Source organism: Rhopalosiphum maidis, chromosome 3 (genome assembly GCF_003676215.2).
Source record: "Rhopalosiphum maidis isolate BTI-1 chromosome 3, ASM367621v3, whole genome shotgun sequence".
Lineage (NCBI taxonomy): Eukaryota > Metazoa > Arthropoda > Insecta > Hemiptera > Aphididae > Rhopalosiphum > Rhopalosiphum maidis.
In genome coordinates, this window is record NC_040879.1 from 8,865,245 (window position 1) to 9,009,423 (window position 144,179).

Sequence of the window (144,179 nt, forward strand, 5' to 3'; positions counted from 1 at the left end):
ACAAAAGAAGAAATGGTGCACTGTAAACTGATAAAAGAAATATTATTATATTGTTACTTCCCGGACCACTCAAAGTTTACAAAATAATCACATATATACATCTCAAGTAATTCCGAGAGTACAATCACATTATATGCTGAAGTGTTCGTCGAAAATTTAAATCTTCGACACAATTTATATAGGTAATTAATTATTTTTTATAACTGTTGTGATACAATACTATAATTATAAACACGAGGTGTGCGTGTCCTCGAATGCCGAGGTCCTCATTTGAATTGAATACAGTTCGGTTTCAAGACAATTATGGTTCTTACTATTACTAACCTCAACACCAGTGCCCCAGGAAAATAGGATTTCGTGTACAAGGTAGCATGATTAAATTTAATACATTTTTTTTGGTTGGGCAATATTACCGTGGCCCCCTGAACTGAAAAACCTATTTTCGGGAACCTAAAGTGGTTGCAATTTTTTTTTGTGCTTGGTAAAACGCCCAAAGATCTCTTAATACGAAATATTATTGCTCATCAAAATGAATAACGTAGTTTTTAAAACTGTGAATTTGATTTCATAGTAAATTTTCGTTAAATATGTCCAGTACCAAATACCAATGTTATTATTATTAATATTTGAAATACTAAATAAATCGATTTAAAATAGAATATCCAACTCAAATTACTATATCACGGGCTGGATCGACGAAGACAGAGAAAAACACCTCTTCGACGCATTCAATATTTTATGTTTAATCGTTTTATATTTACATATTGTAATACCTGAGTACTGTATAGATAATACAGAAACGGTGATCATTTGTGATGTCATTAATTACAACTGTTAGTAAATAATAGTGTTGCGTGTTAACTGTTAGAACACGGGAAAGGTAAAAACGCTGAATGGTCGAAATTCAGCATCCAGAAAATATCACGTATTGGACATCTAGAAACAGTATTTTTTTTTTTAGCCTTTGAAACCGTTTCAAAAAGGGGTTCCAATTAAATTAAAAATGATAAAGTGCCTATCCGACAAAAATAAATAATAATAAAACAAACGTGTTTAATGAACGGGTAAAAATGCGTTGATAATCATTTTGATCATAAAACGTATTTATCGGGCTATTATTATAATTATATTCGTGCGAAACTACTCTATCCGGTTAGTGTATTGTTATGTATCTATACTTGAATTAATATTCAATTGCTTTTTTTTTTCATTAATCTATGAACGGACAATAATGTTATTGTCGTTAATTTATTTTCAATTAAAAAGTTTGGAATTCAATCACTATCGATTTCGTCGGCTATACCCGTAGAAGATTCCCGTACATTGGTTCGTCTTGCGCGTATTATCCACGACAGTGCTATTACTGCTGTTGCCGTCGTACGACATCAACCACAATACACATACTTGATTTATTATTATTCCGTAGAATATAGTATACGACGTTGTTATAACATCGTTTTGGATCGATTTGACTTCACTGTAATATCGATATTGCAGTGCGCGTATACTCGGCCCGCGTTTCTTTTTTCTGCTCGCCATCTCTCGCGTACACCTATAATATGCGCCGAGCACAGATGTAGAGATGTGTTCGGAACAAACGGCGTAATTTATTATTTCGTGCAAGTCGTGTTTCGTAAACCCGAAAATATAATAATATACATTATGATAATATTATAATGGAAGTCCTCGAACTCGGCATCACCACCCCTGCGCCCCCGACGACAACGCACGCGCACGCGCACACACGCGCCGTAATCCGCAGGGATTCGTCGGTATCCATTACCGCGGCAAACGCCGAAACACGTTCCTCTTCGTGAAAGTCTACGGTATCGTCAAACGATCGTTGCAGTAGCAGTAGCAGTAGTAGCAGTAGTGGCAGTAGTAACAATAATATCGACGAGTCCGGAACCGACGACTCGGCGGTATACGGCACACGGTCGGTGTTTCCCAGCGTCGATGTCTTGATGCGATATTCTTTTCCGACACAACGATCGCGCTCGACGTATTTTGCAATCTCTTATTTTTGACGACGCGCCGCCGCCGTCCAACGACGTACGTCGTTCGCACGATAGGGACGGGACCGATCCTAGAACCGACACCCGACACCTGTGGTATCGGAAATATCATCGGTATCGGGGTTTTTTTTAAAACGATATTTGAACAGATACAAAATAAAAAACCAAATTAATCGTCACAAATATCTAGATTTATTGACACAAGGTTAATGGTTTTAAATTTGTATATTTTTATTTGTTTATTATATGAAATTTGTAGTACTGCAGGGCAGTGGTCGCCAACCTTTTGAATCTTGCGGACCGCTAAAACCATACTCTAAATTCTACGGACCACTTATAGCGTATAATAGCTTTTTACATAAATACCGTTCCAATACTGGAACGGTATTTAAAGGTTTATACCGAAAATTTTGGTTTTCTAATATAGCGGATATCGGTTAGGTTTATAAATTGCCTTAAAAAAATTCAAACAGGAAGAGATGTTTTTTATGATCAATCGATTACTGGTGGAAGTCCACCGAAAAAAAAACATCTATAATGATAAAAGAATTCTAAAATTGGTGTTTAATTATGATAAAAATAGAATTATATTATTTTTAAGAGGCATCGCAAACAATGTTTCACTAGGGTAACTATTTTTTATGTAATAATTTTTTAATTTCTTATAATATACCTATATTTATATTCATATTTTTACTATATTATGTTGTTATCGCTTTTTAATCACATTTTTATAACCAACTATCTACTATATTTTCATTTCAAATTAACTGTAATATTTAACAAAATTGTATTTTTAAATAATCTATATAAATATTAGTCGATGTCCCAAGATGCCAAAATGTCCCAGATCGTGGTTTTTTATCGGTAACATTCTAACAATTTTTTTGTGGCCACGATCTACTAAAAATATACTTCACCTTTGAGGATCGACTTCCATTTATCGATAATGTTGTTAAATACCACGATTAATTTTCGCGTGCGCAGCCTAAAAATAAATTCTAACACGATCGACTTTGAAATCGTTTGCGATCGACCGATCGATCACGAAAACGTGTACCTCCACTTATTTATAGTGTGTAGTATGTACCTACATAACGTATTATCGTACTATTGTATCTACGCGCATACGACTCGGGAGTAAAGGTCACACACACGTTTTACCCGTCTCACTTGTAATTAATAATTACGACGTTAATAGACAAAGTTGGATTGATGTTTATTATATAGCGGTAATTATTTCACGTACAATGTTATAAGTTTACAGAATCAAAATTTATGCGAACAATTGTTTTAGTATGTATGCCATTAATAACGTTATCGTTATTCGTTTACATATGGTTGAGACGGTTTAACGACAACGATTAATATTTTATTTATTATGCGTTTTAACACTTTGAACGAGTACACGTCGTACACTCGGTTGTCACTCGCCAACAAATTTAATGATTTATCGAGACGTCACGTCGAACAGGTATTTTATCAAACCATGGTTATTAGTTACTTCCTTGAATAAACACTACAATGTCACTTAAATACCTAATATAATAGTAATTATGTCCATCAACAATACACTCCGCCTAAACTTCGTGTTAGTGTACAAACTATAAGAACCATATTTATTTCAGAAACGCCGTCAGTAAATTTCAATTTCACATTTTAAATTTCCAACATTTTTATGCGTATTTTTGTAGATTTAATATTGTACTTTTTAGATAGAAAAACTTTATTTTTACTGTATTTGTAGTAATCTTACGTATTGTTTAATTTAAGCGAATTTTTTCCAAACGCTCGTCAGTATTAGGACCATGGGCTATCACGAGTGAGCAGTGGAGTCGAAGACTTTTCTATCATTTCCATCAAATTTGTATTACTATTTGTATTGTCTTACATACCTAAAAAAAATGAAAACAAAGTTTTTCCAATAGGTAAAAATATTAGTCGTATTTATACTTGTAATAAACACAAAATCAATATACGCGTATACCTGTCTAGTTAATTTTCTAAAGTTCATTTAAGTTCAATTTAAGAAGTAACCCAATGCACTGTAGCAGTGTAGTCTAGTTAAAAATTGTATGCATACATACACATAGGCGTGCGCAGACTTTGACCGCAAGAGGGTCTATTAAAAGATTCTTGTACTAATGAGAATACTAGTATAATTAAATATTTGATTGTTAATTTTAAAAAGTATTAATTTAATTCAATATCCAAATATAAAAATAAATACAAATAAAATATAAATGTATTAAAATATATAATAATTTGAAACTGAAACAGTATAATAAATAATAATACGTAAATATCTATAAAAAAAATAGTGAAATAACTTAAACAAAGTAGTTGATAGATACACTGTGATAAAAAAAATAGATCACGCTAGCTGATATCAGATAAATGTTCAATTACTTGTGGATATAACTGTATGATACAAGCCGATAAAGTATTTAAATTCACGATACAAGATACAAGATACAATTGCATCTCAGATAAGTATCTTATAAATACTAGTATCTAAGATACTTCCCAGCCCTGACTGTATCTAATGATAGTTTTTATATCTATTTGTGGATATATTGCCAAGCATTTTTATCGAGATATTAACTGTGAATACTGTATAATCGATAGTTTTGTATCAATTAAGGATAGAGGAGAGTCTAAACAGTAAACATGCATCTAAAGCAATCTAAAAATTGTTTAAGTGACTGAACAATATTTAAATTTTTTTTTTACTATTAAAAATAATAATCATACTTAATTAATAAAAAAATATTGATCAAAAGATTATATTATTAACTGTCCAAAATTTGTTAGCATAGACGGACATTTGATTGAATTTTTAGGGGGGCTATAATAATCCAATGTAAAGTGACCCCACACCACCTTTTTACACAGAAATATAACATATTACCTTCGATTTTTAAGGGTCTATTGAAATACTTGGGGGAGCTTAGCCCCCCTAAGTCCCCCCTGACACATAATATAAATATATTATAGTAATAAATAATATGACATTGTATTCTGTGTTATTAGTGTGCGTTATTTGTTATGGCGACTACCGATTTCGTGGCTTCAAATCTCCCCACCACCGATAACAACAGTTAGCAATCTAGTTTATTATCTATATCTATGCTATTAGATTAAAATTGGCTTAGCTTTTTTCATGTAAAATTTAAAAATGTTCGCTATCTAGTATAATATAGATATCTGTGCATTTATTAAAGAAAATGCAAGAGGCCGCAGAAGGGTTACGCGGCCCATCCAGCCCCCCTGTGCGCACGCCTATGTACATACAACACTGCAAGAGACCATACATAGTATGAGTTCTCTATTTATCAGTTATATTGTTCTTCATCGTAGTCTTAATTCAAAAATTCGAAGTGGGAGGGGGGGCTGGAGAAACGCTTTTGAGTACAGTTTTTCAACGATTTTACTTAGATATAAGCAGCATCACTCGTTTTTCATTTCACAGAGTTATTGCGAATGACGTGATTTTCGCATCAGCGCGTTCACCGACCAATTGGTTACAGGTATCTATATTTCTAGAGAAAAGTATAAAGTTGTCAACGAGAACATAACAATATATAACATGACAAAGGCGAGACATATACCAGGTATTCCAAATTATATGTGACAATATAGTATGCAGGTACCTCTATCGTTATAGATTTCGTCTTTTACTTGGCTACGGTAATTAAAATCGCAGAACTACCCCATTCAATATGATATATATTATTTACGCGGATACTATATGATATTATAGTCGTTGGTCATAATGATATTTTATCGATATTTCCGCCCCCGCGTCAGTTTAAACAGTGATTGACAAATACTGGCTCGAAGTCTTGCGCGGGCGAATCGAACAGATCGAGATTGGCATATAATAGTCTGGTAACCACGTTGGTTTTACGGAAAACGAATACGAGTATACGAGTATTATAGGTTATGAAGTGCGTAAAAAAAAAAATGTAGTCACACTCTGTTAACTTTTACTCGGTTTACCCGACATTATTCACGAGCCGCGAGTAAACACGAGTGAAGACAGTGACGATAAACAGCGGGCGGATTAGCATTACCATCTGTAAAATGAACGGTCCCCGTTGGCTGTGTCACATTATAAGTACGCGAGCGGGCGAAAGACAGGTCCAGCGCGGTGTGCGCCTTAAGTCGTCGTTCTCCGATAAAAGCGGCCTGACAGCATATCGGAGTACGCATACAGGCGAAGGTCTACATCAGTGTGGTGTAATGTGTGAAAATGCTTTTATCGAAAAGGCCGACTATAACTGTACACCGGCGGACGTACGTCGATGAAAATCCGTATCGTCGCGCTGTATGTGACATATGTCTTTCATCGGTAACAGCCAATTAATGAGACACCGCGAAGGACCCACACGGGCGAAAAACCGTATAAGTGCTGTGTGTGTGAAAAGCAATTAATAAAAACAGGTACAAGTGCGGAATATGATACAAGTATTTCAGACGTGTAGGGACATTGAGGAATCATCGGCGGCGAATTCGCACAGACGAAAAACTTTACGCGTGTAATGCGTGTGAAAAGACCTTTATCAAAAAAAAAGCCGACTGCCGGTACATCAGTGGACGCACACGAGCTAGATGTCAGATCCTTGATCTTTGAAATAACAGACGTTTCGATAGGATTCAAGTTCAACAATAATAATATTATGATATCACTCAGATTAAGTGTTTATTTTTTAGTCTGTAGTAACTGCTCACTAATAATAAATTGCTGTTGGCCATTTGCTATATCCCGAATAGAAAAAAAAATTGTCTTTGTTTATAATTTTATAAATTACGATTTATACTGTATTATGTACGATTTTACTCTTTAAAAATACCGTTAATACAAATAAAATTAAAAGTAAGTTTATAGAAAATATTGTTGAAAAACGTTCGTTTTATGCGTGACATAAATGCAATGATGTTATTTTGCATTTATACATTCAGTGATTTTTTTTTTTTTTGTTTTTTATACGTTTTATTGACCTGTGTACTTTAATTGTATTTTATTTTTATCGATTTAAAAACGTGTATATTGCCACGGCGTGGTTAGTATCTAATTTTTGAATAAAAAATGTCCAAATTGTCCTTTACTGTAAGATCTATAACATTGATATAGTCGATATTTAATGTATCTATTAAATAACGACGTCATACAATAATTATTATTACTGTCACTATCAGCGTTATAATGTATAGATATAGATGTATAGGCAAACAAAAACGTTAATACTTTTCGATAGAATAGTGTTACTCTGGGAACCACCTAGTGTATATAGCGATAACGATCATAATGTCACCTTGCAGTAATTCCATAATGTAAATAATATGTAGCGTAGAGAATAAAAAATTTAAAAATTAATCATCTTAAATAGGTACCGGTTAAGTATTTTTAACATCGTTTTTCATAAAGGTGGTTTAAAGGGTAAACTTTTAAAAACCCAATGAGAATACTTATTTTTTATGGAATAATCATGCAAAGATATTTTTTATGAATTTTATGACTAAAACAGTATATTTTAATGCTAACCCCTTTGCTTGAACACAATTTCAAATGTCTAAAATTTGAATAGTACCCAAACGAAATCTGAAATATTTTTAAAACCGCCATTGATGCGGGAGTGCTCCGTTTCAAGGTAACGACAAATTGTTACATTTTAATAATCTTAATTTCCATTATATTTATGTTAAGTATACAAAATTTTTTAATTTTTCGAAAACTTCGGTTTTTACCGGAAATGTAATATTTTAATATTCTTCAATTTTTCCATTTTTCTGAAGCACTGAGAAAAAACAGTTTTTTTATATTCACCCGTATTTTTCCGGAAATTTTTTTGAGACTTACTTTTAAGGGTCAGAGGTTTATGATAGCTTAACATTAAGAGTATTCACTTTAAGAAATGTTCATGTTAATATAGTCTATACTCTATGTGCAATAAATAAAATTATAAACGTGTTAAATCAAATTTTTTAATTATTAATCATTAGTAGTTATACAGAGACATACTTATATTATTTTATCAAAATTATATCAATTTTTTAATACTGGTATTTTTAGATATTTAAACATATTTTCATGTATATAACTAAATCTTGTTGAATTCTAAAGTCTACAGTGAGACGATTGATCGTTTTAATGTTTTTAATTTTAAATTCATGTTATTTTTTCACAGGAATTTTGTGTGAGTCTTTTAGTTAATTATTTATTAAACTTAGAATCATCTGTTAATGATAATTTTTATTATTATAAATTATATACACCGACAACCGTTAAACATGACACATAGAAAAAACTGTTAAAATAATACTAACTATCGACAGTTATGTATAGGTACTTCAAATATTTTTTTTTACATACAACGTTTATATGCCATGTGGGTATTGTATATTAATATAATCTCCGAATTTTTAACAAATAATATCAAATCAACGTTGAGTATTATAGCTTTGATAATATAACTACAGTATATCTGTTACTAATAGGTTGCTAATAAAATATTAATTTATTTATTTAATTGTATAATGAATAAAATGTAGTAGGTATACATAGACGCTCACCCACGCTATTTTAACTCCTAAAACCTTTTGAACTTAATCTTATTTAGTTGTTAAAACTACCTACTTATCTGTTTCTATCTTTAACTAGTTACTTTTCGATTTTTATCTGGAAAAATGTCTATAGTTCATTTTTTATCTGTAACCAGCAACTTTTAATTATATTAATTCATTTTAATCATATATTTCCAATTCCCAACACTACCAACACTTTGTTATTAAGACGAGATTAACAAAAACAATTTTGTGGTTTTTACTAATATACTAATCACATCAGCAACATCCGATCTCAAATTGAAAAGATTAAGTACTTACGTAATACAATATGTAACTACCTAGAGTGTAGACAGACCACTGTCAAATTAGTGTGCTGGCAGACGGAAGGTAAAACACATACATTTATCGAAAGGTTTGGTTAACAACGAGTGGACTTTTTTTCACTAAAAACTAATCTCTTAGTATTGCATTAAGATTAATAGCACACGTGTGACCCCGAGAGAATAAAAAAGTGTTGAGACCGAAAAAAATTAAAAGAATTATGAATCACCGAATAAATATCAAATCAGCTAATGCGGTAAAAGTTCACGAGTCCATGATTATATTAGATGCATGCATATGACTTTGATAAATAATATTTAAATTTGTAATTAATAATATTGGTTAGTTGAATTTGCTTATAATTTTAGTGACGGAATTGTATATTTATAATATTAGGTTTACAATAATTTGTGCCAACAATATTTAAAAATCTTAGGTATATATTATAGTCTTTTTTGTACATTCGCGTATTGGCTTTTATTTTCGTTGATTAAAAATAACATTAACTATAAAAATGTTATAATTTTATTAATTAATAAATAAGAAAAAATCCCAAGTGGTTACCAAATAAATTTTATGCTTATAATACAAATTATATTTATACGAGAAAAGTTTCCATAATATCTAGTAAGTACTACAATAGTGCTGTTAAGATAATAATTATAACAGTTTTCTTGTATTTCGATAAAAATATATGTGATGAGTGTTTAACATTAAAATATAATGGTGTGCATTCTCTGTAAAGCTAGAAGTATTTTTAAACAATATTAAAAACGTACAATTGTCGTGAAATATTTGACGATGCAGATGACAAAATAAAATGAAATATTCAAAGCAGTTATAAGTTACCTATTTTTATTATGTTTTTACTCGGAACCTGAACACGAACAGTCATCCGACTAAAGAAGCTTTTTTCGACGAATTTTTATTTTCCCGCATTCGTGAACATTTCACAGCGAAAATTTACTAATCGAATATCCCCGGAAATGTTCTAATTTTGGATTTAAAACGTAGCGAAGAGGAATGTGTTTATGACTCCAAAATAGCATGGCATTCAATTTATAATCGATAGCACGGTTGGTTATATATAAAACCTTTTTAACTCGCTTTTACGCAAAAAAATGTTCACTGCCGACTCAATATAAATACATTTTTTTTTATTTTAGAACACATCATTCTCCAACACTTATCTTCTGAATCTAAAATATAACGCATTCTACGTGAGATAACACAATAAAAATGTGTAAGTACTGTGAAAAAAAGTCAAGCGTTAGAAATGTACGTATCATACAAATGGAGATACCGTAGGTGTATGGATTTTCGAGTACAAAATAAGTATACTAAACGAAGTTCCTGTAATATTATTATGAACGCGTTACACGTATGTTGTAGGTACGACAAAAAATCCATCATAAAGTAATACTGTAGAACAAATAAATGATGGAACATTTTTGCATCAAGCTATTACAAAATATTATCGACGGATTTATACTTGATAAATATGATATTATATGTATATTATTTAATATGAATTTAACGATAATTATTTCGTATTTGTTGCAGAACTGTAGACTTTTAATGAAAATTAGTACGTAATAGTTACGCTCAATACAATAGTATTTTATATACGTGTATTAAAAAACAATTATCAGTATTGTTCAAAGTTTAAAATTCCGGTTGGTAGTATTTAGAGCGTTTTATGGTGTAATACATACTTTGTATAATGCAAATTATTGAACAATATTAATTGTAGACATCTGAGATTACGGGTTGTGTTGAATTAATAATAAAATACAAAACAATATATATTAAGGTACCCGCTATTCTGGAACTCGGTAAGATAAATAAATAACTAAATTAAATATTTTATAAAAGCACGAATGTACGATGTAAATATTAAACGCGTAATAAACTGATAACTAATAAGTATAAAAAAACTCGATCAAAATTCCACGTTTAATTATGGAATTGGTTTGGGAAAAAAAAAAAATTACCAAATTATTTATAATAAAATCATTTATTAATTTGTTGTGTGATGCATATATTGTATGAGATAAATTATAGAAATATAAATAACTAAAATAAACCTGTACTAATATATTATTATATTCCACCAAATTCCGACCATAATACACAATTCAATAATAAATCATATTATGATGCCAAAGTAACTAAAGACAACCATATTCGACTACATTATTATGATAATTATATTTTATTCAAATTGCTTTCAAAGTTAAATTCTATCATTATTGCGTTGATTTACATCCTGTTAACAGTTCTCAGAGCATTTTGCCTACTAAAGGCATTAATTATTATAAACACATTAATAATCCACAATCAAAATCCATTTATAATATTCATTATATAGTTACAAATGCTTTGCGCGTATTCGCCTAAAATAAAACTCGTTACCGTACAAATTTACCATTTTCCCTTTTGTAATTTGCGCACATTTCCAAGTACACTGAATGATAAAAAATTTATAATACTGGATGTATTTTTGTACTAAACATTTTTTTTATTTTTTTTTTCCATATCAACATTATTAAAAACGTTATTGCAAAAAAATAGAAAATTTTATTTATTGTAATAATCGTATCGAGAATATTTACATTAGGTACGTATTTAGATGATACTTATATAGATCTAATTTTTTTTATTTATTTTTTAAAATTTTAATTCTACGAATTTTCTTTCTTTTTATCAATTAAATAATTCTTGGATCTGTTTCGACTTGTATTTGTAATATTATTTCGATGGTTTGTTGACTATGAGGATGAAGCGTAATCAATAATATTATTGACTGTTGAAAATATAAAGTGCACCCAGGAATGTAAGTATTTTCGTGGAAATAGAGATCACTTTTTTTCGTCATAGTTATGTGCACATTAGAGTCTTGCCCTAATTATTCCTATATTTAATTATAAATGTATTTTTATCTTATCGTTTATTAATTATATTATTGAAACCAAAAATATATTAATCGTCGAGACGTTATAAATATTGCAGTGGATGAAGTGTTTATAATAATAATAATAATAATAATAAAACTAGATTAATTGCATGATTAAATATTAATATAATATTTAACATGTATAATACATACCAAATTATAATGTTTAATTGTTTTATAAAATATAAAATATTATTCATTGCTTTTTTATATTTTTATTCTTAAATTCTAAACCACTAGTTGGAGCGTTCGGTGTGAATAAACCACTAAAATAATATACGAACAAATTACACGTATGACGTATGAATCGTATGATATAGGGACAAACTGCGATTTGGACTAGTCACAAAATTTTAAAATAATAGAAATTAAGCCACTGCAGCAGTCTTCAAGTCACGACCCTCGGCAATGGCATAATAATAACGTAGTCGTTTTGCCTATTCGAAACGCCGTGTAACGACTTACGATTGACGTAGCTGAGGGACTTCTCAGAATTATTGAGACAATTAAAAAGAAAAAAAAAATGATATGGCAATATTATTACAGCAATACGTCCAGAACAGTCACGGTGGATAAATCATTATCCACTAACATAAATTATTCTTTGATTTACAACGTATAATAATACAAGGTTTAAAGTGGAAGTATTTTTTAAATTTTTTTTTCATCGGTAGAAGGAGACCTTTTAAAGTTGTGTATTATTTCTTGCAAATAGAACACGGTCGTTAGTACTGTTCAGACAGGTTGTTTTTAAAACTTTCTCACAGAAAATCGTCAGCCAAAATACGGGAAACCCCTCCGACGGTGGTAAAATGCCGAGCACGTTTCGGCGATATCCATTTCGGTGAATAATACTATCGTGGCTTGAAATATTTACAAACTGTCAATATATTTCGATAAAGGTCCCCGTCAGATATTTCACGTGCAACTTTCAAAAGAATAAAAAAATGTCCGTTGCAATTCGAATTCGAACGCCGTAAAAATACAATATTATAGTTCTTCGAATATTTAAATGATCGCGCGCGAATATAATATAATAATATTACGCTCTCGTATAACGGACAGCGGACTGTACACTATATTATAATTATAGGCGACTAGTGCGTCACGATACCAAAATATAAATTACTAAGTTTTCAAAACTGTCCGCCCACAAAAAACACTGTGAACACCAATCGCAATACTGACGAATCGTGTGTATATACAATATTGTATAGTGCGCCGCGTAAATTTTAAAATAATTTTTACAATTTTACAATAAGAGTTAAAGTATATTTTCGTATTTCGTTTAAACGCAATGACTTGTTAACACTGAACCGTTCTCGACGAACGTATGTCCTAACCGTTATACTCTTGCTGCCGAAAGTGTTTGCTCCGAAATCCAAAAAATGTGATGCAGCACAAATGATGGTGATATGCGGACAAATCGGGTAAAAAAAAAAAAAAAAAAAAAAATAAATAAAACCAGAAAAAACTATCGGTAAGGCTTCGAGCGCCGCCGCCGCTGAAGTGGCGGAAGACGCGGCTGAGGGCGGGTACCACACCTGCAGTGTACACGGTATTATATGGAAAGGCGGTGGAGAAAAGTGCAAGCGGCGGTGAAAAAGAGATTTCGCGAAAATACACAGGGGAAGAAAACGCGCATACACATACGTACTCAGTGACGTGTATATATATATATATGTGTGTGTGTGTGTGTGTGTTCCATGTACCATAGGTATATCCCATATACCCCATACGTGTGCGCGTGTACAAGTCACGGCGATGGTAGTAAAGTCGAGGCCGACAGTGACGGGGGGAGCGAAGAGATGTCGGGGAGGGTTGTGACGGCAAGAGAGAGCAAGACGGTCGGAGGGGCCGGCGATGGGGTTGCAGCGTTCGGTGGAGGGGAGGGGTTGGCGCAATTCAATTACACGCCGTTAGCTCATTTAGTATTTAGCTGACGGTTGTCGTCATAGAAACGGGGACGCGCGCAGAATCCACCCCTACAGGAGGTGCCCAGGGGGTGTCGTCGCGCGCCTTATAAAACGCCGGTGCCGTCGCGGCGGAGGCTCACTCTCGAACCTCAGCTACGACGATGACGACAACTACGACGACGACGGTTTCAAGTCGGTCTCTCTCTCCGGCCCCGGCTCCGACTCCGACTTCCAACACTCGACTGCGCTTTCCAAGTCGTTCGCGTGAGTATGTTTTATATTTTGTCGTTTAACAATACCGAAATTCCTAAACCAGTGTTGTAAAGTATTTGAATAAAATTATTCGAGTAAAAGTTTTCGAACTGTTTTATTTTTTATCATAAAAATAATATTTTAAAATATTTTAATATTTAATATTATATCTCGTAAGTTTTTTTTTATCACTTTATTATTATTCATTATTTTATCTGAAACTTTCATTGGAATGTGACTAAAAACTATTCACACAATAATTATTATTTACGTTATTTTTTTCATTATTTCGTACCATATTTTATGATTTTTATTTTTTAATATTATGTACTATTTATAGTTTTTATCATGTTCATGACAATAATTGTGAGTATCCAAATCGTAATTCAAATCCTTACTTTTTTTTATTTATTTAGGTTTTAACATTTGTTTAAAGTATTCTTTACAACACTGCTGTATAATACGTATACTAAGTAATTTTAACATAAATGCGATGTTCAAACAAGTATAATACCCACATTGTATTATGCTTGTATGGGTATAAACTTGTAAGCATTTTTTGCTATAAATGACCTCAAAAAGTTTAAAGCTTAAAAAAAAATTACCACGTTTTAACATATAAAATTAATCTTACTTGCGGTAATTAATGTGTCTACCTATTACAACGTATATTTTATCCACAGTAATTATTTCATTTCTAACAACTAATTTTATTTATCACTATTTTTTACCATATTTTATGAAATTTACTCCCATAAAATAATTATATTTCATACAGATATTTTACTTTTCATATATTTAAACAATAGCAGGAAAAAATTTGGCACGTATTTATTTTTTTATAATTGTTTAAAACGAAAAATGTAAATTATATACTTTTCTGTATTCTTTTTTAATACTTAAAATATAATTTCATACTTAAAAATTTTTTAAATATATATTTATTAAAAACTGAAAATAAACACAGGTTTTATAGCCATTTGCAGTGTTTGTATGCCGATAAGATTTAAATGCATACAATTATGTTTACTTTTAACGATTCTATACTTAAACCGCATTTACGCGTGAAAATAAAATTTAACTCAAAACGGATTGTAATAATACGTAATATCAAACGGGGGATTGAAACTTTTGAACCAGAATATATACTTATAAATAAATATATTTGAGTAACAAAAACATTAAAAGGCTCTTATTATATTACGATTGTTTCTTCAATCGGCTTCGGAAACGTGTCAATAAAAACTTTTGTCCCCCGAAATCATAAAATTGTTTCAATAAGGGTGGCGATTTTTTTTCCTGTGCGTATTCACAATATAGTGCCTACACGCACTTAAATATTTTTTTTTCAGCACAGTCTGTGGCTATTTTTATTTTATTCTTATTATTCAATCCGGGAGCCATAAAATATAGACGGGGGATGGAGGATTCAACCGGGTCGTAACAAAAAAAAAAAAAAACAATAATAAAACTTCACGTCTATAGGTATGTGTTGTTTAGTTGCTGACAAGTGTAGGCCGCGTAGGAAGTCGATGAGTCCGATCCCCTGTTCTATTATTATTATTATTATTATTATTATTATTATTATTATTATATACATAGATAGATAGATATAGATAGGCAGACGGTCACAGGAAACTCACACGTAAGTGCGGAGCCGTCATCCCGTCCGCGCATCTCGCTCGCCGATCAGAGGGGGGCACTTGGTAGTATACGCGGTAAAAGTGCACTTGACATGTTGCCCTGACTTTTCACACGCCAGGCCATAATTTTCCCTCGTATCGTAATAAAGTTCACGCCGTGTACTTTTGCCGGTAATTTACGGAACCTCTGTTAACAGAAAGGAAAAAAAAATGTACATCAATACGCGCGCGATTCGAGTGGTAAACAAAAACTCCCGGTTCTTTATTATAATATATTATTGTATATACACAGCTGGGTATTTAAATTAAAACGAGTAACGACGTTTTTCCGGCCAACATCCTCCGCACCCGAATAACAGCAGCAATTAATCGTTATTAAACGCGGTTGCTTATTATTTTTTATTGAATTATAAATATTTTAATTCAATATAACTAAACTGTACGCCACAATCGTGTAGTTTCATTATTGATCAACTGTGGTAATTTTTCACTATAAATCTCACGGCGGCATCGTGCTTTATACAATTTAATGTTCAGTTTAATCGTTAAATGCTTAACGCGTTGTGTATTTTGTTAAAACGTATATTAAAAAAATACCGAACAACTATTTAAAATTATCTATTAAGTTAATGATAATAATGCTTTTATTATATATTTTTATATGCTTTGTGTTTGTGTTTAATATTTATCTACAATAAGTACCTAAAAATGTTTTTTTGTTTTAAAACAAAAATAGATATAAGAATATTATGTATGTGTTAGTTATTATTTAAAATATGTTACGGTTATTTTTATTGATATTTGATCTAGTATTCAACATTTTAAGAACTTTTACAAGTGATTACTTTGAAAACAGTTCACCATATCTATTTACCATTCAAGACGTTTTAAACTATTGAAAAATGTAATGCAATTATTTCGCTATGATTTTTTTAAAAATAAACAAACGATTTAATGAAAATATTAACAACATATTATATTTTGAAAATATTTTTAGGAATTAAATTTTTAACGGACTGTGGTAAACATAAAAGAACATTCATTCAATATTTGTAAAAAATATTATATTGATTTAAAATACTTATGAATACATTTTTTTGCGCAGCTTAATATACTCGTATTGGACGTATTTACGCGTTTTTACTTGCGTTTTTTTTGAAAAATCAAAATGTACACAGTCCACACGATAGGCAACGGATAAAGAGAGAACTAGGATTGCGTATGCTTAAAAACTTACCCGAATTTCGATACTGCTGACATTGGTGATCATTATTATTTATTAAGCAACTCAACACTCAAATTTTATTTTAAATTCGAATTACTCTGTGAAACACATCGTTTAACATCATGATTTGGTTTGCAACCGTTTGATATATATTTATATATATATTATTATATGAGTTTCAATGCTATTTTATTCTCTGCGCGTGTTATATCCTGCAATGTGTGCAGGTGTGTACTAATATCCAACAATACGTTAATGGTATATTTTTTGTGTTTTGTGTTTGTAGTAAAAAAAATCAAACAAATTAAATAAACGAAACGACTTTTGTCGTAGAAGAATTGTATGTCCAAAATTATTATCGAAATTTGGTTTACGATTAATAATTTGCTTTGAGTGTTAATGTCCTCCGCGGGGACCAAATTGACGATGCGTACAAGTTACGCCAGACCAATTCCCTAATGTACCTACCTACTCTTGTTGTCATATTGATTTATCAACGTCATATTTCACTGAAGCACATATACCACGTATATGGTATATAATATACAAACAATGTCTGAGGTTTATGACGATTTCTTTTAGAGTGTATTTAGAGTAATGTTTTCCGAACGTTCACCTTACGTCAAGTTCTTTTTGTAAATTGTTTTATTTAAAATCGAATATTTTTTTTTTTTAAGTTAAAGATATATATTATAAAATTTCTGCAGAACTATCAATCTATTCATACGTTAGCGTTAATTTGTTATAATTTAATAGAAAAACGTTTAAAGTTTACTAAATGCTATTACGAGTACAATTAATGAAGTCCAAAAATTATACGTGAATCCTTTTGAAAGATGCTAATATAATATTTACAATGATCATAACGTATTTTACAGTCGTATACATCTATTACTAAATAATGATTATGAATTATTCGCTTTGAAAAACAAACTTAAAATCTGCATCTCGTTGCGTGCAGTGCCCGTTATACAAAACGTATTTATATATACCTATGGTGTATTTCACCGCAGTATGTATTATGCATTGCGTTTATTATATATGTATATATATATGCTATTTGTACGTAGGTACATTACGCAATATACTCGGTCTGGTTTTAGCGTGCACACTTTGGTATTATTGTAATAACTATATATACGCGTCGTATCCGGTCGCCGCCGTTCAACCCTCGATTTGTTTTGATAATTTTTTCTTTCTTCTCGCCGTTTCCCCGGCGCATTTTAATGAGCGCTGCATGCATATTTATTAAATATTGTCGGGTAAATCTGCAACGTAAATAATTTAACATGATCTGCAAATAGGATCTCGCACACATTATATATTATTATGAACGAAACGCCGACCGCGTATTGTCCTCGAACGGTGGCCGTGTTCAAACGCATGAATCCAAACTATTTAGGTAAATATAGGTAAGTACTGCAGCAGTTGTAGCGACGCGGCACTACGGTAAAATCTATCCATTTTTGTTCGCGTTTTGAGTGCGAAAATGTTCAATACAGTAATGCGTTGTCCTTTATATCGTATTACCGGTAAATATAATTATATTAAATTCCCATTATTTCACATAATTCTGACAACTATTGTACATATAATATCATAATTGCAGTGCTCTTTGTTTGGAGGTTAATTTTAATATAAATAAATATAAATTAGTCACTGAAAGTTCTTAAACACATATAATTTCAAACACTCTCTAGTTGTGAAGAGTTTAATTAAAGTTTGTTGGAAACAATCTCTGTGAAACTTTAGTAACAATGTATAAAAATCGATAATTTTCTCGTACTCCATTAGAATTCGCTCGTGTCTTACAATAATAATCAGTTTCTCGTTTTACGTCCGCTCGACATACTCTTGTTTGCGAGACCATTAACTAAAAGTAAAAAGAAAATATCGACGATAAATCTTTGAGGGTAGGTGCATACTGACGTGGCTGTATGATGTTCCGATGAATTTTGTTATTATTATTCAATTATTACTCCATTATATTTCAGACATTTATAATTTCGATGAGTCATTTTGTTCGCTAAGTTCGCAAAATAAAACATAATTTATTATTTGAATTAATAAATGCGTTATTTTGTCGTATTTTTACAACTTTTTTGAGAACTGTAAAATGAGTAAATGTAAGTACAGTGTAACGCGTCTTGCCGAGTACCGCTGTCACATCACCACTTGTCGTCGTCAGTAATTAATGAATAATCACACACACACACACAGCTGCAGAGAAGGATTGATGGTATAAAGTGTAATGTTTTTTCATAAAATTAAATCAGCCGATTTACTCGTCTAAATGGTAATAATATATAATATTATAATATTAATAACAACTGATAGGCTTCGTTACTGATTTCATTGATATTGTATTTATTACTGATTGTAAGTCAGGATAATAAACATTTGAGCAGCATAGTCACCAATCAAGTTTAAATTATACTTTGGTAACACCAAAACTTGGAAAAATAATTTATTTTATATTTCATAATTAATCCAACAGAATATAATTAAATACTTTTGAATTCTTGTTGATTTTGAAAATAATTATTGTTGGATTTAAGATTTATTTGAAAACTCGGTTGTTTAGATGCTAACACGAGTATTTTACAAAAACCGTTATTTCGGTATTTTGTATTTATCAATAGAACCCAATCTAGATAAAGAACTATAAAATATAGTCTTTCGTTTACGTCACGTTTAAATAATATATTTAATTTATAAATTTTCGACTGCTATACAATATCATTAACCCCTAACTGTTTTGTTATCCGTTATATTATTCTGTGTAAAAGATCACTGCACTCGTGACCCTATCCTGCGATGTCGGCCGCAAGCCTTGGCTGGGTCGTGTGCCTACAGGAAATGTATGTTGGCCTGCAACAGTAATGATGATCATTGAAATGATTAAAAATGTATATGACCGTGTGGGAAATGGAGTCGATGACGGTGCACACTCGGGCGGATACCATATGCGTGTACATCAAGGTTTTTGGTTAGGTCGAGTATTGTATTTGGAGGGTTTCATGTGTGTGTGTTTTTTTTTTTTCAAAAAAGAGAGGCAAAAAGTAATAATATATACGTTACTATAGGAATTTTTAATTCGAATACCACGATGGACTATCGCGGCATTTGCCGCGTTGAAAATAGCCGTTGTATCGGTACACCACCACTAATATTGCGTAAACGCATAACATATAATATGCGTGTGCGTGTGTGTGGTTGTGTGTGTAAGTGTGCGAAGTCACGAAACAAGGAATTCTGAATAAAATATGTATATAAGATCGTCTACTGAGAAAAAATTCTTAGCATTATATTATGTAATCGGAAACTTCTATACGGAGTGATTGAAGATGAGAGCTTTCTTTTATCGCTAAGCTTCTATCGGTATAGGGGCGAGCTTAGAAGTGCGAGGAGAGAGCAAGTCCTATTTCTGTCACCGATATAAGTTTTAGCGAGTATAATGTATATGTGTAATGTGATGTATAACTTGTTTATATATATATATATATATATAGATTCTGGTTAGTGGTAACATGTGTAAACTCTTCGGGTCGATCTTAAATATTTGTATAGGAGCGAAGAGCTATTAGTTGGCTTAAGTATTATTGATTAGTCATCAAATACAAGAATCACTTTGTAATAAGCTTACTTCAAACGGACAATAAAATATGTGTGCATCGTACACATAGTTTCACTTTTTGAATATCACACCTTTTTATGACTGAAAACTTGGTAGGGTTTTTACATACGATTTATCTACTTTTGTTGTCTAGCAATTTAATTTTAAGATAGATATTTTCTATCGATTTTCCATTAACGATCAAATATATCTGTTGTGACGAGTTTAAATTGAATTTAAAAAAATGTCGACATTAAAATACTATCGTAGTATATCATAATCTGATATTTGACAAGTTTATGAAGTAGTCAGTTTATATAAAAACTTCTTAAAATATATTTAATTTACCGAGTGCGCTACTTCTACTTATATTATACTTTTTCGACGTATATCGATAAATGTAATTGAACTCTGAAACACGTTTATACAATCTACTTAACAGTACAAAGTATAGAGTATATATATATATATATACTTAAAGTAATCAATACATTTTTAAAGAGAATTTTTCATCGTAACTTGTGTGACACAAGACGTTGGCCGACTTAAACGCTTGTTTCATTTAAAACATTTTCAATATTTTATATAACGAACATTACTTCGGTACTGTCACGATAAAGTTTTTAATTGTTAGATTATTTTAATCATTGTTATAATATTTGCTAGTAAATTCGGTTGAAGTTTGAATTCCATCACAATAATTTAATAATATAACATGAAAATAACACGATAAATGGAAGATAAATTGTCAAGAACAAAAATTGTATGTACAAAAATATTATTTTTGAATAGAGTCACTATATAAATGTGTATTGTGTAACAAGAACAATAGGTTTTATCATTATAATTGTATACTAATTGATGAAAAACTTCATTCCACTTTTCCATTTTATTAGTGTGTGTGTGTGTGTGTGTGTGTGTGTGTGTGTGTGTGTATATATAAATATATTTTCAATTTTGTTTGTTGTAGTTGAATAAAAATGGAATGTCTTATTTTAATTACGTGATTATAAATAATCATTATTTAATCATCATTTAATTGTTTCTGACAATAAAAGACATAACTTTGAACTCGTATATCCAATAAACATTATAGCGATAAGATTTATTTTTTAATATATTAATTTACGAACAATCACTATTTGTTTTTGTTTATCGGTTAAATAAGCGATGCTTAGTCAAAACGTTTTTATACATATTAATTTGTTGGACTTGGTTTTAAAAATATTATGTTAACTCCTCTTCGAAAACGTCCAAAATACATGCTATACAAGTCAATGTACCTATTTTTTTTTTTTTATAGTTTAATTGAAAAATATTAAATACAATACGATGTTATATAATATATAATATTTGAATTACTCAAAAACCGACATAATATTATAGTTGCATTGATACTCGTTAGATTGATATGGTTTACCGCTAAATAAATATTTTTTTGTTCTCGGAAAATTCCCCAGGTAAAAACCAAAATATCTGTAAGAAATTTTTTAAAAAAAAATGACCCCCTCAAATGTGAACTAAATTAATGTACACGGTAAAACTGTTTACATCGATACATATTCTAAATACCGAGAGAAGGGAACACGCATTGTTTTTCTCGCGAGCGCAAAAATTCTAAATACGACCCTGAGTCACCAGGTATAATATGCAAATGTCGTACAAACGTAGAACGTATGAATATTACCCGACGCCAGCTGTAATAACAATACATTTACAGATACGTATTGCGTGCCGGCGCAGGAAGTGTTTCGAATCAAAATATTGTTTTTGGTCGATTGCGTAAATAATGGCGTCGTTAATGCATCGGGCCAAGCATATATAATATTATGCAGGACTGCAGAAATTACAACGCGTTTTATTTATAGTTTCTAATCATAATTCATATTACATTAGTATATTATTTTATGTGGCCCATTATGTTAGACTTGACCTGCTCGTGTACACGAGTCGCGACTTCCGCCGTCCCGGCGCGGGACCGATTTCCGTACGTTCCCACGTCATTTAATTCAAATCTAAATAAGATTATATCAATAGTAAAACGATTATTTCGGGAAGTTCGTCGTAATGTCGTGTCGTCAAAACGTGCCGATTTAAATTCATAGTGTTTTAGACGGCAATATAATAATATATTAATAGAGGTATATGTGGTCATGATATTATGCAGTAAAAAAACTCGATTTCGAAAAAAAAGTTAGGGAATGTCGAAACCGTTCGTAACGTCGTACCATTCGATTTGACGCCACTGATGTCACAACGTTTAAAGAGCATTGCACCGTTCGTCATTGTCGAAAACGATTGAGATCCCCGTGAATTCCGAGAAGGTTAACTCTCTCGAACGTCGATCATTTTTTTCCGCGGGCCTATTCAAATGTCGATTGCAAACATCGGCCAGACTCTAAATACGCGTATTATCGAACAAAATATATCGTTACACGAGTAACACACAGTGTACAGTACAGGTAATCGGTACTCCACTGTGACGCGGAATCATAGAATTTGTAGGCACCACAAAGGTCACGTCAAACGGTATAAAATATAATTATTACATCGGCCGGGACGATATTGTATTCTATACGTGATATCTGTATAGTAATACAAAAACCATTTTGAACGACGTGAGAAGACGTTTTACGGCAATATTATTCGACGAGTCCTGTTCACGATACGCGTACAACGTAACCAAGATGATTCGAAGGGGGAGAATAATATAAACGTCGCTGCTTAATTAATAATAACAATAATGTCAAAAGGATTTTGGTAGAACTACGCGTGTAACTACTACGCACATAGGCGCTCTCTCAAACCCCTACACGATCGCGCCGTATAACCGCCGCCGTCGCTTGATTGACAAGCTTAAACGCTCGTCCCTTCGTAATGTACACACAGGAAACAATCAGTTCCATCGGTACGATAATAATTATATTAATAAAAATAATATAACGACAACACGGGCCGTGATTCTTTTACGACGACCCGTATTCGAAACAGCGACAACAGACGGTTTAAAAAAAAAAAAAAAAAACCGTCCGATATTTATTAAATATATTTTGTAAGACTCACAAAGACATGCAGTACAACGGAATTCGTTATATTGTTTATTTATTATTTATTCGACGAGTTGTTCTAAAGCGCATGGACTATATTATTATTCTACATAAACATGAAAATCAATTCGCATTTTTTGACCACGCGCCGCCGCCAATAATCCGTTATATAAATAAAACCTGGCTAAGGTATAATTATACGTGACGCGTACGAAAAATATTATGCTATTATAATATGCTTATTATTAACAATATTTTTCAATATCCCATTGTCGAATTCAATTTAATCGATACGATTTTCGTGTACAAAACTATGACATTCTATTGATATTATCGTGATGTATCGGTATTAAAAATTTTGATCAATTTTTCGTTTAACAAAAATGTATTTTTGAAAGCACCATTTTTTAACCGCACCTTCACGCAGATGTGATAGATACGAGCATTTCGCCATACGGAATTCGAACGTCCTGCGAACTGTATAAGAGAGTACACACACCACTATGACATCATTAATTATAATAAATTTATGTAATTATTCGAATCCCGAATTCAAATAATCGGTACAAATTCTTATCGACGCGCTTATTATAATATTTTATTATCCTTTACACATACCTAGATGCATTATACGCTGATACACTCATACGATGATGTACAATACGCAGCTCTGTGGTTTGTTAGATTTCCCTGCGGAATTGTTCAAACTAAATGCTACCTATTTTTAAGACATCAATAAAACGCAAACGGTAATATCTGGACACGTGTAGGTCAGATAAACCGCACTTAAACGTAATTCGTGGCTATTATTTAATAAATATTTCATAATATAATGTGCATGAGAAAACGTATCTTCGAAGTCGTTTCGCGAAAAACAATTTTTTCAACATAAATAATATATTATTACGTTTAGCATAATATAAACCTGATATATTTATGGAAAAAGTGAATGCAATATATTTCGTATTTGCTTATTTATTTATAACACAGTTCTATTCGTTCTCGAGCAAAGGCGCACACCGTATCCGATCGGGATCGAATAAGTAGGAAAACATTTTCCCTCTCGGTCCGTATATATAATTTATAATACATCTTTACAGGTTATGGCGGGTCCTATGTATATTATGTTATGTAAAAGTGGAGCGAGCTTGTGACCATATATACTGATGGAAAAGTTTTTTTTAAAGAGATTACTCTTTTACGATTGACCCAGGCACTCCTCTATTGTAATTTTTGTTTGATATTTTTTGTTCATTCGAAAAAGTCAGAAAATATATATATACTTTTTTAACATAATTTTTTATTTAGAAATCCGTTACAATTTGAACAATAATATATATCATATATATACTTAACGATTTTTTATTTTTTTAATAATGAAGTACCAACTTCGACGTTCGTCTTGTCTTTGACCTGCAGGTCATCCATAGAAATAATAATAATAATACTACACAATATGCGCACGAACTATTTCTATCACTCTGATTTTATGTTAAAATAATATAAAATATATGACCGTACGAGTGCATTAAGGTTACTCTCTTTCTATATTTTTTCTATTTGAAGCATTGTAACTTTTGTTATTACAAAAAATGAAAACAAATTGCCATTTAATTAAATTACCAACTTTAAAACACAATGTTTCCCGTCTGTTTGGAACGTAATTACTTGAGTATTTGTTGCTTAAGTATTTTTATATAATAATATACTATAACTATACATAACCTTAATAATAATGAATATGAGACTGTTGTTCACTTTTTTCTATTTATATTTCATTTTTAAAGTACATGTACCTATAAACAATTCTCGACTTTATCTCGTCAATAATTATCGTACTGTAGAAATTATTTCATCTACAAAATGAATATAGATTATCAATTTATCAAAATTATTTTAAAAACTATACATTTAATGATCGATAAATCAGTTTTAATTCTCGATATAAGGCTAATATTATTATTACATACTTAATTAAATGTATTTTACAATTTATTACATAATTATACAATCTGAATACCGTACGTAACATTTGAGTAGTTATTATAGTATGTATATCTACTCCGTACAGCGCTACAGTCGTCCATAATGTTATAGTGCTCTGTAAAAGCGTGTAAAGTGTTTAGATTCGATTAAAATGAAAGAGTAGTATTTTAAATATTTGAAAACGGTTTTAAACAAAAAATAATAAATCCATTTTATTGATATTACTACACGTTTGGCCAAAACTAAATATGATTACACGAAAACATATTAAATAAAATAAAATCGGGATAATATACCTGCATCAGCTGGTCGACGTACATATTATATTGCCCGATTAGTCGGTTTAGTCTATACAAATTGCCCGCAAAACACAGCATAATAATATATATATATATATATATGATATAACAGGCGAAAGTCATTTACGCACGTAGGTACGCGCATTAAAAACAAATAATATAGTTGTAATAATAATAATAATAATAATAATAATAATAATAATAGTGCGTATAATGCACCGAGATTACGGCGCCGCCCACGTAATATATAATATAATATAGTATAATATTATTATTACAATAGTGTACGGAATACAAAACGGACGATTGTTATAAAACATCGTAATACGATATATAATAACCCATAGACATATTATACGAGTCGAGAGCGGTGTAGTAGTTGTACAGCAGCGATTTGGAGCGTGTTTCGTACATATACCTTTATGAAATTGGTCATTTGAGCGCATTATGTGGGATAGTTGTGTTTCCTACGCCGCCGCGAAAGGGTTGTTGTCACAATGGAAAAATGATCGCGTCTTAAACCCTCTCCGCTGACTATATGTATATAATGATATAGCCGGCCGCGTACAACCCGCTCTCGTCCGGTAATCCTACTCCGACGCGTTAATATCTCAATTGCGGACGCCTGTGCGACCCGTTTACGTACGCATTTTCGGTGTTATATTCTTTTAAAACGCCATCGCCGCCTGCGCGGACGAGAAAACGTTTAAGACATTCCACTCGTGGTCTGCGGCACCAAACCCAATCTTTACGTTCTTCCGCGGCGCGCGGCGTCCGTCATCGTATCTGTATTACTGTTTCACATCACGGACACAATTATACCTATACAGTGTGTAAAATATACACACATATATATATATATATATTACGGTCTTATCATCTCGAACAGCGTCCGTGTAAGTAACAGGCGGCGCGGCTGTAATGATATCATCGCACACTGTACCATATAATATATGTTACACTTATTAGCTGAAAACTCAGAAATGACGCAATAGAATTTCATAATTTTATAACATATAATGTTAGTGGCAATCTCGAAGAAACACATAATATATCATTATATTATATTATTCCCTCTCGTCGTTGTGTTATAGACATATTTTTCCGATTCGAAGTGTATATACGATTAAAACGGACGATAACGAGTAAAAGAACGTTATTATATTGACGTAGGCTATGCTATTAATTCTAAACATCATTTTTTGATAAGATAACTCGGACACAACGCTAAGCCAACGCGGCCGCCCGAACGGTCCGACGCGTCTCATCATCATCATCATCATCATCATTATGTCTTTCGAAATTCCTACCGTAGTGTTGAGTATGTATCGTGCACTGCCACGCGGACAAATCGAAATCACAACAATACGCGACACTATATGTCGCAGAAGAAATCGTTTCAATGTATTTTTATTTACCAGTACGAGTTCGTTTTTATAATACGTATTATTGTACTGTCAAACCGTCCGAACCGTTCAGCGCTGCACTTTGTATGCCTAACTCATTGTATCGACACAACAACAATAACAATAATTGTTAACACGTGCGCGGGAAAACATATTATAATACGCTATTGGTATAATGATCGTCGCCTTTGAACTATTTTATGGTTTTTATCGACAACTGTGTTGTTGTACGTATATTTTTTGGCCTAATCGCAATCGATGCGCAGTGATGCCTTTATAATATTATTAATCATCGTATAATTACGACGATTAATATAATATAGGTCTTTTGATCTGTTTAATCTCTGGTTCGCCGCGTTCGGTTTTCGGACGTGCCGTAGCGCACGTGAACTGTTTACGACTTATTACTGTTATAGCGGCGGTGTATGATATCATCCGAGCTGGTAATATCCGAAATTGAATTCCGGCAGACGGACCCACGACGAGGGTGTGCGGGCGCGCTCTCGTTTTATGGGAAAAGGATGACGCGGGTAATGCGCGCGGCCGACCACTCAAATAAATAATAATAAAAAGAGAAACGCGTAACGATCGAATGCACTAACAAAATTTGTACGAAATGAGAAACAATTTTTTTTTCCTTGAGAAGTCCTAAACGAACGTGCGGCGGCATCGTGTATGCCACATTACGGCGGTATACGTACGCCTCGGTGCGGCGCGTGCGGGTGGTAAGTAAATTGCTTTGGCCTGCAGTGGAAAAACGTACATAATATAATACACAACGCGCGTAGGTTTATATAAAATATACATTATGGGCGGGCGAAAATCGAGGTGATGGCATACGTACGTATATGCCATCCATGTGTATTGTGTATACACTACCGCGTGGGGTACGATATATTCTCTATATACTTTTTGCGACTTGCACGCGACACACGCAAAGCGCATGACTTACTATGTACAAAGGTTTTCTATATATTGTGCATACCGATATCTTTTGTCGCCATACAACATTAAAATATATATTTTATTCGCGACCGTCGTACGTACTGTAATATTGTCGAGAGTCGGACGTTCGATCGTGTTTGGACAAAAATCGTTGGCAAATCATCTAGTGAACACGATTTCAGCGACCAATTTGAGCGCGCTATACTACGTCAGATGGATAAGTTCCACGCGGAAAATGAACTCAGTTATAACAATTTTCAAATAACAATTCATAGTTATCAATATTTATGATGGTCGGAAAAAAATACCGGAGAAAACATCTCCATAAAAATATTGTTATTTTAACACGTCTTCATAACATACGAACACATTTTGGCGAATTAGATTTTGAACAGCGCCAACGAATACAATTCAAACATTTTTTTTTTGTAATGAATACACTATAATATGTCAATATATTAAATGCGATTTCATGTCCTTGGGTGGTTTCGATTAAATCCATTTTTATAGACACCGTGTAGTGAACCAATACTGTTTTAAAACCTTAAATTATTGTTTACCCATATTGGAAAAATACACCTTATTAAATATATTATAGTAATTAGTATTTATAGTAGTAGTGTCATCATATTATTCTACATTAATTATACCTATTATTATATTATTATTTTATTAATAAAATTATTAATTGTTAATTATCATTTAGCAAGTATATATAAGCAATTAATTAACTTTTATAATGAGGATTTTTTCCACGGTTTAATATTTATAGCGTTTGCAGTAAGTTTATCGTTTACCTTATATTTCGTTTACAGTGTAAACATGCGTATAATTCGCTTAGTAACAGCGTTTAGTACAAACATTTTCATCGTCGTAACAGCTTCTTATGTTCATAAGTACCTAAGTGCTTATTAAGTTTATAATGGAAGTGAAAAAAATAATATTTAGACATTTAATAACAAGAAAAAAGTGTTCAATTGGACAATACAAGTACCTACCGATTAACTATACATAGAACTCTCAAATAAATTAAATAAACAATACCTTTTTTTAATAGTTTTATTGAAAAATTGAAAATCAAAATTAAATTTACAATTTACACATTTAAATGAGCGAAAAAATGATTAACTCATCATTTTTATTATTTTTCCTTTACAATGCAATCTTTGTCTTACACGAATAATCATTGAAAATGGTACTCGTGTTCAAATGTACTAAAAAACGTGAGCTCAAACGACCCATGGTAATTTTAGGGTAAAAAAGTGTCAACCGAGCTCAAAAACGGGCGACGCCCTTATTATTATATGGAACGATCTCTCCAAAATAAAGTTCAATCTTCCGTTGCCCGCATGGAATCAATTGTTTAGACCTTGGTGGCTTGGCCATTGTACACATAACATTATACTATTATGTAATATGTGACTTTTAAATGTTCAATATAAAATAGTATATTATTATAACATTATTTAGTGTGACTCTACAGTAATATTTTTTAATATTGTGTTGTTATACTCTGTTAAGACAATTGAGTACTAACTACTAAATGGTCTACAATACAATTGTATACGATGTATGAAAAAGAGAGCCACATTTAGTACAAATACTGTTTTCCCTCCACCTTGTTTTAGTTTTATATATTAATTTTTCGTTTAACGAACGTTGATTAAGTACAGATTTAAACAGCAATAAAGTTCTTCGCGAGTATTTACTAAATTAAATAACATAATATTATAAAAATATAATATCCACTTGTCTCTGATTTTATAATCATTTTTTATTTAAATATAGTTAAGACATCATAAAACACTTTAACAGTATATTATTATTGTTATTTACTACTGATAGGTCTGGGAGTTAAAAGACATGTTAACCTAGTAAAAAATTGGCAATAATTTATAACAATGAATATGAATACAATTTTTAATGTTAGGAGATACACGGGTGTATTATTATCTATATTAATGTTAGTAAATATACAATATTTTAATATTTTATCATCCCCCCCCCAAAAAAAAAAGATACGTTTAAATTATATAAATGGATTTGTCGATACATTTGCGCCACCTATTGCGTAATTGCTTGTATGACTTTTTTTTACATAACACACGATACGTGCACTTATTAGTTGATGAGTCATCAATGATGACATATAATTTAAGTTTTCATTTAATCTTAAAATTTCATATTTACTTTTTAAACTATGATAATGGGTGAGATCAAGTAAAAAAATTGTTTTTAAATAATCAAGATTCTCTATAGTGTATTACAAATGTTCAATATGATAAAATTGTCCACCTGGCACACACATATTTACAATACCTATATTATGGCTATACAATATTCAAAATACGATAATGTTTTTTTTTTTACATTTGATCATCTCCATACTAACTAACAGTAGTTTTCTAATCAATACAAAAGCTTGCAAGACACGTTTATAAGCGACGAAAAAAAGAATAAAAAAAAAACCAATAATTTCATTAAATATGAAATTTAATGTAGCACAACTAATAACGTATTGTATAGGACAAAAATGTGAATAATTGTACACGACGACAGTCCACGCAATCGCGTGATTAGTAGCTAACTTAGACAAGTATATATTATATAATAACCAATTGACGACGGAAAATGTTGAGCTATTGACAAGATAATAAAAATGTTATTAATATTTGATGTTATGCAAAATCTACATTAATGCTCCGTAAAAATAACGGAAAACTGTTTACGTTATTGGTCGTTCTAAAATGAAAAAAAAATCAATTTATCACTAAATAAGACCATGTTAAAACGTTTAAGTGCAGTTACACGGTACATTCTTGACAAAATTTGTGTAACCACACTTAAAAAATTATAAAACCGAGTACAAAATACGAGTAAACGTGATTTTGGTTTATATATAGATATCACGGAGTTCAAATTTTTATTCAAATTGTTATGTTTGTACACACATGATATTTTTACAATTTTGGTTTATTATTCTATACAAAATAAATGAAATATGGTAATTTAAAATAATATTATATCGATTATATCGTACAAATATGTATGAACATAAATAAACTTTTTTTTTAAATCTTACGCACGCTAATCAACCACTCAACACGGCGTTATTGTTATAATACAATCATTTCATGTTATATTTTTTAATTACAAAATTTCAAATTCAAGATCATAATAATATTATAATATATTAATATGAATTATAATATTCTAACTTAAATCATATCTTTTTGTTTCGTTTTAGCACAACTTATGTAATTATGTATAAAACCCCCAAAAAATATTATCATATTATTATAATCGTATCCATTTAATAATATTAATGGTAATCGTTAAAAAATTAGTGACAATATTGTTATCAACAATCGTATTAACGAGAAATTACTAATCTGATTCCGAAAGCACTGATTACAAAGCCTTGAAATAGAAATTTAAACACTAAGAATAAAAACGTGTATACACCACTGACCTCATATGACCGATAAAATTAAATTTTATCCAAAATATATACATCAGATGGATATAATTATGTCGAAAAATCAAAAAGTATAATAACCAATTATGGTAAATGGACAACTGGTTGTTGATACTACGTCGTAATAATAATCATACATTAACTCTCTATACATTGTAGGTACTCTCGTGTACCTTACTATAAATAAGTATAACATTATAAATATTATATTATGTAACCGATAGTATGCCAATATGAATAATTTTTTTCTTCATTTTTATGTAACACCTACGTCCTACATGAAATAAAATTATAACGTGACGCATTGTCGATAAAAAATAAAAATAAATTACGACGGTTTATAACACCATAATAACAATAATATGCTATAAATTAAAATAAATTCATCTTAAATTATCGAGAACGATGGCATATGCCATAAACGTATGTGTAATAATAATGTAATATTAATCGTCTCGAATCGACATAATAAGTATGTCGTAAATCTATTGTAATATCGATATGTTGCATGCGTGCAGTGGAATATTATTTAGGATTTTTCATCAAGGGGGCACATCGACATCGTGGAGCCCGCGCCGTTTTCCAAAATTTGTGGTGGCTTATATTATTATCATTTGTAATTGTATACTATATTGATAAAATCAATTAAAAAAAAAAAGAAGTAATATAAAATATGTTTATTTCAACGTTAAAATTACTAATTATACGTTTATATTTCAGATCTACGTTGAATTTTTTACTCGAGAAATAATTAAGCAAAGTATTCTTTTATTTAGACGATTTTTCATTAATTATGAATGTTTGATAAAACACACAAAACTAAAAACTTTCATATTTACTTTACAGTCTACCGCTGTAGAAAAATGACTACTCTGTCGGGAGAGTAATAATTTTTCATCGGGTGATCGATTTTTTTGTTCAAATCGGAACTAAAATTTACTGACTTTTACTTAACGTCCTGATTTTGTTATGATTTTCAACGGCTAAATTCGCTTTGACTAACATATAATAGTTTAGGAATGTCACATAGTTTCAAAATGAAAAATAAAATAATAACGATTACCTTAATTATTAGCCTTTAGTTTTTGCCAAACATGAGATATAGATTGGACGTTTAAAGTACATAACATTATTATAATCCGATGGTTGCGTATTTCGTTGGCCGTCAATAATAGTGGGAAACTCCGGCCTGTATTCCAACGTCAATATTAAGTCAGCGCGGGTCCACGATGCGCGAATAGAAAAACCAATGATTGGTGATAATATTAACGTGAACCCGGCATAAATGTGTTATGCGAGATACAATTTACAAGACGGATAGACGTTTATAAAGTAGTAAAAAGTATATTTATTTCATTTAGTCTATGATTAAAGGTACTTCCAGCGTTTTTTATTAAAATCACGATTTTAGCACAGTTCAATGATACATTGATACATATATATCTATCGTATCGTCTTCCTCTCCGTAAATACGCCTCTGCACTTGTGCATACAGTACACCTATATTATAATACCCATAATATATCATAGATTTTGATAATATACTATGCGCATTACGAATGGTGCAGAATTTAGGGGATTTTTAGGGGATCAGTCCAGTCATTTTAAAGAGGCTGCAAATGTCAACTTCCGATAAATGTTATATCTTTACCAAATACGAAATACAAGATATTGCTACACGCCAAAATGTGTATTTTTATAAATGTATTTTGTTGAAAAAATTCGAATAAATAAACATCGAAAGCGGTACATAAATTTAATTTATTTTAAGAGACGCTGTTCAATTGTGTGGCTTTAAAAGGGTGGCAAACATCATCTGAAATATACAGAGTGGAGTGAGTGATGAACAATACATTAAAAGGTCTTATAAATAAGATACGGTTACGGAGCGAACATGTAAAACTATTTTAATGATAATAAATTATTAATATTATTATTATAGTGTTTTCGAACCCGAACGGTCAGACTTTTCTACTTGCCGAATAACTCTGAACTATATAGATAGGAGCGAAGTCTGACCGCGAAATGCTTCTGTACTACAATAACGAGCCCATTGTTCTGTACTAAATACCTCGTATGTATACAAAAACCAGCGCATAAATAATATCAATAGTAATGACGATAATAATAATTATACAACAATATTGCAATAATAATAATAATAATAATTAATAGTATTCGTCTCTCGGTTCGTGTGTATTAATTTAACAATAACGGTGGCGGTCTACAGCGACACTGCAACATTGTAACCGCAGACGCATTATGTATTCTATAATATGTATTATTGTCTCGGCGGGACTGCCGATACTTAAATTTATGAACGATTGGCGCGAGCAAACAAAATCCAAATGTGAATAATGATAAAAAATGAAAAAAAGTTCGCGTAAACGATATAAATTTATTATTATCATCATTATTACGAATTGTATTTTCCGTCAACCCTTTTTGCGTCGCCTCGGCTAGCCACCGGTTGCAGCGCTAGCGCTCACACACGCACGCACGCACCGTATTCGTTGTATTTTATCGTTGTGATGTTATAGAGCCGTTCCGTTCTCTCTCCACTCACTCGGCACTCGCGCTCCACACTCGGCCTCCGCCGCCACCGACGACGACGACGTTGCGACGTTCATTTGGCTCGCGTGTGCCGTACCGGTCCCGGTGCGGCGGCAATCGTTCGCGTCACGCTCTGGGCCACGGCCGTTCCCGATCACCGCCCGCAGCAGGACTCCAGGATCGCCGTTTCGTCCTTCGTAAGTATCCTGCGGTTTCGATATCGTTTTTGCCACGTCCATAATAATATTATCGCCGGACTCCCGAATTCGCGATTCTCCTTTGCACGTAAACGAGCGCTAATTTCACCCAAAAGCTCAAACCACGTGTTATATACGATTATATTATTTATTTTACCGTATTGTAATTTGTCGAGTACTCAAAAAAAACATTTACACTAATATTTATTATTACACTCGGCGGTGGTGTAACATCGAATTTCGGATTCGCAGATGAAACTACCCCTCCCTGTCCCTCCTCCTCCGCTTACGTGGACACGTTTCACGTTGATTGAGAGCTTTATTATTTTGGTGCCACCGCATAGTCAAAATGTAAAAAGTGAATATTTTGACAACAGAAAAAAATATACATTAATTATGCATATTTTTTCATATCATCAATTATTACAATACGAACCATTTTTACGCGGCGCGTACTTCTTCGGCGATAACGATTTTTTTTTTATATATATATATATATGTGTGTACATTGATTACACAATTTCAAACAAAAATATGTATTTTCCGCGTGCCCTTCGTCCCACCCAATCGTATCTTAGGAACCCTGTTAGTCCTTAATGGTTATATAGATCGTTGCGGTGATACGATTTGAGCAAGTCCGAGTCTGACCGCGGACAATGATTTCGAGTCTGAGGAAAAAAATCATAACGGCGGCGCATTATTAAATCAAATTTATTATTCGAAAAATATTATATTATCTCGCCCGCTAATGATGTCCTTGTATAACTGATTATAATAATATGTTATACAACTGTTGAGCAGTAAATATATTTATTTTTTTTCGTTAACGACTATAACATTTCCTGTCTATCATTATGACAATGCTATGTCGTACGAGTTTACCTACCACGGGGGCACACAAGTTCGTCCAATTTCAAGATAATGTTCAAAACAAAGAAATAAAATGATCGTTCAGAGTTTGTCATCAGTCGCCGAGTATAATGCTCATCGCGATATTACGTAGTCAATTCGAACGTTTATTTCAAACTGCACTAGTAAAAGTATGTAATATGTATATTATGTAGACGGTATGTGTGTACGACAATATTACAATACTGTTATTGTCATACGAGATCATTGATCCAATCAACCTAGTGACCTTATACACATTATATTATATTGTAGTACGTTGAACGTACCAATAATGATACACATCGCTTTGTATAAATTAATCCGCGCGCGTTTAAATTTGCTCGCCTGTTATGGCATTTTGTTTTCTAATGCGTCCGGCCACGAAATTAATTTATCTTGGCAACGACGGTTAGACCGTTCAGTCGTTAACGGCGTCGATAATTATCATTCGTCGCAGCTGCGCCCTTTCCCGAATTAATTTCTATACAGCGTCGAAAATCGAGTTGTATTGTACCTATAACGCTGCAGTGTATTATATACAATATTATATCCCCTATAACACCCCGCAGCTCGTGTCTTATCGCTACGGCGTTCTCTCCCCCTCCGCCCTCCCGGCACTTGGCCGGAACAATATTTAAGCCGAAAAAAAATAAGACGTAAACGGATTTCCAAAGTTTTCATGAAACTTATCCGAAGCGCATGGAAGTTTGATGTCTGCGAATATAAGGATAAACGACTCCCGTTTAAAATCCCATCATCCATATTTGATTGCGGTTTAGAGTTAGTGGTATACTTTTGGGGTAGAAAAAACTAGACATTTTTATAACATAATATTTTATCGTTATATCATGAAGTTTTATAGATACATTTCCCGCGTTTAAATGGTTATACAGGTTAAGCGCGACCTTTGTGGAAGTCGACTATTGCTGAATAAGTAAATTTGTTCGCAAAATAACTATCAAGGTTTTTTCCATAAAAATCGATTACAAATTTACAAAGACTAAAACTGAATTATACTTTTTATAATACGGTTATCGCAACTATAGAATTTATCTACCTATTGATTTTTAAAAGCAATTTTAATATTTTTATTGGTATGCTAAGATAACAAACTTTTCTACTGCAGAGGTCGTCGCGCTTGTTATTACTATAATCGGTTCCTAATAAGTAATAAGTAATAACATTATAATATTTTATAAGTACAGAATTATTACATTATAAATATAGTTTAAATATTATTTTATATTCGATGTCATTGATCTTATAATAAAAAATAACAAGATGAGCACAGCTTGTGAACCGAAGTTCCAATATAATATGCAGTACACGCATAAATACATTTTAAGATTTATTTTAGTTCTGATAGAAAATATATTAAATTAAGAATCTGTCTCGAGCAGTTACACGACATAAATTTCATTTCTATATTTTACGTCAAAAATCTTTTACTTATTACTACTTTTATTTAGTTTATTCTATTTTATTGTTTTAATAAATATTAATTACGATATAATATTTTTATTTGTCGATATATATATATATTATTTTGCTTCGTTCAAACTTCTGTAAAGTATTGTTTTGTAATTTCGATTATCGACCGAATTTCGAGCTAAAATCAACTGTGACACAATACTATAATTTTAATTACTGAATACTAATTACACGTCAAACATATTTATTGAAATAACAATCACCATATAAGTCGGTAGCTTACAGTTAATAATTAAAAAAATACTTTTGGTCGCATGATAATTAAACTCGTATAGGTAATAAACTAATAACGTTACCGGAATTTGTGAGAAAATATTTTATTAAACAACGTACATATGTTACATTGAATCTTATTATTAAAAGTATTTTTTCACGATATGATATGCCGGCAAACTTAAGAACAAAAATATTTTAAGCCTTTATTATATTGTGGACTTGGACTTCAGGATAATGACCGAGTGTCAACTATATATGGTTTAAAATGTGACGCTTTATTGAGTTTTTATTATTTTTTTCTCTTTTTCGTTTTTTCTTTGGTAAATGGGGGCAGGAGAGACAATATGGGAATGGCTTTTGTCATTTTTTTTCTGGGTCACAGTGACAGGTAGTCCTGCAAAGTAATTAAAACGCTCGCTCATTTTACACGTCTGACAAAAAGCTACAAACAAATGAAGGGCAGAGGAAATTGAATAGTTTTCCATTGTGTTCGACAATAATTAATGACAATAATACCGTTTTGTAATTTTTTTATTATTGTAACAGTCATTGCTACATAATGAATTTCCCAATCGTTTGCAAATATTATATATTTATATTACTGGCCATCAATATATTTTATCATCCGTGCGCATACACGTACTGCTCATGATTATAATAAATATTTATGTTATATACACGAGTATATATCTACGATCCGCCAACATATTATTATTACGGTTCTCTCGGACTTGCGACACACAAAAAACATGTTGCAATGCGTTTTACATATTATGTTACCCTGCGGAAGGGTCGTACTGCACACGCCTGTCCGCACCTGGAAAACGGCAGTTTTAAAAAATATTATCTTTATTTGTGCGTGCACAAATATGATGAATGCGACTGCATACCGAATTTCGCAACCCCGTTAAATTGTTGCACACACTACGGAGAAAAAAAATATCATTCAGTTGATTTTTTATCTCTTTTTAGTAGCGGTTAATTAAAATCGTATTTTTCTTTTTTTATTGCTGCGCATAACCGGTGTATGCGGCCGGCATTCTTGTATAATCCCTTCGGGCAAGTCACCAACTCGTATTTAATTCTATTCTAAACAATTCGTTTGATGTGCTCAACTTTTTCATAAAAGCTGGTTGACCATTTTTATCTCGTAATATTTTTTCTGAAAGTTTACGGGACTGTAAATTGTATACAGCAAACTGCATTATATTCCTGCGGCGAGTTTGGCATAGTTATAATATAATATGTATATATAATATATATATATTAAGTTAGGGCGGTTTTTTTTTCTCCGGTTAATACGCAAACTGCCGTCCTTCCAGAATTGCCTTAAAATTAATTAAAATTTTATCCCGAAACCGGGCTTACACGTTATACTAAGCAACAATGAACCTACCTACATGCATAATGTATTTGTGCTGTGCCTCTGTGGTATCGAATCCATCCCATTTGCCGGAAAGCTTTTAATATTGAATTTTTATCGTCTGCGCGAAAACGACCGATGGACGCGAATTATTATTATTATTATTACTACTTTTATTTCTGGCTCGGTTCACTGCTCATTTATCTCATTTATCAAATGGGTACGAAACACATACTGTTGCACGATGCATACGCGCCGTACATAAGACAGCGCGCAGCCAGCTGCAATCATCCCCATTGCACAGTATAATACATACATGTATAAATATTTCGCAATGTGCGGGTCGAAGGTACCTAGCCGTTATACTTGACCGCCATTTTTTGTCATCAAACGTTTGATTTATGGCCGTGCTTGTCACATATATAGTTACCCGACAAAAATAAAAATGTCCACCTCGACTGCCGCGAGCAATGTTGAAATGCGTTCAAATTAAATGTCACCGCGGCTAACGCATAATATATTAAATTACCACTGTCACTGTGTGTCATACTATAAAGTCGATCTTCAAATTAAATACCATTCGAAATCCCGATGGTTAATACATAGAAACAAAAACGAAATGTTTATTATATAGCATGACATACCAGTGTATTATAGTTGAACTTATCAAAAAAAGAGATACGACGAAATCGTTTTACCGTACGATTGACCATAAATCCTTGTATTTTATTTCAAAAACATTTTTGACATTTACGTTTCGTCGTCTTCGTCGATGCCAATAACCATAAACGCTAGCGCTTGTAATGATAGCCGGAGGTACAGGATATATCGGACGTTTAGTTATGCCTATTCGATAATTAACATAATTTATAATTTTTGTATAGTCTGCAATTAAAAGTCTTATTATCAGTTCGAGTTACGTAGTGCACATGAGATTGCACGTTAAACGGTTACAGTTCAAACATGACTATGATTAGTTTGCTATGACGTAGAACGTTTAAAAAAAAAAAAATTTTAATGATAGCTAATGGTGTTTAGTGACACCGCGTAAAATTGAAATAACTTATCAAATCGTACATCGTGTAAACGATGGGTTATAATGGCGACGGAATTCAAAATTAATCAGTACACAGTATCGGTGTAATATATATTTTATGGTTTTCGGTTTTTCGTACAGAACTCTGTTTATCTACAATTTATTGTTATCGATTCACTATTTACAGGGATTTATAGCGCGTATTTAAGACACGTGTGCTGGCAATGTAGAAAAATGTTTACCATAAAGTGTTGTTGTTTTCTTGTACGAGTAATCTGTGTCGGCTGTTCGTTTGTCAGCGACTGGCTTTTAGCTGCACTGCAGCCATAGAATGTTGTGGATATTTATTCTTAAAACTATTTTCGGCGTTTCGAAACCGTTATATTTCACTGATTTTTCTTACATACTATCCTATGGTGCTCTTATACACTCTCTTGTCGTTGATCGCACGTCATCAGTATAAAACCGAATATAATCCCATTGTGTCGCACAAACAATAGTTACCCGGAATAGTTAAAGGACTCAAACAGAAGAATAATAATAATCATAACAAAAAGAAGAAGAAGAGAAATACGATAAATATAAATCAAAGGGGATAAAAGCGGACGCGTGATACGTGACCGACGCCAGCCGTCCCTAACCTTCTATTCGGCCGTTCTATCGTCCCCCGTGAAAATGTCTTTACAAAGTCTTATGACCAAAACGCACGTGGTGGTAGGTATTCTCGTCGTGCTTGTGTCGTTTAATGCCCGTGTAAACAATACCTACGATAATATAATACATAATAAATACGGCCGCCACCCTCGGGGAATGCCTTTGTTGTGATAATTTTTTCACCTATACGCGCGTGCACCGTACGTATACGCGTAGTCGTGGATTTTCAATCGTTTCACATTATTATTTTTACAAAATTTAGCACGCGCCCAACGTATTGTAATAGTTGTATTGTAACGTGCGCAATTGTATACATACAGTATTATGACGCAAATAACATATATACATATATATAGATACAGGGTGATTCACTGATCATTCACAGCCCCCCTTTTTTCTTTAATAAATCTGATTTTTGGCATTTTTGAATTTCTACATTATACTTAAAGACCATATTTTAAAAGCCTTTTTTTATGCCATTTAAGGAGTATCTTGTAGAGATACAGACTTCTATTTTTCAAACGCAACAACAATCCTTTTCTTACTGTAAATTATTTAGCAGATAATTTTTGCGAACATTTTGATGTATCAAAATCGAAATTCGAACGAGTAATTTTTGAGTTATTTAATTGTGTGTTATCTAAGGAATAGAATTAGAGTTCGGATTATATGGAAGCTATTATTTGGTGAGTTTCAAGTTTTAGTGATTAACTATAATAAACACTTGACCGAATACTACATCTATTTTGTATTTTTGTAAACCTATTTTTTGGACATATAGTATAAACATGTAAATAACTAAAAAAGTCTTCGTACGAATTTTGAGTCAACATTGTCCGGTAAATAATTTAAAGTAAAAAAAAAAAGGTACTTATTTGAAAAACAAAAATTTATATTGTCACGTAACACTTTTTAAATAGGCTGTGGAAAAAAATTTCAAGAATTTTTGTAAATATTTGAATACATTTATTGTCAAACGAAAAATCGGGGAGTGCAGCGTTTATGAATCGCTCTGTATACAACACTATCGGAGACCTCGCTGTTATTCGCGATAAATCGTCGAAACCGTCGTCGTCGTCGGTCACCGCGGCGTGAAATCTTTCGAAAGCAACGCGGAAAAAAAAAATAACAATTAAAATTGTGACCGAAATAATCATAATAACGACCCGAGCATTATATTATGTATAGGTACCTATAGTGTTGTTTTTGTGCTGACGCAAAGAATGAGACGGATCGAAAGAGGGGTGATGGCGAATTCGACACGGGTTTTTATTTCAGCGAAAATTTTGTGTTAAACTATAATATTATTATATATAATATTATAAGAAAGCGGCGCCGTTTGCCAATCATTCGCGTATTGTTTTTCTTTCGTCGCGTTCCTGCACTGCAGCTAGTACGCGTACTGTAAATATATATATATATATAAAATACACACACATATTTCGCGTTCAACCGAGTCTGTATTTCCGTTTTACGGTCGAACCTCTTTAAGACCATAAGTTATAAATATTATTATTTCATAGAACCTAAACGCGCGCGTTCTCGCCGTGCCCGCTACATGTATAAACGAATAAACGTGTTGCGGTGTTCCAATGTCTCGTAAATAATTATTTAAAGCTCTCTACTGTTATTATTACTGTCTTTGATCGCCGGAATTCGTCGACTTTTTTCCGAAGAGAAAATCTGTTCTCTTTTCCTCTTATTTATTTATTGTTTTTTTACCGACCAGGTGTTGGAGGGTTTACTGCGTGTGTACGCTGCTGCTTTTATAAACACAAAAGGGGACACCCCCTCCGTGCACAGCTGCGCCCGTTATACAGAGAATCAGCCGGCCCGCAAAAATGTGTGTGAGAAACGCTGTCGTACGCCCGAAATAATGTGTCTGTGATTTGTACAAGGAGAAAAAAAAATTTAAAAAAAGCGTCTGTATATTTTGTTCATCATATTATGAATTTTATGATATACAATTTACATGTGTGCGCGCGCGCGTGTGTGTGTGTGTGCGTGTGTAAATAGGATACAGAGAGATTTATTTTTTATTTATACGTATAATGTGTATTATCTCCAACCCCGTGGGTACAAACACACGCATTTAAAACTATCTAACTGATTTTTAACTTGAATATTTTTTACAAGACTGGTCAAGTTAATTTTTATAAGTTTAAAAATTATTGTATTTATAAATCATAGAGGTTTTACACTTTTTACATTTGTTCGTCAAGTTTTTCATTTTTTTTTCACTAGGTATTATTACTTGTTAAGTGAGTCGATAATTATTAATTAATCACACGCTGTATATAGTTTGTAATTATTATTAGGCACACATATTAAATTGATCGAAAGAAAATATAATAATAGTTGGAAAAAATATCATCGGGTTTAATATTTCTCACAACGTTCTCGGTTTTATTTACCAATTAATAAGTATCTAATCATTGAGTAATAACATTATTTCAATGATATTATTATTATGAATTTCAAATAATTTCAATTTCCGACATCGACACAAATATCATGACGCGAATCGCGTGGCATACCAACGACAAACTTTAATGGAAAATGTATAAAATACATATATTTCATGTCGTGTATTTACAGCACGAAGGTGAATTATGGTCTATGGATTATGTCATAACATTCGATTATTGCTTCACCGCATAACCACTAGAAAATTGTCTTAATTACGTTTGAAAATTATCGTTATAATATGAGATATATATTTTTTTATGTGATGCAATTGACTGGAAATTTAATTTATACAATCAACATTTGCGTGTAATTTATTCAAACATGTTGCACGTTGTAACCGTGCAACTTCTAATTTCGTATAAAATCGCAGTATACGATATAGGGTAATTTAACAAACTTTTAATGTCGACCGGTAATTGAATTTTTAAACAAAAAAAGTTGCTCGGCGGCGTCAATATTACGACCCTCTCCCCCCCCCAGTATATGGTCGGTTGAAAGTGGATAGTTTCGACGGAGGAACAGGGCCGGCTAGGAACTCAAAGTTATTCGTTTCGAAATCGAGCGAGAGAGATTTAGGGCGACGACGAGAACGGTGTTGTTTTCATTATAGCTAGTTTGCTACGGGTGTTTATTTTTTAATTATTTCTGCCGCTCCGTTTAATTATTACGTTCGGGGGGAAAAAGAAAATTGAATTCGATCATGCGTAAGCCGTACAAAAAAAAGAAACCACTCTAAAATTCTCGAAATTTAATATATAAATATCACTTTTGAGATTGAATATCGCTGAAATGAAAAAGCATTTATTATTTCGATCGATAACTGTACGATTTGAATTCTAATAATAATAATGGCTGTATATAATACCTCGTTGAAAAAAAAAACAGACTTATTTGAACGACTCTGTAATAATATTATGTTTGATAAAAAAAAAAAAAAAAAAAGCTATAATAATAATAATGATGAATACAATATTATATGAATAGATATAATATACATTTATTATATATTATATAGTAATATCGAAGGAATAAAAAATGGGTTTAATTACGGACTGTGATATGTCGGCTGTCGCTGACTGTGTTCTATGCCAAAGAATTCGATAAAAAAGACGTTTTTATTTGTATTATACGAAATAATATATATCGTACGATCGTCGTCGTGAGTGGTAAATCGCTCGCTGTCTACATCGCTATCGGCATACAGCAGTATGTCCCAAAATTCCAAGAATTATCTCAGTGAAAAATCAATATATTTAAATGCGGATTTTTTAAAACAGCTGAAAAAATGTATACATTTAAAATGTATCAAGTTACAGCAGTACTTATAAGTTTTTAATATTTGAGATATTAATACATAATAATTTAGTTGTTGTCAAAAATAATATTTTATTACTTAAATGAAAGCTAATAAATACATTGGAACTATGATATAGGCGAAAAATAAAACTGAAATTCGGTCCAAAAATAAATTATAACTGCACCATAAATAACGTTTTTCTGAATTTTCAAAATGTATGCCATCAAAGCAGAATCGTCTGTTATAAGTTATATACTGTCGAAAAACCCGCATATAAATATGCTAATTTATTTTCAGCGGAGATACACGGGGTGATACGAGACTTTTCGAGTCGGGACAGACTGCATATTATTATAGTGCGGGGCCAGCCGTATTGAATATTGTGAACGAACTTGGTGCAATCAAAATGATTGTAATATATATGCGCCCGACAGATGTTGTCGTCGATTTAATACGGGGTGAAGCGTCGAATGCGTGCTTAATAATAAGTATTTCTGAACAGTAGGTATATATATACAACAGTACCAGCGCGGTAGTATACCACACGAGTACCATATTAATGAAAGTATATTTAATATATAGGTATATATATATTATGGTATAGTTATGGCAGAATTATTATATTATATGTGTATAGTTGTGTGGCGTAATATACATATATTATCAATATATATAATATTTTATAAGTTTATAATACCATGTAATATCGTATAGTCAGCCTGGAGTTTTTGGATATGACAATATAATCCGCAGACGTGGCGGCGTTTGTATTTATTTCGCGTTCGGTTTTTAGGCGTATAATTCGATGAAAACGGATTGGAAAACCGAATTTATTGTGCACTGCGGCGTATATTATTAATACGTTATAATATCGTGTGTGACCCGACTGTGACCGCGACCACGTTCATACGGCCAACGTTTTTGTCCGGTAATTCGTTGTTACACACACACACACACACACACACACATACACGAACTGTCGTCAAAACAATTACTTCCGTCACTTTATTTATTACACTTATAAATAATGCATATAATGTATTTTTTAACCATAGCGTGTGGACGGGAAAAAAATCGTTTTTACGGACACGGTTTGTATACATATAGCAGCTATAGGTATGGAGGTACGCGTAAACATCGCTGTCAAATCAACAATAACATTTTCATAAGAGAACTGAAACAAATGTTTACGAAAATTAAAAAAATCTTAATTGCGTGTAAACTTTTCGAAGGTCAATCGAATAAAAACGTCATTGAAATAATAATAATAATAACATATTATATGTTTCGACTGGTGTAATTGAACACTATATGATGACGGCCCCCGGTGACGACGTGGGAGCGTCGACCACGCAAAGACAAAACAGTGGCGCAGCGTTCATTATATTATTATGTAGTAGTCGTGTAGCACATGGTGTCGGATAATTAATATGTGTACGTGTGTGTGTTCGCGCGCGCGCGCGCCACTAAGTCAGATTAGTCGGCAATAGCGGACGTTCACGATTGTTGCTATTATTATTACTATTATTTGAAAGTGAGCGTGTAAATCATAGTATATTATCCGAATATTTCGAAGCGACGCCACTGCGGCTGATGGTTATGCCCGAGACGCGCATAAAGTAATCGTATCGTTTGTGAAAAGTTACTTTCTGTCGCTACGAACACGACTGCGAAATCGAGACCATACCCGTGCAACCGTCGACGCGAATTCGATGGTTTCGTCGCATAGGTGTTATAATGTATAAGACGCGAGGCGTCGGCAGATCTGTGTTCTGTCTTCGCGAAAATCATTATTTCACAACGTTCTATCAATCGATTTATTATGTGCGTCCGTCCGTCCGTCCGCCGGCACAGTACAGAGCATCATAGTACGTTCCGCGTCATGCTAAAACGCACTTTTATTCTTTCTTTTCAGCGTACAGACGAAGCGAGAACGGCGAAGCAGACATCGCGGGGACGAGGCCTTTCGCACGACTGCGCTGCAACGCTTGTGCCGTGTAAACCGCCGCCGTGCACGTTTATCGAATAAAACATCGCGAGGATGCTGTACGTGGACCGCGACAACGCGACCGCACGAAACGCGCGACGTCCGCGCATACACCTCGAGGTACACAATATATTATAATTTACTGCGACGCGTAATACTACGTCTGTTCTACATATTATTATATTATAATATAATGTATGCGCGTACCGCTATAATAGCTGTCGCGCGTTCTCTCCGCCGTCCAAGTTCACTCGCGCTGTGTCCGATGTGTTATAAATATGTATTTCATACACTACAGGTATATATATACACACGGCTAATATAATATACATGTATTCGTTTGTGTGTATACCGAAGGCACACCACCGGTCACGTAATACGTTGTTGTTGTTCCGTTACATTATTATTATTAATATACAGAGAGAGAGAGAGAGAGAGAGTGATATATACATATTTAATACGACTATATAGGTACATAACATGTATATATAAGTTAATTATTGTATAATGTGTGTGTGTATGATGTACCTACTGCAATTGTACAGCCGTTTCGCGTGCGCGACTTCCATGCAGAGTGTTGAACGTTATATACAACACGGTTAGGTATGTAACTCACTCTCTGCAAACGCGTTGCAGTTACATTGTTAAAACAACGTCCTACTCGCGCCCGCGCGCGTGTGTGTTACCGTGTACGATTTAATAATATGCGAGCGTATATCTACATAATATTAAACTGTAAAACACATAGGTACTCTCGTACACTCCGCGGGGTTACGCTATAGTGCACGGTATATATTAAAATACACATAATATGTAAATCGCATTACATTATTGTATTATAATATATTATCGTGCCGTCGCGCTCGCATTCGCCTCGTTCCGCGTTTTACAGTTTTCGTCCGCGAGCTTTTCGATTCGACGATTATTATTTTACGCGCAGGTGCGTTACGCTACGTTACGTTACACCTATTATACACCTACGCCGCAGGACTCTGCGAGTTGCGACCATCGCGTCCCCCGGGCACACGATTCGGACACAGCCGCCGCCCGGCCGACCGAACGTTATTCATTATATCGCAGTTGTCGTGTGTCGCGCGTATACCTAACCTACCTCCCGTTGTACGTGCATACGTTATAATATTATTTATATTTATACCGCTGCGGTATTCCGCCCCCGCCGTGTGTGCGACTCTGTTTAAACGCGCCACAGTAATACGGTAGTGCATACAGTACGCAGCGACGAGAAACGGAGAAAAATTACTCGATCGACGACGATCGTATACGATATGGCCTCCGTTGCTCGTGGACGTGGGACGGACGCGCGCGTATATCATCGTACTCGCGGTTATTCGTGTTCATTTTGTGCCGTCGTGGAACATAACGCTATCGATTGTATATACTTTTCTCTAGTTTTCGATCGGTCGTGCGGCGCGCGTGTACGTATTTTTTCCTGACCGAAGGCGGATATATTAGGTATATACGTATAGCCGTATAACGAGACACGCGTACAGTACGATGTATGGGTATATCGTTGTATACTCTCCAGGTATATATTATAGGCATGTATATATATATATATACGTTACTAAGTATTCGTACTTTTTTTTTGTCACGCGCGAGCGAATCCTAAATACGCGTGTACGTGCGATAACGATTCGCGGTGAGTACATCGATGATCCGTGTGGTTTTAAGATATTATAGTATAATAATCGAGACCTTTATATTTCCGGACGATTTATCGCCGTCTAAAACGACTTCTGCAAAAATTACATACGCGACGAGTGACGTTCAAAGATGTGCTGCATTAGATTTGGTTCGGGACGCGAGCGTATCTGCACAGCTGGAAAGGGTGGTCTTAGGGCTGCGAACGGGGGGAGGGGGTGGCGGCTCGCACTGCCATTCCAACCTGGTGCACTCGGTTAAACCATTCATTTGTTATTCGAACAGATCATCAGTAACCTCTCATCTTGTCCCGCGCGTATAATAGTTGTGTTTCCCGTGACAACCAGAAAAAAAAAATGATAGCCACCTCGACGACGCGCGTAGTGGTAAAAAAAATCGTATGAGACCGAAGCCACTTGGAAATTCAAATTCAAAATCAGGTCTGTGTGTACCTGACAATTTTACGCGAATATAACACTTCTCAACTGGCACGCGTAAATTCGGTCTATACAGGAGTGGAACGATGATTAGGCGTTGTGTTATTATACACTCACCGCCGCACCTAATACGGTCACGAAAATACGTTACGAACACAATACCTATTACACGTTGTGTACATTGCAGCGCATAATATTACCAATTTGTCGTGTTTTTAAAACATCGTTTGTTTTGTGTTTCAGACGTGCGTGCAACGTGAAAATCGCATACCGGTCCTTATCATTCTTCGCCTTGTGTGCAATTTAAACAACTGGACGGAGAACTGATAAGGGCTGGTATGTCGATACTGCGCCGTGTAAGAGCTGCCCGACGACGACGACGACGACGACGGAACTGCTAACACCATAATGTTTTCTACTGCAATATAGGCTAATTTTGTTGTGAGGTCCTATCCTAAATCTGATATACTACGCGTTCACGTGGGCTTGTCCTTTGAAATTATTCCAATATGAAGTCATACTTAACCGCATTGGCATTTGGGTTGACATACAACAATTACGAGAGAATAAAATTATACACCTGATTTTCATTCTAAATACAAATTATAATTCGAATAATATTATTTAGAGATGCTCAATATTAAATATACTTAATTTCCGTAAAAGATGTATTATAATATGCTTACGCGTTTATTTAATACCACCGCGACATTGTTACATTTTCGTTTTGTTATTGATTTGCTTCTCTAGAAATATTCAAAAAAATGAATTGAGCTACTCTTTAAATTGTAATCTCAACATCGAACAATATTTTTTTTAATATTATTTATTTACAAATACTGTAGCTAATTAGTAATTACTAGAAAAACGAATTAAACATTTTATTCTCATAACGATTCAAGTACACCAAACTCTAATAAATCATGGTCCATAGTCAATACATAGAATAAATATAATATATTACATATGAAAAACAAACAGGGCAAGTCTATTTGACGTTGACGTTTCTTTGAACCGTGGCCTATCAGTCGTTTGTTTGACTTCAAGGTTAATAATATTACGATATACGACGATAACACCGCAAAAAAAATGTAATAAGTTGTTTTTTTTTTTTTGTTTACTAAGAAATTACTTTTTGCATTTGACATTCTCCGCCATCGGCCGCCGCTGGACATTTACCCATCTATTATGACTGGTGTTCAGGTCTTATTACAGTATTATACACCAGTTTTGACTATTGAACGTAGTAAAACGTAGCAGAGTAATAATACACAAATGTGTTTTAAAATACAAAGTATTCAAACACAATATCGTCAATATTGTATTGATAATACTTTATTCGCTTTAATAGGCTATAATTTATAAGCTAATTGTGGTATTTCATTTGGTCTTCGAATGAAACGTTTAAAAATGAATTAAAAATGTATTTGTTTAAGAAATAGTCTGTGCATTTAATACCTTTTTAGTGTATAAGATTAAATTTTTGAGGCATTTATAAGCGCGTCATTATAATATATAGTATATAAATTACTTTTATTTTACCGCATTCGTTTAGAATAATTTAACAATTCAAATCTGTGTTAAATATTTACATTTTTTTCGTTTTAATTGTATACAAGATTTAAAAGACGGATTCAACACCGACAGATTTAACGGTGTTTTTAGAAAAATTAAAATATTTTAGTCGAATTCCGGTTCAAAGCGTTTTACATGCGGTTCCATGTCATTGCCGTCGTTGTTTGTTCCGTAATCTTTTACCTGTTACAAAATTATATTTAAAATTAAGACATGTCAGTGCAGGTCAGCTATTACTACATCTAGATCGAACGACATTGGTACTAAAAAACTAAATGTCTTAGTTAATTTCTATAAAAAGAACATTGTATTGAAGAAAATGGCTTGTGTATCTGTTTTTGAATATATGTATATCATGTATTTTTTTTATATTTTTTAACAGCTGTTACTTTTTTTATTATGCACTATTTTGAAAAACGGGTACTTCCTATATAACACGATGTTCCGTCCACCAAAATATTATTTAAATTCTTATTTATTTATTTTTTTTTTAAACCATTTTGTAACTTGTATATTTCTTCATCCATACGCTCAATACACAAATAGTGTTCACCGATGTTCTCACTTCTTCGTCGGTACGTGTTTTCACACTACCATTTCGATGGTTTGACATCGTCTTGATATTGTTCGATAATATAATACTCGGTATGACGGTATCTTCTCATACCTATCGGTTTAGTCACAGTGCTCGGCCATGTGTGCACGGAAATAATATTTCATCGCACAACACATGGAGACTATCGGTACATTGCACGAACTACGCGTATTATATATATATATATATATATGCGTAATATATAGAGAGCACGAAGCCCGACCATTTCGACAAACAAAACCGAATACACATGTATGCGAATGGATATGGAATATTATTATTATTATTATTATATACCATGTGTGTGCGTGTGTGTGTGTGTGTGTGTGTCGCTACTCGATCGTTAACGATAGTCTCGGAATTCCATTAAAATAACGTGGACGAGTCGCCACACGCCCCGAGTATATTATATACAATATTATTTCGGGTATATGTGTAATATGTCCCTTATTACGATGACATTCCCGCATATACAGTACACACACACACACACACACACACACACACACACACACACACATAATATATATGCGCCGAAACGATGTTGTAACTAGGTATACCCGCAGAGGTTTCACAGATGAACCCATGTCCAAACCATATATTATACTTATACATATACATATAATTCAGAACTTATGTATAGCTATAGTATACGTATAAGCGTGTATACATGATGGTATGCGATATTATTTATTAGGCGTGACGTGGGTTCTTCGGGGACACGATATTGGCATTTAGTTCCATTACGCGTATATATCTTATTTTGAAAATGCATTCCATTAAAATTATGTGTGCGCGACACACGAATTCCTCGTGGAATCGAATGCGGACCGGTCGGGGGAGTGATGATTTTATTATATTTCCGTGGGCGGGTTAAGATAATCAGATTGTGAGCCGGACGAACACATGGAAGCGTTGGAAAACATACGAAACGCGTAGTATAGATACATATACGATTCCTATAATATAGGTACATTAATTAATGTTGTTACCTATATTATTTTATAATATAATTATATATCTTTTATTATCCGATATAGCCCGCCACGATGGCCCTAGAAATTCTAGACTACGGGGCAATCGCTGCTCCAATAATAAATACACTTATTATGGTTACTTATTCGTATTCCTAAAATAATATCATTTTTATCTACTAGGTAATAATTTGATTACTTGTCCCGTTGATAGAAGGCAGGTTGGTGGTTGGAATAAATAAGGTCAGAAAAATTATTATTACTTTACTCACTAAGGAAGCACTACAACACACTATAAGATTCTTAAAATTGAATTGTACAAAGCAATGAAAAAGGGAGGAAATGACCTTAATATTCAAAGTAATTACCTAAACCATGAAAAATGTAAAGAAATATAACATTATATATATTATAAAATTAAATTCATAATTAGTTATTAAATATAATACAAATTTTTATTGAAAATTAATTTTAAAATAATCTAAAATAAATGCACTAAATTCACGCATATCATCGATCGATACAGATATAGTATGATTAATTATTTTGGATGAAATTTTAGATTTTAGTCTACACTTTTTATGTTTAAGTAGTTTGACAAAATAACTAAAATCTTTGGAATTCGTTATTATTCATTTAATAACCAATTTTATCAACATTTTAACTTAAAACGAGTAAAAAAAAATTATTATAATTTTTTATGATATTGAATGTATTTGATAACTTACAAAAAACCTCGTTTAAATTTTCAATATTTTTGACCAAAAAAATAATAGATAAAAAAAACATGAAAATAATTATAAATGCATTATAATCGCTTTAATAATTTTATTAAAGTTTCAATTCTTTATGGTTTTTTATTTTAGAATTACTACAAAAACACAAAATCGGTGTTGTCAATATTCCTGTAAAATGTTTTCCGTAATATTTTTTAATTTTTAGATTATTTGGAAAAATAGATACTGGGAATTGTTTACTTTCGACCTCTTAAAGACTTAAAGTACCAACCGACTAGATCGAATTCGCTACCGAGGGCACAGACAAAGTTACAAAATTGAAGCATTCTTACTGTTCCTAAGGATAATTTTAGATAAAAAAAGATGAAAAAAAAAAAAACATAATTTAATATACTACTCAGAATTGCACTAGTAAAAACCGTCAGTACCTATTTCTACTGGAATTGCGCCTCTGCCTATAATATACATTATAAATGTTGTCTTCATCTGGATTCGGCTTTATACATTATTATTGTTCGAAATAATAATTAAAAATTAAATATTATATAATGTATTTTTTTTTTAATGTATACTGTATACCTATCTTTTGTTTCACACTGGTGAAAAATCTTATGACACAGGCAATATCATTTTAATAGTGATTGGTATATTAGTATTATTAAGATATTGGTATATCTTTATTGTAATTTTTTTATAATATCTTTTAGTTATTTCGATGTGTACCGAGCAAACATTCTCGACTAATGTCTGAAAATAAACGTACCCTAATACCTACAGCAGTAATTAAAAATGTTCCGAAAATTTATGCAAAAATATGCCAGACCAAAATAATATTGTCTACACGAGTTGCTTCGGTATGATAATTCATTGCTTACTGGGCTATTCTTTTTTTTTTATTATTATTATGCAATTGATGTATACCTATCAATGTTAGCTAACCTAAATGCTTGATTTATTGGTCGTTGATATTATTTATGCATTATACCATGGACAATAATTATTACTCAGTCAGAATGAATTTGCTCTCTATTTATATGTACATATTATATAACCACGAAGTGATAATTTACAAACAACAATTTTACATCTTAAACCGTCAGTAGGTATAGTGAAATTATTCAATACACATTATGTCCTATAGGCTTATATTTTACCATCTTTTTTTTTATATATATGAAATAAAATCATTTTCTGCAATAGTTTTCTTCGTAATTGTGTTGTAAATTTATTTGTTTTTTTTCTTTTTCCGTAGTTTCGAATACTATGGGTTATCAATAATTTAATCAAATTTTTTTTTTTGAAATATCGATAATTTTTTATTTTTATAAAAACTATTATATTAGGTAACGGTCCAATGTTTAAAAATAAATTTTAAATTCTGAATGAAGCAATGAATGTGTGTTAAATATCACTTATACTTAGACACATTATCGTGATTAAATAGGTACCAATACATTTATAAGACTGTCAATTGTTGATCGATCCAAAAACAGGAGAATAAAAGATTACAAGAAACGTGTAAAAATAGTAGGAAATAATATTAATATTTATTTTTTAAAACTGGTTCAAAAATAGATCGACAACTGAATGAAAAATTATAGAGATTCTGACGCTATAACAGTAACTATTTTCGTTGACTTTAAAATGATATAAAATTTAATTTTAAGGAAAGTTATAAATGTTTTTATGCCTTTAATTTTAATTTTAAATAATATTTGATCTCATATTTTTCATATAATGTTTCGTTTGACGTCAAAGTTGTATGCAAACAAATGCAGTCGTGGGTCATTTACAAGATCAACAAGACCACCGTTAGGTACCTATAATATTATAATGTATAATGTAAAACATTTCAATACATTTTTAATTATTTAATTATATTGATCCGATAAACCTAAAATATTATTGTTTGTTGTTGTACAAAATATTGGGTAAATTGAATAATTATTTCGAAAATGTATGTTCAATTTATTAAGCTTGCCATATATAGATAATATGTATCTACTACTATTATAGATGTTTGTTTTTAAATGTTGATGGAAAGTTTTCTAAAAAATGTTTCAAACTACATATAATATAAGACGATAGTCGTTCGATTATTATAGCGGTTCGGGACTGTCATAATATGTAATTATCATATTTTATAACTTATTAATAATAATTAATATTATTATAAGCCCAAATCCTTAACAGTATAAGTCATTTGTCAATTATCGATTGTACCCACTACCTTTACAATATACCTACAACATATAGGTGGTAATAAGTACATTGTAATATTTGTGTAAACAACGACTAAGTCTTGAGTCTTGACTACTTGAGAAAATATTTGCGTAATTGATATAAATAATTTGTAAATAGTTTACGACTTTACGAGTGAAATCATTCCGAGCCGCAAGAGTCCCCGCAAAACCAGCAACGTGTTGAAAATATGCTGCGTTCCGTCGGGATCTGCAGCTGTATACGTCTTGGACTGCTGTTACAATACCATATTATACTGTAACACATCACGATTCGTTTCCCACGTGTGTTAGTCCCGATTTTCGACGAGTCGTTTTTTCTTCACTTCTTTTTCGCTCCGTCTGGTGCACGATAATATAGTTATTATATTACGGCATACTATTAATTTAATAATCGTGCGTATATACTACGACGTAACGCGAGCGCAAACCTATTGATCATTAAATATTTTGTGTACGACCGCCCGTGACGGTATAAAGACAAGCACACATAGTATATTTTCGATTCGTTTTTCTCGGCCAAGCTATGTATATTCTCTGTGTCGCCAACAGCGATATTTCCTCAGATCCTTGTACTTAAAATATAAGTGCAAATAATATTCCGCACCGTTTATTTTATTAAATCGCATAGGCGTTGTACACTGCTTCGAGCAAGGCGTGGACAAGGGGCGAGTAGGGGTACTTATATCCCAGTAGACAGTTATTATTAATAATTATTATTGTGCACCAGTACCACGGTACATTATTAACGAGCTTGGAAACGAAATTAATAGCATTACCTATGCCGTTGATATGATATCAGCTGCAACGCGAACACATATTGCCGATTCACTTTTATAAAGAACCACTACGGCCAGTGTAGAGGGTCACTCTATTAAAATTAAATAAATGGACACTGTTGGCACGCACGGAAATTCAGAGTTTCAGTAATAAGGCAGTTTTACTAAGAACACTGATGGTACTAGACAACATTAATATCAATAATATCATGTATTTATATATGTCTTAAATGAAAAATCGTGTCGTACAATTAATAATTAATATACAATTTTGAATTGATAATGTAAAGTTATTATGATTCGGTCTAACAGTAAATGTATACCCATGCCGTTAAATAAATTAACCAAGTAAAAATAAAAAAGTACTGATAATATTTTGATGCTATTATTATCAAAATATTAATTGACTCTGAATTAATTTAGATCACATCAATTAAACATTATTTTATAATTTAATACTTTTTAATTTAAATTTAATCTTTTTATTGCATTTTTTATTGTAATATAATCAAGTCATCGATAATAAAACTCTAAGAATTCAAAAAATAAAAATAAAAATGAAACGAAAAAAAATAAAGATATTTAGAAAATAATACTAAAAACAACCAATGGATTAAAATGATTTCACTTTCTTTACAACAACCGAAAATATGTCTTTAAAATTAATCTAATTTTCACGTCCACCTAATGATTTAATTTATTTAGGTGGTAAGTATTGAATTAATGTGATTGTTTATTACACATCGTAGACATGGAAATTAATGATCATTAATCAGCATCAATATAAAATCTAATCGCAATGAGAGATAAGAAAAAAATTAATGATTCATTTTTAAAATGCTATCCATGGTTAAAAATTAAATGAATTATCCTCGGCTGCATAGTAACATTGTGTGCATAACTTTGAGTTTTGTAAAGTGTTAAACTCTTACGCAGAGTTTGTATTATGTAAACATAAAGCTTGGAAACATGTCACGAAAGACTTTTTAGAATTACGTGGAGACTTTTTGATCTTTTGTATAATCAATTTTATAATTCATTCACCCGACAACTAATTTATTCCTTTCACACCGCTGTTTATTATGCATTTTTTATTTCGATATGAAAAACTACACAGCACACATTTTTTTTCTTATAACTTAAGTCCCACATCGTTTGTCGTGATTATGCTAAAATCGCAAAAATCTTTAAGTAATCTAATAAATCTAATAATCACTAAAAAACATTCTTATACGAATATCAAACAATTTTTGTTTTTATTTTATAAGTTACAAATTAAAATTAATTATATTTTTGAACTTATTACTTGTATTTTGTACCTAAATATCTAAATTTAATGTTGACATAAATGGTCGAAAACATTTATATTTTTTATAAACATCTAAAATATCTTCAGGTGACATTAATTTGAGTTATGAATTATGATTATAATAGTAAGAATACCTTTAATGTTTGGGTGTAAATAAAGGTATGCGATAAATGAAAAATATCATATACCTAACTATTTATGAGTAAAAATCAGTTAGATAAATAAATAGATCGGAAAAAAGTAAAATATTGTAAAATGAAATATATTTTTTTAAATTCCTTTTAATTATAAAAAATAATAATGAATATTAATGTGTAACTTTGTCTGTTTATGTCTTTTATATAATTGTATAACTTTTAATTAATTATAATCGAAACAATACAGTTCATTATTATACTATATATATTACACTAAATTATAATAAAAATCATTAATTTATGTAAATTAATAATTAAATTTTATTGTCAATTTAATTAAAATTGTTGAACCACTCAAATTTAAATTATGCTTATTAAATTAACTTTCAGAAGTCTTTAAAGAATGTATGGTAATAATTTTAATTGAATACAACTATAATACCCACCTTCTAGCTATAAGTATACTTACCTACTCATTTTACTAGAATAACTAATTATGACAACAATGGACAATAACTTAATCGATTCCATTTATAATTAATAATTCAATGAATTAATAAACACAAATGTATAAAGGTGGCTGTTTAAATCGCATTCTGACACTACTATACCATAATATACATAAAAAGAAAAAAAATTTTTTTTGTCAAAAACGAAGACTAAAAAAAAAAGCATTGTCAATTGGATAATGATGCAGTCACCAGACCTGATGATGACAAAAAACATCTGATAATTTATGAAACAAAATATATTAAGCTGTATGGACTGTACGTTAATAGATAGAGCATTCTCATTGTTTGCCTTAATAATATTTTGAGCGGAGTCATGTATGTTTTTATTTTACAATGATATAGTGTGTGTGTGTGTGTGTGCTCTTTTATATTTTATATCACCTTTTTAGACAGTAATTTTTAATTTTAGGGGGTGGTTTCTGAAAAAAAAAATTGGATCTACCTAGTTGGTAGTTTGAGAGATCAAAACTCAAAAATTCTTTGTACTTTTTGGGGTATGGTAAGATCCACACGAAGCATAACAGGTAAGTTCATACACGAAAAAAAAACTATGCCGGTACGTAGATTCATACGCCACACACATATACAAACAAAAATACACCATTATGGAATGTGTAATTTCTATGTGGCGATAAAATGAAATGCATTACTATCGTATCTTTATTGCTCTAGCTAATATCAAGTAATAATACTAATAGGTGTGGTTCGCTACATAATAATGTATGGTACGATAATAATTAATAGTATGGACAATTAATTATTTCGAATATTATTCGTTGAATATTAATAGAGTTAACGTTTCATGTGATACAGTTATAAAAATGAACTCAATTTCTGAGTTGACATGTTATAGATGAATTTTTTTTGTTAAGGGACTTATATAGTTAAGTACCAGTATACTTTTTCATGTAAGAACTTACGTAGACATACCCAAGAGTGATTTTTACCTGCTATATCTCACGTGGTAATTTATATTCCTCCTACATTTTTTTTAATGATCAAGAAAAAACAGAACTAAGGAAAAACGAGAATCACTATATTATAGTATGATGCTAAACCATTTTCGGTAAAATTGATTTTTTTAATATAATATGTTTCAAAAAGAATAACTGTAGAAACAGAATTTTCACCAAGTATTTATAAGTATATATAATTTTCTATATAATATATTATATAATTTAAAAAATATTTAAATTATTTTTGAGATGTTTTGAGAAAACTGAAATTTTTTTTTATAAACGCTAGTAAAATATATATGAATATACACTTTGAATTAAGGTTGATTGCATTTCATTACTATTTTTCTTTTAAATCCTGGTTTAATTGACGATTTTAAATAAATGATTATCAGTACCAGATCTACACATTATGTAACCTGGGGCACAACATAATATTAGCGTCCCTAAAAGTCAAGTAAAAAATGCATGTGACCTAAAGTGTGTCAAAATACGGATTATTATAGGTGATTTAATTAATCTCCAATGATTTTCTTCTAGTTTTATTTTATTTTGTAATTATATCAATTCCTTTACCTTCACAAATTGACATTTCAAGCATTTTCCATGAATAAAAATACTTTTTATAAATATTAGAAGTTTCATGTTCTGGTATTCTTTCTAACACTTTTTCCCAATTAATAAATCCATCTAATGTTAATTTTCACATATTTTTGTCATTTGAATTTAAAAACAATTTGCATGGTACACGAAGTAATGCATTTTTTGATTTGGAGTAGCTAAGCCAAGTTTGATTTCCATTAAAAAGATTTTTGATAAACCAAGAAACATTAATAGATCGCCCTTCTCTTTCAGATCTAGTAAGGTCCAACTTTTTAATATAGTTCATTCTTATTCTAACAATATGAGTTTTTTGAGAATCTATTATTTTTTCAGGCCATGTATCACAATCTTTGAAATCCAAAGTTTCATTTTCACTTAATTTCAATGACATAAATTCGGACATATTTAGATTTTTATCTTAGTTATGATCAATATTAATCTCCTCGACAATTAGCCCAGAACTACATTTCTCAATGTTCTCATCCTCTTCAGCATCTGTCTCCTTCTCTTCATTTTCTATAAAATATTAGATATTACTGTACTATATTATTTCAATAAAATATAGTAATATATTATTAAAATTAATTCATAAAATTTTCCGAAAACTATTATTTTAGAAGTTATACTTGTTTCAAATTCGCGGTTAGGTATTAAATTCTAAAATAGTACGTATTATAATATCGATAGTAATAAACTAATAAATAATAATAATATTAAATCTCGTCATTAATTATTATAATACTATATAGATCTAATAATTGTAATATAGAATAATAATTATAAATAATTTCTAACCTCTGCAACATTGTGTATTAGTATTACCCAGCCAATTACGAAAATATGCCGAAGTGCGCTCATTTTCTTTTTCTTTTTTTCGGAACTCATAACCAAATAATTTTTTGACGAATGTCTTTTCTTAATTATTACCAGTGTAACTATATTGAATTAAAACTATTTAATTTGAAATACTTGTGTAATTCGAAACAAAAGATTCAATTTGTAATAAAAATAATTAAAATGTAATAAAAATTATGTTTGAAATTGTAAATTTGCGCCCCTCTATGATTAGCGTCCGGGGCATGGGTCCCACATCGTCCCCCCTAGATCCGGTGCTGATATTGTATTCTAGTTACGGGGACATACAACTCCTATAATGCTTATATGTTTTGATTACATTAGGTATGTTGACAATTTTCTTAATTATTCATCTGAGCGTTTTTTTTTTATTGTTGAAATTTAGTAAACTAATTAAATATAAATAGACATTAATATTTATAAATTAATGTACCTGTCAATTAATAGTTACTATGTCGCTTGTTAGTTGGCATCTATAATTATTAGAATTGGTTGCTAAATGCATCAATATTACATTCTATTGTACTCTTGAGGAACATAAACTTTTGAATTTTTGATATTATTTCATTATTTTGGACTTATGTTGAAAAACTATCTTTGAAATTTGAACTCTCTTTGGCATTACAATCATACTTAAGTAAATCCAGTTTGGAAATTCTGTCTTGTGTCTCAGTCGCTGCATTTGTTGATGTCTTTTTCTTTTGTCTATATATTGTTATCCTTCATTGAACAACAAGCATAGAATCTTCAAATGCTGCATGTACTTTTTTTTATTTCTCGATCTCTGCTTCTTCTTCTAATTTTACTTAAAGTTTTTATGTCGAATACCTGTACTTTTATAACAACTGACATATTTTCATATTAGCGTTGATAATAATTACCAGGAAATATACCTGAACAATTTATTTTAAATATGTATAAAATTTAACTTAAATGGTTGCGTATAGCAACTATTGATTAAAAAAAAAAACATTATTAGAATTATTAATTTATAAAATTCAGTTTATATTTAGTTTATATTTTAGGGAATTAGATTAACTACATTATATTATTGTATCATTAAAAAATGAGCAATTTTAAATTATCTGACGTTCCCAGAATTAATTTAGAACATGGTAAAGAACTTTTAAACCCCGTGGAAGTTCAGAAAATAAAAATTAAACAGGAGTTAGATTCCAGAAGAAGACGATTTTTATCAAATTGGGAATTAAAAGAGAAACGCATCCAGAATTTTAAAAATAGCCAGAAGATCAAAAAAGTAAAAACAATTGCCAAAAATAAAATTAAAAATGATGAAATCAAGTTTCGGATAGCTGAGATGAGAGACTTTGAATTTTATAGAATCTTGAATCTGAGGAATAAATTTAAAATAAGAGATAAAAAAATAATGGCAAATTTAGAAAATCTTAAGCGTTTTGCATTTGCTAAGAAACTAGAAGAAGATTACAACAGATATTGGACTAAAATTGATAGACATACAAGGACGACAGAAACCAACAAATTATTAATAGAGAGATGTTTAGACCACATATATCCGACAGTTGAAGAAGAGGAAATGATTGATGAAACAGGAAATGAAAATGAAGAGATAGAAAAGAAAACGGAATCTTCAGAAAATTGTTTATACATTCCCGTGAGTGATATGATAATACAATTTAACCGTAGACAATTTTCATAGGTAATACACACACACATTTACAATCGTGACATTCTAAATATTTATGTACTTATAATGATTCTAAAGGTTAAATTATTTATTTGAAAAATTTTTACAAAATTAATTTTTTTTTCATTTATTCGATATAGTATTGAACGGTCGATCGCGACGCCCTTTCGTATTTTCTTGAATTTTTAAATTTTTTTCAATAAATTTGTATCCACGAATATAAAATTTATATTTAGAAAAAGCAATAAATAATTATGAAAAACGAGATTATACACAGATATTGAATAAAAGAAGTGTATCACACATTTACAAAAATATATTATACACATATTTTTTGTTTATTGACAACCTAGAAAATCTCAGAGGTCGATCGCAAGTCTATTAAAGTTGGCCACCCCTGCGGTATACTACTGCATTATGGGTATGCTTCTCAATGGTTTCTTTATGGATTATTAATAAAACCATATTGGAATATCAATATTTATTTTTTATTCCCCATTTTAATATTTATTTGAGTACCTAATGTGACTGTGACACATTTTTGCCTAAATACTGTCCACAGACATGGAATGTCACTGACTACAATAAGAATCGTGTCGTAAATTTTCTTTGAAAAATTGTATGCTTAATAATTGTTAATATAATTACTGCGTAGTTATTATAATCGCTTTCCCTAATCAGTAATCGTTTTATGATATTTTAATCTAAATTACTCGCCGTTAAATCATTATTGTGTAAGTTTATACTCGCGTTTTATCGTTCGCACAGCAACATTTACATTCGGCGGACCGCTACACATTTCTCGAGCGGATTCAGAATTTAAGAATGAGTTTCAATAAATGCAATCAGTATGCTGAATTCTGGGAAAAGACGGCACCGCTATGGGACAAAATGGCAGTGTGTCTGCAGACCAGCGATGTCGCGACACCAGCAGTCAGTAGTTCGTACGTTAACAACGAGTACGCGGATGAAACGACTCGACGAGAACATGGCGAGTTGGTGGAAAACAACCGGCCGCCGACATTGGTGCAGGAGATTATGATGAACGGTATCGTTGCAATTATTAATTTATTGTTGTGATATTCGTAATTGTACGATTGACATAGAGTACCTAACAAAACAAAAAATATAAGCATGTGGATACCGTTCTGTTGTACAGTATAGATATTCTATGGATCACTCGATCACTGTAAATTGAACGTGTTAAATTCAAATACTCAATGATAAATCTTTGTATAAAAAAACAATTCTGATCTGCAGGGACCAGAGTCTATCAGCCTATATTACTTAGTTCTAAGCATAACGTATATCTTGATATGTTTTTCGTTATTATTATATTGAAGTAATTTATTTTAATATAAGTATTACGGGGTAGGTAGGTGGATTAAATTTTTACCGAAAAATTGCATTTATTAATATTTTATAATTATAAGAATACATACCTGTTCCATATTGTATTTATCTTATCAACTTTTGAGTCAAAACTACTTTACAGTAAAACACTGGTTAAAATAGTTCTTAGTTAAACAGTTTTAAAAAATCATTTTTAACATTTTTCAGTTGTTAAATCAACCGCTTATGAGAAATTTTTTTGTATTTTCGTAATTTTGCGTTTACATTTAATGATAAAAAACTATGAAAAGTATTGAAAATTAAAGTATCTATCTATAAACAACCAAAAATAAGTCAGAATATTTTGAATATTGCATTATATACGTATTGTATATATTTATATTCAAGTATTTACGATTATTTGTGTTTAAATTGTAATATAAAAATCGATATTATCGAAAACTAGTTATGTTTAAAAATTCTATTTTTTAAATTTTATTATTTTTTTGTTTTTCCCGATTATTTTTGAAAATATCATGAATTTTTTACTGTATCCTCCAAAATACCAACTAGATCTCAATATTCTACTAGAAACCACCTAAAAATTTAAAATCATTTTTTTTATTGCTTCAAAAGGCGATTATAGACAAAAAAACACAAGATTTCATTGTTTTGCTCAGAATCTAAAATTATAATGTAACAACACCAACTTCTGATTACTCGTGAATCATTAGGAAGTATAAACTGTTTATATTCAATTAAAAAAAAAAAACCAAAGTTTAGAATTATGGTCTTCGTGCCGTACGTATTAATAGCTGTGCCATTTGCTGCGTATAATTTTAACGTATCAGATTTTTTTTTTTCTGTCTGTGTTTGACGGTGGTACAACTGAGATGTTCGCACCACTGTCGACGAGGTACTTTAGTTTGCTGTTGATATCGGTCACAAATAAGCGGTTTGTTGTGTCTGCACAATCAATTGCCGCTTCAAAAGGTTTGCTTTTCAGTTTTTTGTGTTGTGGCTTGAGTGCATTTTGCACCACGAGCCTTTGCATATTCTAGCTTGATCCTTGAACTTAGAATGATAATAACATAGTCCATTTCTCATCTCGCTACTGTCATGAGACTTGGACCTTGTTCTTCTGTACGCTCTAGAATCTTTTCTGTCGTTGCTACGCTCACGTTGGTTTAAATCTTCGATTGCTTTAGTAAGTGAAACAATTTGTAACTCAAATTTATAGCGAATTACTGCTCTGGCATGTGCATGGCTTCTCAGCGCTTACGGCTGCGACAGTATTTATTTCACTTACTTCGTGAATTTTATCCGCCATTTTCGACAAATTACTTAAAGAGTCCGCACTTGTCGTCAGTATAGTCTGCACTTGTATTGGTAAACGCTGCAACCACAAACTTTTTAACAAATCTTCAGTTAACTGCTCGCCCTTTTGCATCTTCCGCAAAAGAAACGATAGTTTTTTACCACCTAGCTCTAAATCGCGCAGCAACTTTTTCAATTTTTTCTCTTCAAATTTGATAAACGCTCGGCGAGTACTTGTTTAAGTTCTAGGTATTTTTTACTTAACGGTGGTTTTTACAAGATATTTTTTCCAAATATTAATATATAATAATTAATATATATTACACTTGATGCCCGAAATAATAAAATATAACCATAATTATATTTTGAGTTCTTATTTTTTTCATGAGTGAGTATTCAAATATTGAAAACAATTACTCATATAAATATCACGTATCTGCTATAATTATTTTTTTATTATTGCTGATATATTTTTAATTGAGTGTTTTCACATTCGTATTATACTGTGCCGTTTTATGTTTAGACGTGGACTACTTCTTGTCAGACGAAATAGTGCTTCAGACGTTAGAACGGGCCAAATCGTTATCCGAACCGAACGTGTCCGCGGCCGACCTTATACACTTGACTAAGTGTTTAATCGAATATGAGGCTGACGTTAAAAGTAACGTTGCGTACATGGTGTCTGGGCTGACGGAGAGAGCCGTATTCGAGTTCACGAAAAAAAAAATTTCCGGTAAGTATAAAATCAAAGTCGTATAATACTATTTATTATTATACCATTTATATCTATATAATCTTACACTAACTGCGGAAAGCGTTTAATTTCAGACTTAATAAACTCCTATCTATAATTGCCTCAATTAAAATATTTAATTTTCGCGGAGCAGTGTAATTAAAAATATCAAAAACACAATTTTATTTTTATCTATGTCGAATGGTTCTATAACTAATTAAAAATTAAATTTTTTCGCCCCGAAATTCGCCTCTCATTATTTCAACATAATTTAATTCTGTTTCGCATTTTTCCTACAAAATATTAGCTATTGCCGTTTAATACTTCCTCATATATATATATTTTCTTGTTTAAATAACTGTTTTATTTCATTCAGTTTTGCAGTGTCTTATTATCAAAATAAATAGGACATTAATTAAATATGACGTGTAATATCATCGCCAGTGAATTTTACGTACAATTTTCGTATATAGATGTATCTTATTTTGATTCATATACGCGTCGTACTATGAAACGAATGAGCAATAGGTACTAATTATAAGTATTATAATATTATATTTTATACGATCCGGACTGATTTTTTTCAGAGAAAATATTTGTGGACATGCGTAGAACCATTGATAGGCTTCAACGCTTGAACGACGACAAAGTAATTCCCAACAAACTGATGAAATACAAGAACAAGGTCGGTGTTACCTCTTTCGTTTGCAACATGATCAACAACGTCAATGACAAAAAATTCAAAAGGTTCGACAAACCTATCGATGACGATCCTCGTTACGAGGCTCTGATTTCAGAAACGGCCGACGATAAGTTACAGAAGTTTCTGTGGGAAAACTATAACCAAGAGATAATGTCCCCGATAAGATTCACGATGCATCGACGAGTGCAACTTTTCGAGGTAACTGTGTTATTTTTAACGTCACTGACAAGTTACCAAAGTGTTTCGAGAGTTAAGGACCTATCCTATCTATATGTTTTTTATAAAGCTTAATTGTAATCAATATATTTACCAAAAGTTAAGAAAAATATAATTCTATTAGTTCATACTGATTCTAAATGACTTCCATAATCCTTTTTCTTCTGTGTCCACGTCAAGGCCGTTGTTGATTGTCATGTAAATTTTACGAAATCATAAAAAGAATTCATAAAGTATAAATAATATTTATACTGATATAAATTATCACACAAAGTATTTTATGATAATTTATTATTACACTCTAAATTGTAATGCATGTAAATTAAAAATAATTTACTCACTAAAGACCGATTAACAGTCTTCACCGATTTTGTAACATAATATTTATAATTATTTATTCAAAAGCAATGCGCGACATACATAAATGCCAATCTACATGACTATCATGTATTTACATGATAATTATTAGTGAGATGTTCTGATTTGTACAGTGGTCGTGTGTGACTAGATACTGACTAGACGGGATTGAGGTTACTAAAACCGTGAGCACATTTACATAAATTATCTATGAAGTGTCATGGTTTCTTTAAACAATTTTAATTATCTTTTCGAATATCATTTAAGTCTATAAATGTCATGTCCTGCGCATATTAATTTACAAATACAACTTGCTATAAAGAACCACCAAATGAAAAATAATTTAAACTTAAATTAAATTGTAAAAAAGTACATTGAATTTAAATTTTTATGGAAATATTATAGTTACATACTAATAATAATATGTCTTGGACTTTTGGTGCGACAAAAAAGTTTACGAACTAATAATCTCGCCAAATAAATTTGCTTTTTTTTCGTTCACACCACCTATGTTGGGTAGTATACTTACACAAACGTCATTGGCCATATTTTAGAAATATATTTTTTCACTGTTTCCCGTCGCTCACTCTCGCTGTTAGATGCCATGCGTGTCGTAGTACTGTCGTCTGATCTGTTATCGTTGTCTTAGCACGTCGACGTAGTGGTCCGGTCGTTCTTGTTGCAGGCGCACCAAAAAACAGCGCGTTTCGTGTCTACCGCCCAGGTAGACGAGTATACCGAGCACGTCAAATCGAAGACGAAAACCAATGACAAAACCATAGTGTCGCTAAAGATGGATTTAGTGTACAGGATTAGTCGGAAAATCGCAAAGCTGGTGTTCGGCATGTTTGCGACGGATGAACGAACGGCGCACAACCTCGAGGCGACTATCGACGCGTACGTGTTGCATGTATCGAATCGGACGACCCGCGTGAATTACAACAAACGTCACTACAAACCCCGTGAACGGGCTGACGTTGAATACTTCTTTGATGAGTACCAAAATATGCAGAACTCGCACCAAAAAAAATACCGGGCTCTACGTTGTTAATGGAAGTAAGAAAATCCATAGCACTGGTTAACTATAGCTATAACTTTAACTATATAAAATCTCACATTCCTCCGTATGCCACTGCAATATGCTTAAAAGAGAGTACAAAAATAATATCGTTGTAAATTTAGAATTTAATTTTATTAGGTTTTTTATAATTTAATAAATTATTTATTTTAGTATAAAAGTATTCGATAATTAAATCAAATTTTAAAAAAACATTTTAAATCAAAAAAAAATAAATAATTAAGGTATAGAATCGAATACTATCTAATTTAATATAATGATATATTATTTTGTCTCATGTATTTGTATGTTATATACTATTATAGTTATGTAACATGTGTAATACAATGTGAAGGTTGAATTATTTAATAAATAAATAAAATAAATACAAAATATATTATTCATTTTTATTTTTTGTCATTTTTACATATTAGGTACACAATATTTTATTAAATTTAATTTAAAATTGTTGATTTAAACATGATCCCTCCAATAGTGTCTACATATCACTAAGTTCACAATTTCACATCATCATAATCTAATAGTTAAAACTTTGATCCCGTGTTTAAATGTAGGTAAAACGAATCACAATCAAAATAACATGCATTTCCCAGCACCCAGCAACCTCTTTACATTAAGAATCAAAAAGTTACAGCGAGTGCTTGAAAAAACTTCATTCCCGCCAAACATGAATATTTTTAAATCAGAATTTATTCCTATGCCAATACTTGGCACATCAAAAATCAGACTTAAAATTGTAATTTTTTTTGTAATGTATTATAAAGATATTTATTTTTATTTTAAAGAATTCGTTTTAGTGCAAAATAAAAAAATGTAATTCAACTGTTGGGGAAATGCCCCATAATTTTTAAATATTTAAATTATGTTTGAATTTGTTATATTTGCCAAGCCTCCATTGAAGTACCAAATAAATTCTTTACAAACAAAATAAATATCTTTACAAACTATTATAAATATGTTACAAATGGAGGCTGAAAAAAAATCTAATCGTAGAGGGAAAAAATTAAATATTTTTTCTATTTATTTTATAGAAATTCAAAATATTTGTATAATATTTTAATATTTATACCATAATTCAACAATATAACATAGTATTCCATACAACTAATAATATAAAAATACATGAAACAAAATAATACGAATTTTTATTTTTGTTTAATATAATCTTATATTTCTCATTCTTCTATTTCTAATAGACAATAAAAATTGCATTATTATTTATTATACGGTCACCATAAAATTTCTGAAATAATTGAATGTGATAAATGATATGTAATATCTAAAAATATCTGTTCTTTTACTTTTTTCTTTACCAGAGTTATTTTAACAGGAAAAAACATACAGTATTTTTTTTTTTAATATAATACTTATCACGCAATATAAATATTAAACATTTGTTTATTTTATGGTCTTTAATTTTGGATAAATAACGACAATAAAACCGCAAGTCATCTATCACCAAATTGAAATCGTCAAAATTAATACAATTGACATTAAGATAAATCAAAATTCAAAATAACTTTAACGTAAGTCGTATATTTGTACGAATTACGATTGAGTGACCAGACAACTACCAAATGTATCTTATGCCACGAAGACAATCTAACGAATTACAAAGAATGTTAAGTCTACAAACAACTTTAACATCTCACAAACCAACCTCAAGTAATCTTAAGACAAACGTAAAGAATATCAACACAAAAACAAACTATATCAATAGTGTAGGTAATAAAAATAATTGTAAAACTACAATGCAGCAATGAACCACTTCTTTTCCTCTCGATCTTATGGACAGGCCGCATTTGATAATAGTCCCAATTCGTCAAGCTAAAACATCGAATTATAACAAATTACCCAATAACAAATACAAATTATCTACACGTAACTTAAAAAAAATAAATAATTAATTTGGTACTAATTCCAAAATTTCTATAAGTCGTTTGTCTTTCAACTCGAAAAATAATTCTTAAACGTAAATCGAAAACAGTTAATGACAAAAAAATACTCCATTACACACAATTTGGCTGTAAACATTATACCAGTAATGCCACCCATCAAATAGGTACACCGCCCAACTGAACGCCAAAACTATTATACTTCTCAACTATATTCGTTTTATTGGACCTCGCTCAACCATTCGACTAGTTAATGACACATTTTACATACTAATAGTACTTCTCCAGCTTCTTATTTCTTATTATTCGAGTATTGCTTAGAAAACCGTGATTTATTTAATAATATTGATGGTTAGATAATTGTTACTAGAAATATAAAAAACAATCTATCCATCACCTACCATAAAATCAGCAATTATTTATAATATTTTAAACGAAAATTTTCACTTCACAAAATAAATATACGTCTGATATAAATCTATATATTCATTATTTATCATAATATAATAATAATTTTTTCACAAAAAATATAACACAATTAAGGGGTTTCGAATAGGCAATCCGTAGTAACATTAAGTCCAACGGTGTTCACAGAAAGTTCTTGTTTCCAATATTTTAAATTTTAATATATAGTATTTGGTATCAAATAAAGATATTAATTCTAGCTAAATATACATATTTATATATACCTAATATACACGTGGGTTAGATATTAACTATAATTTACATTATTTTTCAATATATTTATACCCTAATCTAAGTGGTTCATTTTTTTATGACTTTAATGTACATATCCATTGTAATAACTTGTCTTTTTTCTGTTAATTTGAAATAAAATAAATTAAGCTAAAATTATTTTTATTCATATATTTACTTAAAAATAATAATTAGCTTTTTTTTGTTGTTTAATCATACTGTTAGTTAAATGTGATATTCTCGACTCTATTTTTTTGCAGTTTATGGCCACTAGAATCATTGGAAAATTAAGTGAAAATGGAATACTTGGTTATAAGATGGTAAAATATTTGTAAGATTTGCAATATCTGTAACTCAGGTGATAACTTAAAAAATAAAATGAACTAATTTTTAACTGTACTTAGATTTAGTCAACATTTTTTTCTATAATATAAACTTTATTTTTTTAGAGTAAAATATATTGTTTGTTAACGTTAAATACTATTGAGTATTGACTAATAACTCAACATTCTTAACTTTGACTTACCTTTAACTAACTCAAATTAATAGTTATCATTGTGTTTATTCGCTTGTAAAAAGTTTTATATAGGCAATATCTAAGCAAGATAATAGACAAATTCAATTGTTTTAGTGCTAAGGTTAATAAAGTTGTACACCACTGTGTAATAGTTATTTAATGAACAAATAAAAGATCTAAAATTATAAATTTATAAGGCATATGACATAATAGTATGTGACATACAGGTAGTAATAATTATAATAAAAATCATTAACAACGGGCAAGTATATGATAATGATTATGATAAAATTTCTATATTCATGTTTATAATAATTATTATTATCTCTTCAACAACATGATTAACAAGTTCCTAAAGGGGGAGCTATTTTGAAGAATCATGTATAATAATATAATACTACATACTATATTATTTAATAATAAGTAATTAGTAATTACATACATTTTCTTCAAGTAGACCATACATTACTTTTATGTTTTAATATATTAATATAGTTTTAAAAGTATTTTTAAAACTTAATGAAATAATATTTGAGAATTAAACTTGAGTCTTTATACAAACTTAGGTAAGAATATATTGCTTTAAATCCTATAGAAATACCATGTTAATAAATTAGTTGTGTAATATTTCATAATAATTATACAGTATACACTTATCACAAGTATTTGTATCATTATAAACCAAAATACACTTTGTTTAATTTCTACAAAATCTGATACCAATAAAACAAAAAAAAGTATAATATTCTTAAATGATTTATATGTGTGCATATTAATTTGGTTATTGTTTTGTGCATAATTTATACATGGTATAAAGTAAATTTAAACACATAAATATCCAATTCCTAATGAATAATATAATAAGATAGTTTGTATAAATTAATATGATTTAATAATTATTTTATTAATAATATTACATTAAAATATGTTAGTATCACTGAACTTAATGAGTCAGTTTCACCTGTAATGATTATTTAATGGCCAATTTGAACTTGGAGAAGGAAAAATTGAAATTTTAGTTTATTTTATTTATAACACTATAGATATGAGTTAGTCTTAATATATTTATAATACAAAAGGTAGTATGTGTCGAATAGCTGATAAAAAAAAAAAATATATACTAATATATACTCTATTATTATAGAGTATTTATTAATAATGCATTTACATTATGATTATGGGATAAAAACAATGATTTATATTTTTGCTATACGCCTAAATAATTTAATTTATTAAATTTATTAGGCACATTGATGACTGATAATATTAACCATAATAATATAATGATAAGTGATTTGATCAAAACCTAGTGTAAATGAATGAAGTCCAAATAGCATAACTATTGATTTAAAGTTACTAAATATGCTCTAAATATTCGTTTGTTTAATCATTTTTTTTTTACTCAAAATACATTAATAAAATAAATAATCACTAATATTTTACTTATATTAATAATAAAAATTAAATAGTTACATATTATATTATTATTTATTAATTATTTATAAAAATAAAAGAAAATTATAAAATTATTTTGTAAGCAAAAAATTTTTATAGCAATAGTTTATACAAAATATGCTCTTTATCTAAATCATACCAAATATGAACTCAAGTTAAAAAAAATGGTAAAATATGGAAAATAAAATTTAAAATATGAACTCATTACAGTTTTATGGTATGAAATATATTTTATACATTACTTAACTGTGGTTTTAATAATTATATTAAGTGGCTATTTCCAATAAGTACCTACTATCTACATACTATTTACTTATCTAAAACTAATACCATATGAGTATATAGTATATTTTATGTAATATGTATCCTAGTGTTAAAAAAATGTAATAGCAACTTGAATTTATGTGACCTACTACTATTATATAGTTGGAAAATTATAACAGTTATAAATTTATAATATGTGTGTTAATCAATTTTACTGGTACATAATATTATTAATATAATAATTTATATATTACAATAATTATTATGTTTTACATTTTATGTTAAGTTATTTATCAGACATCAATCTATATACACTGAAAAAAAAATGAAAAAAATATGATGAGTAACTTTTGAAGTAAGAATTACTTTTGATTTCTATACACAATATGCCTATATATATTATTAAAAAAATACAATTAATTATATGAATTATAAGAATAAACTATATTGGCTTTTACTTAGACCTATTTAAAAGTGAATAACTTCTTGCAGATTAACTCATTAGATAAATACAATGAATAGACATGTAAAATCAATGATTAGTTGACTAGAATTTTTTATTTTTACTTCTTATACTTTTTTGTACTTAATACCATTAAATTTGATTTATTGTATTGTCTGTACTATTAATATTTAGACAAGACAATAAGTTATTAATTTTATTAACTAATAACTAAAATTACTATTTAATTGTAAAATGTTTTTTCGTAGATATTAGTTTGTATGTTTAATCTTAAAATCACTGTATTTTTCACTGTATTTGAAAGTCGGTTTAATGAAGGAAAAACACCTGAAATATAAGTAAAATTTAAAATATTAGCAACTAAATAACATTTTATTTTATCATAATAGCTATTATCATCAAATTGAAAAATACTAAAAGTATAGCATTGTTATACCTAAAAATATAATTTTATCAATAAATCATCATCATATATTATTATAAAAAAAATTGTTCATATAACCTTTACATTTTAAATTACTAAAAAAAAATATGCTACAATTTAAAACAAAAATGATTAGTATACAAATATTATTTGTTTTTATGATATTAATAACTAAATAAGAAAATATAAATTGGAGATATAACAATAAATATATAATATAGTATTATATTTCATTATTTTGATGATATAACCAGGGTCTAAAATAGTTGAGTATGAATTATTAAATGTAACTTTTTTTGTGGCACAAAAAAACATTTTTTTATATTCATGTTCAAAAATTTGAATAATATGTATTATTTTTATTTATATCAATTATAAAAATGAAAATTAATAAATTTATATATATATAAAACAAAGGATATTTGTAATATTAATTATATATTTTACATTTGAGCCGGTCTCTGGGTAGACGTGTTCAGCACAGCCTATTATATTATAGATGAACAAATAATAAAAATATGGATATTTGTATATAATATATTGTAATAATTATTATTTTAAGTACTTTTATTATTATTGTACAAATTATTCATATTCACTACAGAATTATATATCTATAAAAATATCATAAAAAAATTACGAATTTGAATATTAGTATACTTATCTAATCAAATAAGCAGCACCGTTTTCTTGGGACTATTCAACAATTCTGTAATTCTAGTAGTTCACTGACAGTTGGTAAATTGTTTTGAAACATCATTTAGTATATACGTGTTTTTTGACAAAAGTATATTTTCAATCAACCAGTTTTCAGGTTCTGGAAAATAATTAACTCAAATTAGTATCATAATAAAAAAAGTTCCAGAATACATTTTACTGTGACATTGACAAATAACATTTTCATTCAGCTTCAATGAGATGGTCAGATAGGCGGCCAATGAACAACAAAGCTATTCAAATAAAATAAGAATACGGTGATGCTACGCAATGTACACCATAGTAACGATCATAAATTGTTCAATTTGATTTAGGTAATAAATACTATGTACCTGCAGTAATGTGTAGCATCTACATGTCAAAAACTCCACAATTCACAATGTTGTTTCTTGCTAAATCATGATTTAGTCAGTCCCAGTTGTATTCTTGTATGGCGATCGCTGTTGTACATCAACACAACGGAACTTGGGAAACTAGATTTGTGCTGAAATTGGTGAAACGACCATTGACGACTGCTAAGACCACGATAAAAGGAATATTTTAAACAATTAGTATTCAACGTGATCGACAGTTTGACAGTAAAACGTACAGGTAATAAAATGAGTTGCGATATACATATACCTATTAGCTATAGTGCGACGAGCATCGAGCAGCGTGTTGTAGTGTGTAGTCGACTGGAGCCGATATTTATGTTGATTATTCTATGATAATCATTAGAGGCCTTTGAGGCTTTAAACATTTTTAAGTGGAGTTGTTCTTGAAGCCCTTATAAAAACAGTCGATATCGGGCATTTCGGCACCAAAATTGTTATCTATCTTTATTTATCAGTTATTAGTGTTATCACATAAATACGTACGAATCACGAAACAAACGGAAATCTTAGATCTATCAATTTTTCGTGTTTTTTTTTTTTTGTAAACTAACGATTTAAAAATTCTCAAAACACGCTCGTAAATTAAATTATTCAAAATAGGTAATAGTGAAGGATATCGACGACGCCATTATAAAACAGCGTAGTTACGATAATTATAAAACGACAGCCGTCGTTTATTTATTACTGCTACGTGCTCTGACATCTCAGATAGTAATAGTAAATAGCAATAGCAATACCATTGATTATTATATAATATATTGATTATACCGATATGGCAATATGCGGCAATATGGTAATATGATAGCTATATATACAATCATATATAATTATCATTTTATTATTTTATAATTACGTTTTTCTGATCGTATTAAAACTACGCAGTATTAACATGGCAAACAATTTCATATATGGACATATTGATAAGGCTACATCCTGGCATCCTGTCGGTTGCCACAATCTATTTAAGTCTTCACTCATCGCACATACGCGGGATCCTGAAATGCGTAATAACTTGCGAACAACAGAATGTGTCGCGTATCTGTAAACCAGAAGGGACAAGAGAAGAGTAGACAGGGGGAAACCGATTATAGAAGCGGCTCCTGGAGAGAGCTCTGACAGACGTGATACACCGGTGCCAGCACGAGCACCTTAACGTCAGTTGACATTACGAATCAGTCCTTACGACTTAAGTCTATTTTTCGTAATTAATTACACTTTGAGTAGTTTACATTCACTTGCACTTTGAATATTTTACCAATATATCTAAACTTTAAAATATTTGTGCTACTCTTATTTATTAACCACGGCTACACCACTGCACACCAATTGCGGATTGGCTCACCGCAAGTGATTCAACAATATTCTAATAATTCTATTCATATCTAAATCTACTGAACAATTTCATCGTCAACATGAAATGCCAAATGCTGTTATAGTACCTATCGTGAGTATTCAGCAATGTTTTTCAAAATTTTAACAACTTCGCACATTTAATTCGCGGCATTCCAACACACTATACATACAACACTCATCAACACATATACGATAATATACTTTATAGTTATTATCATGAATGTTGACGAACTATAGATTGTAAAACCTTGTGCAATTTTTAATTTCAACGGAATTAGCGAATATTTTTGTAACTATAAATATTTTGTTTTGATATAATATTATCCTAAACCTATATTATGTAATTATCTCTTCTGCATTTTTATTCGTTTAATCATAGATAACTTTACGTAACAAAAAATATATATATAAATATATATTTACATTTAAACTCAGTAAAGAAATATTTTAAATTATCTGAATTATTACTAAGCAAATAGTTTTACTGTTATCGTTCAAATAGAAATTGAAATACATTTGGACTGTATAAATTACTATAGTTGTACTAATGTTCAACATTTTTAAATGAGACACATATATATATATTATAGCTCAGTCTATAACAGATACGTTAAGTTTTAAATCTATAATGTATAATAACGTTCTAATAATCAATTAGTTGTCATATGTTATACGTAGATATCTGCAGAAATCACAATATATGTAGGTGTTCAAAGGTATTAGGCATGCCCAACAAGGCATAAACTAATAATAACTACTAAAACTTTTAAAGCTTTTTAATTTAACTAGTTTGAGTGGCTTCTATTTATCAACTTTACAGTTAAAATACAACAAAGCTTTTTAAAAAGTTTGATGTAGGCAATATTAGGAAAAGTTAAAATTTTAAGTACTTACCTACCAATTCAATGTAATATACCTACCTATAATACGCCAGTAACCTATAATGATTGGTTTTTGCAGCAAAAATCACTTGGACTGTAATCAAGTTGTAAAAAATAAAGTTATAACCCAATATGTAGATTGTAGGTTTAATATTGCTATTTTATAAATTTATATTTAAATTTTAACATTATTAGTTTTATTCTAAAATTTAAACAAGTAAAAAATAAATAAACTAGTTGTTTGTTTTAAAATATTAATATTAACATAACTTTAATTTTTTTTTTAATGAGATAATAAAAAGAAAATGTGAATTGGGGCTTAACCTAGGGAAGATTGATCCTATCACATGGGACATATGGCTATGATAATAATATTCAATAATAAATATTAATAATAACATTTTTATTTGTGATAACAAAAACCAAACAGTCAAATAAAAATTGGGCAGGCCCGAGCCTAGTTAGTCTACCATGCAAACACGCCACTGGCGTAAATTTAAAAATAACACAGAATTCTACCTCTTGATCTTATGAAAAAAACATTTTACCATAAACCTAGTATTTAAATAATATTAGTATAATATCTATGACTACTCAAATAATGTTAAGTTTATTTACAATTTAAGTTTTTTAAAGTTTATTGTGAAAACTTAAACGACTTTACAACCATCATTGATATAGGTAATATTTAAATTCTAAAATCGTGGTTAAAATGTTAGCCACTTTTTTTTCTTATGCGAATCATTGAATATACATGAAGCTTTGTCAAATGCCAAGTTTTCGCTGACGTCAATAACGCATTAATTATAATTCACTAGCCACTAGGTATATGATTATAGGACTTATTTCTATGATATGACTCGGACGCGGTAACTGATACAAATGTATACAATTATCTTTATTGGTTTTTAACTTATTGATTAGATGTTGTCATTTTGATAGGCTATAAGTTAACTATTAAAATCATACAATTTAACGATGGATTTGATTTAACTAACTCAAATACATTTTTCCGTTAACTTTTGATCACTGTTAAATCATATATTAGCATAGAATCTTGTTTATTAAATTTAAATTTGTTTTACAACTAATATGTTGTTTTTTTTTCAATTTTTACTGTTATTATTACTTTTTATATTAACAATTATGGAAGCGTCATATAAAAGAAGTGTTTTGGCAAATACCTACTTACCCAAACAACATATATTACATAACTATATTTTATAAATAATAATGCACTTAAATTTATTATTATTATTTTAATCGTTTTAGCAAAAAAAAAAAAAATGAACAACTATCAAAACGATCTATCGCTTAATGAAGTTTTAAAAAAAAATAATCTTATAAATATCTGTATTATATTACACAGATAAACTACATTAGTTCATTATAACATCATACCTATTGCGTTATTTTTTTTAGTGTAGAAATGTGAGTTTTGGTCGACGGCATAAATTTAATGACACAAATATTTAATTAATTTAAAAGTATACCTTTAACAAAATAAATTTTTTAGTACATAATAACGTTTATATTTTAAAAATTATGTATTTATTAAGATTTTTTTTAAATACTTTATGCATCATTTTATTTTGGAACACAGAATGTTATTGCATATCAGCATTACTTTTTAGGTAAGTAAATAAATGTTCTTTAGATTCTGAGCGAAACTACAAATATATTCGTTCTACAATGATGTGTATTTTTACTTTGTGTTGTTATAAACAATAAGTTGTCAATCAAATGTAGATAACTGAAATTTTACCAAAGGTTTCAAAAAAATTATTGACTTTTTTGAGCTACATATTTAATAAAGGCATACAATTTTTTTATTTTTTTTTTTTAAATATTCCTTGTGAGTAAAATTATAAGTATTAAAATGTAGAATACCAACAAATTAAAATTTCTTCTGAAAAGTCATATTAATTTTTTATTATCGTTATTTGAATTTCATGTTCTTACAAAATAGCATATAATATAGGTAAAACAACCTATAAAATAACTATTTCTTCTCAAAAGATTTTTAATATCTTGTTGTAATTCAATACATACCTATAGGCCATAGATACTTGTAATTTTCATAAAATTTTATATTATCACTTTTTATACACGGTAAAATTCTCAAAATATTTCGACTCTTTTTGATTTATTTACAGACATTTGGTATTTAAAATTTTTTTATATAATAGTTTTATTTCTAAAAATGTAGTTAAAATATTTTTCGCATTGTCAAAAGACAAAAGTTGTTCATGTTTGAATCACAAAATCTTAAATATATATTCGTTATATAATTTTTTAGTCATTATTAGATATAATTTAGACGAAATTACATATATTTAAATTATGAATAACAATATTGAATAGGTACTTTGTTATACTTCAAAAACATTACTTGTGGAAACTTACAACTTTTACGTATGTCTTTACACATAATAATATTTTAAAATGTAAAAATAATTCAACCTATTGTATTAATGTATTATTAATGTCTAATTGTAAAATAAATTACTTTAATAGAAATATCAAAATACATATAATAATGATAATGAAATTTACTTTTTATAGTGACAAAAGATGATAATCGTCTCCACTCAATACGTTTTTCGTAAAAATATATTCGTATATATATTATATAATTGCATATTGAATTCTAATTTAACTCATCTATCATTTTATTAAATTTATATTTTTATGTTTTCAGTTCAAAATTAAATATGAATTTTCCATACAGTTAAAAGAGGATAATATTACGATAATAAGTAATAATAATATTAAAAATTACAACTACGTGCATCAAATGTACGTATCCCAACAATATAAATAATATTTATATGATACGTCATGTTAATAGCATAATATAGGTATTATAAACAATTCTATTTTAACATAATATGTATATATATTATGCAATAAGCGCCGATATATTTTAATTATACAATAAACCTATATGTATGAAGCTTTCTTATAAATCCATCGAATTGAAATTTAGGGCATATAATAATATATGCTGCTGTGCTTAAACGTTCGTTTAACCCTGAACACAATATTCGTCTTTGTGTACTATATGAGTATGAATATTAAAATAAATGCGTATGATTTTTTCTTGTTGTATAACAGTTATGCATAATATAATATAAATTATAAAGTAAAACATAAAACAATATATGTGAGTACCGTGTAGATAGATATATATATATATATGCGTAGATTATTGCCTGTTTACCGAGCGTTCACTCGTATAAACGTATTTGAATTATTCTAGTCTAGATTTATTTCTCCCACAAAACCAAAAAGGAATTTAGTTCAGTTAATTATCTCTTTAAAAATTGTATTGCCTATACCTACGTTTATTTTAAATAATTCCATTACCCCGCGCGAATGGCCCCGAATGTTAAATTAATATAAGTATATTTGATTATTTTAAAAGTTACGCTGTGTTAAGTATAAGTAGGTATATACTGGCATACTGCCTTTAACATACTAGATATATAGTAAATACTTTTTAGTTTCGCTATTTTGTAAAAATCTAAAAACGTAAAATAATTGAATTTGTCTTAAATCGGTGGTTTTTACTAAATATAAAATACAGGTCTAAGAATATATTCAGCTAGTTAAAACAATTATTTTATTTTCACTTTATAAATATAAAATATTAATAGTTTTTCGTAAACCAACAAGTCCCTGTTACTCAACTCTCTCTCTACATTATGAAACGGTTAGGCACTGTTAAAACTCCAAGTCAATACAAATTACAGTTATATAATATGAAGATTGTTTCAATTTAAATTTGAATGTGTATTACATTTATCATTGGTCTTAAAAAAATTACCTAAGTTTAAAAATTGTTGAATTATATGATTTGTACCGACACGCCGCGTAATCCGTGGTTATTGTCGGTGAAGTGCCTATGAAATAGTAAGTGTAGTATGTTTATTCTATTATTATGTGTACTATGTATAGTTATACTACTTATACTATATGCATATTAAACTCGCTCTATGATACTATATACCTTATTGGTCATGATATTATTATGTCCACATAACATTGGAGTCCACACAGCTTGACGATAAACTATGAAGATAGTAAACGATAGTTAGGTATATTGGTATATACACTATAATGCTATATACATAACCATCGTCTTGTCAACTGCATACTAATTATTACTATAGTTACATTTTATTAATACCTGTTATAATACTTGATAACTAACTAACATTTTGAAGATTGGATAGTACAATACCGAAATGGTATATTATAGACTATTATAATGACAAGTGGTTCTGGGAAGGGCGTGGCGTACCAGGTGCCCAACTACCAATAGGTAGTATAGTAACAAACTGTGGTCTGAAATATTAAATTAATGAAGATTGGAGATGATGGCCGAGATTGTTGTACCAATATCATTGTGACTATAAGTTGTAACGCTATTAAGTTACAAAAATTATGGCTGACTTGCAATACACACTGTAAATAATATAACAATGTAAAATGCTCATAATAATATTTTTATTAAAGCCAATTTTTTAAGTTTTGCATTTTAAAGAGTGGCTCACAATAACCGAATTTTTGTTATTGTTAGATCTGCTATTGCCTATTGGTAACTTAAAATATTTTTTTCTTTGATTATTTTCTATAAAAAAAAACCATTAAATTGACTTTGTTATAAATTAATATTTCCTATTTAACAGCTAGTCATTAAACAACCATTTTTACTACATTGGGAAAACGCCAGGAGCTTATATTTTATTTTTCGAAGTACAAAAAGCAAATATAACTTACATTACTATTCTAATCTATTAAACTTTAATAGAAAATTATTATGTCAAGTATAATACCACGATAATGAGACGATATTTTCGATGATTGTTATACTATTTATTATTTCGAATAACTAATTTATTAAATATAGAATAAATACAAAAATATTTAAAAATAAAAAACGTTATAGTATACAAAAAGTTTTATAAATTTTCATGTAATAAATAATTTTAATTATTAAAAAGCTGTGTGAATGACTTAGGTATAATAAGGGATTAAGTAAATATTTTAGTCAAATATATTATGTTTGAGTGCTATTTTATTTTATATAATTTATTGTTTTATATAGTATAATTTTCCTTTGTTATAGTATCTTTATATAATTTCGTGTACATCTACCACTGGATTCTTTTTTTTTGTTCGCTTTATTTTTTAGTAGGAAATCTTAATGAAAACATATTTTGGTAAATAATTACACATTTTTTATAGCTACTATAATATTTTTTTTTTTATTTATAATTAGAATATATTTTACTGGAGGTATTTTTGATATAGGTATGTATTTAAAGCAAATTTGAGATAATAATAATTATTATTTTAAGGTAATAAAAACAATCAAAAATAAATAAATAAATAACTTTTCAGTAATATTAGGTTTTAATTTTTATATCTTGTGCATATGGTGAACAATTTTAAAGTCAACAACATATATCTTTTTTTATTTTTGAACAGACAACGTTATACATTATGCTCTGACATCTCAGATAATAATGGTAATAGTAATACGCAATAATAGTTATAATAACAAAACTTCCGAAAGATTAATGAGATATAACACTAGTTATCCATGCCAACAAAATAGTAGAAAAAGTGAATCTAGGCAATCCAGCCTACCAAAATACACCAACTCTAAAATATAATAATATCAGTCCCTTGCTAAAACGACGAATCAGTTTAGTTCATGTCAGAACTATATGACAGATAATACCATCTATGGACATCATGCACGGAAAAGGCTACATCCTGTCACAATCTAATTATAGGTCATTGCACGTTCGTGTGAATCCTAAACCGCGTAAACAACTTATGAACAACAAATGACTAGCATCTGTTGACTAGAAAGGACAGAAGAAGAGCAAGAAGGGGGAAACCAACTATAGAAGGGGTCCCTGAAGGATTGGAGAGGACTTTGAAAGTCGTGATCCACCAGAGCCAGCATGAGCACGTCACGTCAGTTGACAGCACAAATCATGCCTGCGACTTAGTCTATTTTTGAAATACACTTAGCATAAATACCGTTAATCACACTTTAATTATTTGTCAATAAATTAAAACGTTGAAAATATTTTCATCATTCTATTTATTTAACCACGACTGCACATCAATTGCGGATTGGCACACAACTGCAGTTATGTAAATGCTTTGCAATACTTCCACGACGCCGCCCCTAACAACACGTAGGTACTTACTACGTTTTAATGAAATAATTCATATAGGTATCTCATATAATTTTAAGCAAGGTTATACAGATTAGACCATAGATGTATAAAACACGTCTTATCTGCAATAAATAAAACTAAACGAATAGTGATTTATTTAGTATTTATGGTGTTTCCTAAATTGAATAATTTTAAAGATGTGAAATAAGAGGTATTGCCATGATGGTAGAGATATATAATAAATTTTTTTTTAAATATTTTCGTATGAATGTGCATTTTTAATGTACCTATTACTTTGGAATATGTTTTGACTTTACAGTAGATATTATTTAAAGTTGTATCTTAATTTCAATTACGTATCTATAATATGATGATGAATGCAACTGTAAATGGTTTTTATTCTTTCTTAGTATATAAATATTTATAATAATCGTTATCAACAACTTCTTTTAAAAGTATTTAAATACCGACAGTTCTTAATTAGTTTAACTATGAACAATTTTTTGTTAATTATTACTCAAATTCCTAATCAGTATACCAATTTGTAATTCGATAAATTTGAATAAAAAATTCGATACGATTCATCGGTATAACATTTGATATGTTATGATAATAATTTTTTTACAAATCACAGTCTTAAAAACTATCCAATAATAATCCAAATTTCTTTATTAATATTTTATCATCAACCTTCAAAATACTTATCTGTAACACGTGATTCTTGTACCTATATTATTAATAATTATTATACATTTATACCGTAGTCGGCTTATTGTTTGTAGGTCATTCTTATTTTTATAACGTTAATTTGTATTATTTTTTAGACAATTTACGGCATGTTGACTTCTTGTAAATAAATTAAATTTAAAAAAAGTATAGATAGGTTCCCATAGGTACTTAGCTACTAGACATGTAAAAGTATACAGGTAATTTTATAAGGTTACATTGTAATTTATTAAAATATTAATATTAATATTAAAATTTGATAAAATTTGATATAAGAGTATAGATATATAGCTAATAAACATGACAATTTAGTATCATATTTTCAATACGTAATAAGCATAGATACTATCAAATCAAAATTGTGTCAAAATAATCTTTTTTCTTACAAACAAAAATTGCGCATTAATATATAGAACTAAAATTTAACGATTAAAAATATGTAATTGGAAAAATAAAGCTAAACAAAATTAAACATTGGATACAATGTTGAATTCCAAAAACCAAAATAAAAAACAAATTTCAAAAAATATAATTTTCAAATAAATACAAGATATGTATTTGAAAATCATAATATATCAGAAATAATTTCGAATACTTTTTAAAAGATATATTAAATAAACATATTTAAAGCTTAAAAAAAAAACAAAAGTTTATTACGTATATATACGTTATATTACGTTTATTCATAATAATATAATACACGCGTAATAGTTTTAAGGTCATACGAATAATGTTTATAAATTTCAACAAAATTATATTAAAAAGTAAAAACGTTATATTTTATTGTTTAAGTAAGTTATTTCATCCAAATTTTAATTTCAAATTATTGTGCCTATGTATTTTTAATATTTTTATACAAGATTTAAGAACAACTTATATGGGTGTCATATTACATTTTTATTCATTTATTCTGATTACTGGGAACATTTAATTTAGCCCTGTAAATAACGTTAGCAATTTTTTTTTTTTTATTGGAAATTTATATTTTTAAATAGTATTATAAATAAACTATTATTCTCAAATAATACTTAATGCTTATTACATATAGCAAATGCTTAAATGTAAGATACATCAATAAATATTTTTATTCATAAACATAGTTAATTGTTATAACTTGGAATTAGTATAATTTATAGACAAATTCTAAAATAAAACATATGTGCTGTTATATTCGGTACTTAAATTATTCAAATAACTTCATAACATCAGAATATTTTAATCCCAAGAATGCTAGAATGGAAATTTGGATTATTGGAAAATTATTATACACTAAATGCAATCTATACATAATTTTAAAATAAACAGTGCTTAATATTTTCTCCTAAAATTAACTATTTAGGTACTATTAGCAAAAAAAAATACAAGTGTAAGATACTACAGCGGTCTGGTTTAAATTATAACAAAAAAATTACATTCACTTATTTACTAAATCTTGTATGAATCATATTTAAAATTTAAAGCTTAATATAAATAAAAAAAATATGTATAGATATGAATATATGATATACATTAAAAATATATGTATATAATTTCGTTTTTTCGAATAATTTTTCATGATATTTCGGATTCAAAAGCTTGTGATAGTAATCTAGAAATATTTTCTCTATTTACATATTTTGCTACTTCCATATTAGTATACATTTTTTTTTTTTTTAATCGCAGACTTTCACAGCTTCAAACAGTGGCGTGCCCAGGAATTGACAGGGGGATATATGTTATAAGAAAATACCGGCTTTAATTGCATTAAAACACACAAAAAATGGTATAATTATACCCTAAAATACATAAAAAATGCATAATAAATTCCACTGTAAAAATACAAAAGTCATAAAAAAAAACTTTAAATTCCTAATTATAATTAAATTAATTAAAAAAAAAATTATGAATGTATTTTTAATTAAAATTAATAATTAAATATATTTCCAAATTATATTCATTAAAATTAAATCTTATATTACTTAAAATATGTTTTTCCAAAAAAAAAAAATATGTTCAGCTTCTACTACACTATAGTTATTGATGCATAATTAAAAAAATTTAATAATTTAAGCGTTACATCTAAATAAACATCTACTTTACCTAATATGACTTCATAGTAAGATTTAATAGTTTTATATCCTATATTTTTTTCAATTTAATACATAAATTATTTATCTTTAGTTTTTTTTTATTTCATTTGGACCAGGAATATTTGTTAAAAAATCTTCAGTTTTTCTAAACATATTCATACTTTTAGTAGCTCACTATTCGATTCTTTTAAGTTTGTAAGATTAATGGATAACTCAGAAAAGTATAATTGTATGAATGCTGTAACCCACATTTGACTGTATTATCTTGTACAAGCTGTTTTAGCTTTTCCACACTAATACTTGATAGGGATTAACATCGTCTTTTAAACTTTGAATTACAATTAAAATATTTTCATAATTATTTACATAGAAAACTGCAGCTTTTAACTATGTTTTTCACCTTTTAATATTATTAGGTTCGGGAGGTTAAGGTATACCCAGCATTTATTTTCTGTATTTTATTTATTTTCGATGGTATTTATAGGAAAGCTTTTTTCCTAAAATAAACGAAATAAGTATTATATAAGTGTGTTTAGATTTATATATTAAATTAATTATTATTGTTAAATAATCTATTAATATAATAATAAATTTAGTATAGTTGAGTATTTTGTTCATTAAAAAATAAAAAAATTTAAAAAAATCCAAAAACGTGGAAAATTGCAAAAAAATGCATTATAAAATTATATAGGCCAAGTGTAAGAGAATATAAAGTATATAATTATAATAAAATTTATATATTTTAATAAATATAGTTTATAAGCAATAACTTAATACGTAAGAAAATTTATTAGTGCATACAACACTAGAAAATTACAAATATTATTTAAATATTTATATATATAAATATTTTGTTTTTGAAAATCCGTAGAATTATTTTAATTTTCTATTTTTTTTTTTTTTTTGTAAATATTCCTACTAAAAAATTCTATACAGTTTATTACGTTTATATGTTTATTTATTTTTACGGGGAATAACTAGGTACATGATATTCAAATGTCAGAAATGTACTATGATTTCAAAACATTTGTTGACATATGTATTATATTTTCACAGAACGAAACCATGAGAGCACTTCTGGAAATGAAAAAAAAATCTGAAGTCAAATCCAAAGGATTTCATAAATCTCCATTTCGGAGTTGAAAACCCTGAATTCCAGTAATGCAGGATACCTATGGACTGGATACCCAAACCAAAATTCGTAAATTATATGACTGATCATTAATTACAAACGAAGATGATGGATATAAACTCAATATGGAAGACACTTGGCAGAAAAATAAACGACGATGTGCGTTTGAATCCCGATCGTTACTCTATTATCTATGTTCATAATCCAATAATAGTACCCAGTGATAGGTTTCAGGAAATATACTATTGGGAATCTTATTGGATATTTGGATTATTAGGGGTCTATTAACGTACGAAATGAAAAACACTGTAAAAGGAATTATCATCATATTTGTCTATGATCAAAACATTCGGACATATCCCGAACGGAGGATCTATTACACAAAGAGATCACAGCCTCCGTTAATTGTGCCAGTGATGCATAGTTATGTGGAGGCTATGAATGATAAACAATTCTTAGCAAAACACATAGACCTCTTGGAAATAGAAGTAACTTACTGGATAACAAATCATATTGTCGGTGTAGTAAAATACAAGAAACCTTATACCTTGCCCAATACCATAATCATACAGGTAAATTTATTTTTAAATTTCATACATGTTAACTAGAATTTAGTGTATACGTTTAGACTGTTTAGAAACATTCATTGGGAATAAAACATATTATTTCTGATTGAATACTTTTAGGAAGTGTTATTAAAATTCAGTGGCGAAGCGTCATAGGAGACAAAGAGACAATGTCTCCCCACTTAGAAATTAGAACACGGGACAAATAAATAATTATTATTTTGTTTTATACAATATTTAAAAATGTGAATTTTATTTTATATTATAAAATATTAAAATATATGATGTATGTTTCAGTATTTGTTAAAATCGGTTTTTCGTTATAAAGTTATAGAATTCTTAAAATAGATTAGATGCACGCGATACGGGCATACGGCGGCGATACAGCCGTGCGTACGTGTTGGCGATACGGGTCATTTCAAATACGGTATTATATCTAAATCTAAAAGACGTTGCGACGCATTGTCTCACAAATATAGGTGCGCGGGTACAAGGGAAATGTTAATGTGAGTGGGGATTACTATGTACTCGATGAGACAAGTCTCGCCGTTCGTAATTACCTCAATCCTCAATAAACGTCGCCGTCGCATTGTCACGCCGCGCAATCGTAATGTCGTACGACTGTTTTACAATATTTATTATTTCTTATTGTAATTGTAATTAATTGTCCTCGTAATTCATAATGGCTGACGATTTAATTAATTCCATTTTGGACGATGGAATTAATAATTATTCATACGAAAAAAAATATGAACTTAAAAATAAAAAACCATGTCCCTTATTGCATTTAACAATAGCTGACGGAAAAACAACTAGAAAATTTCAATTCGTGTGGTATTCAAAATATAAATGGCTTACTGGTAGTCAGGTAAGAAATAAACTATATTGTTTTTACTGCTTATTATTAAGAGGAGAGAAAACCTGGAGCAACGAAGGTGTGTCAAATATAAAAAATTTCGAACGAAAAGCAAACAAACATGCTATTTCTGAAAGGCATCTCGTTTGTCAGGAACAATTTAAGTTACTTGGTAAAAATATAATTGATCATGCACTATCGGAAGGGCGACGCTTGCAAGCCATAAAATATAATGAACAAGTTGGCATTAACCGTCGCATATTAGCTCGATTAATTCATGTTGTGTGTTATTTGGGGAAACAAGAGTTAGCTTTCCGAGGACACGATGAACGAAAAAGCTCATTAAGTAAGGGTAATTATTTAGAGCTATTAGAACTCTTATCGCAAGAAGAACAAATACTCAAAGAACATTTTTTGTCTAACTCTTTATTTAAAGGAACGTCTAGTGATGTGCAAAATGATTTAATTGCTTGTATTACAGATGTCGTAAATACTAAAATAATGAATGATTTAAAATGTGCAAATTTTGTGTCTATACAAGCCGACGAAACTACCGATGTATCGTGCAAATCACAAATGAGTATTATTTTAAGATACGTTGTTGACAACAACATTGAAGAGAGATTTATAGGTTTTTTTGATGTATCAAAAGATAAAAGTGCTGTTGGGCTCTCAAATATTTTATTGGCAGAAATAACCAAATGGAATATAAACGATAAAATTATATGTCAGACTTATGATGGAGCGGCCGTCATGGCTGGAAACCAAAATGGAGTCCAAGCCATTATTAAAAAAACTTATCCAAAAGCCCTATTTATTCACTGCTATGCCCATCAACTGAACCTAATTTTTTTACATGGATCAAAAAATATTAAGTCCGTCCGTATTTTTATAAGCGACCTTACAATGTTTCACACATTTTTCAGTAGATCACCAAAACGAACTGAGCTGCTTCGGGAAAAAGGTTTTAAGTTGCCAAAAAGTTGTGAAACAAGGTGGAATTACCATTCAAGAGCAGCAGCTACTATAAGTACACATTTTAAAGAACTACAAAAAGCGATATCGTATGTAACAGAGGGGGAAGACTGGGATCCGATTTCTATAAGTACAGCGTATGGGTTACTGCATAAATTATCAAATCAAAAATTTGTGTATTTATTATGTCTGTTTCATCGAATATTTATATACTCGGATCATGTATTTTTAATACTTCAAACAAAATGCACTGCGGATGTACAAACTTGCATAAATGAAATAAAAAATTTATCTACACAATTATCAGCTATGAGAAATGACCAAAATACTATAACCGAGTGTTGCGAGTCTGCAATGGAATTGAATAACGAACTTCAATATACAGACAAAGATATAAATAGTCTCAAAAATCTGACGTATGAAATATTGGACTCAATAATTATCCAAACTGAAGTTCGATTTCAAGATTTTCACGTTTTGAAATTTATTGAGCTCGCAAACAACAATGAGTTTATTAATTACAAAAAACATTTTCCAATTGAGAAACTAAATCAACTACTAAAAGTTTTCCCAGGAGTATTCGAACAAGAGAGATTACAAAATGAATTAACAGTTATTTACAATGATAATAACAAACATCTTCCACCAAAAGAATTGCTGAATTATATTATTAAAGGTTGGTACATAATCATTATTATTTTTAAAATCTATGTATTTAATTATAATATAATCATATTTGTTTCAGCTGAGTTACAAGAAGTGTACGTAGAGCTTACAAAATTGTTACAATTAATTTTGTGTATTCCTGTAACAACGGCTTCTAGTGAAAGAAGTATGAGTACTTTAAAAAGAATCAAGACGTTTCTAAGAAATACAATGACACACGATAGATTCTCAAATTTGTGTACTATGGCTATCGAGAAGAAAATGTTGAGTGAATTAGCCACTGACCCAACATTTATTGACAATGTCATTGACTTATTTTCTAAGACAAAAAATAGAAAAATAGATTTAACGTATAAATTAACGTAAATTTGTTTTTAAACTTCATGTTAATGCGAGTTGCACATATACAGTTTATTATATTACATTTTATTTTGTTTTGTTGGTTATAATTTATAAATTATAATACATTTGTTTTATTACATCAAATATTATTATTTTGGAAGTTTTTAAATATAATTTAATTTTGTTTTTAGTTTTTGAACATTTATTTATTACCGTTTAGATAATGGCCATAGTTGCCGGGTTCAAGAAAAAAAGAGGGGGTCTAGGCGTATTAGTGCCATTTTTTTTTCAGTGTCTCCCCAACCAAAAACCTCAAGCCTCGCTACTGTTAAAATTTCAAATTTATTTAATTTTTTCTACGATACCGTGCATATTTATACTACCTATTTGCCTACAAATTACATTATTGTCATTATATACATTGGTTTAATAGTATCTCCCTTTAAAATATTTATAGTCTCTTAATAGTTTATATTTTCACAGGGAAGTTATCATAAAATTACATGTATTCGAGACAGATAATGAGAAAGAAGATTTTTATTTGGAACTCAAAGCGGACGCATAATCAGGAAATGATTATTCCACACGGTAGTTCGTCCGTAATGGTACAAATCAAGGTAAATACCTGGCTGGTGGTTTATTTATTATTTATATTTCTAACAATAAGGTTTAAATTTGTTCATTATGTACGGTGGAATTAAAGCCCTCATATACTGGGAGGCAAGTGTCCTCAGTGATTTTTATAGATATCTGAATGTATCTGACTAAGCACGAAAGTATAAAGAAACAGCAAACAAATGAAGAGTATGAGTCACAGCGATACTTTGGAACGAAGATTTAGGATCCTGGCTGAACTATAATATGAATTACTTTTATCGAATCAATATTTTATTTTTGTGGACAGGGTGTTATAATAAAAATGAAACCTCTTACTTTGTATCCCGGGTTATCGATTACTTGAAGACTACTAGAGTACTGAACTATGACGGAGGTATACCCACAACATTTCAAAATTCCGAGGAACAGTGGGGCATACCCAACGTGTGGTCTCCTCTACAGTATAATATTGAAACTTAAAAATACAATCTCTGAAATGTTAAAGTCATCTTTATGCTGTAGTGTGCCTATCCGAAAATTGATATGCAGTGATGGTGTAGCTGTGGTTAATAAATAAAAGAAGTGAAAATATTTTACAGTTTAGATTTATTGACAAAATATTCAAAGTGCAAGTAAATGTAAATTATTCAAAGTGTAATTAATTAGAAAAAAAAGACAAAATCATAAGGATTGATTCGTAATGTCAATTGACGTGAATGTACTCGTGCTGGCTCTGGTAGATCATCTCTGCCGAAGTCCTCTTCAGGGCCCCTTTATATAATCGATTTCCCCCTTCCTACTCTTCTTCTGTCCTTTCTGGTCAAAGGGTGTGAGTCATTTGTTGTTCACAAGTTGTTTACGCGGTTTAGGATTCACGCAAACGTGCGATAACCTAATTAGATTATGGCAGGATATATGATAGTCATAGCAATTGACCAATCACCAAGTCATGATTTTCAACTAAATTTAGTGGGCGACCTGATTTGTTATATGTCCCTATATATATTTCAGAAATAATTTTCATTAGCATTGTTTATATGTGTTTTTAGACATTTAGGCTTTTCATCTTTTCCTAGTATAGTAAAATAATGTTTCTCTTTTTCAATTGCCAGGAATTTTCTTTGTTTTTCTTCTATGACGGCTTAAGAAGTTGTTGCATGCATTATAATTTATTGTTGTTGAATTGTTGCGGGTTAATCACTATGCGTTATGGCTCTTCCTTGGAGTCAATGAAGTTAACGTTCTACAGTTTTCTTCTTCAATCAATGATTCAGTGATGAATTTCCTCCTTGAATCCCTTGACGTTTAATTATTTTGAAAAAATTTCCAACACAGGTAATTCCTTTGAAATAATTCCGAAAGCTACTGCGCCAAAATATAGAGTGCCATTCCGCAATTGATGTGCAGTGGTTAAATAAATATAATGATATAAATATTTTCAGTTTTAATTTATTGACAAATAATTAAAGTATGGTTAACAGTAATTTATTCTAAATGTATTTTAATTAGAAAAATAGACTAAATCGCAGGCATTGATTTGTGCTGTCAACTGACGTGAAAGTGCTCGTGCTGGCTCTGGCGGATCACGTCTATAGGAATCCTCTTCAGGGCCCCCTTCTATTGTCGGTTTCCCCCTTCCTACTCTTCTTCTGTATCTATTTCAAAAATAATGTCCTTTGTAATAAGTTTCTCGAATTGAATTGTAAAGTTTTGATTACATTGTTTATCATAGTGTAGTGTGCCAGTCAGCAACGGGTATTGCAGTGGTGGTGTAGCCGTGGTTAATTAATAAGAGTGATGTAAATACTTTAAAGTTTGAATTTATTGACAAAATAATTAATGTGTAAATTGGTTTAAGTACAAATAATTAGAAAAAAAGACTAAGTCGTAAAGACTGATTAGTAATGTGGAGTTACGTGAAGGTGCTTGTGCTGGCACTGGTAGATCACGTCTGCCGGGGTCCACCTCAGGGCCCTATTATATAGCCAGTTTCCCTCTTCCTGCTGTTCCTCTGTCCCTTCTGGTCAAAGGATGTGACTCATTTGTTGTTCACGCGATTTAGGATTTTGCGAACGTGCGATGACCTAGTTAGATACGTGGCAGGATGTAGTCTTTTCCGTACATGTCCATATATGGTATTCTTTGTTTATTGCTATTGCGTAGTTTGTTGTGAACCAAGGCGATTCGTTCTTCTAGCGAGGGATTTATATTCTTGTATTATTCATAATTTATAGCTGGTGTATTTCAGTAGGCCAGGTCCATCAAGCCTATTCTTCTTGATTTTGTTAGCACCAGTTGCGACATGAATTCGGGTGTTTGTCCCACTAATTGTTTTTCAGACCAATGTAAACATCAAAGCAATATTATCAATGTTGTTTATGGTTATTACTATAGAGTGTAGAGGGTTTTGTTATATTGTAATTAAAAAAAGTTAAAAAAATAATTAAAATAGGTAATCTTATTGTTTGAACAATAGCTGTCAAATATTCATCTAGTGTCCAAATATTAGTGAAAAATGATTAGACGATACAGTTTATTAGTATAGGAAGTTTACTAATAATATTAGGAAGATTTAAAAAATGTAATATTTTTGTATTAAAATGTAAAAAGACAAGTATTTTGGTATTTTCTTCACATAGTTTAATTTTCAAAATATTTCGCTTATTTTTAGATAAGCGATAGAAGTGACAATAATTTAGTTTTTATTGATGTAATTGATTTACCTGTAATATACTTAATACTTAGTCTAAATATGGGATTTTGATAGCTGTCACTTTTATTATGTTCTATGGTGCCATGGTGGTACCAAACTTTTGGTTGAAAAATAATTCTTGTGCTTGGCTTAAAGCTTTTAAGCTTCTAAAGAAATATGTTCAAAAAAGAATTAAGTCAACTATGAATGATTTTATATTTTAAAAATCTAGAAGAATTGGACACAAATATTATAGTTAAGAAATTTTTATTTTAATAAATATATCTAGATTATCTAGTGAATAGTATACTAATTAGTTATATACAAATAGTTCAGGTTCATTTAACGAATCAAAAACAAAATTGCTATTGGCAGTGCACAAATCAGGTTTATCAAGTGCTGATGACATTATTGATGGGATGACAAAAAGAAAAAGTAAATGTCCTTATAGAGGTCAACGATTTTCTCCCACTACAATTATCAAATCAAAAAAAACTGAGTCAGCAATTCAAAACAAATAAAAATATCTTCTGGTAGCTGTCCCCTCATTATCACAGTAAGATTCAAAATGTTTTTTTTCTAATGCATTTGTTGTATGTAATTAATTCTAATAGCTAAATTTTTAAAACTTTTTTAGACGCTTTTCAAACAGTTAATTCAAATAAAGAAACAAATATTTTTAAACCATCTTATGATTCAGACAAAGATTTTCTATAGAAAATTGATAAAAGTCAAAGTATTTTTTTACAATATCAATAATAATATTAATATTTGAATAATAAAATTTAAAAAATGTATCTAATTTAAATGTTGTTAATACGTTTAATAAGCTATTTCATATACCTAATATAATCTATATTTACAATTAAAAATGAAAACAAGGAATAATATAAAAACATCAAATTGATTATGAAAATAAAATTTAGTAAATTAAAAACAAAAATCTACATTTTAAAGCAACCATTAAATTTTTTCTACAATGTTCAAGAAGTCATACAACCTATTTAACTTAGTATGCAAATAATTTATATTATATTATAATATACATTAATTATTATCTATTAAATAATTAATTTTTATCCATTAATTATTATATAATTTATACATAATGTTAGATATTATAATATAATGTTTAACTTAATCTAACTGTGACACAATGATTATGATTTGTTTTATTTAAATATTTTATTATTTTATATATCTTTTATGACGAATATGTTGGTTTTCATTTAAGCTGTAAAAGTTGTTGGTATTATGTCTTGCTAAATTTGCGTTATTATAAGCTGTATTAAAATTGAAATTATATTTTTAGTCTTATTATCAAGCTATTTAGGCTTTAAAAAATTGTGAATATTCTCTAGTAATAATTATGTTATTGTATATTTAAGCTTCTGACAGCAACTGTTTTATTTTATAGAGAACTGTTATTGATGGTATTAATTGTATAACACCTGAAAAACATGCCTCTTTATTAGTTGAACATATTGACAATACATAACATAATTTTATCTTCTGTTGGAACGTGGACAATTCAAAAAGACAAGGATATTCAATTATTATACTAAATAAGTTCTGATTGCAATGGCATTAAAGTTAAAAAAGTATTATATTGTGATCAAAATATTGAAAACTCAGGTAGGCAATACACAAAATATTATAATTAGTTTGCCATAACTTAAAAAAAAAAAATAAACTTATACAATGTTCACATAAAAATATATTCCTTGTACCCATGTAAATACATATTCTTTGATAAATTATGGTACTTATTTTTTTTTGATAATACTTTATAGGATCTGGTACTACAGCTGATATTTTAAAACTGCCTCAAGATAATAATATATTACAAAAACAGTCAAATATATCTGATGGTATGTGTATTATTTAGTAATATTCTATCATAAGTCATAACTATTAAACTATATAATATAGTTATTATTGTAACCAAATGCTATTTATTGACTAATAATTAAATTATTTGTAAATTTTTTGTATTATACTAATTTATACTTAAATACTTACCTATTTTCTGATAAATTGTATTGATTTGACAGATTTTTAACAGTTTATTCCTAACACTTTAGTAAATATAGTAAATATAAAATATGACATTGGCAATATTTTTAGTATTGTACAATCAAATAGTATTAGTATTAATGGCTAATAAAAATACATCAGCCAAATATATCATAAATATTGATAACATATTTCCTATTAAAAGTCATAATAATTAGAGTAACTGAAAAAAAAATTAAGACTGATGAAAACATTAAAAATACATTGATATTATACTTTATAATGTATAAAACTATCCTTTATTATATAATTATCTTGTAAAATGTATTTATGTATTAGGTTACTCAGCAGATTTAATAAATGTCAATGATGTTAGAAATAGTGTTAAAAGGTCATCAAGAATGTTAAGCTAACATGTAGTGTTATTATATTCTAATTCAAATTTTTATCAACGTTTAGTAAGACACTTACTATAGTTAATAAACTATTAATAGTTTAATTAGTACTTATACACCAATATCAACATTTTATAAATTTTTAACCACACATTTTAATGATAAGTAATTTTTAACTTTTTGTCATATCTACGAATTTTAAGACTACAATAAAATCTCTAGATAAGGGTATTACACTATTTTCAAATAACCAATTCGAATTAAACATATAATTTCTTAATAAAAAGCCTAATGATCATTGTAACCACACTTATCGAATTTGATTACCTACTTAACACTGCACGTCTGCACATAATGACAAAAATTATAAAATTAAAATAAAATTGTAAATTTTATCTGATAACTAATTAATATTAAACAAGATTTAATTTTCTATTTAATACTACAACAATTTGCAAGTAAATCCAACCTTCGTCTACTCCAGAGACAGGAAATTTATTGAAATAATAAAATATGCATCATAATATTAAAGAATATATTATAAATATTATAAAACAACAAGAAATCATAGGCCTACATTTAGTGTAAATTTAGGGGAGCTAGAAAAATAAATGGTATGTGGATGTGAGGGGGCTAAGTCCCCACCAACCTTCAATAATACTGTAATTACCTAAGTTAAAATAATTTTAAATTTTTACACAAATATATAAATAAAAAACTTAAATTAATCATACTTGTATAAATAATAAATAATTCTAGTAATATCTAACTAGGTTCTACCAATCAAAATGATAAAGAATTTAAGGTTTGTTTACAAAACAATTGCAAAAAATTCAGTAGAAAAAAAATAGAAAAAACATGGTACAGTATAAGAATATACAAAAATAAAAGACAACACAGGGTATTAGATGTTAAAGTGGTTTACTAAAATATATATATATATATATATATATATTACTTTTTTAATATTTTTAATATTATTAAAGAATACAATTATCAATTTTTTATCATCTTAAATTAAAGTATAAAAATTTAAAAAAAAACATATTGTAAGGAGATTCATATTTTTATATGATAAAAATCGGCTTTTTTAATATCACAACATGTATATATATATAATCAGAAAATCTACTTAATATAATATAAACAAAGGATCAAATTTTTATTTCTCAATTACAATTATTACAAATCAAAAACATTTATATAAACGTGAGATTTATGAATTATTTTTTAAAATAATAATCTTATTTACAGTTTTATTTGTTTAGTTGTTGTACAATAATTATCATGATTTCATGAAAAAACAATAATTGATAGTAATAATTGAATATATAAAAACTTATATGACTACTTAATTAATAAATTATTATACTTATCCTTCAAATGGTCTTATATTGAGGCGGACTGGGTATCGTGGGCAATTGCCCCTTTGCCGCCCTGGCTAGTTTTCTCTTGGTTTTTTACAATTATTTGGAATAACAACAAGACATTGATTGCAATACAAAACCTATGGAAAATTCACAGAAAGGTATCTCATCTTTGCTATGTACATACTTTATTTCAGAGTAATCGGGTAATATCCATTTCTTACACACAACACAACAACCCACTAAATTAAAATATACCCACAGTGTACGAGGTATATCTTGTCTCTTGAATGATATACTACAATTATCCATAAAATTGTACAATGATAAATTTGTTAATGGTTGAACGGCACTTTTTGAATAATCTTCATTTTTTTCTTTATTCGACACATCCAAATAACGACGTATGTACGATTTTTTTTGGCATTTCGTTATGACCATTGGGTTATCTAATAAATTCCATCCAAGATTTTTTCAAAAGATTTTGAGGAATATATATTAATGCATTGTGTTCTAGATTGAAGTATACTTTCTCAAGTTCTAGAAGACAGTGAGGTATATATGTCTGAAAAAATAATTAATAATTTTCTAATTATTCATAGGATTAAAACAACTAGATATATAAATTCAACATTTTTAATTGTAATATTTTTCATAGTTATAACTTGCATGGAAATTGAAATATCATAAAAACATAAAGTACAAATACAGAATATATTTTTAAGTTTGTTTGATATTTCACAATTTACTCAAAAATTAAAGGTTACACACTAGATTTGTTCTGTTGACAAAAAATTTGATTTTTACAAGTTAGAGAAAGAAAATAAAAAATAAGAACCAGTAAATATTGTCATTGTTATTATAATAATGTTATTATTAGTTGAGATAATAGAATAATGCAATTAATTATTGAAAACTAATAAAAGGTTGTTATGATTTTAAATAGGTATTAGAGTATTTATTACTGTAAATTATATCATATTTGAAACTGATTCCAGGTATAAATAATAAATATTTTTTTTTATCAAGTACTTACATAAAATATTAATACAATTTTTACATAACTATTTAGATATTCACTTTTTCTTTACGTCATTTATTATATTAATTTTTAAATACATATTATAAATTCCAAGTTCTAAATTAATAATGATGAATAATACATTTTTAGGATTTTACCTAAAATCTCAAAATTAATATATTTTTTAAATAATCTTGTTATGTACTATCCAAAAAACTAGAATCAACTAGTATACTAAAGTAATAATGCTGATTGGATATGAAGGTTGATGGTACTGTTGTACAATTTACATTAAAAACACAATACATTCAAAAGATAATGTAAAAATATCATGATTATCTACAGCTCATCAATGCATTGGAGAAAGAAATAACAGAACAAAATCACGGTTTATAAAAGTGCATTGTAAATAAGACAGTTAATAGATATAAATTCACAATATTACCAGTTCATTATATCTTGCAGATGACAAATCTATAGATTTTTAGGAACATTATTTCAAATGACAATTTTTTGAGGCCAGTAAAATCTAAATTTATGTATTTTAATGTATTACAAATTGATGTCATCGATATCCAATTCCAGAAGGTATCTTGATTAGTAGGTACTGCATATGCTTAGCACTTCAATGGGTAAACGACCAATTTCTACACGAATCGTTGGTAAATCACAGTTTTCCAGTTGAAGTGAAGTCAAACGTGTCATGTTCAATATACCCTTATCAAAACTATCAAGAGCTATACACTGGACAGCTGTTGGATCAAAACGATTAATAATGCGCTCCCGTAATTCATTGACCATGATTTTTCTCTTATAAGCTATAAATTGAATTGTATCGTCTTAAAAATTTACATCAAGTGATTCTATTAACAATAATTTATTGGATTTTTTGAACTCCAATTCTAACTTTCCACAGTTAACATTTGTGTGGTTCACAAATCTCAACATGGCGAAGTTGAGGTGGATCGTGTACGGTTCCGTTAAACATAAATATTGTTTATTATTTATTGTTTGTGTCACCACTCGCGATTTGAAAGTCCGAGCGTTCGACTGCTTTAAGTTTAAATTTTGAACTGTAACATATGAAACCGTATTATATTCAGACAACATTATTATTAAAATCGACGCGCACGTTTCGATTTATAAAAAACGAACAGTATTACAGAGTACTGGGCATTATACCACAGAATTATACGGTCGACATGGTGTTGGTAGTGCGGTCAAGGCATCGGGCAGTTGGACCCCGAGATAACAGCCAGATTTATTATCATGGAATTTTCATAAACGCATAAATCAGGACCAACTATGGACATAATATATAAATTCCCGTTACACTTCAATTTCTATCACAAATTTATGTATTTTAAAATTATATTATTAAAAAATATTTTATTTATAAGTTGTTTTCCGGAAAATCTTGAGAGATAGGACAAAAGTCGTAAGGCATTAAATTGACTCTAGTACATAAGTTTTGTGATTTTGATTTGTCGAAAACATGGTATTACAACATTTTAAAACATCGTACCTTGGCCAAGGGCTTTCAAAAACTAAAAATTTGAAATAACAACTTTTTGGAATAATGAAAAACTATTTCTATTGTATATTTACTTGTAAAACAATTCGACACCAAACGAAAATTTTTTTTTTATGTAATGGCGAGTGGCAATGCTGTGCGTCTTAAACCGGCGGAGACGGTAAACTACGACAAAATTATTAATGTAAATGATACAGGTAATAGATGGCAGATACGATATTATAAATATTCACTTTAGATATTCCATCGATACAAAAAATATAACGATAAAGAATACCATTGTATAACATACTAACAGACTGTGTTGCCTAAGATAGATAAAATAGTCTGGTCTAATCACGAACGATTTTTGTGGTTTGTACTACAAACAATGATTTGGTAAATCTTAGAATAACTATCAGTGTTTGCGAGAGTCCGTAATATTTTACTAATTGTGTTATGTTTTTTTCCTTGCTTTTTTTTTTTCGTATATCGATCACAATATTATGTTACGATAACTTAAAAATAATATTATCATTATTTATGTATATATTAGCCATTAGGTAAAACCATCAGATATATAATAACACGTATTAGCAGTGCCGTATGTAGAAATTAATTTACTCTACAGACACCTACATAAGTAAATTTACTGTTTGTTCTGAAAAATTCAACAATATTAACTTTATATTTACTCGAATAACTAGTATTCAGTGCGATATCTCAAGAGATTAATATTTATAGACTTACAGATTATTAAGTTATGAGATTAGTTTAAAATTCAAATGATTTATAATTATTTACAAATTTAAACAGACATAAAATTTTATTTTTAATTTAGTAATTGACTGTAGTTTAAATATGAACTTATTGTCATTAATACCAAAATCTTGATTATAACACAATACTGAATAACTATAAATAAAAATAAAATAACTTATAAACATAAATATTTTTTTTTCGTTATAATTTTGACTATTTGGAGAACTATAAAGCAAGACACTAATGATTTCTATTCTTCAACCAAATGTATGTCTCCATTATGTATGTTGTGTTTTATTAACTGTATAAATAAAAAAAGAATCCATTGATTTAAACATAATATTTTTATTGCAATAACAATATGTTTATGTCTAATTATAACAAGCAATTCTGTATTTTTTTATCTATTCAATTTATTCTCAAAACATATAATATAATTTATCACAAATACAGTGAATGAATAATATAATATAATCAAATAATAATGATTTTAAATCAGATAATTTAATCGATAATATCAATTAAACCCTAGAGTATAATATTGAAAATGTCAATAATCTATTAAACATTAATTCTTCAATTGATGATAATTTTATATTTGATACAGAAAAATGTTTTAGTTTTGAATTAGCTGATTGGTCAGTATAAGATATAATTGCACGTACTGCTCAGACTTTAAAGATATCCCATTCATCAAATAATATATGGCTCCAGTATGTAAGTTATATGAAAGGTTACATTGAAAAATGCGTCATTCAAAAAAAAGAAAATGAAACAATTTACTATCCAAAGTTTAATTAACCTAACCTAAGTAGCTTGATGTGGATATTGGTTATGTATATTAAGTATTACAAGAGTGCAGACATTTTTTGTTTTATTTTTGCTGAACACTAAAAAATAAGAATATTGATGTACGATTGTATAACTAACTTTCAAATAATAATACGAGTAACCTAAGAAATACTTTAAATAAAATTCTAACGCAAATCTGCTATATTGTGTTTGGATCAAAGAGAGAAAACAAAAAGTGAGCCGACATCTTTTTTAAAGTGGCTTATTAAGAAATGATAACATTGCACTTTAAATCAAATTTAATTTAATTTTGTGATATTTTTAATATTTTATTTTAATTTTCTTAGTAGTATGTTAAATTTTTTACATACAATAGTCAAGTGATCAATTATCACTTGATAGATGTTAATTACATTGTTGAAAATGAGCAATGCTATATCAATTCTATAAATTTAATCATTTCTACTTTAGTTGAAAATGTTATACATATTTTTTTTTTATATATACCATAATTATTTAATATATTCATTTTTTAGATAATGGATTGTTTCTGCAATATACCTTAGAAAAGTATATGATATGAAAAATGCATCAGTCAAAAAAAGAAGAAAATGAAACATTAAATAATTAAAAATAGCTTTATGTGTATATTGGGTACCTATAATATATATTTTATATTATATAATTATTATTATTGTATTTGTATACTTAAACCAAATTACGTTAATGGCAAATAAATTGAATGACACATCAATACTTTGTATTATAATACTGTTTATCTATACTAAATCAACTCGTCATCAATTTGTTAGGTAAAGGTAAGCTGGAGCTTAAAAAATGGGCAAAATACTGTCAAGACGTCCTTCAACATATTTCTATCAACGACTAAGTCATGAAGTCGTCATTTGACCCGAAAGATAACTGTTTGGTTAAAATCTTAGATCTACATTAATTAATATTATTCATTCACTAATATGCTACCAAAGTGATTTTGTTGAATGTATGAATAATTGTTTTTTTTGTAAAAAAATTCAATGTAAAAAACAATTTGATGTTTACCATCGATATTATTTATTTTTTGGGAAATAATTCTTCAAATTTCAATTGCTATTAGTAGTATAAACTTTTAAACTAAATTAAATTATTAAATGCAAATTGGTTTTTTTTTCACATAGTACACCTAATAATTTCCTATTATCTACAGAATATAGAAGTATACTACTATATTATATATTGATTTTTAAGTAGACAATAGAATCAATTATAATAATCAATTATCAATTAATTATGTATAAATAAATTTATTTAGTAGAATAAATCAATGTTATTAATAATTTTACATTTAGTGTCAATTACATTTAATGTTTAAGAGTATTTTTATTTAAGTAAAGTGTAATTGACTTTCATGCCATCCATGGACCTCTTTTTCCTAATTGGGCTGCGTGTCGTTCCAAAGTATTTATTGGTTTTTTCAAACGGTTCCACGGGATCCCAGGCTTTAGGAGGATGTCCAAAATGTGGGTCGCTGTACCCCGCCGTCGTTGTTGTTGGATCCGAATTCCAACTGCACCTCTTTTTCCTTTCACCCATCACTTGTAGATCTATTCATAGATTAACATAATTAATTTTTATGAAGTGATATATAAAAATATGACAATATTATCCACAAACTAATTTATTTAATTTTAATTTTTGTTGTTTTTATCATTTTTTTTTTTTTTTTTTTGATAATATTATTCACATCACAGAAGCAGATTTATTATTGGTTATTTAAATATTACAATTTATTAATAAAGGAACAAAGAATTTGTTCATATTATGACTAATATTTTCAAATTATTTATAAACATAAAAAATTGAAACACAATGAGTATTTTAAATATCTGTATTTCATCATTTTAAAATATTAAAAAATGCTTTTTCTCACAATTTTTTGTTAAGTATTAAAAATAATTTTAAATGATTTTTGAGAATTAATTTTAATAGTTTTTAATCATTTGTAAACATTTAAATAATGTTTAAAAAATATTATTTTCATTTAATAAGAATCATATATATTTAAAATAATGTTTTAACATTTTGTTTTGAATGGAAAACTGGCCATTTGAACATTTTGTTAACAACTATAAAATAATGCATAAGCCGTTTTTCAATTTATTTTTAAACATTTTAAAAACATTTTCTTGCTACTAGGTATAATATAAGCTTAAAATTAAAAATTATTAAGTCTATAAAATAGGTAATATCCTCAGCATATTATATCATTTTATTGCCAATTTACCATTATTATTATTTTTTTATTTTTAGTGGAGGAAAATTGTGAAATATTAGATTGTATTAAGTCGTACTTATGAAGTATTTACAACTATGACAGTAGAAAATAATATAAAAAACTAAAAGCATATTAATAAAATATTATGTTTAAAAATAATAAAACAAAATTAAATAATAACATTGGTAATGGTAAAATAAAGTAATAAGTCTTAACAATAAATAAAAATATACATGTACAAAAAAAATAATATCTATAAATATTTTATAACGATAAAGATTATAATTGTTTACTTTCTAGATGCGGGAGCTGATGCTGATCGTATAGGTCCATGGACCTCTTTTTCCTAATTGGGCTGCGTGTCGTTCCAAAGTATTTATTGGTTTTTTCAAACGGTTCCACGGGATCCCAGGCTTTAGGAGGATGTCCAAAATGTGGGTCACTGTACCCCGCCGTTGTTGTTGTTGGATCCGAATTCCAACTGCACCTCTTTTTCCTTTCACCCATCACTTGTAAATATATTCATAGATTAACATAATTTTTTTTTATTAAGCAATATTTAAAAATTCGACAATATTGGATAGATAGGTATAAAAGCGATAGGTACTTGCGTTCCAAAGTATTAATAAAAATAAATAAACATTTATGTATTTCATATTTAAGAGTATGTTAGCGCAATATTTGTTTTTTCTCTCATACCCACATGCGACATATTATGTAAAATGTTTTCACGTAAAATCAATTTTAGTGACTGAGATTACTATGAAAAAAATCACAATGATTGTAATTGAAAAAATAATCTTTTACAAATTTTTTACAGTTTTCTAAAAAATAGTATTTTTATTGATGTTCCAATTTTAATATCATTTTAAAATATTAAAAAATGCTTTTTCTCACAATTGTTAAATATTAAAAATATTTTTAAATGATTTTTAAGAATTTAAAATAATGTTTTATCATTTTATTTAGAATAGAAAACTGGTCGTTTGAACATTTTATTAACGTTTATAAATTAATGAATAAACCATTTTCCAATTTTTTTTTAAACATTTAAAAAATATTTTTTCGTTACATGGTATAATACAGCTTAAAATTAATTATTACCAAGTATATATAATAGCTAATATCCTCAGCATATTATATTATTTTATTGCCGATTTACCATTATTATTATTTTTGTATTTTAGTGGAGGAAAATTGTGAAATATTAGATTGTATAAAGTGTTTATGCAGTATTTATAACAATCACATTAGAAAAAAATATATACAGTTAAAAACAAATCAATAAGATATAAAATAAAAATATAATGTTTAAAAATAATAACATTGGTAATGATAAAATAAAGTAATAAGTCTAACAATAAATAAAAATATACACGCACAAAAAATAATATCTATAAATATTTTATAACGATAAAGATTATAATTTTTACCTTCTAGATTCGGGAGCTGATGCTGTGCTTCTATCGGTTTTGTCTGCGGAATCGTGTCGGGTGCATCATAGGTCGGCATCGCCTGTACATAGACAGTGACTCCGAGAATCATGAATAAACTTGCAATGGCAGATGATTTCATTTTGTTGAAGAGCTGAAATGATACGAAAAATGTTATTGGAAAAATTCCTAAATAAAATAAAAACGACAGGCAAGAGAGTATAAAAAATATGTCACGAGACAAAAAAATAATGTTCGGAAATCGCGGAGTACTTACACGAAAAAAGTAATCTTGAAAATAAAGGTGACTATTGAGACATAAATGGCGATCGGCGCTCCTGCGCACCCCCTTTTATGCCCTGACTGCGGCGGCGGCTTTCGGTGTTGAAGTGGTGGTGGTGGTGGTGGTGGTTGTTTCCACCACCGATTACGCGTCGAAGGCCTATAAAGACAGTAGCCTACCGGAGCATCAGGCGAACGGAAATTCTATTTGGTGAACTACCCTCCGACCTTCCTGCTCACCCATCATTCGGTCAGCCCACTCAACCACCCTCGTCGAAAAGTACTGTTTCGTTGTGGGTGGTATTTGTACCATAGCTTTTATACGCATGGCATTTTAGATGTTATTGTTGCCTTCCATGTTTTATACAGTGCCTTACTGCCTCGTATCAATGGTGACTAACAGGTAGTTTTAGAAATGAAACTAACTGCAAGAAAAAGATATTGAGATGGGTCGTCACTCGTCGCCTGCAGCGCGTTACAATGGTTATTTTTCTTTAAAGCCGAGAAAATGTTCGGATCTCACGTATTGCTCTCAACCTTCAACCTATTATTACCACGCAGCCGGTGCCGTGTTCTGTGACTGACCTACTTGGCCGGTGTCGTGTTCTGTGACTAACAAACGCGGGCGGCGCCGTATTCAGTGACTGACCAATGACTATACGCACTAAACCCCAGCCATGCAATCGCCGATGAACGCACAATTTTAATAATGTGATAAATAATAAGTTGGTAATAATATTAGGTTAATGAATATAATAATAATATTTTAATTTGCACTTATTGATCACAGCACAAGCACAATGAATTTATGAATAAGATATAATATTGTAAACCTTAAATTGTTAAATACGTTGTAACGGACAAAATTCAATTTCTTATATTAACATATTATTATATGATGCGATAGCGCTCTCCGTCCCTCGGGCCCCTCTGCCGAAGTCCGAAGACGACACCGATCTATTTAAAGACGTGCACACACACTATCACCATTGCCCAGTACCCGTGGTTTGGAGTGACCGGCCGTCAATAGATTAATTATTTATAAGCCATCAATTAAAATATTCAATATAGAATATATCGGCTATGCAATATTATATAACCATTATGTAATGTCGTCGACGTACTTTGTTCGGTGCATGATACGGTAAACGAAATACTGGTACGGTCCAAAATAGTCAAAGTTTCCCAAACTTTTAGCAAAAAAAAAAAAAAATAATAAAATATCAACAATTATTTTTAATTAAATTTAATTTTACCGACGATCGATGGGAAACCACGACTCACGAGTGACTGCGAGTGAAAATAATACGATAACGATAAGATACGATAAATATCTATTAATCGATCATTGTCACGAACTATAATATACAGCAAGTTCTCACCAGTACATCATTCGCAATAGTAGATTGAGTGTGTTATATTTTTGACTTAAACAAAAATTATACCTAATACGTATCATATAATGGACAATTTTGAAAGAGGCAGTGAGTTAATAGTACATCAGAAATATTCTTATGTGGTTTTTAGGAAGAATAATAATTCTATAAGGTGGAAATGCATACAAAACACAAATTTTAAATGCCTAGGAAAAGTAACAACTAATTTGATCAAATTGATAAGCTATAATATTTTTATATCATAATATATTTTAATTTATGTATTTATGGAACTAACTGAAATTCCAGTACGTAAATTTAACTAATGAAATTTCACATAAGTGCACAGTTAACAACAAAATAAAGGAAATAATATTGTTTTTTAAAATAGTATTAAGGAAAAATCTATAGAAACACGAGAAACCCCAAGTCAAATATTGTCAACTATCATGCACAACATTCCAAGTTAGACAATAATTATTTTATTATTTAAAAATGTATTGAATATCGTTGTAATGTTATGAATTTTATGTACAGAGCATACAGTTGTAGAAGGCGGAAATTTTTACGAGATTATATTATAAACATAATATAATATAAAAATTATAAATATAGAACATAATAAACGTCGTACCATTATGACAACATCAGACGCCAGTTAAAAAAAGCGCTAGAGTTCTATCATATTATTATCGTATATTCAATGGATCCATTATAATTCCACTGTTGTTACAATATGGATAGGTATAGTAGTACTCATCAAACCATACTTAATGTATAATACCCGCTTACTTATTATATTATATTTATATATATTATTCTACTGTACGTGTGTATGCCACTGAACACCTTATAAACGGTTGGACTGATTTGAATGAATTGTTTTGTATGCGTTTGGGTGACGCCCTGGATGGTTTAGATTCACAAATCAGCCCGAAGTTAATTATTAGTGCACCCTTTCACTGCTTAAGGAACCTCTGTACAATATTTCAAGTATTTTTAATTGTTTAATAATTGTTTGATATTTTTTCTAAGCGGTTGCTAGGATACTAAAAATATCAAAAAATAAAAAAAAACAGAAATTTTTAAGTGAATATTTGATAAAAAGTTGATATATCGGAAATATCGTCTATACACCAAATCAGAAAACCAAAAATATTATTTATCCTCACGCTCAATGTTTGCATAAGGCAACCAAACTTAAGACGGGTGCATTTTATAAGGACGACGAAGTGCACGGGGACAGCTAGTTGTTATATAAATTGTAATAATATGTACATTGACCATTGGCGCCTACACAGAATGTTAACAAAAACGTCGTCTCTGCGACGCCACTGCAGACTTCTCCAAAATATGTCCCATAATACATCAGTTAATAACGCCCCGCTGAGGTGGTCGATTTTTGAACACACGAAATAATAATGCGATAGATTGTTCCGAAGTATAAATGCGTACCTATACAATACCTACATCTGGCAGTTAGCTTGACATTTTTTCTTAAAAATATATTTTTTACACGAGTAGAAAAAATACAAATTGTTTGATTTTACAGAATCAATACAGATAATATATCCTGGATGTGTATTAAATACCCTATCGGTTTTTCGTTATTTTATTTTATATTATTTAATTATTTATTATTATGGTATATTATATTGATATTCAGCGGTAATATATTTTATACGTAATCAGCTTCTATTTTAGTGTGCAGTACCGAAATGCGTGTGTAATATATGAACTAAAAAAAGTATACGTGTATTAACAAAAGTTTTTAGAGTTTTTACTTATGTGCAAATATCTAAGACATATTTTAAAAATAGTAGTATGGTATTGAGTATATCAGAATATCACTACTACAGTAATACAAAAACAGTTATTTTATTCCAGTGGATGAGTGTAGTAACATCTCATATAATCATATATATTATAATATATTGTATGGTACAGTATACCTACAGAATCTTGGCGCCCGATGTTATGTAGACCAGCCAAGTATAATAATAACGTTCCTACAAATGACACCTTTGTATTTTACCTTTTACATTATAAAGATTTATAGACTCGGACGATGGCGACAATAATGATTTTATCTACGGTTCACATCGCACGACGTACGTTCTTATGGATACTCTTTAAAATGGTAGGTAGGTCCTACTAAACACTATTCATTCTGCCGAAATATTATTCGACAGACAATATATTTTTTGAACAAAAGTAACGCAGTACGCAGTACGGCGTCAGGAAGTCGGACATTTGCATCCCCTGTACCATGTACAATATACATAAATTATGTAGACGACACACGTGCACTTGTCGTCTTTTCTGTGTTTCTCGTTTTTTTATTCTACCCTGTACAGCGACAAGTAATATAAATCGTCCTCTGTATAGTTTCTGCTTAGAGAACGCGTGACCGTCTTCATTGTGGGTGGTATTTGTACCATAACTTTTATACGTATTGCATTTTAAGTGTTATTGTTGCTTTCCGTGTTTTATACAGTACCTCACGGCCCCCTTAAGAATTTGACGGGTCGTTTTAGAAATGAAACGAACAGCGGGAAATATATATTGAAATGGGTCGTGTCCAGTGCGTTACAATGGTCATTTTTCTATAAAGCCGAGAAAATGTTCGAATCTCACGTATTACTCTTGACCTTCGGCTTATTATTACCAGGCGGTCGGTGCCGTGTTCTGTGACTGACCATATGCACGAAGCCCCAGACATGCAATCCCCGAAGAACGTACGATTTTAATAATGTGATAAATAATAAGTTGATAATATTATAAGGTTAATGAAAATAATTTTCGGTTATTGCATAGCGCAAACACAATGAATAAGATATAATTGTCCACCCTAAATTGTTAAAATAGGTCTAAACCAATAAATTATTTAGTTGAGTTATAACTGAGAATTGAAATATTCACGTAATAAAGTGTACTGTGTATTGAGAATACATATAGCGGCAGCTGGCAACGAAATTATGATGTCATGTGTATTTTTTATTAACTATGGCTTGCTAAATAATTGTTGTGAATATTTTTTAATGGTATTTCTGTTTTCATCTCTTTTGATACTAAATGTTGTTGTTTTTTATAGTGTTTTTGTCCTAAATCCTAATATTAAGTAATTAGAATAGGTGCGTATTATGTACATGAATAAATAAAATTTATCGATAACGTTTAATAGCTTGAATCGCACCATCTTGTCACTCTTTTAATAATTTTTCGATTCACATATTTTTTCGTTTTTTGATAAATTTAATGTGAAATTGTTCCAAATCGTACGCTTTACATACAATTTTTTTCAAAATCGGTATAAGATAAAGTACCTATAAAATTATAAAATATAAAAATTCGAAATTCCAACAAAAAACTGCGTCGTAGATGATATTATTAGTGTTGTATATGTATGTATATTATAAGCGTATAAATTTATTTTTCTTTCGAACAATCACACATGGGGCCAAACACCACCCTACACCACAAGCATTGTGTGCGGGATTCCTATAACGAGCGAAACACATTTCAAGATTGCTGTGAATAAGTCAAACACCTAGCAATATGTGTATAGGCTTATATACAGTGGGCGCCTGTATTCTTTACATAAAAACATAATAAGTACGACAAAGAATGCCTACCCGAAATAATATATCCGCCCTAACCGATCGGCGCGTCGAAAAATAACAATTATTTTCCAACTGAAATCTAAAATACCTAGCTAAAAATACGACGCAGTAGACATCGTCTTTTACGTTTATACGATCGGGATACGCGTTTCTGGAAAACACATTTATGACCTCCAACGACTTGAGATTTATAAGATTTTACTCAATTCTTTTAGAATCGAAGGATTTTAAAACCATCATAAATTACATTGATAGTCAACGAACTGCGTCGTAGTTTTGGATTTTGAAAAATAAAATATCAACAAAAGGATAAAGGTTCTTCTTTACACATGAATTGACTGTCCGGATAAGGGGATGGTAACAATTTATTATTGACATAAATTAGAAAGTATGTGTTATATAATAACAGTGTGCGAGGACCGGCCTTCGAGAAGCGTATTTGTTCTTTTTTCATTATATATACTCGTAAATATAATAATAATAATATTTTCGTATATAATAGGGTTTCAAAAACCTCTATAGTATTCATCATACAATATTATATTATACCTCTTATTTACTTTGTTTACTTTTAGACTTTAGTACACTTTGACTTAAGGCCCATAACCGGTAATGCTTAGATTAATAGATTATAATATAAATATTAGAAAAAAAAATTATATTATTAATAAAACATAATTACTATTAATACTATGACGATTATTAATTGTGCCGCAACTAGCGTGTGACCGGGGGTGCTCACTGCTCAACATCACCAAGAGTCCTCAATTAATAAATTGGGTCCCCGAAATTTATAGAAGTCTTAAGAGGATACCAGCGTAGTATTATAGTTATTTCTCTCTAACCCACGCGCAACATAGCAAATTTTACGTTCACAAAAATGGCTATAACCATATTAATTTCTCGAATTAGAGTGAAATGACTTATTATAGAATTTGAACCATGTTATAGAATAACATTTTATTTTTCACCATATAAGGGCATTCGATTTAAAAGATACCACATTCGTACGTATTGTATTATTGAAACCATTATTTTTGACCGGAAAAATACATTAGAAGACACCCACCTACTTATTATTGTTATATAAATTGTAATAATATGTTCACTGGCGTCTATACAGAATGTTAACAAAAACGTCGTCCCATAATATATCGGTGTTGAAATTACACCTTGCTGAGGTGGTCGATTTTCGAACGCGCGAAATAATAATGCGTATATATACCATATGCCCGTATACATAAATGCGTATACAATACCTACATCCGGCCGTTAGCTTGACATTTTTTCTTAAGATATATTTTTTTTTTTTCAGGTGTAGAAAAAAATATTGACTGTTTCATTATACAGAATCATACAAATCATATCATTCAGTATACAGATATATATTGTACGTGTATTAAACACGGTATCGGTTTTTCGTTTAATTTAAAATCATATAAACTATTGTTGTTAATAACGGAATAGAAACATAAAAACGTACCTATTACACTTTTTATATTCTGAAGGTCAGAAATGGTTAATATATAATATGTATACGTTTTAGCTTAGTGCGATTGGGTATAATATATCAATACATTTATATTGTATACATGTTTAAATGTTTTTGTGAGCACGATAATTAGTAGCACCAGACTAATTTTTCAAATCCTAAAAAGCGTTTTGATAATAACCGGGCCAGTGATGAGATAAACCTCTATGAGATCTGAACACTTTCGAACATATCTTCATCTCAAAGTTTACTTTGAACGTATCATAAGTATAACATAAATATTAAATACATTATATATAGGTATCTAGTTATTAGTTATATAGGTAGGTACCTAGTTATTATCAAACCACAAAAAATTGGTAAATATCATATAATATTATTTTTTATGTTAAATATCGTATTGCATAATGTTTTTATTTTGTTTTTTAAGGTACAATTTTTGTTATTTTCTTGTAATTCAAAAAAATATCTGCGGAAACTTAAATAATTCTTAGTTATTAGCTACTTATGATACATAATTAAATTTTTATTTTCTATGAACATTGGCATTTTATATACTTGAATCTATTCACACTGTACGTTTTGCTCAATAACACGCCGGTTTTTGACTTAAGACTAAAAGTTAATAACAGTGGCAGTTTACCATGGCATCAATGGCATATATTATTTTAAGTTTTTCTCTTAAACATTTTTTGAATTATGTAGGTACAAATGACAAATGGCAATAATCGACAATGTTGAATGCAGATTGCAGGTATAGTTTTAGATATGTTAAAGAAGTGTACATAAATAAAATATGTATAATGATTATATTGAATTATAATATTATATTATGTTGTTAGGCGCTTTTTTCCGAATACCGAAGAGCAGACGGTTTTTTATCAACCTTATTCTATATATAGTCGTATAGGTACCTATGAATATATATCATCAATTTTAATATTATATTAATATTTTTTAATGCATTTTATTGAATGAAAAATAACTTATGATAGTTTAAATAATATAATATATACATTATCATCCTCGTGTCTAATCGATATGTTTATCATTTGTAACGTGTCTATACGAAATATGTTTATTGTATTTTGAAAGCATACTTATAGGAGAGTTAGTACCCCAGCAAACACACATAATCTATTATAGCTATACTAAACGTCTATCAGTCTACGCAGACGTCTACAACGTCTACGGTCTATATACACACAAATTTGATGGTATATAACATATTTTAATACAATGTCAGTTAGACGTTATGAAAAATACTTTGAGTAGATAATTTTAAATGTCTATTAGTAGATGATTTTTAGACATTTCATAATAGGCTGTAGACAGACAGTTTTAGACATCTATTGGTTGACGATTTGTAGAGGGTTTTTCTGCATTGTACCTATAATAGACTGTATAGATAGGCAATTATAAACATCTATTATTGGTTAACAATTTGTAACTGTAAACCTGACCTACAGGTGATTTCTGAATAACAACATTTTAAAAGAACGCTTCAAAAGAATATTCTATACACGGTTAGACCATTGAACTATATGATATGTTATCGTATAGTTCAATGGGTTAGACAAAATGTGAACCAATTAATCTGCCAAAGGGGAAATACCACGATAGTATAATATAATATAATAGATAATATTATAATTATCTTTAATAATTGTGGATATAATAACCAAGCGCGATATGATAACGTCGTAGCAGGCCGTTATTTGCCCATTATTTTAGTGATTATATGTTCCGCTTGCACGTACGTGTGTGTAAATAAAGTTTATTATATATATATATATATATATATATATATAGGTATCACCAAGAGTGAAGACTATAGAGATATTTCCAGCCTTAATGATAGGTATTTTATTACTCTATGAACTTTTATCTACAGCGATTGTGGCTCGTCCGAAAAACCCTCGGAAAAACCTTGTGGGCCATGGCGTAGTCGACTAATTAGTCGTGAAAAAATAACCCAATCTGATATGCGTTACCGTCCGGCGTTCGTCATTTCACAGTTGTACCTGTACCTATTTACACTAACAGACAGCAGTTATTTCATTGCGGGCGGAATTTCAACAGTCAACATATTTTGCCATTTGTGAGTACGATAATTAGTTAAATTAAAATTAAAAAATCTTTCAAATATTAGTCAACGAATTGGGTAGAAGTAAACAATTCCGTAGGTTTCGTTCATATATTGAAAATAATTCCAACATTATTATTAGCAGTAACAGTAATAGTAACCTATTGTAATTTGACTAATACTAGTCAGTTCACTATTAGTTCCATTCCAATAACTTCAAACTCAATAAAATATATAATGTAATGAATATAATATTTTTATAATGTATAATATAGTTATTATTATACATAATAATACTCACCAGTTATATTTTTATTTTTATTTGATAATATATGTTGTACATTTTATGTTTAAAGTTTATTTTATTATTTTTATATTGGATCATGATATATAACTTAATAGTTATAAATTAAAATATTGTTATTCCAATATTTTATTTGATGATAAATATATTATACTTTAAAATGTGTATGCTATATTGCTATATGAGTCAATAAATTACCTAGTTTATTAGTACATCAATATCAACATGTATATAAATAGCTTGTGTGTTAACACATTTACAATAATCTTAGTTTAATTGTTTGTTTAAGTATCCATATAACACAATAAAAGTAGATCATTTAAATTCTTAGTGTTCTAGTTTTTATATCTACATAATAAGAAAACTAAAAACTCACTCTGTTGTACTGCCATATGGCGGAACAGTGTTAATAGGTTTGTTAGTATAAATAGCTTATAATTAATTTAAATATTTAAATATTTCATTGCTCATTGCAAATAATAATAAATATAGTATTATATTATAGTAATCAATCCATGAATAGTAAAAGTAGGACTAATGATCATTGTAAACCCATACAAAAATTATATATTAATGTCACCAAAAATTATGGCTCTGGAAAATTATTAATTAAAATACTATTAAATTAAATTATAATCAAAATGCATTTCATACATTAATATAGGTGCCTATGCAAATTTGAGGGTTTAGTTATATTTATTCGGAATGATATTGTATTTCATACACTATAAATATAAACAGTGGATGCTAATTGTCTTTATTCAATAACAAAATAAAATATGGAAGGATTTCAGTTTACAGCTCTCTAAGTGTTAATATAATTACATTTATTGTGAATATAGACATAACATTATAACTATAACAATGAAGTCAATTTCTACAAACACGTTACACTTATCTTAATAGGTTAGGCTTTAAATAAAATGAAACATATTTTCATACAAGAACTATTCTATCATTATCAGAATCAAAAGACATTTGCCTTAAAATCCAACCATTTCTTATTACCTATCGATTATCGATAATTATCAGTTAATATAATGCATATTAATAAACAATTAAAATAATTTATAATCATTATTTTTAAAAATGTCTAACTCTGTTACCAATACAGGCATAGCTTAAAGGAGATATCGAAAATGATATCTTTAAACAAAAAAAAAAAAAATAAACCAGTATAATATATTTTTTTATATTTAAAATGTGTAAAATAAAATTGTAAATTTTATCTGATAACTAATTAATATTAAACAAGATTTAATTTTCTATTTAATACTACAACAATTTGCAAGTTAGTCCAACCTTCGTCTACTCCAAAGACAGGAAATTTATTGAAATAATAAAATATGCATCAAAATATTAAAGAATATATTATAAATATTATTAAACAACAAGAAATCTTAAGCCTACATTAATTGTAAATTTAGGGGAGCTAGAAAAATGTATGGTACATGGATGTGAGAAGGTCTTGTCCCCACCCACCTTCCATAGTACTGTAATTACCTATGTTAAAATAATTTTAAATTTGTACACAAATATATAAATAAAAAACTTAAATTAATCATACTTGTATAAATAATAAATAATTCTAGTAATATCTAACTAGGTTTTACCAAAAAAAAAATGATAAAAAATTTAAGAATCGTTTATAAAAAAATTGCAAAAAATTGAGTAGAAAAAAAATAGAAAAAACGTGGTACAGTATAAAAATATACAAAAATAAAAGACAACACAGGATATTAGATGCTAAAGTGGTTTACTATGTTTAATTAATTGGATTTTTACATAAAACAAAAATAAAAAAAATAAAAGGTTATTGTACACATATATATATATAATTATGTATATATTTTTTTCTTATTTTAATTTTAATATAATATGTTGCTTATTAAATTATGTTATGTTGAATAATTTTTATACTGTAATTTTATTTATCATGCAGTAGTAGTAAATAATATTACAATTGTATTTGTTTATTAGTTTTTTTAAATTTACTATCTATATTTTTAAAATTCTCTAACTGTCTTTCTGCAATACAAGCATAACATAAAGGAGACAGATAATTGTAACTGATATCTTTAATAACAATTATGTATACACTCTGTTTTTGATTAATAAAAAAAACACTTGGTTAATATCTATAATATATTTTGTATCTTAAATGTGTAAATACAATTATAAAATGTAATTACTAATTAATAATTAGTAACAATATTTAATTTTTTATTTAATACTACAAATTTTTGGAATATAACTTATTCATCTATTTTGATGACAAAATTACAAAAATTTGATAGTAGTCTGTTGTTTAACACCAGAATTTATACTGATAAATTGTTATTGAATTTTTCAATATATCCTGATATATCAAACAATGAAGAGATTAGTATTTCAAAAGACATGAGTTTATAATAAATATATTAAATAATAAGTTAATTTTATCAATTGCATTCCTTATAAGTGCCAATAAAAAAGAAATTATTATCTTCATTTAAAAAAAGATCTCTACATTTATAATTATATCCCCTTATGTACCATACCAATACACATCAATTAAGTAAGTTTTTAATATGTCCTCATTTATGACAAAAAATATTTTTAATAATTATGAATCAAATATATTATTAAACATTAATAAACTCAGTAATCTATTTAAAAGTTAATACAATTTACATTTGTGCATATAGATATTTTAGTCTGAACAACAAAATAGTAGATGTCAAACTATAGGTAATACCATTTCACTAATATTATAAAAAAAATCAATTAGATTTGAACTAAATGTTTTTCCAAATTAAAATTATCCTCAACTACGCATACACTATAAGATAATCAACTAGACTTTATAATATTTTGTATAACATGACATTTAAATTTAAGATACATTGTACATTTACGGTTATTGTTTGCACAAATCTTCCTATGCTTGATCAAAATTAAAGCAATTCATCAACTATATTATAATAATTAATATTATGTATTACTTTTTTAATATTTTTAATATTATTGAAGAATACAATTATCAATTTTTATTATCTTAAGTTATAGTAAGGACAATATTTGTTAAATATTTTTCTATAAAAATTTAAAAAAACATATAGAAAGGAGATTTATATTTTTATACAATCAAAATCGGCTATTTTAATATCACAACATGCATATATATGATCAGAAAGTCTACTTAATTTAATATAAACACAGGATCATATTATTATTTCACAGTTGCAATTATTACAAATCAAAAACATTCAAATAAACGTGAGATTTATGAATTATTTTTTAAAATAATAATCTTATTTACAGTTTTATTTGTTTAGTTGTTGTACAATAATTATCATGATTTCATGAAAAAACAATAATTGATAGTAATGATTGAATATATAAAAACTTATATGACTACTTAATTAATAAATTATTATACTTATCCTTCAAATGGTCTTATATTGAGGCGGACTGGGTATCGTGGGCAATTGCCCCTTTGCCACCCTGGCTAGTTTTCTCTTGGTTTTTTACAATTATTTGGAATAACAACAAGACATTGATTGCATTACAAAACCTATGGAAAATTCACAGAAAGGTATCTCATCTTTGCTATGTACATACTTTATTTGAGAGTAATCGGGTAATATCCATCTCTTACACACAACACAACAACCCACTAAATTAAAATATACCCACAGTGTACGAGGTATATCTTGTCTCTTGAATGATATACTACAATTATCCATAAAATTGTACAATGATAAGTTTGTTAGTGGTTGAAAGGTAATTTTTGAATAATCTTCATTTTTTTCTTTATTCAACACATCCAAATAACGACATATGTACAATTTTTTTTGGCATTTCGTTATGACCATTGGGTTATCTAATAAATTCCATCCAAGATTTTTTCAAAAGATTTTGAGGAATATATAATAATGTATTGTGTTCTAGATTGAAGTATAGTTTCTCAAGTTCTAGAAGACAGTGAGGTATATTTGTCTGAAAAAAAATAAACAATAATTTTCTAATTATTCATAGGATTAAAACAACTAGATATTTAAATTCAGATTTTTTAAATAGTAATATTTTTCATAATTATAACCTGCATGGAAATTGAAATATCATAAAAACTCAAAGTACAAACACAATTATCCATAAAATTGTACATTGATAAATTTGTTAGTGGTTGAACGGTAATTTTTGAATAATCTTCATGTTTTTCTTTATTCGACACATCCAAATAACGACGTAGGTACGATTTTTTTTGGCATTTCGTTAAGACCATTGGGTTATCTAATAAAATCCATCCAAGATTTTTTCCAAAAAAAAGATTTTGAGGAACATACATTAATGTATTGTAATCTAGATTAAAGTATACTTTCTCAAGTTCTAGAAGACAGTGAGGTATATATGTCTGAAAAAAAAATCAATAATTTTCTAATTATTCATAGGATTAAAACAACTAGATATATAAATTCAACATTTTTTAATTGTAATATTTTTCATAGTTATAACCTGCATGGAAATTGAAATATCATAAAAACACAAAGTACAAATACAGAATATATTTTTAAGTTTGTTTGATATTTCACAATTTACTCAAAAATTAAAGGTTACACACTAGATTTGTTCTGTTGACAAAAAATTTGATTTTTACAAGTTAGAAAAATAAAATAAAAATAAGAACCAGTAATTATTGTCATAGTTATTAAAATAATGTTATCATTAGTTGAGATAATAGAATAATGCAGTTAATTATTGAAAACTATTAAAAGATTCCTGGTATAAGTAATAAACATTTTTTTTTTATCAAATACTTACATAAAATATAAATACAATTTTTATAACTACTTAACTATTTAGATATTCACTTTTTCTTTACGTCATTTATTATATTAATTTTTAAATACATATTATAAATTCCAAGTTCTAAATTAATAATGAAGAATAATATATTTTAGGATTTTACCTAAAATCTCAAAATTAATATATTTTTTAAATAATCTTGTGATGTATATTCCAAAAGACTAGAATCAACTAGTATACTAAAGTAATTACGCTGATTGGATATGAAAGTAGATGGTACTGTTGTACAATTTACATTAAAAATACAATATATTCAAAAGATAATGTAAAACAATATCATGACTATCCACAGCTAATCAATGTATTGGAGAAAGAAATCACAGAACAAAATCACGGTTTATAAAAGTGCATTGTAAATAAGACAGTTAATAGATATAAATTCACAGTATTACCAGTTCATTATATCTTGCAGATGACAAATCTATAGATTTTTCAAGAACATTATTTCAAATGGCAATCTTTTGAGGTCAGTAGAATCTAAATTTAAGTATTTTAATGTATTACAAATTGATGTCATTGATATCCAATTCCAGAAGTTGTCTTGATTAGTAGGTAGTTTACTACCCCGTATGCTTAGCACTTCAATCGGTAAACGGCCAATTTCTACATGAATCGTTGGTAAATCACAGTTTTCCAGTTGAAGTGAAGTCAAACATGTCATGTTCAATATACGCTTATCAAAACTGTCAAGAGCTATACACTGGACAGCTGTTGGATCAAAACGATTAATAATGCGCTCCCGTAATTCATTGACCATGATTTTTCTCTCATCAGCCATAATTCGAATTATATCGTCCAAAAAGTTGATGTCCAGTGATTCTATTAGCAATAGTTTATTGGGTTTTTTGAACTCCAATTCTAATTTACCATTGCCAATATTTGCGTGGTACACAAATCTCAGCATGGCTAAGTTGAAGTAGATTATACGTGGTTCCGTAAAACATAAATAGTGTTTGTTATTTATCGTTTGTGTCACCACTCGCGTTTTGAAAGCACGTGCGTTCGACTCCTTTAATTCTAAATTTTAGATTAAATATAAAATATAATAAAATATTGTACATTTTTTTGGAAGAATAAATTAGTCAAATGTTGTCCTGGATAGGTTTTTTTTCAGTTTACATTTTATTCAAATTGCATATGCTGATTTTAATATTAATTTTTTAATTTAAATATATGTGCAAAAGATTTTTGAATTATTATATATTTTTAAATAGATAATGATATATAAAATTAAGTAGGTAAGCTAGGTGTAATTGACTTTCGCTAAGTTCATGCCATCCATGGACCTCTTTTTTCTTATTGGGCTGAGTCGCGTCAAAGTATTTGTTATTTTTAGCAAACGGTTCGACGGGATCCCAGGCTTTAGGGGTATTTTCAAAATCTAGGTCCCTGTACCCCGCCGTTGTTGTTGGATCTGAATGCCAGCCGCACCTATTCTTCCTCGAACTTTCACCCATCGCTTATAAATATATTCATTAATTGACATAATTTGTTTTTATGAAGTGATATACAATAATATTGGATATTAGCCCAGGAGACTACCGGAGCTCCGTGCGAACGGAAATTATATTTGGTGAACTACCCTCCGACCTTTCTGCTCAACCCATTGATCGGTCAGCCCATACAACCACCCTCGCCGAACAGTACTGCGAATAAATTCATACATGCGCACAAGGTCAAACATTCGCACCAACACACATACATTTACACGGCGGAGTTTCGGCGGTGGCGACGGTGCGTTGGATGCCCGAAACCGGATTCCTGGACGACAAACGTCGAATGTGTACTTGGTATATCAAATATGAAAACATACGATGTATTCAAAAATATATATTTCAATAAAATGGAACGCGTGTACCCCTTCTCGATGCATGACTGTAAAGCGTTCACACGAATTGTCTAATATATATTATATATTATAATAAGATTATATTATATAATTCAATATTATGACTGGAAAATGTAGAGTTTAGCACCCTCGGATTTTTTTTTCATTGAAATTGCGACTATGATCGTCTAGTAAAAACAATAAAATATATTTTTCAAACGGTATTTTCTAAATATCGTTTCGAAATGTTTCAATGATTCAATTTATTGTATATTTATGTGCCTATATATATTACATTATTTACGATCGCGTTTAAAATCTCTTTACCTGTAGGTACCAACTTTTTTTTTATTATTATTTAATCACGGTATAAATTAAAGTATTTCTGGAAGGTGTTAGGTCGTTACGTCGTGTGATATAGTAAGAACGCAAAATGACCAAAAAATTTATTTTCCCATAAGATCTTTATACCATACATAAGTAAACTAATTTTATTATTTATTATGGCTTTATATTGATATGCAACGGTAATATATTTTATACGTAATCCGCTCCTATTTTAGCATGTATTACCGAAATGCGTGTGTTGTAATGTATTAACTAAAAAAGTGTATACGTATATTTACAAAAGTTTTTAGAATTTTTACTTTTGTGCAAAACAAAATGTGCAAATATATAAGACATGTAGTAAAAATTGTAATATGGTATTAAGTATATTACAATATCACTATACTATAGTATTATTACAAAAACAGCTCTTTTATTCCAGTGGATAAATATAGTAACATCTCATGTACTCATATATACCTATTATGTATTGTATGGTGCGCAGTATACCGACAGAATCTTGGCGCCCGATGTTATGTAGACCCGCCAAGTACAAAAACAATGACGTACCTACAAATGACACTTTTGTATTTTACCTTTTGCATTATAAGGATTTATAGACTCGGACGATGGCGACAATAATGATTTTATCTACGGTTCACATCGCACGACGTACGTTCTTATGGAAACCTTTTTTAAATGGCAGGTAGGTCCTACGTATCAATATTCATTCTACGACGTGCCGACAATATATTTTTTGAACAAAAGTAACGCAGTACGCAGTACGGCGTCAGAAAGTCGGTCATTTGGATCCCCGCGGAAACACGTGCACTGCAAGATCTTGTCTTCTTCATTGTGTTTCTCGTTCCTTTATTCTACCCTATTCAGTGATAAGTAAAATAAATCGACCTCATGTATAGTTTCTGAGTATAGAACGTGTGACCGTTTTCTTTGTGGGTGGTATTTGTACTATAGCTTTTATGCGTATGGCATTTTAGGTGTATTATTGCTTTCCGTGTTTTATACAGTGCAGTACTACCCACTAAGAATGGTGACCGACGGGTCGTTTTAGAAATGAAACGATCTGCAGGAAATATATATTGAAAAGGGTCATGTCCAGTGCGTTACAATGGTTATTTTTCCATTAAGCCGAGAAAATATTCGGATCCTCACGTACTGCTCTCGACCTTCGATTTAAATGTTGGGGGTATGGGACCGTCTTCTTTATCGAATACCGTTTATAATTTATAATAATACGTTGATTCTAAACTTACGTCTTTCAATTTAGACCAAGCAGGTGTTTTATTGAAAATCATAAAACCTTATATATTTATTTATTTCTATATAAGGCTATACAGAATGATCGAATTTTTAATTTTACAAAATCTATATGTATCACAAATCGTATACCAAACGATCCAATAAATAATTTACAAAACACGAATAAATTTTAATGAAATATTTAAAAAATGTATATTATAGGTCGTATCATACATATTATTATGTATGATACAGAGGTTAATTGATGTGCAATATTTTTATTTGATATTATATAATATTATTTATGGGTATATTTATAATTTTTTTCGAATAATTCGTTTTTAAAATGTATTAATAAACTCTTAAATACTCTTCACTATAAATCAATCTAGGTTCTAGATGCATCATGATAATATGTATTAAAAAAAAAATCAAAATGTGTTGTCTGTTTGTAGAACATGAATATAACACAACAGCATATTCTTATGACGAATTTTAGTATTTCGAACAGTACATTTTCAGCATGTGTTGTCTTTTACTCCATAGGTATACGTTGTTACATAAATATTAAATTTAGCACTGTTTAAAAGGCCAAATGTAAATTGGGCCTGAGGTTACCTTTTTTGCGTTAAATTCGGCCCGGAAATTTAAGATAAAAAAAAGGTTTGTTGTATACTCAGCCCGATAATTTTGACCAATAAAATATAATAAGCAAGACATAATTTGATCTGCAAATAGGTAATAAATAACGTACCATATATCTTATGGTGAACAATTTGTTGTTTGCGAATGTTAAAATCTATTTAAACGTTGAGACAAATAATTTCATTTTCATATTTAACAACGTTCCAGTAATGTTAACACAGTCGTGACGATGGCACACATAATTGAGTCCCAACGTGGACAACCACTGTTAGTTTTAAAACATTTTAAATATTCTAAAGTAACTCGTACGTTAGTTTCAGGTGAAATAAAGTGGCGATTTTGTCACTTTTTTAATAATTTTTCGATTTATATATTTTTTTTGTTTTTTGATAAATTCAATGTGAAATTGTTCCAAATCGTGTGCTTTACATACAATTTTTTTCAAAATAGGTATAAGATAAAGTATAAAATAATAAAATATAGAAATTCGAAATTGCAACGAAAAACTGCGTCGTAAATGATATTATTAGTGTTGTATCTTGTATATGTATGTACATTATAAGCGTATAAATTTATTTTTCTTTCGAACAAACACCACTCCACACCCAAGCATTGTGTGCGGGATTCCTATAACAAGCGAAACACATTTCAAGACTGCTGTGAATAGGTCAAACACCTTGCAATATGTGTATGGATATTATATACAGCGTGCGCCTGTATTCTTCACATAAAAACATAATACCACAAAAGTTTTAATGCGCAGTAGAGATCGGCGGTTGCCTTTGATGAGAAAAAAATGCCTATATAATATATATCCTTATATATCCGCCCTGACCGAGCGGCACGTTGAAAAATAACAATTGTTTTCCAACTGAAATCTAAAATACCTAAAAATACGACACTAGACATCGTCCTTTACGTTTATAATATTCAATATCCACATAATAATAATTGAAAACGATCGGAATACGCGTTTCTAGAAAACACATTTATGACCCCCTAATATTATTAAAATTATTTTAATTTTATTTCATAATATATTAGTGTTATATGTTCATTCTGATTAAAACATTTAAAAAAAATGTATTATTTAATGAAAATGAAAATTTAAATGATAATTAAATGTTTCAAGTTTCTTACGATTAATTACAAAATAACGAAAACCATTAGAGGTAAAATCGTTATTATATTTATAAATATATATCCAATTTCGCCATAATGTAAACTTCGATCATATTTTGCATTCATAAAAAAATAATCTATTTATATTATGAACTTTCTTAAAATTTTAATTCAAAGATTAATATATTTCTAAGTTAAAATTAGATACCAAAATCAATTTTTATCTGCAAAATTATTAGTATAATATCTGAGGATTGGCAAAAAAATCAAACGTGTACAAAATTCAAGTCTTTTCGAATTTTACTCTAAAAAATATCAGTAACACTCCTTTTATGTCTCTAATTTAACCCTCCACCAAAATTTAGGTATCCAACCTGTTAAAACTGAAACGGAATTATTCTACAAACGGTTTTATGCGAAACTAGAAAATTAAATTCTATTAGACATAAAAATGATATTCTTAGTCTCTCAAAATATGCTGTATTTTTTTATAATTTCTAGCTATATACCTGACTACATTGAGAAATATTTCTTATAAGAAGCTTATTATTATGATGGAAAATAAGATCATTGTTGGAGCACTATTACGTTACTGTTTCATTGAAATACTATTTTAAAATGATGTCTACGTAATTTCAAAAAACGATTATTGTACTATTTAATCATTCGGATCTTAGAAAATTGTTTTAGAATATATAACTACAGTCATCAACTATAAACCGCTACATATGGAATTATAAAAATGCTTTAGATGTTCAAGTTTTAACAAACATAATGTAATATAATGTGTTTATAAACATTGTATACTTAGATTTACTCATATAGAAAACCTGAGAAGAACTTTGGTTCCTTAGCTACAATATACTATTTATCCCTTAGTTATATGGCATCCCATGGAAACATGTAAATATAGCCCCATATAAAAATATACAACACGCTTTAATGTTCCAATGTGTACAGTTATACAAATATAGAGTACATAATATTTAATAAATTAGTTTATAGTAGTAAAGATATTGGGAATTGGTAAATTAAGATAATATAAAAGTAATCTTATTCTAATACTTATTATTATATTAAAAAAATAAATAATTAATTCAATAATAATTCCAGTACACACTTTATAGTACTAAACAATTACATAATAGATATATAGATATATATTCATATAAAATATATATTATGGTAAGTACAGCGTAAAATTAATAAAAATTATTAATTATAATTTATGATTTATCAGAGAAAAGTATTATTTAGAAATACATTTTCTTTCAATCATAACAAATGTATTTCAAAAATAATAATTGTATCATTGGATATTTTATTGTGGTCAAAAGTAATAGTAATTGTTTTACGATAAAGTTTGGATTTAGTATAACTTACAAATTTCTATAACTATTTGTTTTGTACTATTTTTTATTGTTAAATGTTATAAAGGATAGTACATTTTGACAAATGTTAATCAATGACAGTTTCTAAGTTTCTACATGATAAATTTGACTAAACTAGGTAGAGTAGTTCCAAATTGGAAATTAAAACATTTTTGTTAAAATAATATTTAAAAAAAATTTCCTCTCATAGCACTTTTTAAGATGCAACGTAATTCATGTTTTAATATTTCGGATTATTGCTCCTATATGTCACAAATGATACAATAATTGCTTTGATATTAGTTAGGTATTATTTTTGATAGATAAATTAAGATAATATGAAAAGTCTATACATTTTTAGAGTCAGATAAATTCAGTTGTAGACAATTGAAAAATATTATGGATATTGGATACAATAATTTATTGTACTACCACAAAATGTTGTACAAAAGCAGTAACGCTAGTATTGTCAATAATAACTATAAGAAAATACTGGATTAAATTATAGTATGATTTTATATTGTATATAATATAAATGATATAATATATAATATTTCATTAAAATTAAATCAATAAATTACATACTTTTGAGACAATTGCGCTTTAGGCTTCTCTTTGGTAAGTAAGTACAGCTATACGAAATAGATAAACCCAATAAACATTAAATACTCGATGAACTTAAATGACGATGCAGAACACACAAGAAGCAACGAGCAAACAAATGCAATTAGCGTGCTCGGCATACTAAGAATGATCAGTGTTACTGCTACCTAGAAAAATATCTTCAGTTAAACGAGTGTAACAGATGGAGTTTAAAGTGTCATACTAAGCTACTCTACGTGGAGAAAGATAAAATATATACGACAATCGTTCCGAAGACAACACTTAAAAATTCATAGATGGGTACAAACAAACCTGAATTATTAGGCAAATTACATTCTAAACATCACAAAATTTCAGATAGTATTCAATTGACGGGCATGAGACTATTATAAAAAAAAATACTACAATGTTCAAACACTTTTGAATAACATAAACTAATAATATGTGATAAGGAGAAATAATTTTGATAAGACATTAGTATATATTGCAAATATAAGTGTAGGATTCGTTTATTGTCAAGAGCAACTGACGGAATACAAAAGTACAAATATTTTAAACAGCAGCTAATGGCTATAGAATGAAATAACCACTTAACATACAAAATTCTGATCTAATCGTAATTACAACATATTATAGAAGAGTCTATTCCTTAAATAGGATTTACACTGAGTACATTAAAAAAATATGAAAATATATCAATTTAAATACAGTATCCGAGCCACTTTAACCTTCAATGATAGACACTAAATGTAATTAATAGTGAATTTTAAAATATTTAAATAGCTAAGATCAATTCCTATGATGGAAAATTACATGGCAATGGAGTTTTATGAACATTCTTTAGTATTTGTAAAATTTAATTTATGATAGTACCGTCAACTTACAGACAACAGTCATTACATTTAACATTGGAATAAATCATGAGTGAATGTTAGTATATTGTCGTAGGTCATCGTCACTGTAGAGTATGACTATCTACCCAAGTGTTGTACATGCAATTAGCGTGCTCGGCATACTATGAATGATCAGTGTTGCTGCTACCTAGAAGAATATCATCAGTTAAACGAGTGTAACAGATGGAGTTTAAAGTGTCATACTAAGCTACTATACGTGGAGAAAGATAAAATATATATGACAATCGTTCCGAAGACAACACTTAAAAATTCATAGTTGGGTACAAACAAACCTGAATTATTAGGCAAATTACATTCTAAACATCACAAAATTTCAGATAGTATTCAATTGACGGGCATGAGACTATTATAAAAAAAAATACTACAATGTTCAAACACTATTGAATATCATAAACTAATAATATGTGATAAGGAGAAATAATTTTGATAAGACATTAGTATATATTGCAAATATAAGTGTAGGATTCGTTTATTGTCAAGAGCAACTGACAGAATACAAAAGTACAAATATTTTAAACAACAGCTAATGGCTATAGAATGACATTACTTTTAAACATACAAAATTCTGATCTAATCGTAATTACAACATATAATAGAAGAGTCTATTCCTTAAATAGGATTTACACTGAGTACATTAAAAAAATATGAAAAAATATAAATTTAAATACAGTAACCGAGCTGCTTTAACCTTCTATGATAGACACTAAATGTAATTAATAGTGAATTTTAAAATATTTAAATAGCTAAGATCAATTCCTATGATGGAAAATTACATGGCAATGGAGTTTTATGAACATTCTTTAGATTTGTAAAATTTAATTTATGATAGTACCGTCAACTTACAGACAACAGTCATTACATTTAACATTGGAATAAATCATGAGTGAATGTTAGTATATTGTCGTAGGTCATCGTCACTGTAGAGTATGACTATCTTCCCAAGTGTTGTACATGCAATTAGCGTGCTCGGCATACTATGAATGATCAGTGTTGCTGCTACCTAGAAAAATATCATCAGTTAAACGAGTGTAACAGATGGAGTTTAAAGTGTCATACTAAGCTACTATACGTGGAGAAAGATAAAATATATATGACAATCGTTCCGAAGACAACACTTAAAAATTCATAGTTGGGTACAAACAAACCTGAATTATTAGGCAAATTACATTCTAAACATCACAAAATTTCAGATAGTATTCAATTGACAGGCATGAGACTATTATAAAAAAAAATACTACAATGTTCAAACACTTTTGAATATCATAAACTAATAATATGTGATAAGGAGAAATAATTTGGTAAGACATTAGTATATATTGCAAATATAAGTGTAGGATTCGTTTATTGTCAAGAGCAACTGACGGAATACAAAAGTACAAATATTTTAAACAGCAGCTAATGGCTATAGAATGAAATAACCATCTAACATACAAAATTCTGATCTAATCGTAATTACAACATATTATAGAAGAGTCTATTCCTTAAATAGGATTTACACTGAGTACATTAAAAAAATATGAAAAAATATCAATTTAAATACAGTATCCGAGCCGCTTTAACCTTCAATGATAGACACTAAATGTAATTAATAGTGAATTTTAAAATATTTAAATAGCTAAGATCAATTCCTATGATGGAAAATTACATGGCAATGGAGTTTTATGAACATTCTTTAGATTTGTAAAATTTAATTTATGATAGTACCGTCAACTTACAGACAACAGTCATTACATTTAACATTGGAATAAATCATGAGTGAATGTTAGTATATTGTCGTAGGTCATCGTCACTGTAGAGTATGACTATCTTCCCAAGTGTTGTACATGCAATTAGCGTGCTCGGCATACTATGAATGATCAGTGTTGCTGCTACCTAGAAGAATATCATCAGTTAAACGAGTGTAACAGATGGAGTTTAAAGTGTCATACTAAGCTACTCTACGTGGAGAAAGATAAAATATATACGACAATCGTTCCGAAGACAACCCTTAAAAATTCATAGTTGGGTACAAACAAACCTGAATTATTAGGCAAATTACATTCTAAACATCACAAAATTTCAGATAGTATTCAATTGACGGGCATGAGACTATTATAAAAAAAAATACTACAATGTTCAAACACTTTTGAATATCATAAACTAATAATATGTGATAAGGAGAAATAATTTTGATAAGACATTAGTATATATTGCAAATATAAGTGTAGGATTCGTTTATTGTCAAGAGCAACTAACGGAATACAAAAGTACAAATATTTTAAACAACAGCTAATGGCTATAGAATGACATAACCATTTAACATACAAAATTCTGATCTTATCGTAATTACAACATATTATAGAAGAGTCTATTCCTTAAATAGGATTTACACTGAGTACATTAAAAAAATGTGAAAAAATATCAATTTAAATACAGTATCCGAGCCGCTTTAACCTTCAATGATAGACACTAAATGTAATTAATAGTGAATTTTAAAATATTTAAATAGCTAAGATCAATTCCTATGATGGAAAATTACATGGCAATGGAGTTTTATGAACATTCTTTAGATTTGTAAAATTTAATTTATGATAGTACCGTCAACTTACAGACAACAGTCATTACATTTAACATTGGAATAAATCATGAGTGAATGTTAGTATATTGTCGTAGGTCATCGTCACTGTAGAGTATGACTATCTTCCCAAGTGTTGTACATGCAATTAGCGTGCTCGGCATACTATGAATGATCAGTGTTGCTGCTACCTAGAAGAATATCATCAGTTAAACGAGTGTAACAGATGGAGTTTAAAGTGTCATACTAAGCTACTCTACGTGGAGAAAGATAAAATATATACGACAATCGTTCCGAAGACAACCCTTAAAAATTCATAGTTGGGTACAAACAAACCTGAATTATTAGGCAAATTACATTCTAAACATCACAAAATTTCAGATAGTATTCAATTGACGGGCATGAGACTATTATAAAAAAAAATACTACAATGTTCAAACACTTTTGAATATCATAAACTAATAATATGTGATAAGGAGAAATAATTTTGATAAGACATTAGTATATATTGCAAATATAAGTGTAGGATTCGTTTATTGTCAAGAGCAACTGACGGAATACAAAAGTACAAATATTTTAAACAACAGCTAATGGCTATAGAATGACATAACCATTTAACATACAAAATTCTGATCTTATCGTAATTACAACATATTATAGAAGAGTCTATTCCTTAAATAGGATTTACACTGAGTACATTAAAAAAATGTGAAAAAATATCAATTTAAATACAGTATCCGAGCCGCTTTAACCTTCAATGATAGACACTAAATGTAATTAATAGTGAATTTTAAAATATTTAAATAGCTAAGATCAATTCCTATGATGGAAAATTACATGGCAATGGAGTTTTATGAACATTCTTTAGATTTGTAAAATTTAATTTATGATAGTACCGTCAACTTACAGACAACAGTCATTACATTTAACATTGGAATAAATCATGAGTGAATGTTAGTATATTGTCGTAGGTCATCGTCACTGTAGAGTATGACTATCTTCCCAAGTGTTGTACATGCAATTAGCGTGCTCGGCATACTATGAATGATCAGTGTTGCTGCTACCTAGAAGAATATCATCAGTTAAACGAGTGTAACAGATGGAGTTTAAAGTGTCATACTAAGCTACTCTACGTGGAGAAAGATAAAATATATACGACAATCGTTCCGAAGACAACACTTAAAAATTCATAGTTGGGTACAAACAAACCTGAATTATTAGGCAAATTACATTCTAAACATCACAAAATTTCAGATAGTATTCAATTGACGGGCATGAGACTATTATAAAAAAAAATACTACAATGTTCAAACACTTTTGAATATCATAAACTAATAATATGTGATAAGGAGAAATAATTTTGATAAGACATTAGTATATATTGCAAATATAAGTGTAGGATTCGTTTATTGTCAAGAGCAACTGACGGAATACAAAAGTACAAATATTTTAAACAACAGCTAATGGCTATAGAATGACATAACCATTTAACATACAAAATTCTGATCTTATCGTAATTACAACATATTATAGAAGAGTCTATTCCTTAAATAGGATTTACACTGAGTACATTAAAAAAATGTGAAAAAATATCAATTTAAATACAGTATCCGAGCCGCTTTAACCTTCAATGATAGACACTAAATGTAATTAATAGTGAATTTTAAAATATTTAAATAGCTAAGATCAATTCCTATGATGGAAAATTACATGGCAATGGAGTTTTATGAACATTCTTTAGATTTGTAAAATTTAATTTATGATAGTACCGTCAACTTACAGACAACAGTCATTACATTTAACATTGGAATAAATCATGAGTGAATGTTAGTATATTGTCGTAGGTCATCGTCACTGTAGAGTATGACTATCTTCCCAAGTGTTGTACATGCAATTAGCGTGCTCGGCATACTATGAATGATCAGTGTTGCTGCTACCTAGAAGAATATCATCAGTTAAACGAGTGTAACAGATGGAGTTTAAAGTGTCATACTAAGCTACTCTACGTGGAGAAAGATAAAATATATACGACAATCGTTCCGAAGACAACACTTAAAAATTCATAGTTGGGTACAAACAAACCTGAATTATTAGGCAAATTACATTCTAAACATCACAAAATTTCAGATAGTATTCAATTGACGGGCATGAGACTATTATAAAAAAAAATACTACAATGTTCAAACACTTTTGAATATCATAAACTAATAATATGTGATAAGGAGAAATAATTTTGATAAGACATTAGTATATATTGCAAATATAAGTGTAGGATTCGTTTATTGTCAAGAGCAACTGACGGAATACAAAAGTACAAATATTTTAAACAACAGCTAATGGCTATAGAATGACATAACCATTTAACATACAAAATTCTGATCTTATCGTAATTACAACATATTATAGAAGAGTCTATTCCTTAAATAGGATTTACACTGAGTACATTAAAAAAATGTGAAAAAATATCAATTTAAATACAGTATCCGAGCCGCTTTAACCTTCAATGATAGACACTAAATGTAATTAATAGTGAATTTTAAAATATTTAAATAGCTAAGATCAATTCCTATGATGGAAAATTACATGGCAATGGAGTTTTATGAACATTCTTTAGATTTGTAAAATTTAATTTATGATAGTACCGTCAACTTACAGACAACAGTCATTACATTTAACATTGGAATAAATCATGAGTGAATGTTAGTATATTGTCGTAGGTCATCGTCACTGTAGAGTATGACTATCTTCCCAAGTGTTGTACATGCAATTAGCGTGCTCGGCATACTATGAATGATCAGTGTTGCTGCTACCTAGAAGAATATCATCAGTTAAACGAGTGTAACAGATGGAGTTTAAAGTGTCATACTAAGCTACTCTACGTGGAGAAAGATAAAATATATACGACAATCGTTCCGAAGACAACCCTTAAAAATTCATAGTTGGGTACAAACAAACCTGAATTATTAGGCAAATTACATTCTAAACATCACAAAATTTCAGATAGTATTCAATTGACGGGCATGAGACTATTATAAAAAAAAATACTACAATGTTCAAACACTTTTGAATATCATAAACTAATAATATGTGATAAGGAGAAATAATTTTGATAAGACATTAGTATATATTGCAAATATAAGTGTAGGATTCGTTTATTGTCAAGAGCAACTGACGGAATACAAAAGTACAAATATTTTAAACAACAGCTAATGGCTATAGAATGACATAACCATTTAACATACAAAATTCTGATCTTATCGTAATTACAACATATTATAGAAGAGTCTATTCCTTAAATAGGATTTACACTGAGTACATTAAAAAAATGTGAAAAAATATCAATTTAAATACAGTATCCGAGCCGCTTTAACCTTCAATGATAGACACTAAATGTAATTAATAGTGATTTTAAAATATTTAAATAGCTAAGATCAATTCCTATGATGGAAAATTACATGGCAATGGAGTTTTATGAACATTCTTTAGATTTGTAAAATTTAATTTATGATAGTACCGTCAACTTACAGACAACAGTCATTACATTTAACATTGGAATAAATCATGAGTGAATGTTAGTATATTGTCGTAGGTCATCGTCACTGTAGAGTATGACTATCTTCCCAAGTGTTGTACATGCAATTAGCGTGCTCGGCATACTATGAATGATCAGTGTTGCTGCTACCTAGAAGAATATCATCAGTTAAACGAGTGTAACAGATGGAGTTTAAAGTGTCATACTAAGCTACTCTACGTGGAGAAAGATAAAATATATACGACAATCGTTCCGAAGACAACCCTTAAAAATTCATAGTTGGGTACAAACAAACCTGAATTATTAGGCAAATTACATTCTAAACATCACAAAATTTCAGATAGTATTCAATTGACGGGCATGAGACTATTATAAAAAAAAATACTACAATGTTCAAACACTTTTGAATATCATAAACTAATAATATGTGATAAGGAGAAATAATTTTGATAAGACATTAGTATATATTGCAAATATAAGTGTAGGATTCGTTTATTGTCAAGAGCAACTAACGGAATACAAAAGTACAAATATTTTAAACAACAGCTAATGGCTATAGAATGACATAACCATTTAACATACAAAATTCTGATCTTATCGTAATTACAACATATTATAGAAGAGTCTATTCCTTAAATAGGATTTACACTGAGTACATTAAAAAAATGTGAAAAAATATCAATTTAAATACAGTATCCGAGCCGCTTTAACCTTCAATGATAGACACTAAATGTAATTAATAGTGATTTTAAAATATTTAAATAGCTAAGATCAATTCCTATGATGGAAAATTACATGGCAATGGAGTTTTATGAACATTCTTTAGATTTGTAAAATTTAATTTATGATAGTACCGTCAACTTACAGACAACAGTCATTACATTTAACATTGGAATAAATCATGAGTGAATGTTAGTATATTGTCGTAGGTCATCGTCACTGTAGAGTATGACTATCTTCCCAAGTGTTGTACATGCAATTAGCGTGCTCGGCATACTATGAATGATCAGGGTTGCTGCTACCTAGAAAAATATCATCAGTTAAACGAGTGTAACAGATGGAGTTTAAAGTGTCATACTAAGCTACTCTACGTGGAGAAAGATAAAATATATACGACAATCGTTCCGAAGACAACACTTAAAAATTCATAGTTGGGTACAAACAAACCTGAATTATTAGGCAAATTACATTCTAAACATCACAAAATTTCAGATAGTATTCAATTGACGGGCATGAGACTATTATAAAAAAAAATACTACAATGTTCAAACACTTTTGAATATCATAAACTAATAATATGTGATAAGGAGAAATAATTTTGATAAGACATTAGTATATATTGCAAATATAAGTGTAGGATTCGTTTATTGTCAAGAGCAACTGACGGAATACAAAAGTACAAATATTTTAAACAACAGCTAATGGCTATAGAATGACATAACCATTTAACATACAAAATTCTGATCTTATCGTAATTACAACATATTATAGAAGAGTCTATTCCTTAAATAGGATTTACACTGAGTACATTAAAAAAATGTGAAAAAATATCAATTTAAATACAGTATCCGAGCCGCTTTAACCTTCAATGATAGACACTAAATGTAATTAATAGTGAATTTTAAAATATTTAAATAGCTAAGATCAATTCCTATGATGGAAAATTACATGGCAATGGAGTTTTATGAACATTCTTTAGATTTGTAAAATTTAATTTATGATAGTACCGTCAACTTACAGACAACAGTCATTACATTTAACATTGGAATAAATCATGAGTGAATGTTAGTATATTGCCGTAGGTCATCGTCACTGTAGAGTATGACTATCTTCCCAAGTGTTGTACATGCAATTAGCGTGCTCGGCATACTATGAATGATCAGTGTTGCTGCTACCTAGAAAAATATCATCAGTTAAACGAGTGTAACAGATGGAGTTTAAAGTGTCATACTAAGCTACTCTACGTGGAGAAAGATAAAATATATACGACAATCGTTCCGAAGACAACACTTAAAAATTCATAGTTGGGTACAAACAAACCTGAATTATTAGGCAAATTACATTCTAAACATCACAAAATTTCAGATAGTATTCAATTGACGGGCATGAGACTATTATAAAAAAAAATACTACAATGTTCAAACACTTTTGAATATCATAAACTAATAATATGTGATAAGGAGAAATAATTTTGATAAGACATTAGTATATATTGCAAATATAAGTGTAGGATTCGTTTATTGTCAAGAGCAACTAACGGAATACAAAAGTACAAATATTTTAAACAACAGCTAATGGCTATAGAATGACATAACCATTTAACATACAAAATTCTGATCTTATCGTAATTACAACATATTATAGAAGAGTCTATTCCTTAAATAGGATTTACACTGAGTACATTAAAAAAATGTGAAAAAATATCAATTTAAATACAGTATCCGAGCCGCTTTAACCTTCAATGATAGACACTAAATGTAATTAATAGTGAATTTTAAAATATTTAAATAGCTAAGATCAATTCCTATGATGGAAAATTACATGGCAATGGAGTTTTATGAACATTCTTTAGATTTGTAAAATTTAATTTATGATAGTACCGTCAACTTACAGACAACAGTCATTACATTTAACATTGGAATAAATCATGAGTGAATGTTAGTATATTGTCGTAGGTCATCGTCACTGTAGAGTATGACTATCTTCCCAAGTGTTGTACATGCAATTAGCGTGCTCGGCATACTATGAATGATCAGTGTTGCTGCTACCTAGAAAAATATCATCAGTTAAACGAGTGTAACAGATGGAGTTTAAAGTGTCATACTAAGCTACTCTACGTGGAGAAAGATAAAATATATACGACAATCGTTCCGAAGACAACACTTAAAAATTCATAGTTGGGTACAAACAAACCTGAATTATTAGGCAAATTACATTCTAAACATCACAAAATTTCAGATAGTATTCAATTGACGGGCATGAGACTATTATAAAAAAAAATACTACAATGTTCAAACACTTTTGAATATCATAAACTAATAATATGTGATAAGGAGAAATAATTTTGATAAGACATTAGTATATATTGCAAATATAAGTGTAGGATTCGTTTATTGTCAAGAGCAACTGACGGAATACAAAAGTACAAATATTTTAAACAACAGCTAATGGCTATAGAATGACATAACCATCTTAACATACAAAATTCTGATCTATCGTAATTACAACATATTATAGAAGAGTCTATTCCTTAAATAGGATTTACACTGAGTACATTAAAAAAATATGAAAAAATATCAATTTAAATACAGTATCCGAGCCGCTTTAACCTTCAATGATAGACACTAAATGTAATTAATAGTGAATTTTAAAATATTTAAATAGCTAAGATCAATTCCTATGATGGAAAATTACATGGCAATGGAGTTTTATGAACATTCTTTAGATTTGTAAAATTTAATTTATGATAGTACCGTCAACTTACAGACAACAGTCATTACATTTAACATTGGAATAAATCATGAGTGAATGTTAGTATATTGCCGTAGGTCATCGTCACTGTAGAGTATGACTATCTTCCCAAGTGTTGTACATGCAATTAGCGTGCTCGGCATACTATGAATGATCAGTGTTGCTGCTACCTAGAAGAATATCATCAGTTAAACGAGTGTAACAGATGGAGTTTAAAGTGTCATACTAAGCTACTCTACGTGGAGAAAGATAAAATATATACGACAATCGTTCCGAAGACAACACTTAAAAATTCATAGTTGGGTACAAACAAACCTGAATTATTAGGCAAATTACATTCTAAACATCACAAAATTTCAGATAGTATTCAATTGACGGGCATGAGACTATTATAAAAAAAAATACTACAATGTTCAAACACTTTTGAATATCATAAACTAATAATATGTGATAAGGAGAAATAATTTTGATAAGACATTAGTATATATTGCAAATATAAGTGTAGGATTCGTTTATTGTCAAGAGCAACTGACGGAATACAAAAGTACAAATATTTTAAACAACAGCTAATGGCTATAGAATGACATAACCATTTAACATACAAAATTCTGATCTTATCGTAATTACAACATATTATAGAAGAGTCTATTCCTTAAATAGGATTTACACTGAGTACATTAAAAAAATGTGAAAAAATATCAATTTAAATACAGTATCCGAGCCGCTTTAACCTTCAATGATAGACACTAAATGTAATTAATAGTGAATTTTAAAATATTTAAATAGCTAAGATCAATTCCTATGATGGAAAATTACATGGCAATGGAGTTTTATGAACATTCTTTAGATTTGTAAAATTTAATTTATGATAGTACCGTCAACTTACAGACAACAGTCATTACATTTAACATTGGAATAAATCATGAGTGAATGTTAGTATATTGTCGTAGGTCATCGTCACTGTAGAGTATGACTATCTTCCCAAGTGTTGTACATGCAATTAGCGTGCTCGGCATACTATGAATGATCAGTGTTGCTGCTACCTAGAAAAATATCATCAGTTAAACGAGTGTAACAGATGGAGTTTAAAGTGTCATACTAAGCTACTCTACGTGGAGAAAGATAAAATATATACGACAATCGTTCCGAAGACAACACTTAAAAATTCATAGTTGGGTACAAACAAACCTGAATTATTAGGCAAATTACATTCTAAACATCACAAAATTTCAGATAGTATTCAATTGACGGGCATGAGACTATTATAAAAAAAAATACTACAATGTTCAAACACTTTTGAATATCATAAACTAATAATATGTGATAAGGAGAAATAATTTTGATAAGACATTAGTATATATTGCAAATATAAGTGTAGGATTCGTTTATTGTCAAGAGCAACTGACGGAATACAAAAGTACAAATATTTTAAACAACAGCTAATGGCTATAGAATGAAATAACCATCTTAACATACAAAATTCTGATCTAATCGTAATTACAACATATTATAGAAGAGTCTATTCCTTAAATAGGATTTACACTGAGTACATTAAAAAAATATGAAAAAATATCAATTTAAATACAGTATCCGAGCCGCTTTAACCTTCAATGATAGACACTAAATGTAATTAATAGTGAATTTTAAAATATTTAAATAGCTAAGATCAATTCCTATGATGGAAAATTACATGGCAATGGAGTTTTATGAACATTCTTTAGATTTGTAAAATTTAATTTATGATAGTACCGTCAACTTACAGACAACAGTCATTACATTTAACATTGGAATAAATCATGAGTGAATGTTAGTATATTGTCGTAGGTCATCGTCACTGTAGAGTATGACTATCTTCCCAAGTGTTGTACATGCAATTAGCGTGCTCGGCATACTATGAATGATCAGTGTTGCTGCTACCTAGAAGAATATCATCAGTTAAACGAGTGTAACAGATGGAGTTTAAAGTGTCATACTAAGCTACTCTACGTGGAGAAAGATAAAATATATACGACAATCGTTCCGAAGACAACACTTAAAAATTCATAGTTGGGTACAAACAAACCTGAATTATTAGGCAAATTACATTCTAAACATCACAAAATTTCAGATAGTATTCAATTGACGGGCATGAGACTATTATAAAAAAAAATACTACAATGTTCAAACACTTTTGAATATCATAAACTAATAATATGTGATAAGGAGAAATAATTTTGATAAGACATTAGTATATATTGCAAATATAAGTGTAGGATTCGTTTATTGTCAAGAGCAACTGACGGAATACAAAAGTACAAATATTTTAAACAACAGCTAATGGCTATAGAATGACATAACCATTTAACATACAAAAGTCTGATCTTATCGTAATTACAACATATTATAGAAGAGTCTATTCCTTAAATAGGATTTACACTGAGTACATTAAAAAAATGTGAAAAAATATCAATTTAAATACAGTATCCGAGCCGCTTTAACCTTCAATGATAGACACTAAATGTAATTAATAGTGAATTTTAAAATATTTAAATAGCTAAGATCAATTCCTATGATGGAAAATTACATGGCAATGGAGTTTTATGAACATTCTTTAGATTTGTAAAATTTAATTTATGATAGTACCGTCAACTTACAGACAACAGTCATTACATTTAACATTGGAATAAATCATGAGTGAATGTTAGTATATTGCCGTAGGTCATCGTCACTGTAGAGTATGACTATCTTCCCAAGTGTTGTACATGCAATTAGCGTGCTCGGCATACTATGAATGATCAGTGTTGCTGCTACCTAGAAAAATATCATCAGTTAAACGAGTGTAACAGATGGAGTTTAAAGTGTCATACTAAGCTACTCTACGTGGAGAAAGATAAAATATATACGACAATCGTTCCGAAGACAACACTTAAAAATTCATAGTTGGGTACAAACAAACCTGAATTATTAGGCAAATTACATTCTAAACATCACAAAATTTCAGATAGTATTCAATTGACGGGCATGAGACTATTATAAAAAAAAATACTACAATGTTCAAACACTTTTGAATATCATAAACTAATAATATGTGATAAGGAGAAATAATTTTGATAAGACATTAGTATATATTGCAAATATAAGTGTAGGATTCGTTTATTGTCAAGAGCAACTGACGGAATACAAAAGTACAAATATTTTAAACAGCAGCTAATGGCTATAGAATGAAATAACCATCTAACATACAAAATTCTGATCTAATCGTAATTACAACATATTATAGAAGAGTCTATTCCTTAAATAGGATTTACACTGAGTACATTAAAAAAATGTGAAAAAATATCAATTTAAATACAGTATCCGAGCCGCTTTAACCTTCAATGATAGACACTAAATGTAATTAATAGTGAATTTTAAAATATTTAAATAGCTAAGATCAATTCCTATGATGGAAAATTACATGGCAATGGAGTTTTATGAACATTCTTTAGATTTGTAAAATTTAATTTATGATAGTACCGTCAACTTACAGACAACAGTCATTACATTTAACATTGGAATAAATCATGAGTGAATGTTAGTATATTGCCGTAGGTCATCGTCACTGTAGAGTATGACTATCTTCCCAAGTGTTGTACATGCAATTAGCGTGCTCGGCATACTATGAATGATCAGGGTTGCTGCTACCTAGAAAAATATCATCAGTTAAACGAGTGTAACAGATGGAGTTTAAAGTGTCATACTAAGCTACTCTACGTGGAGAAAGATAAAATATATACGACAATCGTTCCGAAGACAACACTTAAAAATTCATAGTTGGGTACAAACAAACCTGAATTATTAGGCAAATTACATCCTAAACATCACAAAATTTCAGATAGTATTCAATTGACGGGCATGAGACTATTATAAAAAAAAATACTACAATGTTCAAACACTTTTGAATATCATAAACTAATAATTTGTGATAAGGAGAAATAATTTTGATAAGATATTAGTATATATTGCAAATATAAGTGTAGGATTCGTTTATTGTCAAGAGCAACTGACGGAATACAAAAGTACAAATATTTTAAACAACAGCTAATGGCTATAGAATGAAATAACCATCTAACATACAAAATTCTGATCTAATCGTAATTACAACATATTATAGAAGAGTCTATTCCTTAAATAGGATTTACACTGAGTACATTAAAAAAATGTGAAAAAATATCAATTTAAATACAGTATCCGAGCCGCTTTAACCTTCAATGATAGACACTAAATGTAATTAATAGTGAATTTTAGAATATTTAAATAGCTAAGATCAATTCCTATGATGGAAAATTACATGGCAATGGAGTTTTATGAACATTCTTTAGATTTGTAAAATTTAATTTATGATAGTACCGTCAACTTACAGACAACAGTCATTACATTTAACATTGGAATAAATCATGAGTGAATGTTAGTATATTGTCGTAGGTCATCGTCACTGTAGAGTATGACTATCTTCCCAAGTGTTGTACATGCAATTAGCGTGCTCGGCATACTATGAATGATCAGGGTTGCTGCTACCTAGAAAAATATCATCAGTTAAACGAGTGTAACAGATGGAGTTTAAAGTGTCATACTAAGCTACTCTACGTGGAGAAAGATAAAATATATACGACAATCGTTCCGAAGACAACACTTAAAAATTCATAGTTGGGTACAAACAAACCTGAATTATTAGGCAAATTACATTCTAAACATCACAAAATTTCAGATAGTATTCAATTGACGGGCATGAGACTATTATAAAAAAAAATACTACAATGTTCAAACACTTTTGAATATCATAAACTAATAATATGTGATAAGGAGAAATAATTTTGATAAGACATTAGTATATATTGCAAATATAAGTGTAGGATTCGTTTATTGTCAAGAGCAACTGACGGAATACAAAAGTACAAATATTTTAAACAGCAGCTAATGGCTATAGAATGAAATAACCATCTAACATACAAAATTCTGATCTTATCGTAATTACAACATATTATAGAAGAGTCTATTCCTTAAATAGGATTTACACTGAGTACATTAAAAAAATGTGAAAAAATATCAATTTAAATACAGTATCCGAGCCGCTTTAACCTTCAATGATAGACACTAAATGTAATTAATAGTGAATTTTAAAATATTTAAATAGCTAAGATCAATTCCTATGATGGAAAATTACATGGCAATGGAGTTTTATGAACATTCTTTAGATTTGTAAAATTTAATTTATGATAGTACCGTCAACTTACAGACAACAGTCATTACATTTAACATTGGAATAAATCATGAGTGAATGTTAGTATATTGCCGTAGGTCATCGTCACTGTAGAGTATGACTATCTTCCCAAGTGTTGTACATGCAATTAGCGTGCTCGGCATACTATGAATGATCAGGGTTGCTGCTACCTAGAAAAATATCATCAGTTAAACGAGTGTAACAGATGGAGTTTAAAGTGTCATACTAAGCTACTCTACGTGGAGAAAGATAAAATATATACGACAATCGTTCCGAAGACAACACTTAAAAATTCATAGTTGGGTACAAACAAACCTGAATTATTAGGCAAATTACATTCTAAACATCACAAATTTCAGATAGTATTCAATTGACGGGCATGAGACTATTATAAAAAAAATACTACAATGTTCAAACACTTTTGAATATCATAAACTAATAATATGTGATAAGGAGAAATAATTTTGATAAGACATTAGTATATATTGCAAATATAAGTGTAGGATTCGTTTATTGTCAAGAGCAACTGACGGAATACAAAAGTACAAATATTTTAAACAACAGCTAATGGCTATAGAATGACATAACCATTTAACATACAAATTCTGATCTTATCGTAATTACAACATATTATAGAAGAGTCTATTCCTTAAATAGGATTTACACTGAGTACATTAAAAAAATGTGAAAAAATATCAATTTAAATACAGTATCCGAGCCGCTTTAACCTTCAATGATAGACACTAAATGTAATTAATAGTGAATTTTAAAATATTTAAATAGCTAAGATCAATTCCTATGATGGAAAATTACATGGCAATGGAGTTTTATGAACATTCTTTAGATTTGTAAAATTTAATTTATGATAGTACCGTCAACTTACAGACAACAGTCATTACATTTAACATTGGAATAAATCATGAGTGAATGTTAGTATATTGTCGTAGGTCATCGTCACTGTAGAGTATGACTATCTTCCCAAGTGTTGTACATGCAATTAGCGTGCTCGGCATACTATGAATGATCAGGTTTGCTGCTACCTAGAAAAATATCATCAGTTAAACGAGTGTAACAGATGGAGTTTAAAGTGTCATACTAAGCTACTCTACGTGGAGAAAGATAAAATATATACGACAATCGTTCCGAAGACAACACTTAAAAATTCATAGTTGGGTACAAACAAACCTGAATTATTAGGCAAATTACATTCTAAACATCACAAAATTTCAGATAGTATTCAATTGACGGGCATGAGACTATTATAAAAAAAAATACTACAATGTTCAAACACTTTTGAATATCATAAACTAATAATATGTGATAAGGAGAAATAATTTTGATAAGACATTAGTATATATTGCAAATATAAGTGTAGGATTCGTTTATTGTCAAGAGCAACTGACGGAATACAAAAGTACAAATATTTTAAACAACAGCTAATGGCTATAGAATGACATAACCATTAACATACAAAAGTCTGATCTTATCGTAATTACAACATATTATAGAAGAGTCTATTCCTTAAATAGGATTTACACTGAGTACATTAAAAAATGTGAAAAAATATCAATTTAAATACAGTATCCGAGCCGCTTTAACCTTCAATGATAGACACTAAATGTAATTAATAGTGAATTTTAAAATATTTAAATAGCTAAGATCAATTCCTATGATGGAAAATTACATGGCAATGGAGTTTTATGAACATTCTTTAGATTTGTAAAATTTAATTTATGATAGTACCGTCAACTTACAGACAACAGTCATTACATTTAACATTGGAATAAATCATGAGTGAATGTTAGTATATTGTCGTAGGTCATCGTCACTGTAGAGTATGACTATCTTCCCAAGTGTTGTACATGCAATTAGCGTGCTCGGCATACTATGAATGATCAGGTTGCTGCTACCTAGAAAAATATCATCAGTTAAACGAGTGTAACAGATGGAGTTTAAAGTGTCATACTAGCTACTCTACGTGGAGAAAGATAAAATATATACGACAATCGTTCCGAAGACAACACTTAAAAATTCATAGTTGGGTACAACAAACCTGAATTATTAGGCAAATTACATTCTAAACATCACAAAATTTCAGATAGTATTCAATTGACGGGCATGAGACTATTATAAAAAAAAATACTACAATGTTCAAACACTTTTGAATATCATAAACTAATAATTATGTGATAAGGAGAAATAATTTTGATAAGACATTAGTATATATTGCAAATATAAGTGTAGGATTCGTTTATTGTCAAGAGCAACTGACGGAATACAAAAGTACAAATATTTAAACAACAGCTAATGGCTATAGAATGACATAACCATTAACATACAAAAGTCTGATCTATCGTAATACAACATATTATAGAAGAGTCTATTCCTTAAATAGGATTTACACTGAGTACATTAAAAAAAATGTAAAAAATATCAATTTAAATACAGTATCCGAGCCGCTTTAACCTTCAATGATAGACACTAAATGTAATTAATAGTGAATTTTAAAATATTTAAATAGCTAAGATCAATTCCTATGATGGAAAATTACATGGCAATGGAGTTTATGAAATTCTTTAGATTTGTAAAATTTAATTTATGATAGTACGTCAACTTAACAGAAACAGTCCATTACATTTAACCATGGAATAAATCATGAGTGAATGTTAGTATATTGTCGTAGGTCATCGTCACTGTAGAGTATGACTATCTTCCCAAGTGTTACATGCAATTAGCGTGCTCGGCATACTATGAATGATCAGTGTTGCTGCTACCTAGAAAGAATATCATCAGTTAAACGAGTGTAACAGATGGAGTTAAAGTGTCATACTAAGCTACTGACGTGGAGAAAGATAAATATATACGACAATCGTTCCGAAGACAACACTTAAAAATTCATAGTTGGTACAAACAAACCTGAAGTATTAGGCAAATTACATTCTAAACATCACAAAATTTCAGATAGTATTCAATTGACGGGCATGATGAAATTATAAAAAAAATACTACAATGTTCAAACACTTTTGAATATCATAAACTATTAATAGTGATAAGGAGAAATAATTTTGATAAGACATTAGATATATTGCAAATATAAGTGTAGGATTCGTTTATTGTCAAGAGCAACTGACGGAATACAAAAGTACAAATATTTTAAACAACAGCTAATGGCTATAGAATGACATAACCATTTAACATACAAAAGTCTGATCTTATCGTAATTACAACATATTATAGAAGAGTCTATTCCTAAATAGGATTTACACT

General features: G+C 29.2%; 4 protein-coding genes, 3 long non-coding RNA genes and 1 pseudogene across 8 annotated transcripts; 5 read left to right on the forward strand and 3 right to left on the reverse strand.

The window, feature by feature from the left end:
- The first annotated feature begins 60,266 nt into the window (after window positions 1–60,266).
- LOC114253669 lies at window positions 60,267–66,575 on the forward strand. Its single transcript, XM_028188647.1, has 5 exons — window positions 60,267–60,833; window positions 61,635–61,914; window positions 64,039–64,248; window positions 64,836–65,149; window positions 66,174–66,575. Exons 1-5 carry the CDS (start codon window positions 60,267–60,269, stop codon window positions 66,573–66,575), a joined length of 1,773 nt encoding a protein of 590 aa, XP_028044448.1.
- A 5,997-nt stretch (window positions 66,576–72,572) lies between these two features.
- On the reverse strand, window positions 72,573–73,821 carry LOC113559931. Of its 2 annotated transcripts, XR_003406080.1 has the most exons (4): window positions 73,655–73,821; window positions 73,366–73,548; window positions 73,194–73,266; window positions 72,573–73,133 (listed from the first exon to the last, which is right to left on the reverse strand). It is a non-coding gene; the product is annotated as an uncharacterized LOC113559931 (long non-coding RNA). The 2 variants fall into 2 exon arrangements; XR_003406079.1 differs by lacking the exon at window positions 73,194–73,266.
- Window positions 73,822–77,148: 3,327 nt separating this feature from the next.
- On the forward strand, window positions 77,149–89,981 carry LOC114253663 (annotated as a pseudogene).
- Window positions 87,938–89,232, forward strand: LOC113559711 (zinc finger MYM-type protein 1-like). Its single transcript, XM_028188629.1, has 2 exons — window positions 87,938–88,844; window positions 88,914–89,232. Exons 1-2 carry the CDS (start codon window positions 87,947–87,949, stop codon window positions 89,198–89,200), a joined length of 1,185 nt encoding a protein of 394 aa, XP_028044430.1. The 5' UTR covers window positions 87,938–87,946; the 3' UTR covers window positions 89,201–89,232.
- A 2,826-nt stretch (window positions 89,982–92,807) lies between the features above and the next one.
- Window positions 92,808–94,357, forward strand: LOC113559810. Its single transcript, XR_003625223.1, has 4 exons — window positions 92,808–93,021; window positions 93,103–93,201; window positions 93,883–94,100; window positions 94,259–94,357. It is a non-coding gene; the product is annotated as an uncharacterized LOC113559810 (long non-coding RNA).
- Window positions 94,358–101,708: 7,351 nt separating this feature from the next.
- Window positions 101,709–104,514, reverse strand: LOC113559708. The gene is made up of 4 exons (XM_026965452.1): window positions 104,314–104,514; window positions 104,037–104,190; window positions 102,897–103,112; window positions 101,709–101,932 (listed from the first exon to the last, which is right to left on the reverse strand). Exons 2-4 carry the CDS (start codon window positions 104,176–104,178, stop codon window positions 101,709–101,711), a joined length of 582 nt encoding a protein of 193 aa, XP_026821253.1. The 5' UTR covers window positions 104,179–104,190; window positions 104,314–104,514.
- Window positions 104,515–111,543: 7,029 nt separating this feature from the next.
- Window positions 111,544–119,896, forward strand: LOC113559707. Its single transcript, XM_026965451.1, has 3 exons — window positions 111,544–111,563; window positions 112,704–112,910; window positions 119,577–119,896. Exons 1-3 carry the CDS (start codon window positions 111,544–111,546, stop codon window positions 119,701–119,703), a joined length of 354 nt encoding a protein of 117 aa, XP_026821252.1. The 3' UTR covers window positions 119,704–119,896.
- A 5,570-nt stretch (window positions 119,897–125,466) lies between these two features.
- LOC113559620 lies at window positions 125,467–142,803 on the reverse strand. The gene is made up of 20 exons (XR_003406025.2): window positions 142,667–142,803; window positions 141,796–141,952; window positions 140,926–141,082; window positions 140,053–140,209; window positions 139,180–139,336; window positions 138,307–138,463; window positions 137,434–137,590; window positions 136,560–136,716; window positions 135,687–135,843; window positions 134,814–134,970; window positions 133,941–134,097; window positions 133,068–133,224; window positions 132,196–132,352; window positions 131,324–131,480; window positions 130,451–130,607; window positions 129,578–129,734; window positions 128,705–128,861; window positions 127,832–127,988; window positions 126,960–127,116; window positions 125,467–126,243 (listed from the first exon to the last, which is right to left on the reverse strand). It is a non-coding gene; the product is annotated as an uncharacterized LOC113559620 (long non-coding RNA).
- Between the last annotated feature and the right edge of the window lie 1,376 nt (window positions 142,804–144,179).

What these genes read in the sequence shown, in the direction of transcription:
- LOC113559711 (XM_028188629.1), top strand. Translation starts at nt 87,947, where the DNA reads ATGGCTGGAAACCAAAATGGAGTCCAAGCCATTATTAAAAAAACTTAT. An exon ending in GCTGAATTATATTATTAAAG is followed by an intron (nt 88,845 to 88,913) that starts GTTGGTACATAA and finishes TATTTGTTTCAG; the next exon opens with CTGAGTTACAAGAAGTGTAC.
- LOC114253669 (XM_028188647.1), top strand. Translation starts at nt 60,267, where the DNA reads ATGAGCAATTTTAAATTATCTGACGTTCCCAGAATTAATTTAGAACAT. An exon ending in AAAATTGTTTATACATTCCC is followed by an intron (nt 60,834 to 61,634) that starts GTGAGTGATATG and finishes TCGTTCGCACAG; the next exon opens with CAACATTTACATTCGGCGGA. An exon ending in GCAGGAGATTATGATGAACG is followed by an intron (nt 61,915 to 64,038) that starts GTATCGTTGCAA and finishes TTTTATGTTTAG; the next exon opens with ACGTGGACTACTTCTTGTCA.
- LOC113559707 (XM_026965451.1), top strand. Translation starts at nt 111,544, where the DNA reads ATGTTGAATGCAGATTGCAG. An exon ending in ATGTTGAATGCAGATTGCAG is followed by an intron (nt 111,564 to 112,703) that starts GTATAGTTTTAG and finishes TTTTATCTACAG; the next exon opens with CGATTGTGGCTCGTCCGAAA. An exon ending in GTCAACATATTTTGCCATTT is followed by an intron (nt 112,911 to 119,576) that starts GTGAGTACGATA and finishes ATTGGATATTAG; the next exon opens with CCCAGGAGACTACCGGAGCT.
- LOC113559708 (XM_026965452.1), bottom strand. Translation starts at nt 104,178, where the DNA reads ATGAAATCATCTGCCATTGCAAGTTTATTCATGATTCTCGGAGTCACT. An exon ending in TCAGCTCCCGAATCTAGAAG is followed by an intron (nt 103,113 to 104,036) that starts GTAAAAATTATA and finishes TATATTTACAAG; the next exon opens with TGATGGGTGAAAGGAAAAAG. An exon ending in TCAGCTCCCGCATCTAGAAA is followed by an intron (nt 101,933 to 102,896) that starts GTAAACAATTAT and finishes ATCTATGAATAG; the next exon opens with ATCTACAAGTGATGGGTGAA.